Source organism: Gopherus flavomarginatus, chromosome 6 (genome assembly GCF_025201925.1).
Source record: "Gopherus flavomarginatus isolate rGopFla2 chromosome 6, rGopFla2.mat.asm, whole genome shotgun sequence".
Taxonomy (NCBI): Eukaryota; Metazoa; Chordata; order Testudines; family Testudinidae; genus Gopherus; species Gopherus flavomarginatus.
This window is the reverse complement of record NC_066622.1, coordinates 1,072,788-1,204,565: the sequence shown is the minus strand read 5'-3', so window position 1 is coordinate 1,204,565 and position 131,778 is coordinate 1,072,788. Positions and strand designations below refer to the sequence as shown.

General features: G+C 49.5%; 1 protein-coding gene across 2 annotated transcripts; it reads left to right on the top strand.

Moving 5' to 3' along the window:
- Window positions 1-68,120: 68,120 nt before the first annotated feature.
- On the top strand, window positions 68,121-114,942 carry IHO1 (interactor of HORMAD1 1). 2 transcript variants are annotated; one of them, XM_050957393.1, is made up of 7 exons: window positions 68,121-68,190; window positions 88,659-88,833; window positions 99,547-99,704; window positions 102,329-102,377; window positions 105,886-105,973; window positions 111,368-111,471; window positions 112,316-114,942. In XM_050957393.1, exons 1-7 carry the CDS (start codon window positions 68,135-68,137, stop codon window positions 113,639-113,641), a joined length of 1,956 nt encoding a protein of 651 aa, XP_050813350.1. In that variant the 5' UTR covers window positions 68,121-68,134; the 3' UTR covers window positions 113,642-114,942. The 2 variants fall into 2 exon arrangements, with proteins under 2 accessions (XP_050813350.1, XP_050813351.1); XM_050957394.1 differs by lacking the exons at window positions 105,886-105,973; window positions 111,368-111,471.
- Window positions 114,943-131,778: the final 16,836 nt, after the last annotated feature.

Genomic DNA, 131,778 nt, shown 5'->3' with positions numbered 1-131,778 from the left:
AGTTCAGAAACGACATCTGGCCTAAGCAGTACTAAGCACATCAGTGTCACTCAGCCCTTACGGGTGCTGTGAGTCTCAGCTGGCACGTTCCAGATGGTGAATTACAACAAACCCCAAATGCCACCTGTACCCGTACCTCAGTGAGTCACAACTGAGGATGCCAAATTCAGGATGAACTGCTGAGAAATAGGGCAGATACACCCCAAAAGTGGTGATCAGTCCCCCATAGGATATACCAAACCAGCCACAAATGTAAACGTCTATTTCACCACACTGGCGAACAAGAAGTTATAAAAGCAGTTTCCTCATGCATCCCAGTCCTTGTCTTACCACTGAAAACACTGGATTTAAAGGTGAGTGGTTCTTTACAACCAGTCTAATCAAGTAAAAGCTTCTCCTGATCCCAAAGGACCAGCCACCCACCCAAGTCAATATATAACTTAGATCTTACCCAAAAATCACACTGGTGCCAATCCTTTAGTATCTAAAATCTAAAGGTTTATTCATAAAAAGAAAGAAAGGGGAGAGTTAAAATTGGCTAAGGGAATCAATTACATACAGTGATGGCAAAGTTCTTGGTTTAGGTTTGTAGCAGTGATGGAATATACTGCTGGCTTAAGTCAAGTCTCTGGAACATCCCCAGCTGGGATGGGTCATTCAGTCCATTGTTCAGAGCTTCAGCTTGTAGCAAAGTCCCTCCAGAGGTAAAAAGCAGGATTGAAGACAAAGTGGAGGGGTTTCCAGGGTGTTTTATAGCTTTTGCCATGTGGAGGGCATCGCCTTGTTCTTAATATGGAAAATTACAGTAACAAGATGGTGTTTAGAGTCACAATCAGTCATTGCAGGAAACCGTTACCTAGATTCCAGACAGTATATTTACAGGACAGTCCCCTCAGTGCAGATGGGCATCTCCCATGGGCCATTGTCAGCCAAGTGTTTCTTGATGAGACACTTAATTTGAATAGTGCCTCCAAGCTGTGCTGGGTGCTACCTTGTGGGTGGTACCCTACGAGCAACCATTTGAAATCCAGCTATAGAGCCAATAATTATGACTTCACATACAAAAATGATACATGCACTGCAAAGCCTTCCCACCAGGACATCGGTCCCACCCCCGGAAAGGAGTGGCACCCCTAGCAGCCACTGGAGCTGAGGTACCCTGCCAGGCCAGCACCCTGCTCCTGGCCATGATGCCCAGCAAGCTGGTGGTCTGCACCACAGAGGTTTTCATACCAAGAGCTGCCCCAGCCCCAGAGGTGTTTGAATGGTGGGGCAGGATCTTTGTTCTTGAGGATAAACTGCACAGGCTAGCGGGCAGCCACCTGACTCCTGCGGGGCTGCTTATTCCTGGAAAGCTGCTGGTGATGGGTGGGACCCCCTGAGATGCCACTGAGTCTGCTTGTTCTGCCAGCATGGGCCCCCTTTAACCTGTCTTGCTGAGCCAGGCTCTGAAAACCTCCTCTAACACACACACAGGCAGGGCCGCCCCCAGCTGCAGATCCGCTCTGGGCAGACTCAACTTAAGGGACTTGCTCCAGCACTCGGCTGTCCCCCTCCCTTGGAGTGCAGAGCCAAAGATATACTATGAAATTTGCCCCCTCCCTCAGTGTGGGGAGAGGTGTGCACACTTCTTCCCTCCCCCACCCAGAAATGACAGAAACGGTTTAATAATAAACAAATGTAACTAACTATAAAAGGCAGATTTAAGTGGTTCAAGGGATAGGGCACAGCACAATGCAGATCACTAAGCAAATGAAACAAAACACACAGACTGAGCTTAACACACTAGATAGGTAAGATACAAATTCTCAGCCTGAGTGATAAACAGGCTGGCAGAGTGTGAAGGCACAGGTTGCCTTGGCTTTAGCCTGGGACCATCACTTCCCCCAGGTCAGTCTTGGTTCCTCGGGTGTCTTCAGGTGTGGTGTTGTAGGGAGAGTGAGGACCCCTCACGTTGTCATTTTCCCTCTTTATCTCCCCCCCCCCCACTTGCTGGAAAGCTCTTTTGCTGGGACCTGGGTCAGACAGTTCCCATTGTGTGGCGCTGTCTCTGAGAGGCTTCTATTGCGCACAGTTCCTGGGGTGAGCCTTATTCTTGTGCATTTCTTCAATGAACTTTGTTCGGCCTCCTTCAGCGTAGCCCATTTGAAATACAGAGACATGGTCAATAGTCCCAGTTTCTGATACAGCAATGCTACGTGCACACACATTGGATAAACACATTCTGTAAATCAGAACCTTTCCAAGGATAACTCACACAAGCCATCTTGCATGAAGTATATCTTAGTAATACCATATCGATAGCGTAACCATATTTCCATAAAGAACGGGGTGTAACGTGACAACATGTTTCTGCTTGCAGCTAATGTGAAACTGGTGTGGAAATCCCCAGGTGAGTGAGGGGAACCCCAGAGCCACTGATTTCAACAGCTTCACCTCACCACAGGGTGGTCCCCATGGGGCAGCTGCCCTCCCCTGCACGGCTGCATCTCCCTCTGCCGCAAGGCAATTTATCAAAGGGCTCCTTCCGGCAGACGTTTCTCTGGCTGACTTTCCCCCGCACAGTGAGGACACTGGCACCCTTCGTCCCAAGTCCCTTCCGTGCTCCCCCAGGCGCAGAGCCACAGGCTGCTCCCAAACTACTGTCCTGGCACTCGAGAGGGAAGAGATGAGCCTGGGGAGACCGAAGCACATCAGGCTCCGCTAGCCCCTGGCTAGCCTGAGCTGAGCCGTACCTGACGCTTTGAGCTGTCTCCAGGGCCTGCACTGAACCAGACGCACACGCACTGTACTGACCTGATCGGAGTTTGACAGATCTCCAGACAGGGCAGGCTCCAGGCACCAGCCGACCAAGCACGTGCTCAGGGTGGCACCTTGGAGCAGGGCGGCGCTCAGATGGGATTTTTTTTTGGTTTGTTGGGGCAGCTCTGGACGGGTTCTTTTTGTTTTGGCGGTGCGGCGCTCAGGGGGGCAGGGGCTTGGCGCAGCGTGGTGCTCGGAGGGGGGCGGGCGCGGCGCTGCACTCTGAGGGGGGGCGAGGTTTCAGGCAGTGTGGCACTCGCGGGGCAGGGTTTCGGGCAGTGCGGTGCTTGAGGGGCGGGGTTTTGGCGGCGTGCCACTAGTGGGGGGGTGTGGCGGGGCGCGCTCTTCTTTTTTGCTTGGAGCAGCTAACAAGTTAGAGCCGGTCCTGTCTCCAGACACAAAGGCGAGGGGCCCAGGAGAGACGACAGAACAGCACCTGGGGGTGTCAGCAGAGCAAATATGAGCTTGCTGGTGTTCCTGTGTGAGGCAGGACGTGCTGCCCCTTCCGACGGGCTGTTTGGCCAGTCTGCTGCACTCAGCAGCCCTCGGTCTGATGCAGGGTCCGTGGCCAGGGCTGCTCTGCGTCCTCTGAGACAGTCACGCCAGCCGGACGACGTAGCTACGCTCAACGTGGTGTCATTTGACTAGGCCAGTAGGGCTGATACCAGGACAGTTGCCTTAGTGTGGACGCAGCTATAGTGGTATAAATGTGCTTAGATGTTAGTTACTGGGCTAACTGCACCTCTGACCCTCCGGGTCATCTCATGTGCACCCAGCAGGTCTGCGGCCTCCAAGCGCCATCTCTTGGTTGCCCACCAGGCCCCAGGCTGCAGACCTGTGCACAGGCACCAACTTTTCAGTGTGCTGGGGGTGTTCGACCCCTGGCTCTGCCCCAGGCCCCATCCCTTTCCCCAAGGCCCTACCCCTGCTCCACCTCTTCCCACACACACTCTGCCCTTTCTCCTAAACCCCTGCCCCATCTGCCCCCTCCCCTGAGCGGCCCATACCCTTGCTTCTCCCCTGTGTCGCTAATAAATTATCCCTTCTTCTATTTCATTTTTTCCTACAAGAATACATGTTTAAGATTCAGTTCCTCCTCCGTGCTCTGCACGACGAACCTAATCTACATTGGTGGCTTCAAAGCCCAGCCAGCCTGTGACTGTCTCATTCCATGCACGGACACTCAGATCTCTGCCTTTTTGTCTTGGTGAGAACCAGGGGCCAGACAGCCGCTCTAGTTTGACTAGAGGCCAATCAGGGCCGTCCTTAGGATTTATGGTGCCCTAGGCGGGATTATTAAACTGGTGCCCCTGTGCCTGTCTTGCTTTTAGCAACACAAACGTAAGCTTACGCTACTGGAAAACTTGCCACATGCATGTTATTAAAACCAGTTTAACTTAATGAAGCACACTGTAATGCTGATGGACTAGCATTAAAAAGTAGCACAAGATAGAAAAAATTCTGATTTGACAGAATGATACAAATAATATAATTTTTTTAATTTGTCAACATTTTACTGGAAATTTCTGTGAAGAAGTATTGAAACACGGATTAGTTTTTAATTAAAAGCAATCTTTCTGGCTTTTTTGGCTGCAAAATCAGTCATAATGTCATCATATGACAAAGACAAAGTGATGTCTTGTTTGATTGCAAGAATAGCAAGACCAGTCAAGTGTTCCTGACTCCATGTAGAGCGAAGATAGTTTTTAATGAGCTTTAGTTTTGAGAAACTCCGTTCTCCTGATGCTACTGTTACAGGAATTGTCAGGAGAATATGACTGGCAATGTACACATTAGGATATATGTCAACAAGTTTGCTAGTATGAGTAAACTGTACAACGTCCATCGATTTTGCATGTGGCAACATTGATGACAGTGTATTCAATTCTTTGTACAGTTCAAGTCCATTTAAATCATAACAATCGCCGTGCTTCAGGAGGCTCTCTAGGTCAGGGGTCCCCAACACAGTGCCCGAGGGTGCCATGGCACCCACAGGGGCCTCTCAGTGCACCTGCATACTGGCTGGCGGACGAGCATCCTCCGAAATGCCTCCAAAATTCGGCGGCATTTCATCAGCAACGCCTCTGGATGACACCGCTTGCCGCCGATAAGCAGCGTCATCCAGAGGCATCGCCGTTGAAATGTCGCCGAATTTCGGTGGATGCTCGTCCATTGCCACGGTCCTTCATCTGGTAACAGCCAGAAGAAAAAGGTTGGGGACCACTGCTCTAGGTTCTTGCACTTTGTCATTAGTTGCTCTTGTTTTCCTATTTCGTTGAATGTAGTCCTGCTCAGCCCACCTACCAGCTGAGTGAATGGAACCCCAGGCCGACAGCGGGTTGAGTGGCTCAACCAGGGTATCAGCTGCCTGCCTGCTCAACCTGCTGCCAGCCTGGGGTTCCTTGGGAGTCCCGAGGCCAGTAGCGGGTGCTGAGGGGCTGGCGGCCGGGACCCTGGGTGGCAATGGGGCAGCAGCTGGAACCCCAGAGCAGCAGCGGGCTGAGCCACTCAGCCCACCACCACATGCCATCAAAAATCAGCTCGCGTGCCACTTTTGTCACATGTGCTGTAGGTTGCCAACCCCTGCTCTATACACTAGTAAGGAGATGAGCATATTACATCTGTTGGAGGGCTCTATTTAGCAGTAACAGGGCTCTAGGAAAGTCAGTCAACATTTTTTGTTTCTCTGATGAAAACTGGCCCACTCCCTTCCCCATACCAAACTTGTCACAAATAATTGTCAACAACTTAATTCAGGATTGTTAGCAAGCATTTTTGGCGAACAAATTTGTTAAATGACAATCTAAATGGCAACGCAGTACTGCTTCCATGCTTGGCTCACCCCCCAGCCTGCTGGTCCAACAGCTGCAGTAGAGGAGGAGATAGGTGGAAAACTGCAGGACCCCAAAATCCACCTCTTGGGGTGCAGAGTGGCAACAGCAGCAGCAAACCCTCAGGTACGATCACACGCCAATGGGCACCACCGCCAGCCCAACAGACCCTGGTGAAGTTAGCACAGCATCTGATCTCAGGGACGGGGCACCCATGGAGCCACAGCAGCTCATCCTGCCCTGTGCAGCTCCCCATGGAGGAGATGGATCACTGCCAGCCCAGGGGAGAGACGCACTCCCCAGCTAGGGTGACCAGATCCAGATGTCCTGATTTTATAGGGCCAGTCCCGATATTTGGGGCTTTGTCTTATATAGGTACCAATTACCCCCACCTAGGGTGACCAGACAGCAAGTGTGAAAAATTGGGACGGGGTGGGTGGGTGGGGGGAATAAGAGCCTATATAAGAAAAAGACCCAAAAATCAGGACTGTTCCTATAAAATCATGACATCTGGTCACCCTGCAGGTGAGTTCCTTCCCCTACCCCTTCCCAGAGACCCCAGCAGCCAATCCCCTCCCTCAGACTGTGCTGCATTCATCTCTCTCTAGTACCCAGCAGCCCTGCTCTTACATGCTCCACTACTTCCCGTCTGTCCGGGCTCCCAGCAGAGCTGTGCCCCCAGACCTAGTGGTGCCCTAGGCAGCTGCCTGTTCTGCCTATGGCTAAGGACGGCCCTGAAGCCAATCCAGGGCCCTCAGCTGAGCTGTACCTTCTCAAGCAATCAGGGGGAAGAACATCATACCCCAAAGACTAGGCATTCACCTCCACCGTGGGACTAGTCACTGCAAAGTCCTGCTTAGCCTGCATGCCACGTATCAGGTCAATACCCGCAAAAAATCTACAGTGCGCCAGACAAGAATGCAAGAGCACCTCAGTACCTGCTGTTACCCCAGTACCAGCCACCTCTTCGCCAAGGCCAGGGAGAGTGGAACTCCAGCCCAGCCATGGTCCCCAGTACCGGCCCCCCTCTTCCTCCAAGGAGCTGAAGCTTTGGCAGTTCAGTTGCTGTGCAGTATCTAAGCATTTAGACTGCATTTATACACAGGAATTATTAAAACATAAGTGATGCAAACCATGAATGTTAATGCTGGATGCTTCATTATGGGCATCCCAAATGCCACATATGGACAGGGGCAGCTAGAGACTCTATTCTAATCAGGGTGAAAGCTCAAACAGAGTCTATATCTGGAGTTACTCCCAGCAGGAAGGGTATAAAATACCACACCCAGTTCTCGTCTCTTCACTAGGTCCCCAAGCAGGTGTGTAAACAGGCTCAGACCCTCCCTTCTGATGGGCTCCACTGCCTTTCCCTTCCATCTCTACTTCCAATGGTCTCCTTAGGTTGTAAGTATGGCACAGTGCAGGAAACCACTGTACTGGACTTACTTTATCTAACCATTACAGATGTTGAGCCTTTCCTGTGAGTTCAGGTGTAGTTTGGCATTCAGCCAAATGTCTCTGTTTCACCAAATTCCACCTTCTCAGTTCACTGTCAGTAGCTGTCTTGGAAAAGAACCTGTTAGCTGTGACAAGTGCGTGTGGCACCCCAACACCTAGTCTGAGCAGTGTAACAATTGTTCCGGCCGTGCTGCTCCAATCCAAACAGGTGACAAGAGGAAGTGCCAGTTTATCATCCCTGTGCCAGAGACCGTCAGGGTGGTGATAACCCTGATAACTCTTCATCTTCTAGGAGAACAGCAGTGATGTAGCAGGCTTCCTAAGCAGACCAGCCATCACCACCAGTGAATGGTCTCTGAAGACCACTCCACTGTCACCCCAATATTCTACCAGAGGGAAATCCCTTTACAGCTTCGTTTTCCACCAGAAAGAGTACAGCATGTCCAGTCTTTTGCACTGAAGGCAGCGTGAGCTTGGGATCCTTGCAAGCAGCTTTTCCTTCATGGAGAATTCAAGGTCTCACCAATTCTCCGAATGCCCAGAGCGATATGGACAATCTGGCAGGACACAGACCAGCCATGCTGAGTGGGATAGCTCTGGGTTGGCTGAGACAATTCTAGTTAACAGATCGGCTCTGCCTGAGTGACTGCTCCCACCATATCCAGGCACGAGCGCACCGAACCACGCTCAGACACTGCTGCCAGACCTGACATGGCTGAGTCTGGCAGCCGGGAGACTGGCTGGCTGAGTGCTGCTGATAGACTCTTCACTCCAAGTACAAGAAACACAGCAAAGCGGAAAGCTCTCAATGAGGAAAACAGAGAAGAGAAAGTGGAAAAGACTTTTCATTTGGGCAGCCCTACCCAACTATGACACAGTGCAGACCTCTGTGCCTAAACTCCTTGACTGTATCCTGCATTGGAGAAACTCCCCTGCCATTCAGTGCCACTAAGGTCTGCCTGGCAGCCATCTGGGCGTGCCCTGCTACTGGCCAGTCATGGTCAGTTATCTCCCACTCCGCTGTATCCAGATTTTGAAGGGGTAATTTCTTACTTATCCACCAGTCAGAGAACCCCTCTGACCTGGGATCTTAATATTGTCTTTACAAGCCCCATGAAGCCCCTTTGAGCCTCTCTCTGTATGCTCTTTATAGCACCTTACTCGCAGGACCACCTTGTTGCTCACCATCACATCAGCCAGACGGGTCAGTGAATTTGCATCGCTCATGGCTGACCCTCCTTACTCAACATTCCAGAGAGAAAGGCGGTGGTGACACGTCATTTCCAGTTTTTTCCTTAAGTTGTCGGACCTCCTTTGAAATGAATCTGTTAATCTCCTGCTTTCTTTCCCAAGCCCCATTCCTCTCCAGGGACAAACTAACTTCGCACCTGGGATGTTTCACGAGCCTTGTTCTATTATCGGAAAAGGACAAAGCCCTTCACACAGACTCCTTGTCTTGTCACTGTCTCTGGTGCCTCTCAGGGGCAGGCCATCTCCCAGAGAATACCTCCGTGGATTACCCAGTGTGTTTCAATCTGCTATCACATGGCTGCTACCCTTCTCCCTCCAAACATCAGCGCACATTCCAGTGGAGCACAGGCTGTCTCCTCTGCCGTCTTCACTCTCTGAACCCAACAAGGCAGCTACGTGGAGTCAGCCCCATGCTGCTGTTAACCACTATGCCCTTGGCCTGGGGCAAGATGAGATGCCAGATTTGTTAGGTAGCGTCACAGTCAAGGTTCAGTCACCTCAGTGTCACCTTCCAGATGGGCCACTGCTCATCAGCCACTTAGGAAGAGATCCACATGGACGTGTACTTGAACTGAAAACAGTTACTGACCTTACTGCTTTGACATGTCATCCTCCCAGATCCCACAGCCCACCCACCAGCCCTGCCACTCTGAGTTAGTGATGGAAGGGGGCGGCTGGGCCTTGGGCCGGTTGAAGGGCACGTGGCGCTGTTTATGGACTACGTTGGAAACAAAAATAAAAAATGTTCCAACCATTAGAACTAAGGCTACGTTTATGTCACTGAATCCAGAGACCTCTTGACGTTTTCTGCTTCAGTCCCCGGGTCTGCAGGACTGGAGCTGGCAGCCAGCGGGGCCCTGGCAGGGTTCCAGCGACAGGCGACAGCCTCCTCAGGGTTTCCACAGACAGCCATGCAGGGAGGGGGCAAGGAGAGAACCCCACGGCTCCCAACCACAGCAGCAGCGAAAGTCACAGACAGGTCACGGCTTCCGTGAATTCGTGTTCATTGCCCGTGACCCCTCCATGACTTTTACTAAAAATAACCGACAGAATCTTATCCTTATACCCATGTGTTGTGTTCTGCACAATACGTGTGAGAACAAGGGTAAGCCTTGACAACGGATGGGAGCCCAAGGTGCAGCCATCCAGGCCATCAAGACGACTGGTCGTGCAAACAGTGTGAGGTGCACGTGCGGACAGTGTTTAAGGAGTTCTGTGTATAATGGAAACCGTTCTGAAGGTGTGTAAGGTAAGACAGGTCACCCAAAGGAGATAAACAGGTTCTGTTCAGGCAGGGGGTAAGAGATGCTGCTTATTGTGAATTGTGAGTCTCACCATGTAAGTCTGTTTGCATATGAAGCCACCAGCTAATCCAGATTGTGAAGGTGACAGGTGGTCACCAAATCTCCAGGAAGGGACACACAGCAGGAGGGTGTCTGGTCTATGACTGAGACCAAAGAGTGAGCCTGGTGCGTGAGGAGCATGCAAGGAGACACAGGGCATCCTTCACCTGGGGACAAGCTGCTGGCGAGCTTGCCTTATGAATGGAGGGTCCCAGCCTGCCTGGCTGATAAATGCTGGGAGACAGACTCCGGGTGAGCTATACTGCAGTAGCTAGGAAAGTCTCCTGTTAATTCAGTCTAGGCTCCAGAAATGTTTTATGATTTTATTTTATATGGAGCCAGGTGTTCCCAATAGTTTCACTTGCTACTTCTCTAATCTTAGTTCTTTGTTACATCCACCTAGCAGTGTTCATGGTGAACATATGTATAAGTGCTGGGAGTTAGAATAATAATAGTAAATGAGGATATGCTCATCTCCTAGAACTGGACGGGACCCTGAAAGGTCACTGAGTCCAGCCCCCTGCCTGCACTAGCAGGACCAAGGACTGGTTTTGGCCCAGATCCCTAGGTGGCCCCCTCAAGGACTGAGCTCACAACCCTGGGTTTAGCAGGCCAAGGCTCAAAGCACTGAGCAGTGAAGTGGAGGCCCTGGGCCAGGCTGGGGCACTGTTTCTTTGGGAGCAGCAGCTCGGGTGTTGGGTGAGTGTTTGGTGGGCCAGGGGCTGGCATGTGCCTAGCACTGACATGCAGAGGGCCAGCAAGGCCCTGAGTAGGCTAAGAAAGGGGCCTTGTGCTGCCTGCAGCTGGAGGGTTGGGCAGTGACCCCCAGCAGGCATAGACCAGGCTTCCTCATGCGAAGGACAGGTGGCAGTGAGGAGCCCCGCACCCCGGGGTACCTGGGAAGTGTTAACATTGTGTTTTATGTTTTTCTTTCACTTGTAACATTATGCTCCAAACCCTTGCACCTGCTTGTCTTTGACTCTCTAGCTCAAGCACTGTTCCATACCCGTCAGACATGTCTGAGTGCCTTGTGCTAAGGAGAGGGAGGCACTGAGGTGAACCCAACTCCCCTCTTTTCATGTGCTGTATATTTATACCTGCTCCTGTACTTTCCACTCCCTGCATCCGATGAAGTGGGCTCTAGCCCACGGAAGCTTATGCCCAAATACCTTTGTTAGTCTCTAAGGTGCCCCAAGGCCTCCCTGCTGTTTTTCCAGTGAGCTGGAAGGCCTGCTTCCATGGAGGCAGTGGATTGGTGCACATTGCGGGTGCCCAGAAAATAGGGGATTGGGCACTCAGGTGTGTAAATTGCTAGTCTGCAGGAGGAAAGGGTGGGGCGCCCGGAGCAGAGCTGTCAGCAGCTGATGGCTGGGGAGCATTTCCCTGGGGGCACAGGCAGGTCTCCCTCCCGCCATGAGCAGGTGGAAGTGCTTCACCTGGGCACCACACGAAACCAGTCACTCCATGATATACTTTGCATATAGCCCCGTTCTTTGGGGCACCTCCAAGCTGGTGCGTGGGCTGCGTGTGAGGGGGGTGCTGGCTGCAGCTGTTATGCTGTGAGGCTTGTGGGGGGGAGCTGGAGCTAGGTTCCCATTTTGGTTGTGCAGTGTTGGTTGTGCGCTGGAGGCATGTCTGTGGCGTGGGGGCATTGGGGGTTCTACCTCCCCTGTAGCTGGCTTGATGCCTGATCGTGCTACGTGGAGGCGGGTGACTAGGAGCCTGAGAATGGCAATGGGTGGCTATGCTGAGAAGCCTAGCGGGAGGGGAAGGGGCCTGCCAGGAGGGCTTGGTGTGCGGCTGTTCCCGATAATGTGTGAAACAAAGTCCAGCTGTTTCTTAGTCTGTAGGTGCTGTCTGTCCCCTGCAGAGCTGGCGAATGGGCAGAGAAAACCAGAGGAGAGAGATGACAGTAAGCAGCTGGTCCATCTCAGAGAGAAAGGCATAATAAGATCCAGTAGTTGGAAGCTGTAGCTACACAGATTCAGTCTAGAAATAAGGCCCAATTTAAGTGCAGGTAATTAAGCCTGGGAGCAGCTTTCCTCAGGAGGGGGTGGCTTCTCCATCCTGGGAGGTCGTTCCATGGAGACGCTGCTGTAGCTCAACCAGAAGTGAGGAGCTCAGACCAGCTGGTCACAGTGGTTCCTGTAGCCTCAGCATGGATGAAGAATTTGCAAAGTGCTTTCAGCCCCTCAGATGAAAAGGGTGAAGGGCTCTCACTGTTGTCTCATCACCTCTCGCCTGTCCTGTGTCAGCCCCAATGCTAATGACTGAAATCCCAGGGAAAGGTCCTTGCCTGACACAGCACCTGGTCAGGCTCCATTCCCTGGAGGACCCCCCAGGAGGTGGGGAACAGGCTCTTTGTGATACCCTGGGTAAGTCACTCCTGCAGCTGCATCTGAAGTTGCCATAGAAACCATCGGTGTGCTAGAATGAGGCATCAACAGGGAAGCTCCTAATTAGTAATCAAGCAATACTCCAGCAGCCCACAAAATGTCCTGGCAGCTTGCCAAGGCCAGAGGGTCACAGTAAGCCTCTGCTGCAGGAGACAGGCTCTACAGCAATGCTACTATTCTCAGAAAACAAACGCAGCTTCTGCTGGGGGCAGTAGGTTAGGGAGTCTGGAGATCCAGGGCTATTTTTGTTTCAGACCAAGTGGAATGAGTCTGGAGGTTTCAGTTTACTCTTAGAGGCTGTTTTTCCGAAGGTCTAAACCAATACGCAGCCTGGCACAATCCCCAGTCCTTGGTTCGTGTGGCTTGAGCGGCCACGGTGAGTTGGCAGAGAGGTGTGTGAGGGGCTGCAGGCCAGGAAGGAGGGCGCAGGAGGTGCAGTGGCAGAAGCTCTCCCACTTTCGACATGCGCTGTGCTAGGCCCAGCAACACTCTGAGTTCATCAGCTTCCTAAGTACGAATCCCTCCCTCCTCCTGCCGACGTGGTACCCCGTGGTCGGAAGTGTCTGTGTGACCAGTCCTACAGCACAGGGTGTACTAAGGCGATGCAACAAAACTAGTGGATATTGTAGCCCTGAGGATTAATCTGTTGGTATATATAAAATATCTTTTTGATAAATTTAAGTATGCTTACAGATTTATAGATTTGCAATAGCTGAAGTGCAAGATACCTACAGGTCAGACATCCTGTATGATGCTAAGGCAACCTTTGGGACCCTTACTCAGAAAAGTAATAAGAAGACAAAATACCTACGCAGATGTTTGGAGACCTTTAACTGAACCAATAACAGTAAAGAGTGGAAAAAGAGATTTTTGCCCACAAATCTAACAAGTACACCACAAATGCATACTTACCTGTCATTCATATGCACACACATGTTAGCCTATGAGGCAGGTGTATCCTAACATTTCTGTGGGGGAAAGATGAAATTTGGGCATAGGAGGAAGGATTTCCGAATAATCCTCTATAAAAGGTGAAAGAAATCACCATTAGATAGGCGATACATCCATCTATCTGTTCCTGTCTACTCTTCATCGCCTCCACCCCCATCTATGTATCGATGCTACCCATCTACGAAGGCTATTCACTATTAATAGCCCCTAGTATTATTTCTTTTCAAAACTGTAAGTAAAAAGGAATCTAATTTCCCTTCTGCTTCATTCTTACCCTCTAAAGCATCTAGTCTATGTAGGGTTAAAACCAAAACGCATACAATAGCTTCCTCTATCGGAGGTGTGAAAAACACCCAAAGGGCTACTGCACTACACAGAGTGAGCTGATAACGATGTATTATCATAAATCTCTCTCTTAAAGAGCTGTGATAGTTTGTAACTTTGTAATCTTGAACTGTTTTAACATTTGCTTATTGTTTCATTGATTTGAATGAAAACGTCTTTATGACTATATCTGTCTCAGTGTGAGCTCCTGTCATACCCCTGAAGTTCCTTTTATAAACTCTGTGAAGCCTGATTCAGGACGAACTTTATCTTCTGATCAAATGTGTTGGCGAGCCAAACCCATACTAATTAATATCCAATATTTTTATTAATATTACTAATTAATTAAAATTAATTAATCAAATAAAATTAAATTAAGTGGATAAATTACACCAACCCTACTAACCCACCCCAAATCAGGCTACAATTTTACAGTGGTGAGAGAGGCTGTCTGATTTTTTCTGAAACATCCAAAGTGCCAAGCCTTCATCTCTTTGGAAATTACAGCAAACTCACACTTGTACGACAACACTTTGTGCTGAACTTAGCTGGAGTATTTCCATCTCTAGGGGAACCAGACAGGTTATGAAATAATTAGCAGGCCAAGCAGTGAACTTCTCTTTCCATCCCTGCCCTGGCATAGTGAGCCACAGGGCCGCCCAGAGGATTCAGGGGGCCTGGGGTCTTTGGTGACGGGGGGCCCCAGCTTCGGTGGTAATTCAGTGGTGGCGGGTCCTTCCGCCCCAGGACCCGCCGCCAAAGTGCCCCGAAGTCCCGCGGTGGGCCCCCCCCCAACCAAATTACCGCCAAAGACCCGGCACTTTGGCAGCAGGTCCCATTTCGGCGGTAATTCGGCGGCGGGGGGGTTCTTCCGCCCCAGGGCAGAAGGACCCCCCACCGCCAAAGACCCAGAGCAGAAGAAGCTCCAGGTCCCAGGCCCCACAAGAGTTTTCCGGGGCCCCCGGAGCAAGTGAAGGACCCCACTCCAGGGGCCCTGAAAAATTCTCGTGGGGGCCCCTGCGGGGCCTGGGGGAAATTACCCCCCGCCTCTGGTCAGCCCTGGTGAACCAGGCCTCCCCACGCTGGCACACCCTCTGAAAATCTGTGCATATGGCAGGTTCCAGCCCCCAAAAGCCTTACATCCTTCCAGGAGTTTCAGGCATTTGGGAGCTGCAGTCGGATTGAAAGTCAATGGGCTTAAGCTCTTAAATCAGGAGTCACTGAAAATTTTGTCCCAGCTGATCAGCGTTCCCTGGTGTGCTATCACTCGGGAGAGAGGTGTGAAATCCAATGCTGGAGGCAATGCTGGTGAGAGGTTTCACATTAGCAGCCGTATTAGTCTGTATCCACAAAAAGAACAGGAGTCCTTGTGGCACCTTAGAGACTAACACATTTAGTTGAGCATAAGCTTTCGTGGGCTACAGCCCACTTCATCAGATGCATAGAAAGGAACACACAGTAAGAAACATATATACACACATACAGAGAACACGAAAAGGTGGAACTTGCCCAACCAGCTCTAAGAGGCTAATTAATTAAGATGAGCTATTCTCAGCAGGAGAAAAAAAACTTTTGTAGTGATCATCAAGATAACCCATTTCAGACTGTTGACAAGAGGGTGTGAGGACACTTAACGTGGGGAAATAGATTCGATTTATGTAATGACCCCACCACTCCCTGTCTCTAGTCAAGCCCAAGTTAATGGTATCTGGTTTGCAAATTAATTCTAGTTCAAGCAGTTTCTCGTTGGAGTCTGTTTTTGAAGCTTTTCTTTTGCAAAATTGCCACCTTTAAGTCTGTTACTGAGATGACAGCACTGGCTACCTCCCGGCAGTTTTCCCTGGTGTGCTGTCGGGCGTTCCAGAGAGAGGTGTGAAATCCGACGCTGGGGGCATAGCTGGTAAGACGACAGCCTTGGGTACCTCCTGGCAGCTTTCCCTGCTGGTACAGAGATGGGAGTATTACTGAGACCAAAGGGCCTTCCCTGGGGTGGGCACAAGTTCCTGAAATTCCCACGCCCTTGCGTGGTCACGAGGCACAGACTAGCTTCGCTTGGATGGTTTAATTCTGTTGTTCTTCTTCATTAGTTTACTGCTAACGATGCTCCTGGCTGTGGCATGCTGTAGCTGGCCCCTGCCCTGCCCTGAAGTGCCTATAGGCTCAAGGCCCAGAAAGGCAATGGAGCTCTTCCTTTGCCTTTGGGGGGCCCGTGTGTATGGACTCAGGCCTTGTACGAGTCAGGAGAGTTCAGGCTGGAACACCTCAGGGAGGGAAGGAAAGGAGAAAAGGAGCTTGGCGGACGTTGACGGGGAGGCGAGTGTTGCCAGGATAATTTTAGAGTGGGGGTGCTGAAGGCGGCAGATGGATTTGGGTTGTTGTTCCTGCTTCAAGCACCGCCTGCACCAGCACCTACGTGGGCGGCTGTTCCAGCGTACGGAGCGCTGTGAACAATTCCTGATGCGGTGCTTAGCGTGCAGTGAAAGAGGGGCCAGGGCTCAAGCAGTCTGTTTACATTTATGACAGACATGGTGAGCCCAAAGGTGCTGGGCTCTGAACTGCCTGGCCCGGGGGTGCCCAAGGCTCTGAAATGCCAAGCCCGGAGGCTGTGAACCACCAGGCCCGGAGGTGCCAGGGCTCAGCTCTGGCAAGCCCTGCTACAAATTAAGCACTCTCCTGATGTATGCAGGGGATGAAGAAGGCACCAAATTGCTGGGAAACCTGACCAAGTGGTACAGCGTTTATCCCTTTTGCAATTCTCAAGAGATGCTACTGTTGCCTAAAGGCATAGCCAATTGTTTGACAACATACAATTAGTTCTTAAAAATGTTCAAGAGAGCAAATAACTGAACTTAGCCAAAGACAAAACCATACAATACGAACAGGAGACCTACATATGCCTACTTCCAGGAGCAGTTCGTACCTCGCAGCATGTTCCCTGTGGAAGTGGGAAAAGGGATACATGGAATTTGGACGCAGACAGATGCAGACACTTACACATGTTTGCTTTGGAAATATGCATTTGAACTAGCTATATTTATAATAAAGTTTTACAGGTTACAAAACTCTCTCCATCACTAAAATCCAACCCACCACTTGGTAACAGAACCATCATTTGTTGTTTTGTTCTGTACTTTTCTTCTCTCTCTTTTGGATACTGTTCCCAGGATTGACGAGTCGTGGAAGTACTCCCTACTCATATGTGGACACCACATTCATGTGCTGGGCACTGAGAGTCTTCCTATTTTCTAGTGCCAAAGCTGACTTCAGGTTTGCAAAGGGTTGTGGGATACTGACATGGGCGAACAGAATTGTGGGGACAGCACAATACATTCAGTTACTATAATGTCCCAACACCCACATATAGATAGTATATTAATACCATGAATGTAATAGGCTTGTACTGTTTTAGCAAACTGCGTTGTCAGCAATATATACTTAATACACTTAAAACTATTACTCCTTAAACTAGAATAGGCATTAGTATAATGTGACCCACAATGTTATGACTGTGAGAAGTAAAACAGAAATTTGGAGTAGTGACATCACAAGTGAGGTCTCCATTAATACATTTCTTATAATTAATTATTTTATGTGATGGGGGTGTTCACCCCACACTGGCAAAGAAGGGGTTAAAAGCAGCCTAGGGAGGCTGTGAGGAGCAGCCAATCAGGGCCCATATAAAAAGAGCTGCGGGGCCAGAGCAAGGTCAGTTGCTGCTGGGAGTTGAAGGAGTGAGCACTGTGTCTCTAGCAGGGTGAGAGACCTGTGACACCTGGGATGAGCGACCGCTGACACGGACCAAGGAGTGAGAGGAGCTCCTGGCCAGCTGCTGGGGCCATGAGGAAGTGGCCAGGGAGACATAGCAGCTGTGAGAGGAATTTGAGATGCAGCAGGAGGATGCTAGCTACAGAGTCTCCGGGCTGGAACCTGGAGTAGTGGGCAGGCCTGGGTCCTTCCCACTTGCTACTGGGGAAGTGGCTGGACTGGGAGATACTTCCTCTGCCCCGGAAGGGGGAACATGGACAGTGACACAGCCAGAGGGCCGAGGCAGGGAGAGGATGCTGCAGTACTTGGACTGAGGCGGGTCTGCAGGTGGTGACAACGATGGCAAGGTACCACCAGGAGAGGGCACACCGGCTAGCCGAGCTAATCCCCTGAGATAACCGGCAGGGGGAGCCAGTCTTGTGAGTGAACCCTGGGACACGACAGGTCACCCAGACTAGTGGTTGTTGCCAGCTGGTAAACTTCATCGGGCAGGAGCAGCTAACTTTCCTGTCTCGTTATATTGGTCCAGGCCTCCATGGCCACAGATTGGAGTCTCGATGCCAAAACCATCACATTTACGTACATATTGGCAGCCCAAACAACAAGCCACATGTGGTGCTGAGTGATATGTTCCTTGTCGACGTTGTCTTCCAGGTAACCTGCTCAGTGGTTTGAGCATTGGCCTCCTAAACTCAGGGTTGTGAGTTCAATTCTTGAGGGGGCCATTTAGGGGATCTGGGGCAAAAATCTCCCCAGGGTGGGACTTAGTCCTGCTATGAAGGTAGGGGACTGGACTTAATGACCTTTCAAGGTCCCTTCCAGTTCTATAAGAGTTTTTTTTTGTTTTTTAATCTGGAGCCATACCTGTCAGCTGGTGCAGCATCAGGCTCCAGTGTGTGTAAAGAGACCATAAAGGGAATGTACATTGTGTGTGACACCAGGCAGGATTGTTCAGAACAATGTGCACCTCAGTTAGGGTTCAGGGCCACAGGCAGGACCGGCTTTAGGCCAATTCCACGAATTCCCCCGAATTGGGCCCCGCGCCTAAGAGGGCCCTGCACCCAGTGAGAATCCCTTCCCTGGCTAGAGGTGCCTTTTTGATTTTTTACTCACCTGGCGGCACTTCGGGTCTCCAGCGGCACTTCGGCGCCGAGTCCTTCGCTTGCTCTGGGTCTTCGGTGGTACTTCGGAGGCGGGTCCTTTAGTACTGCCAAAGACCTGGAGCGAGTGAAGGACCCACCGCCAAAGTCTCAGAGCATCGCCCGGTGAATACAAGCCCCACGTGTTTTTTTACAGGCGTTTGTTGTTGTTGTTTTGATTTGGTTTTTTTTTTTAGTCATCCCTGTCGGGGCCCTGTCAAAACTGTTCAGATTGGGCCCCACACTTCCTAAAGCCGGCCCTGGCCACAGGCCTCAAATGATAGATTGTGCTCTGTGGAATTTGTTGACATGAGTTAATGCAGTGCCTGCTTACAACCACCTTCGTTATACACTGTGGGCAATGCCATTTAGCCAACTGCTCATCATTAATCAGAGCAGGCAGATCCCTTTCTTTGCTATTCCATAATGAGCTCATTGTTGTAGTTAACATAACTCCCACAAGCAGTGCAAGTCATTTCTCTAACTGCACGATTTTCTTTGCTTTCTTATTATTTTCTGTGATTGATTCACTACGTTTTCCTTGTGTTTTAGTTAAACAGTGTAACGTTATGCATATCATACACTGTGCACCATTCTCCAGTAGCTAGGCCTTCGATGTCATGAATTATAGAGACGATTTCTACTGCCTGATGCTCAAAATAGTTAGTGTCATTTTAGATTTTCCATACTAGCTCTGTTGCAAATAGACATTCCCGAGCCAAATAATCCTGACATGTGACCACTATTCCAGCTCAATGTTGGAGTCTCCTAGTTCAAAAGATACCAGACAGTGGACAGTCTCTAGCCTAGCCACTGAGTCTCATGTACGTCCCTGAGACAATGTTGCTATATTAACAAAGACACACTACAATACCTTTGCTTTCACACAAAACAAATTTAGTGATATTCCAAAGAGATTTAAAACCACAGGTATATGGATAAACTCTCTTAGCTTAATAATAAACACTTTAAATAACAGTTAGACCTGTCCTGTGGCCAGTGGTCTTTATAATATCTGTATAGTCAACTGTAATATCTACTCAGTCGTCCATATACAGTAGATTGAAGTGTAGTTGACCAGTCTGTTTATAAAGGATTGTATCTTTTCTTTTTTCAACACCCAGGTGTTTCTTTACTGTGCACTGATATATTCTGGTGTCTCCATTCTGTGGGACGCACCCTTTCACAGCTGACATTGGTTAACATGATGAACTTCTCCATTTTTTTTGTTTCCAGTGACCTGAATTTATACACAGATGAGCTCAGTTTGTTCACAGTGTGATGGGGGACCAAGCTGTCTATGAGACAAGTTAGACTTCAATACAGGATTTGACAGAAGCACAACCTAGTCTTTTCCTCTTTCATTATTTTTCTTGTTCCTTTTTAAAATATGTTTTTTTGCTTTTTGTTTTGAATTTCTCAATTCTTTAGTACCAATATATCTGTTCAAGAGGCTTTTGCAGTTTTTGCATTAAGATGTTCATTTTTACTTCCTTAACATGTTCATTACTAGTTTTCCATAATAGCTCTTGTGGTGTTTGACTACAGGTGCTCACAATCTTCTGTGAGAAAAGGTATTGCTCCCCCCAAGCACTCTGTTTTAGCTGTAGCATCAGCAACAGCTAAATCAGCCCAAGTCTTTTAGAGTTTGTTTGTTAGAATCATAGAATCATAGACTATCAGGGTTGGAAGGGACCTCAGGAGGTATCTAGTCCAACCCCCTGCTCAAAGCAGGACCAACCCCAACTAAATCATCCCAGCCAGGGCTTTGTCAAGCCTGACCTTAAAAACCTCTAAGGAAGGAGATTCCACCACCTCCCTAGGTAACCCATTCCAGTGCTTCACCACCCTCCTAGTGAAAAAGTTTTTCCTAATATCCAACCTAAACCTCCCCCACTGCAACTTGAGACCATTACTCCTTGTTCTGGCATCAAGTACCACTGAGAACAGCCGAGCTCCATCCTCTTTGGAACCCCCTTTCAGGTAGTTGAAAGCAGCTATCAAATTCCCCCTCATTCTTCTCTTCTGCAGACTAAACAATCCCAGTTCCCTCAGCCTCTCCTCAGAAGTCATGTGCTCCAGCCCCCTAATCATTTTTGTTGCCCTCTGCTGGACTCTTTCCAATTTTTCCACATCCTTGTAGTGTGGGGCCCACAACTGGACACAATACTCCAGATGAGGCCTCACCAATGTCGAATCGATGGGAATGATCACATCCCTCGATCTGCTGGCAATGCCCCTACTTCTACAGCCCAAAATGCCATTAGCCTTCTTGGCAACAAGAGCACACTGTTGACTCATTCCACCTTCTCGTCCACTGTAACCCCTAGGTCCTTTTCTGCAGAACTGCTGCCTAGCCATTCAGTCCCTAGTCTGTAGCAGTGAATGGGATTCTTCGTCCTAAGTGCAGGACTCTGCACTTGCCCTTAGTTATAACACTTACACGTTAGAGTATTTTAAAGCACAAACCTTAACAACCAATACATTTGGTAACATAGCACAAAAAGCTAGTATAAAAGCTAAAGCAAAATGAAGTTTAAATGCAGGTTCATGTAAATACTTTGAGAGTAATAAACTTTGATGACATTTGCTTGTGCTGGTGAAATTTGCTTGGTTAGCTTCAGCATTCTGCAACAGAACCAGACTCTTGATTTGTTTCACATTTTGGCCACAACATACTTACAACTATATTTTTGTATTTAATAAAGGTATAAACAAGGTTTATACAAATCTAACAAGTTATGATTTTGTTAATTGCTTTTGCATTGATGTTCAGGTTTTTTCGTACAGTATTTTTATTTCCTTTGAACAAAACCTTTTCATTAATAATAAAACTTCTTTGTTTGCAACTGAATTATTATTGAGGCGGAAATGTCTGTACATATATTTATAACCAAAGTTTTTAGAGCTTTTCAAAAACAATGAAATTGGTATTATGATGCTTATGACCCAATATAATATTAAAATTGTGTGGGTACCACTAACGTTGTTAATATTTTTAATAATTATGAGTGCAAAATTGATTATTGCAACAAAAAAGTAAAATAAAAACAGTCCTGTGACACATGCAACACAGCACACAGGACTAGCTTACAATTACAGATGAGCGGTGCCAAAATTGTAGTTGCTAACGATGCAAGAGAAGACATGAAGAGCTTAAAGGCGTTCAGGCAGTGCAGTTTAGAAAACAAAAAAGCTAAACAAAATAAACATTTAATTAGGCAGGTTTTTTTAGCTTTATTTAAAATTTTAGCACAAATTAATAGGGATTTTTATCAAGTTATTTGCCCCCTTGATCGTCTTAATTAAATTAACACGAGGTCATGTCCATCACTTTATATGGCTAGGAACCCACGGTTCCTATTAGTTAGGGCTAGGAGCAGAAGCAGAGTTAGCATTTTTGTTGCTTGGCAACCATATCTTCAGGAAAGTCAGGCCTGTGCCTTGAGCTGCGGCATTGCTGAAGGGTTAAATGGTTAATCTTCCAGGTCTCATTCACAGTGAAGTCCTTACCCTAAACACTTGGCTGGGATCTTTTTTCCCCAGTTTCGGTCTCTTTCTGCGATGGGTTTTTCTGCAATAACCACAATACAGTATTGAGGGAGGGCAGAAGCAAGGAGGAAGCAGGGTAGGAGAGGGAGGCATGAGCCAAGGGAGATTAGTTGGCTCTCTGTGGTGCATTTCAAAGCAGAGGCAGCGGCAGTGTGTTCAGCAAAGGGAGCCAGAAAGGAAAGGAGCGGGCTGGAGAATGTTAGAGAACAAAGGTTTTATTCTTGGCTCTGGAAGGGGAGTGGGTTTCCGTGGGTTAGAACAGTGGGGGCTGGGCACCAGGACTTCTGGGTTTTATCTGGGTTCTGGGAGGAGAGTGAGCACTGCTGCCTGTCCCTGAAAAACCAGAACCTCTCCTGTTAGCTCCCCTCTCCTTCCTACATGCTGAGGGATCTGCCAAGGTCCCCTCTGGCTGCAGTTAACTGTTCGTGGGCCCCTCAATTTTCAGGGTGCCCCTGCCAGCCTAACCCCCTAGGACAGCCTGCTGCAAGTGACCCCCAAAGTCCAACCTCCATGAGGCTACTCTCCCCAATGAATCCAAATGAGCAAGTTATGACCCGTAGCCCAAAGCACTAGCTTTAGCATTTCACTTTACTGAGCAGGAACCCCAGGCGTTAGCTCGAGCAGCTGTGTAAGGCCTATAGGTTTTGGCCACAGAGCAATGGCCCCATGGTTACCTTGAGTTTTGGGGAACTGGGAATTGTGTGCTTAAGGGGGGAGTTGGTACACAATGATGCCAAGTAACCACACGAACATTGAACTGATACGAGCCTTGGATATTGTAGGACAGAAACGTTGGCAGATGGTTAACCACATGCATATGATAATAAGGTAAGATCATTAAAGTACTAACCTGCAGGATAAGGACACCCCAACAGTATTAGGGTGAGGAAGTTAGACATGATCAAGGGAGGCCTGGGCATTTGAATGAATATTCATGACAAGCACTAGGCCCTACGATAGGCCAGAACACCATGCAAAGGGAGGATCTGGACCATCAGATTTGTTTGGCATGCCAGGGACAGATGTCTCGATCCCCAAAGAAGGGTGTGGGTAGATGCCCAGCATGGTACGAGAGGGCACAGTAGCTTTGTCTGACTGCTGTAGCTCTGTGATTTGGAGCTGTTGTTAATCGTGCTAATGCAAATGGCTAAAGCTGTGATTTTCCCTCAGTGTGTCATCGTTGTGCGCACCGGGATTCCCAACCAGATACTGAACTCACTACCCTGGATTCTGCCGCATCTGATTCTGGGACTAGAGCCCTGCAATCCCCCAGCTCTTTGAATCTGAATTAACTAGAAATTATTAATAATCAATAACTACTGAATTGGGCAACAGACCTCTCGCCAAATCGGTTTGATTAATGCTTGGCTAATGCCCCTGACTTGCCAATTACTGACTAAAAGGTGCAGCCAGTTGTTTGACTAGACTCACGGTTCATTCTTAAAAATGTTCAAGAGACCAAATAACTGAGCTTAGCCAAATGTATTGACTAAAGAAAAAGCAGTAGCCTATGAAAGGAGCACACACACCATCTGAGAAGCAATACTTATCTCACAGCATGTTCACCTTACAAAGAAGGTCTGTTTTGGAAATATGCATTTAAACTAGCTATATTTATAGTGTGGTTTTACAAGTTACAAAACTCTATACATCGCCAAACCCAACCCAGTTTGTAATAGTTCCTTAGGTTGTTGTGTTCTGCACTTTCCTTCTCTCTTGCTTGGATACGGCATTCCCAGAGCTGCTGCGCTGTGGGGGGTACATCTACACAGCACCCGAGTTCCAGCCTGAGCCATGGCTACACAGCTATTTTTAGCACTGTAGGGCCAGCCCCACAAGCCTGAAACTGTCAACCTGGGTCCTGAGACTCTCAGCCATGGCTGCTGCTCACTGTGTAGCCGTACCCAATAGGACTTGGACACGACGTTCATGTAGCTTGACTGCTACAGGCTTCCTATTTTCTGCACCTTTTGTCTCCTCCAGGCCAGGCTACTGCTCTGTGTGTGGCTTCAGCTAGTGCTGAATATGACTGCTCCCTGCTTACTGAAGGAGGATAGTGTGAGAACACAACACCTTTCCTCTGTACATTTCCTTGGCATCTCCTCTGGTTTCTGTTGCAATTCAAAGCGTTTATTTTCATGTATACAAAGGAAAGCCCAGTATGGTTTGGGACCTGGCAATCTAGCACAGTGATTCTCTCCCTCTGCACCTTGAGATGTTTGAGACTAAGTGTGGAGTTTGAATTCTTCACTCTGGTCTGGAAGCTGAATGTTCTCAGCTGTGGAACTTGTACCCACCTGGATTCAACTTTGTTGACATTCAAGGAATAATACACAGTTGATAGTTTTAGTCAGGCATTTGCCCATCCTGGGCTAAAGCTATGGGGTGGTTGCCTAAAGCTAGATTCCTAAATTCATATTCAGATTACCTACAGGGTTTAGGAGCCTAATTTCCAGAGATGTTGAGCACTTGTGGCTCTTATAGAAACAAATTGCAATGGTGGTTATTCAACACTTCTGGAAATCAGGCCACTTAGGCGTCTACCTACACACCCAAGTGTTAAAAAGTTGGCAGTAGAGGTTTTCTCCATCTGGCAACTCAGGCTGGTTGAGATGAGGTAACTGCTGCTGCCCATTGTTGGAAAGATACCTGATTTTTTTTTTGAAGCGTACACAATGGGTCCACAGACATGGCAATAGACACAAAATAATGCATTAAATAATGAAAGGTCAGAGTGAGGCTCGAGACACGTTTGTGTGCTCAGGAGATTCAGCTGCAGTTCCTGGCTTTGCTGTGTGTCCTGTGTGACCCTGTGTAAACCACTTAATCTCTCTGGGTTCAGTTCTACACTTGTAAAATGAGCAGAATCCTCCTTTCTCCCACACGCTGTCTGTCTGGTGTAGGTGTGTTTTAAGCTCTTTGTCTCCTACTGTGTGTTTGTATAATACCTAGTCAGTAGAGCCCAGATCTTGGTTGAGGCTCCAGGTGGCACCATGACACAGAAATGACTTTATAGTCTAGAGAACAGGTGCCTGCCCAGGATGCAGTTTGTCAGGAGTGACACACATCTTCTGTAAAGAACCCCAATGGGTTTTCAGACAGGAGGCTGTCTCTATTGAGGGTAAGGATAATAAGTGTCAGATGGGACATGTCCATTAAGTGTTAGAAAGGACAGAATCTTAGTTACTTTTTAGCAACCTATGGAAAATAGGCAGAGTGCTGATTGAGTAAGATGTCTTTGTATGAGACAAGAGAATTCGCCTGCTTAGATCAAAGTCATTTCAAGTTGTCTCCTCAGCATTGCCACCGATCTAACTGTATAGATGGTTGGTGAAAGACTAAAAATACCAAGACCTGAAAGAAAAAAACCCAAAGAAAATAGCAGTCCTTGTTTTCTCAGTCTTCCTTCCCTGACCTCACATCTGGTGACTACCACACACAGGGACACACAAGTCTGAGCTGAGCTCACATCTAGGGCTGGAATGTTCTAGGACAGGGCTTCTCAAAGTCGGGCCGCCGCTTGTTCAGGGAAAGCCCCTGGCGGGCTGGGCCGGTGTGTTTACCTGCCACCTCTGGAGGTTTGGCCAGTCGCGGCTCCCACTGGTTGCAGATCCTTTTGTAGCTCTTCACAGTCTGCTTTGGACTTAACTATCTTGAGTAGTTTTGTGTCATCTACACACTTTGCCACCTCACTGTTTACCCCTTTTCCCAGATCGTTTATGAATATGTTGAGCAGTACTTGTCCCAGTGCAGATCCTTGGAGGACCCTGCTATTTACCTCTCCACTGTGAAAACTGACCATTTATTCCTATCCTTTGTTCCCTATCTTTTAACCAGCTACTGGTCCATGAGAGAACCCTCCCACTTATCCCATGCCCCAGTACTCTAGCAACCCACACTGAACCCTGCACCTGCAGGGTGCCTCAGATCCAGTCTCTAGTTTCAAGGCTATTTTGACTGATACAGAGCAGACTAAATATGGTGCATTTATGGGATACTTGGCATTTATATGGCCCTTTGCATGCTCAAAGTGCTTCTACAGATGTAAAGTAAACCGAATACGAGAGGATGCCTCATGCTTGAAATCCTTAGACACATACACTGTGTTCCCTACAGGGCTACCCAGAGGATTCAGGGGGCTGGGGCAGGGCCAGGTCTTTGGCTGCAATTCAGTGGTGGGTCCCTCTCAGAGGGAAGGACCCGTCGCCGAACAGCTGCCAAAGAATGAAGTGGTGGGTGGTAGAGCAGCCGAAGTGCCGCCAATTGCAGCTTTTCCGCCCCCGCCCCCCGCAGCACTTGTACTCACCAGGCGGCGCTCCGAGACTTTGGCAACACTTCAGCAGCGGGTCCTTCACTCGCTCCGAGTCTTCCGCTGCACTGAAGGACCCACCACTGAAGACCCAGAGCGAGTGAAGGGCCCACCACCGAAAACCCGGAGCAGCTCACGCGGCCCCTATGGGGGCCTGGGGCAAATTTCTCCCTTCCCCCCTCTCTCCCCCCAGGCGGCCCTGCAGAGATGCTATATTCCCTAGCCAAGACTGGTTGGGAAACTGCCCTCCCCCCAACTCTGTTCCTTAGAGATGGTGTATTCCCTGCTGGTGTATTCCCTGCAGATGCCACAGGGATTAGAGCTGTGAGAAACACACCTACAGCAATACATGTGTTTGGATTCACCATGGACAAACCGCTTCTGAAAACCCAGAACTTTTGAGCTCAGAACTTTTGGTAGGATGAGTAAGTCCCTCCCTTAAATAATACCAATCCTTATTGAGTTGGTTCGGCTTTCCAATCAAAGAGCATCGTACGCACTCTGCACCTAATTGTAAACCGGTACCTGCACCATAAAGCACAAAGGCGAGAGCTCTCGCCTTTGTGCTTTATGGTGCAGGTACCGGTTTACAATTAGGTGCAGAGTGCGTACGATGCTCTTTGATTGGAAAGCCGAACCAACTCAATAAGGATTGGTATTATTTAAGGGAGGGACTACTGGGCTCCAAAACTCCAGTCAAGATCACTAGAGCAGGGAGGGCCTAGCCCCAGGGAGAGCCTGACAGGTTGCCTTTCAATTCAATATATGCATTGCCTTTCAGCTGAGTTCAATGTCCTCCTGTTGTTGTATTATGATGAGAAAGCGTAAACAAGGGGGGTTATGAGTGTGAGAGAGAGAAGGCAGGATAAGAGCTTGGGGTTGGATCCATGACCATCTTGGCTAATAGCAGTTGATGGACTTGCCTCCATGAACTCCTCTAGTTAGTTTTTGAACCCAGAGTCTGGTGTTTTCCTGAAGCCTGAGGATGCACTTGAGACTGGGTTTTCAGAAGCGGTTTGTCCATGGTGAATCCAAACACATGTATTGCTGTAGGTGTGTTTCTCACAGCTCTAATCCCTGTGGCATCTGCAGAAAGAAGTTTCTCAAAACTTAAGTTAATAGAAATGTATTTGAGGTCCACCATGTCTCAGAACTTTTGGTAGGATGAGCTGCAGTATCCATAGCCAGTGACATTTGCAAGACGCTGGACGTCAAGGACATGATAGAATAAATCATCAATAGAGTTCCGTTACTCAGCATAATCAAGGTAAGAAAACACTGGGTCTCTTTCCTAGTCGTTATCCACCGACAAGAGTAAAACGTGACAGGCTATTTATTTAGCTTCGAAGGTATTTGCACCAATGAGTAATTGTGGATTTCTATAGGCATTATTTGCATACTCTGATTAAATTGGTAATGGAATATTATTAATGGCAGGGGGCCTCCAAATGTATTGCTATGGCACTACCATGACTGCTCACCTTGCTTAAGGGCCTGTGAGGTGGGGCCTTGCCAAGGGCTTTGTAGAAGGCCAAGTGCACCAGACCAGCTGGATCGCTCTTGGCCACACGCTTGTGACACCCTCAAAGAATTCTACAAATTATACTGTGTTAGTTCAGTGGGTCAATTTCCCAGTGCAGAAAAGCCCCAGTTCTGCAAGCAGAGACTACTTCTGAAGATGTGAAAATGCAAAAATATCAAATATCCCAGGAATGCCTCATCAAATTGTTAAGACAATATGTAAATTGCAGTATGGGTAAAGCCAACCTACTGCGCAAGAGGAAGCAAGAAGTGGTACTTTGCATGAGTCAGAGTTTGAGGTTCATATCTGATCATTTGCCAGAGAAGATTAGGAACACGCTGCCTTTACCAGTCATTTTGATAGGCAGAGGTAGAGTCGCGAGTGGAGTGCTGCTCGTAGCTGTTGCAAGCCATGTGTGTACGTACATGGCATTTGAAGACCCACCTGCAGAAAAACTAGATCAGTGCCTTCTGACCCAGCAACACTCCTCAGTGGAGCTGGGCCTGTGGAAGGGGGTTGAGTGGGAATTTGATCTTTCCTGAAAAGTTTGGATTTCTCATTCTCACCACTAAGGCCCCAAGATCAGAATGCTCCCAGGAGGGAGGAGACAGCCACCATGGACTCCCATGATGACGTCTTTGTGGACTATCTCAAGATGGACAGGGAGATATCTTTTTCTTACCTGGTGTTAAAATAATCACGGCCCAGAAGCTTGAATACCAGCACATTTTATACATTGAAAAGTGCACATGAATTTGTAATGGAATCAGATGCACTATGAGGAAATAAGTGGTTCTCAAACTGTGGGTCAGGACCCCAAAGTGGGTCACAACCCCCTTTGAATGGGGTCACCAGGGCTGGCTTAGACTTGCTGGGGCCTGAGGCTGAAGCCCAAGCCACACTGCCCAGAGCCGATGCCAAAGCCAGAGGGTTTCCGCCCTGGGCGGTGGGGCTCAGGTTGCAGGCCCCCAGCCTGGGGCTGATGCCCTTAACCTTCTGCTTTGGCCCCCCTGCCCGGAGCGGTGGGGCTCATGCTTTAGCCTCCCCACCCAGTGCAGTGGGGGTTGAGTGGGCTCAGACTTCAGTCCCCCCTCCTGGGGTTGTGAGACAAAGTGGGAACGTTCTTAATGTTTTCTCCAAATACTGTGTGGGTGCCTCAGTTTCCCCTATGCCTTTCTTAAGGATCTAGGTGGTGGGATCAGGATGTGTGATTGTGGCAGAGCCCTAGAGGGCCAGTGTGATGGTGTCTGCACAGAGAGTGGCCAACACCCTGTCTCCTGGCAGCTGGTGGCCTGGACCCCTCCCCTGCCGGGAGGTGTTGAGAACACAGATCAGGGGCCTCCTGGCCCAGGAAAGACAAAGGCTAGAGGACAGGCTGGAGAGAGTCTGTTTGGAGCTGGCTGGGGAAACGGAGGGAACCCCCTGCAGCTCGATGGACCTGACTGAGGAGTCCTGTTCTCTGTACCTACAAGCTCTGTTTTAGGCCGCGATCCTGCCATTTAATAAACCCGTGTTGCCGGCTGGCTGAGAGTCCCGTCTGCCTGCGGAGCTGGGGGGCAGGGCCCTCTGGCTGCCCCAGAACCCCACCCGGGCGACTCGCTGCAGGAAGTGCACGGTGGGGCAGGGGATGCTGGATGCTCTGAGGTCAGACCCAGGAAGGTGGAAGCTGTGGGAGCGTCTTGCCCTGGGGACCGTCTGCTCCGAGAAAGGAGGCTCCCCCAGAGTCCTGCCCGGCTTCGTAGGGAGCAGTTCCAGAGCATCGGCCAGTGACTCCATGACAGGTTGTGAAGTAATTTTTGTTGTCAGAAGGGGGTCACGGTGCAATGAAGTTTGAGAACCCCTGTGCTAGAGAACATATACTGTATAAAACATTCACTATATTCTGGCACTTTCTTCTAGGTTTTACTAAATGCCTGGCTTGCTGCAGCTGGCCTCACTCCCTTCCATTACAAGCACAGTGTGCTGCTACAGATACGAGTAGTGCTACAAGCCAGAGCTTGGAAACCTCATTAACCTCAGAGGAGCTGTGCTATGGATAAGAGGGAGACAGACCAGAGCTGAGTTAGCTGTCAAAACTATAATTAAGGAATGCCCATCTTATCGACATTTCTCTCTCCTGTATAAGCCCCAGGAAAAGATACAATCTCATTTATGGGAACTTAGAGATTCAGCCGACTTGCACAACCCAGCAGACAAACCAGAATTGCCGCAGCCACATCCAAGGTGGGAAGTGCTCTGCATTACTTAAAATAATAGACTGACTAGGCACAAAGTGAGCAAATCATTTCATAATAGTAATGGAAATGCCTTAAAGTGAAGCAGAGACCTGGGAGTGCTTCTGAAGAGCTCGCCAAGCTACCTTTGTAATATGACTCCTCGGCTGATGCTAAATAGTGTCTCATGCTCCCCTTGATGCATAGCGGGTCTCCCATGGATCCAATGGGAGCTATGTACAAAGATTAAAAGCAGAATAACGCTTTTATGTGCTAACTTCAAAGTTGCATTAGAAACATTTTTGTTCCATTCAGCATCACTCAGAAGAAAAATGATGCAGGACCTCTTTAGGAACACAGGTGTCTTTGTTTTCTTGGCCATTAACACTCAACTGAAAGTCCACATGCAACTTCATGTATCAGAGGGGTAGCCGTGTTAGTCTGGATCTGTAAAAGCAGCAAAGAGTCCTGTGGCACCTTATAGACTAACAGATGTTTTGGAGCATGAGCTTTCATGGGTGAATGCATCCAATGAAGTGAGTATTCACCCCCGAAAGCTCATGCCCCAAAACTTCTGTTAGTCTATAAGGTGCCACAGGATTCTTTGATGCAACTTCATGTGCAACTGCCTAAGACTTCAGAAGATCTAGCCTTTAATGTCACCATTAGGCTCAAGAGTTGGCACCCTATTGAAATGAATGGGGCCTATTTACATCAGTCTTAGTCCTGGTCTGCACTACATGATTAAGTCGATGTACGCTGCCTCATGTCGACCTAGCTGTGAAAGTGTCTTCACTTAAATTTGGTTCCCACCGATGTAAGTGCCTCTCTATGCTGATTTAGTAACATCCAGGGCTGGCTCCAGGCACCAGCTTATCAAGCAGGTGCTTGGGGCAGCAACTCCAGGGTGGGACAGCACTTTCAGGGATTCTGCAGCAATTTGGCAGAGGGTCCCTCACTCCCGCTCGAAGTAAAGGACCTCCTGCTGAATTGCCGCAGATTGCGATCGCGGCCTTTTTTTTTTTTTGGCTGCTTGGGGCGGCCAAACCCCTGGAGCCAGCCCTGGTAACACCACCTCTCCAAGCAGCGTAGAGTCACAGTCAATGTAATCAGGTCAACACAGTGTCAGTGTATAGACAGTGCATTGCTTACATTGACTGTTACTGGCTTTCCGGAGCTGTCCCACAATGCCCCCCACTGATAATACAATTGATACAAGTGCTCCTGGGGAGAACATGCCCCACTGACACAAGGAGCCAGGTGTTACAGACACAAGTGATAACTGCAGTGGCTATATGCCAACATAAGTCAGGCTGACATAATTCTGGAGTGTAGACACGGCCTTACAGTGTTTCAGGCTGTCTAGGACGATGTAACACTAGTTGCATTAAGTGTCATTGCAGTTTGTAAAGGTGCATGACCCACCGCTGCGGTGCCTCCTGCTGGTCGTCTCAGGGAATTAGCGTCTCCAGCCTCCAGAGCACTGTCTGCAGGCCTGGTGCCCCTTGCCTTAGGGATGCTGCCGCCTGGCAATACCCCCACAGTCTCAGGGTCTTCCCCCCCAGGGGAACCCCCAACCCTCTATCCCCACCGTGCCTCAGTCATGGGCTACTGCCAGTCACCATCTAGCCCCTGCTCACTGGGGCGGAGTGCAGTGTAAAAGCCACTCATCATAGGCAAGGGGGGTTTGGACCTGCTGCCTCTGCCTACCCCTGGGCTGCCCCTCTGCAACCCCAGTACCCAACTGGCCTTCCACTAGGCCTCAGCTTGGGGGGTTTCCAGGCTGGAGCTCCCTTGGCCTTCCCCCAGCCCTGCTCCACCCCAGGTACCATCTCTCAGCTCCCTGCAGACAGATCCCTCCCTCTCAAAGCAAGAGAGAGTCTCTACTCCTGGCTTCCCTGGCTTTTATAGGGCTAGCTGTGGCTGCCTTCCCCAATCAGCCCAGCCTATGCCCTGCCACAGCCCTCTCCCAAGGCTGGTTTAAGCCCTGCAGGGCAGGAGCGGGGTGACTACCCCGCTACACAGTCATAAAGGCTTTTGTTTAATGAAAGCTTAGGGTACGTCTACACTACAGGATTATTCCGATTTTACATAAACTGGTTTTGTAAAACAGATTGTATAAAGTCGAGTGCATGCGGCCACACAAAGCACAATAATTCGGTGGTGTGCGTCCATGTACCGAGGCTAGCGTCGATTTCTGGAGCGTTGCACTGTGGGTAGCTATCCTGTAGCTATCCCAGAGTTCCCGCAGTCGCCCCCGTCCATTGGAATTCTGGGTTGAGATCCCAGTGCATGATGGTGCAAAAACAGTGTCGCGGGTGATTCTGGGTAAATGTCGTCACTCATTCCTTCCTCCGTGAAAGCAACGGCAGACAATCATTTCCTGCCCTGTTTCCCTGGATTGCCCTGGCAGACACCATAGCATGGCAACCATGGAGCCCATTTTGCCTTTTTTCACTGTCACCGTATGTGTACTTGATGCTGCTGACAGAGGCGGTACTGCAGTGCTACACAGCAGCATTCATTTGCCTTTGCAAGGTAGCAGAGACAGTTACCAGTTGTTCTATACTGTCTGCTGTGCCATTGTCAATTGGCGATGAGATGATGGTTATCAGTTGTTCTGTACTGTCTGCTGCTGTCATGGGTGTTCTTGGCTGGCCTTTGCTGAGGTTGGCCGGGGGCGCAATGACAAAAAATGGGAATGACCCCCCGGGGTCATTTCCTCCTTTATGTTGTATCTAAAAATAGAGTCAGTCCTGCCTAGAATATGGGGCAAGTGTACTAGAGAACCAGTGTACCAGAAAGCACAGCCGCTCCGTGTCAGATCCCACAGAAATGATGAGCTGCATGCAATTCTAAGGGGTGTCCGTGCAACAACTCCACCTGTTGCTTCCCTCTTCCCCCCTGGGCTACCATTGCAGGGTCCCCGCATTTGTGTGATGAAGTAATAAAGAATCCAGGAATAAGCAACACTGACTTTTTAGTGAGATAAAACGAGGGGGAGGCAGCCCAGGCAGGACATTAAACGGTGGAGGGGAGAGGAGCGCAGCATCCCGCTGCTATGATAGTCCAGGCAGTACAGAATCTTTTCTTTACACAGGAAAGGGGGGGGGGGACTGATGGAGTTCAGCCTCCAGTTGCTATGATGAGGACGGTTACCAGCCGTTCTGTACCATCTGCAGGGAATAACCGGGAGTCATTCCTATTTTTACCCAGGTGCCCCTGGCCGACCTCACCTGAGGCCAGCCAGGAGCACTCACGGGCTGATGACGAGGATGGTTACCTGTCCTACTGCACTGTACCATCTGCCACTGGGGAAGGGAGAGGAGAGGATGCTGCTGTTTATTGCCCCAGCATCGTGTCTACCAGCAGCATGCAGTAGACATACGGTGACATTGAAAAAAGTCAACAAACTATTTTTTTCCCTTTTCTTTCACAGGGGGAAAGGGGGAGTAAATTGATAAGATATACCCTGAACCACCCTGGACAACCTGTTTGACCCTACAGGCATTGGGAGCTCAGCCAAGAATGCAAATGCTTTTCGGAGACTGCGGGGACTGTGGGATAGCTGGAGTCCTCAATCCCCCCTCCCTTCCTCCATGAGCATCCATTTGATTCTTTGGCTTTCCATTACGCTTGTCACGCAGCACTGTGCTGTGGACTCTGCATCATAGCCTGGAGATTTTTTTCAAATGCTTTGGCATTTCGTCATCTGTAACGGAGCTCTGATAGAACAGATTTGTCTCCCCATACAGAGATCAGATCCAGTATCTCCCGTACGATCCATGCTGGAGCTCTTTTTGGATTTGGGACTGCATCGCCACTCATGCTGATCAGAGCTCCACGCTGGGCAAACAGGAAATGAAATTCAAAAGTTTGCGGGGCTTTTCCTGTCTACCTGGCCAGTGCATCCGAGTTCAGATTGCTTTCCAGAGTGGTCACAGTGGTGCACTGTGGGATACCGCCTGGAGGCCAATACTGTCGATTTGTGGCCACACTAACCCTAATCCGATATGGTAATACCGATTTCAGCGCTACTCCTCTCGTTGGGGAGGAGTACACAAACCGGTTTAAAGAGCCCTTTATATCGATATAAAGGGCCTTGTGTGGATGGGTGCAGTGTTAAATCGGTTTAATGCTGCTAAAATCGGTATAAACACGTAGTGTAGACAAGACCTTAGATTCTGCAGACTCTGTCAAGGAAGCTGAATACTGTAAATGCATCTGGCAGCCTATTAGTGTGACACCACCGATCTAGATCCTGCTTTTCATTTTAGAGAAAGCTCATTCAGGTAAGAACAGGAAGGACAGTGCACAGTTTCTTTAATCTGTTGATGTGCTGATACCAGGCTTATTAGCATAATATCTTAGTGCTTACCGTGTGCCCCCAAAACTGACAAGCCAACAATTTTAGCACTAAATTCACTCTAAAAGAGTAAACCTCCCCCCCCCAAAAAAAATCTGACAATCAGAAAGGAAAAATATATCGGGAAACAATAATACTCCCTCCTTCCAATTTATGGTATGCTTTGTTCAAACAAAGCAAAGAAAAAAATTACAAGACTATACGAGAAAAAGCTTCCTTGTGAGAATATGGATTATTCAGCTCGTAGCTGTAATGGGAACCTGGGGCTCTCTCTAAACACACTTAGGAAGTTAAATACTGAGAATGGTGTTTACACTGCAAATCCTTCTTCCTTTTGCCCATTAAAATGTCCTACATGTGATGAACTCAGAAAGCCTCTGCACCCAGAGCTAAAGTAAATCCCAGCAAAGATCCAACATTGTGTCCCATTATCTATCCATTTAGTTACACAGAGAGAATGTTTACATTCATTGCCTGTCAGATCTCAAGCTAGGGATCTATCCCCCCTTGCTCCATGTGTGCCCCATTGCAGACCATGGGAGCGACATATGACAAAAGAAGGAAAATATGCTCCTAGAAGCCCTGAGTTAGGGGGGAAATGAAGCCTGCTTCAGGGGCAGCTTGCAAGTTGTGATGCTGTACAAGACATGGCTAGAGGTTTCTTTCTGACAGTGTGTGTGTGTGCTGGCTGGGAGGTATCCAACATGCAGGGTCCTGCAGAGTGAGAGAAATTCTGCTGTCTCTGACATAAGCCTCAGGTTGAGGAAAGAACAAATAGAACACACAATTCATCAGGAGGGATAGGGTGTTGATCTGCTTGTTGTCTAAATGCCAGTAAGTCTCTGTCCAGGACATGGAGGCCCCTCTGCCCCTGGGAGGAGGCATGTGGCCAGTGGCTCAGCTAGTCCCGGTTAAGTGCCTGGCATGTATTAATTTCCCTTTCAAGTGCCCACAGCTCATCTGCTGAAATTGCAGCCCTGAGATAGTGCAGAGGGTACGTGGGGGGGTCTCGGTGGCAGTCTCAGTGGTCTACAGGTGGGTTGGGGCAGTGGGAGAATACTGGGGTGGGGGTGTGGGGATACTGGGGTCTGGGAGGGTGAGGGTGCGGGGTGGGGGGATGAGTGAGGTGAGTGAGGGTGCTGGGCAGGGGGAATACTAGGGCCTGAGGAGGGTGAGTTGTGTGAAGGCTCAGCAGGGGAATACTGGGGTCTGGGGGGGTGAGTGGGGTGAGGGTGTGGGGTCAGCGGGGGAATACTGGGGTGGGGGTGCTGGGTGGGGGGATACTGGGGTCTGAGGGGTGAGTGGGGTGAAGGCGTGGGGTCAGCGGGGGAATACTGGGGTGGGGGTGCTGGGTGGGGGGATACTGGGGTCTGAGGGGTGAGTGGGGTGTGGGGTCAGCGGGGGAATACTGGGGTGGGGGTGCTGGGTGGGGGGATACTAGGGTCTGGGGGGTGAGTGGGGTGTGGGGTCAGCAGGGGATATTGGGGTCTGGGGGGGTGAGTGGGGTGAGGGTGTGGGGTCAGCAGGGGAATACTGGGGTGGGGGTGCTGGGTGGGGGGATACTGGAGTCTGGGGGGCTGAGTGGGGTGAGGGTGTGGGGTCAGCGGGGGAATACTGGGGTGGGGGTGCTGCGTGGGGGGATACTGGGGTCTGGGGGGGTGAGTAGGGTGAGGGTGTGGGGTCAGCGGGGGAATACTGGGGTGGGGGTGCTGGGTGGGGGGATACTGGGGTCTGAGGGGGTGAGTGGGGTGAGGGTGTGGGGTCATCAGGGGAATACTGGGGTGGGGGTGCTGGGTGGGGGGATACTGGAGTCTGGGGGGTGAGTGGGGTGAGGGTGTGGGGTCAGCGGGGGAATACTGGGGTGGGGGTGCTGGGTGGGGGGATACTGGAGTCTGGGGGGTGAGTGGGGTGAGGGTGTGGGGTCAGCGGGGGAATACTGGGGTCTGGGGGGGTGAGTGGGGTGAGGGTGTGGGGTCAGTGGGGGGATACTGGGGTCTGGGGGGTGAGTGGGGTGAGGGTGTGGGGTCAGCGGGGGAATACTGGGGTCTGGGGGGGTGAGTGGGGTGAGGGTGTGGGGTCAGTGGGGGGATACTGGGGTCTGGGGGGTGAGTGGGGTGAGGGTGTGGGGTCAGCGGGGGATACTGGGGTCTGGGGGGGTGAGTGGGGTGAGGGTGTGGGGTCAGCGGGGGATACTGGGGTCTGGGGGGGTGAGTGGGGTGAGGATGTGCGGTCAGCGGGGGGATACTGGGGTCTGGGGGGTGAGTGGGGTGAGGGTGTGGGGTCAGCGGGGGTATACTGGGGTCTGGGGGGGTGAGTGGGGTGAGGGTGTGGGGTCAGTGGGGGGATACTGGGGTCTGGGGGGTGAGTGGGGTGAGGGTGTGGGGTCAGCAGGGGATACTAGGGTCTGGGGGGGTGAGTGGGGTGAGGGTGTGGGGTCAGCGGGGGATACTGGGGTCTGGGGGGTGAGTGGGGTGAGGGTGTGGGGTCAGCGGGGGATACTGGGGTCTGGGGGGGGTGAGTGGGGTGAGGGTGTGGGGTCAGCGGGGGATACTGGGGTCTGGGGGGTGAGTGGGGTGAGGGTGTGGGGTCAGTGGGGGATACTGGGGTGGGGGAATACTGGGGTCTGGGGGGTGAGTGGGGTGAGGGTGTGGGGTCAGCGGGGGATACTGGGGTCTGGGGGGTGAGTGGGGTGAGGGTGTGGGGTCAGTGGGGGGATACTGGGGTCTGGGGGGGTGAGTGGGGTGAGGGTGTGGGGTCAGCGGGGGATACTGGGGTCTGGGGGGGTGAGTGGGGTGAGGATGTGGGGTCAGTGGGGGGATACTGGGGTCTGGGGGGTGAGTGGGGTGAGGGTGTGGGGTCAGCGGGGGAATACTGGGGTCTGGGGGGGTGAGTGGGGTGAGGGTGTGGGGTCAGTGGGGGGATACTGGGGTCTGGGGGGTGAGTGGGGTGAGGGTGTGGGGTCAGCGGGGGATACTGGGGTCTGGGGGGTGAGTGGGGTGAGGGTGTGGGGTCAGCGGGGGATACTGGGGTCTGGGGGGGGTGAGTGGGGTGAGGGTGTGGGGTCAGCGGGGGATACTGGGGTCTGGGGGGTGAGTGGGGTGAGGGTGTGGGGTCAGCGGGGGAATACTGGGGTCTGGGGGGGTGAGTGGGGTGAGGGTGTGGGGTCAGCGGGGGATACTGGGGTCTGGGGGGGTGAGTGGGGTGAGGGCGTGGGGTCAGCAGGGATACTGGGGTGGGGGTGCTGGGTGGGGGGATATTGGAGTCGGGGGGGTGAGTGGGGTGAGGGTGTGGGGTCAGTGGGGAATACTGGGGTGGGGGTGCTCGGATATGGAGTCTGGGGGGTGAGTGGGGTGAGGGTGTGGGGTCAGCGGGGGATACTGGGGTCTGGGGGGGTGAGTGGGGTGAGGGTGTGGGGTCAGCGGGGGATACTGGGGTGGGGGTGCTGGGTGGGGGGATATTGGAGTCGGGGGGGTGAGTGGGGTGAGGGTGTGGGGTCAGCGGGGGATACTGGGGTCTGGGGGGTGAGTGGGGTGAGGGTGTGGGGTCAGCGGAGGAATACTGGGGTCTCGGGGGGTGAGTGGGGTGAGGGTGTGGGGTCAGTGGGGGGATACTGCGGTCTGGGGGGTGAGTGGGGTGAGGGTGTGGGGTCAGCGGGGGATACTGGGGTGGGGGTGCTGGGTGGGGGGATATTGGAGTCGGGGGGGTGAGTGGGGTGAGGGTGTGGGGTCAGCGGGGGATACTGGGGTCTGGGGGGGGTGAGTGGGGTGAGGGTGTGGGGTCAGCGGGGGAATACTGGGGTCTGGGGGGGGTGAGTGGGGTGAGGGTGTGGGGTCAGCGGGGGAATACTGGGGTCTGGGGGGGTGAGTGGGGTGAGGGTGTGGGGTCAGTGGGGGGATACTGGGGTCTGGGGGGTGAGTGGGGTGAGGGTGTGGGGTCAGTGGGGGGATACTGGGGTCTGGGGGGGTGAGTGGGGTGAGGGTGTGGGGTCAGTGGGGGATACTGCGGTCTGGGGGGCTGAGTGGGGTGAGGGTGTGGGGTCAGCGGGGGATACTGGGGTGGGGGTGCTGGGTGGGGGGATATTGGAGTCGGGGGGGTGAGTGGGGTGAGGGTGTGGGGTCAGCGGGGATACTGGGGTCTGGGGGGGTGAGTGGGGTGAGGGTGTGGTGTCAGCGGGGGAATACTGGGGTCTGGGGGGGTGAGTGGGGTGAGGGTGTGGGGTCAGCGGGGGATACTGGGGTCTGGGGGGGTGAGTGGGGTGAGGGTGTGGGGTCAGCGGGGGATACTGGGGTGGGGGTGCTGGGTGGGGGGATATTGGAGTCGGGGGGGTGAGTGGGGTGAGGGTGTGGGGTCAGCGGGGGATACTGGGGTCTGGGGGGGGTGAGTGGGGTGAGGGTGTGGGGTCAGCGGGGGAATACTGGGGTCTGGGGGGGTGAGTGGGGTGAGGGTGTGGGGTCAGTGGGGGGATACTGGGGTCTGGGGGGTGAGTGGGGTGAGGGTGTGGGGTCAGTGGGGGGATACTGGGGTCTGAGGGGTGAGTGGGGTGTGGGGTCAGCGGGGGAATACTGGGGTGGGGGTGCTGGGTGGGGGGATACTAGGGTCTGGGGGGTGAGTGGGGTGTGGGGTCAGCAGGGGATATTGGGGTCTGGGGGGGTGAGTGGGGTGAGGGTGTGGGGTCAGCAGGGGAATACTGGGGTGGGGGTGCTGGGTGGGGGGATACTGGAGTCTGGGGGGTGAGTGGGGTGAGGGTGTGGGGTCAGCGGGGGAATACTGGGGTGGGGGTGCTGCGTGGGGGGATACTGGGGTCTGGGGGGTGAGTGGGGTGAGGGTGTGGGGTCAGCGGGGGAATACTGGGGTGGGGGTGCTGCGTGGGGGGATACTGGGGTCTGGGGGGGTGAGTGGGGTGAGGGTGTGGGGTCAGCGGGGGAATACTGGGGTGGGGGTGCTGGGTGGGGGGATACTGGGGTCTGAGGGGGTGAGTGGGGTGAGGGTGTGGGGTCATCAGGGGAATACTGGGGTGGGGGTGCTGGGTGGGGGGATACTGGAGTCTGGGGGCTGAGTGGGGTGAGGGTGTGGGGTCAGCGGGGGAATACTGGGGTCTGGGGGGGTGAGTGGGGTGAGGGTGTGGGGTCAGTGGGGGGATACTGGGGTCTGGGGGGTGAGTGAGGTGAGGGTGTAGGGTCAGCGGGGGAATACTGGGGTCTGGGGGGGTGAGTGGGGTGAGGGTGTGGGGTCAGTGGGGGGATACTGGGGTCTGGGGGGGTGAGTGGGGTGAGGGTGTGGGGTCAGTGGGGGGATACTGGGGTTCTGGGGGGTGAGTGGGGTGAGGGTGTGGGGTCAGCGGGGGATACTGGGGTCTGGGGGGGTGAGTGGGGTGAGGGTGTGGGGTCAGCGGGGGATACTGGGGTCTGGGGGGGTGAGTGGGGTGAGGATGTGCGGTCAGCGGGGGGATACTGGGGTCTGGGGGGTGAGTGGGGTGAGGGTGTGGGGTCAGCGGGGGTATACTGGGTCTGGGGGGGTGAGTGGGGTGAGGGTGTGGGGTCAGTGGGGGGATACTGGGGTCTGGGGGGTGAGTGGGGTGAGGGTGTGGGGTCAGCGGGGGATACTAGGGTCTGGGGGGGTGAGTGGGGTGAGGGTGTGGGGTCAGCGGGGGATACTGGGGTCTGGGGGGTGAGTGGGGTGAGGGTGTGGGGTCAGCGGGGGATACTGGGGTCTGGGGGGGGTGAGTGGGGTGAGGGTGTGGGGTCAGCGGGGGGATACTGGGGTCTGGGGGGTGAGTGGGGTGAGGGTGTGGGGTCAGTGGGGGATACTGGGGTGGGGGAATACTGGGGTCTGGGGGGTGAGTGGGGTGAGGGTGTGGGGTCAGCGGGGGATACTGGGGTCTGGGGGGTGAGTGGGGTGAGGGTGTGGGGTCAGTGGGGGGATACTGGGGTCTGGGGGGGTGAGTGGGGTGAGGGTGTGGGGTCAGCGGGGGATACTGGGGTCTGGGGGGGTGAGTGGGGTGAGGGTGTGGGGTCAGTGGGGGGATACTGGGGTCTGGGGGGTGAGTGGGGTGAGGGTGTGGGGTCAGCGGGGGAATACTGGGGTCTGGGGGGGTGAGTGGGGTGAGGGTGTGGGGTCAGTGGGGGGATACTGGGGTCTGGGGGGTGAGTGGGGTGAGGGTGTGGGGTCAGCGGGGGATACTGGGGTCTGGGGGGGGTGAGTGGGGTGAGGGTGTGGGGTCAGCGGGGGATACTGGGGTCTGGGGGGGGTGAGTGGGGTGAGGGTGTGGGGTCAGCGGGGGATACTGGGGTCTGGGGGGGTGAGTGGGGTGAGGGTGTGGGGTCAGCGGGGGAATACTGGGGTCGGGGGGGGTGAGTGGGGGTGAGGGTGGGTGGGGTCAGCGGGGGATACTGGGGTCTGGGGGGGTGAGTGGGGTGAGGGCGTGGGGTCAGCAGGGATACTGGGGTGGGGGTGCTGGTTGGGGGGGATATTGGAGTCGGGGGGGGTGAGTGGGGTGAGGGTGTGGGGTCAGTGGGGAATACTGGGGGTGGGGGTGCTCGGATATGGAGTCTGGGGGGTAGAGTGGGGTGAGGGTGTGGGGTCAGCGGGGGATACTGGGGTCTGGGGGGGTGAGTGGGGTGAGGGTGTGGGGTCAGCGGGGGATACTGGGGTGGGGGGTGCTGGGTGGGGGATATTGGAGTCGGGGGGGTGAGTGGGGTGAGGGTGTGGGGTCAGCGGGGGATACTGGGGTCTGGGGGGTGAGTGGGGTGAGGTGTGGGGGTCAGCGGAGGGAAATACTGGGGTCTCGGGGGGTGAGTGGGGTGAGGGTGTGGGGTCAGTGGGGGGATACTGGGGTCTGGGGGGGTGAGTGGGGTGAGGGTGTGGGGTCAGCGGGGGATACTGGAGTCTGGGGGGGGGTGAGTGGGGTGAGGGTGTGGGTCAGCGGGGGATACTGGGTGGGGGTGCTGGGTGGGGGGATATTGGAGTCGGGGGGGTGAGTGGGGTGAGGGTGTGGGGTCAGCGGGGGATACTGGGGTCTGGGGGGTGAGTGGGGTGAGGGTGTGGGGTCAGCGGGGGAATACTGGGAGTCCGGGGGGGGGTGAGTGGGGTGAGGGTGTGGGGTCAGCGGGGGAATACTGGGGTCGGGGGGGGTGAGTGGGGTGAGGGTGTGGGGTCAGTGGGGGGATACTGGGGTCTGGGGGGTGAGTGGGGTGAGGGTGTGGGGTCAGTGGGGGGATACTGGGGTCTGGGGGGGTGAGTGGGGTGAGGGTGTGGGGTCAGTGGGGGGATACTGCGGTCTGGGGGGCTGAGTGGGGTGAGGGTGTGGGGTCAGCGGGGGATACTGGGGTCTGGGGGGGTGAGTGGGGTGAGGGTGTGGGGTCAGCGGGGGATACTGGGGGGGGGGGTGCTGGGTGGGGGGATATTGGAGTCGGGGGGGTGAGTGGGGTGAGGGTGTGGGGTCAGCGGGGGATACTGGGGTCTGGGGGGGTGAGTGGGGTGAGGGTGTGGTGTCAGCGGGGGAATACTGGGGTCTGTGGGGGGTGAGTGGGGTGAGGGTGTGGGGTCAGCGGGGGGATACTGGGGTCTGGGGGGGTGAGTGGGGTGAGGGTGTGGGGTCAGCGGGGGATACTGGGGTGGGGGTGCTGGGTGGGGGGATATTGGAGTCGGGGGGGGTGAGTGGGGTGAGGGTGTGGGGTCAGCGGGGGATACTGGGGGTCTGGGGGGGGGTGAGTGGGGTGAGGGTGTGGGGTCAGCGGGGGAATACTGGGGTCTGGGGGGGTGAGTGGGGTGAGGGTGTGGGGTCAGTGGGGGGATACTGGGGTCTGGGGGGTGAGTGGGGTGAGGGTGTGGGGTCAGTGGGGGGATAACTGGGTCTGGGGGGTGAGGGTGTGGGGTCAGTGGGGGGATACTGCGGTCTGGGGGGCTGAGTGGGGTGAGGGTGTGGGGTCAGCGGGGGATACTGGGTTCTGGGGGGGTGAGTGGGGTGAGGGTGTGGGGTCAGTGGGGGGATACTGCGGTCTGGGGGGTGAGTGGGGTGAGGGTGTGGGGTCAGCGGGGGATACTGGGGTCTGGGGGGTGAGTGGGGTTGAGGGCTGGTGGGGTCAGCGGGGGAATACTGGGGTCGGGGGGGGGTGAGTGGGGTGAGGGTGTGGGGTCCAGCGGGGGATACTGGGGTCCTGGGGGGGTGAGTGGGTGAGGGTGAGTGGGGTCAGCCGGGGGATAACTGGGGGTGGGGGTGCTCGGGTGGGGGATACTGGGGTCTGGGGGGGGTGAGTGGGGTGAGGGTGTGGGGTCAGCTGGGGGGATACTGCGGTCTGGGGGGCTGAGTGGGTGAGGGGTGTGGGGTCAGCGGGGGGATACTGGGTTCTGGGGGGGGTGAGTGGGGTGAGGGGTGTGGGGTCAGTGGGGGGATACTGCGGTCTGGGGGGGTGAGTGGGGTGAGGGTGTGGGGTCAGCGGGGGATACTGGGGTCTGGGGGGTGAGTGGGGTGAGGGTGTGGGGTCAGCGGGGGAATACTGGGGTCTGGGGGGGGGTGAGTGGGGTGAGGGTGTGGGGTCAGCGGGGGATACTGGGGTCTGGGGGGGTGAGTGGGGGTGAGGGTGTGGGGTCAGCGGGGGATACTGGGGTGGGGGTGCTGGGTGGGGGGATACTGGGGTCTGGGGGGGTGAGTGGGGTGAGGGTGTGGGGTCAGCGGGGGAATACTGGGGTCTGGGGGGGTGAGTAGGGTGAGGGTGTGGGGTCAGTGGGGGGATACTGGGGTGAGTGGGGTGAGGGTGTGGGGTCAGTGGGGGGATACTGGGGTCTGGGGGGTGTGAGTGGGGTGAGGGTGTGGGGTCAGTGGGGGGATACTGCGGTCTGGGGGGCTGAGTGGGGTGAGGGTGTGGGGTCAGCGGGGGATACTGGGGTCTGGGGGGGTGAGTGGGGTGAGGGTGTGGGGTCAGTGGGGGGATACTGCGGTCTGGGGGGGTGAGTGGGGTGAGGGTGTGGGGTCAGCGGGGGATACTGGGGTCTGGGGGGTGAGTGGGGTGAGGGTGTGGGGTCAGCGGGGGATACTGGGGTCGTGGGGGGGGTGAGTGGGGTGAGGGTGTGGGGTCAGCGGGGGATACTGGGGTCTGGGGGGGTGAGTGGGGTGAGGGTGTGGGGTCAGCGGGGGATACTGGGGTGGGGGGTGCTGGGTGGGGGGATACTGGGGTCTGGGGGGTGAGTGGGGTGAGGGTGTGGGGTCAGCGGGGGGAATACTGGGGTCTGGGGGGGTGAGTGGGGTGAGGGTGTGGGGTCAGCGGGGGATCCTGGGGTGGGGGTGCTGGGTGGGGGGATACTGGGGTCTGGGGGGTGAGTGGGGTGAGGGTGTGGGGTCAGCGGGGGAATACTGGGGTCTGGGGGGGTGAGTGGGGTGAGGGTGTGGGGTCAGCGGGGGATACTGGGGTGGGGGTGCTGGGTGGGGGGATATTGGAGTCGGGGGGGTGAGTGGGGTGAGGGTGTGGGGTCAGCGGGGGAAAACTGGGGTCTGGGGGGGGTGAGTGGGGTGAGGGTGTGGGGTCAGTGGGGGGATACTGGGGTCTGGGGGGGTGAGTGGGGTGAGGGTGTGGGGGTCAGTGGGGGGATACTGGGGTCTGGGGGGTGAGTGGGGTGAGGGTGTGGGGTCAGCGGGGGATACTGGGGTCTGGGGGTGAGTGGGGTGAGGGTGTTGTGGGGTCAGTGGGGGGATATTGGAGTCTGGGGGGGTGAGTGGGGTGAGGGTGTGGGGTCAGCGGGGGATACTGGGGTCTGGGGGGGTGAGTGGGGTGAGGGTGTGGGGTCAGCGGGGGATACTGGGGTGGGGGTGCTGGGTGGGGGATACTGGGGTCTGGGGGGTGAGTGGGGTGAGGGTGTGGGGTCAGCGGGGGAATACTGGGGTCTGGGGGGGTGAGTGGGGTGAGGGTGTGGGGTCAGCGGGGGATACTGGGGTCTGGGGGGGGGGAGTGGGGTGAGGGTGTGGGGTCAGCGGGGGATACTGGGGTGGGGGTGCTGGGTGGGGGGATACTGGGGTCTGGGGGGTGAGTGGGGTGAGGGTGTGGGGTCAGCGGGGGAATACTGGGGTCTGGGGGGGGTGAGTGGGGTGAGGGTGTGGGGTCAGCGGGGGATACTGGGGTGGGGGTGCTGGGTGGGGGGATACTGGGGTCTGGGGGGTGAGTGGGGTGAGGGTGTGGGGTCAGTGGGGGGATATTGGAGTCGGGGGGGTGAGTGGGGTGAGGGTGTGGGGTCAGCGGGGGAATACTGGGGTCTGGGGGGGGTGAGTGGAGTGAGGGTGTGGGGTCAGTGGGGGGATACTGGGGTCTGGGGGGTGAGTGGGGTGAGGGTGTGGGGTCAGTGGGGGGATATTGGAGTCTGGGGGGGTGAGTGGGGTGAGGGTGTGGGGTCAGCGGGGGAATACTGGGGTCTGGGGGGGGTGAGTGGGGTGAGGGTGTGGGGTCAGCGGGGGATACTGGGGTGGGGGTGCTGGGTGGGGGGATACTGGGGTCTGGGGGGTGAGTGGGGTGAGGGTGTGGGGTCAGTGGGGGGATATTGGAGTCGGGGGGGTGAGTGGGGTGAGGGTGTGGGGTCAGCGGGGGATACTGGAGTCGGGGGGGTGAGTGGGGTGAGGGTGTGGGGTCAGCGGGGGAATACTGGGGTCTGGGGGGGTGAGTGGGGTGAGGGTGTGGGGTCAGTGGGGGGATACTGGGGTCTGGGGGGTGAGTGGGGTGAGGGTGTGGGGTCAGTGGGGGGATATTGGAGTCTGGGGGGGTGAGTGGGGTGAGGGTGTGGGGTCAGCGGGGGATACTGGGGTCTGGGGGGGTGAGTGGGGTGAGGGTGTGGGGTCAGTGGGGGATACTGGGGTCTGGGGGGGTGAGTGGGGTGTGGGGTCAGTGGGGGATACTGGGGTCTGGGGGGGTGAGTGGGGTGTGGGGTCAGCGGGGGTACTGGGGTCTGGGGGGGTGAGTGGGGTGTGGGGTCAGCGGGGGATACTGGGGTCTGGGGGGGTGAGTGGGGTGCGGGTGTGGGGTCAGTGGGGGATACTGGGGTGGGGGGGCTGAGGGTGCTGGGGTGAATGGGGGGTCGGTGCTGTACGTTGGGGTCTGGGGGGTGAGTGGGGTGAGGGTGTGGGGTCAGTGGGGGGATACTGGGGTCTGGGGGGTGAGTGGGGTGAGGGTGTGGGGTCAGCGGGGGATACTGGGGTCTGGGGGGTGAGTGGGGTGAGGGTGTGGGGTCAGTGGGGGGATATTGGAGTCTGGGGGGGTGAGTGGGGTGAGGGTGTGGGGTCAGCGGGGGAATACTGGGGTCTGGGGGGGGTGAGTGGGGTGAGGGTGTGGGGTCAGCGGGGGATACTGGGGTGGGGGTGCTGGGTGGGGGGATACTGGGGTCTGGGGGGTGAGTGGGGTGAGGGTGTGGGGTCAGTGGGGGATACTGGGGTGGGGGGGCTGAGGGTGCTGGGGTGAATGGGGGGTCGGTGCTGTACGTTGGGGTCTGGGGGGTGAGTGGGGTGAGGGTGTGGGGTCAGTGGGGGGATACTGGGGTGGGGGGGCTGGGTGGGGGGATACTGGGGTCTGGGGGGGTGAGTGGGGTGAGGGTGTGGGGTCAGCGGGGGATACTGGAGTCTCGGGGGGTGAGTGGGGTGTGGGGTCAGCGGGGGATACTGGGGTCTGGGGGCTGAGGGTGCTGGGGTGAATGGGGGGTCGGTGCGATACGTTGGGGTCTGGGGGGGTCAGTGGGGAAGGCGGCGCGGTCTCGCGCAGCGCTGGGCGGTCTCGGGGCGGGGGGGTCTCGCGCAGGGGTGAGCGCGCTGCTGGCGGCGGTTGGCGCCTCGCGCTGAGGGAGCCGCGCGCCGGCCGCTGCCGCCTGCGGGGCGGGGCGGGGCGGGAAGGAGGCGCCGCCCGCACCGACCGGGCTGCCGCTGCCCCGAGTCCCGGCCCCAGGGGAGGCCCCTGCCGGGGCGGGCGCTCGCTCAGCGGTGCCGGTCCCTGCGCTCGGCGCTGTCCCCGGGGCCGGCCGGGCCCGTCGCGGGGGTTTGGCCCCGAGGACCCAGCGCCCCGGCGCGGGCCAGGCAGCCCCGAGCTGGGATCCAGGTGCTGCGGGCGCGGGAGCCGCCTGACGGTGCTAGAGGCGGGCGGGCCCGGCTGGAGGTTTGTGTCCGGAAGTGCCGGGGTCGCGTTGTCACCCGTCGGCGGTGTCCTCAGCCCCGGGCAGGCCGGCTGCCTTCGGAGCGTTTCCAGGACCGGCGAGTGGGCAGTGAGTGGCCGTTCCACGCGGCGCGGCGCGGCGCGGGGCCGTTACCCGCGGGCAGGTAACTGCCAAGGGAGCTGGTACGTTCTCCTGCTGATGTGTAACGTGCCCCTTGGTCTCCGTCACTGTGCACAGCTGCGGCCGGTTCTCTGCTCCCGGGAGTGCCGGTCTGTGCTCAGCGGAGACACGAAAATGTGTGATGTGTGAGGCGCTTTCCATAGACAGGGGTTCAATGGATTCCTGCTATAAGTATGCTACAGTTCCTGCAGTTGGATATAACAGGGATGAATTTGGCACCATAAACTGTTCTAGGAGAAGTACACAATGTAGTGGCTTATATGCACTCACATTACTTGTGCTCACTCCGAAACCTATAGGTTTGAGCCTGTTCTGGGGTGAGGATTGATTTTTAATTTAAACCAGATGGATCCAAGTATTGCAGGGCTGGAGTAGATCCTGGTGAAGGGCTGGGGGGGCAGGGGGTATCCAACAGCAGGAAAGATTGTTGTGATATAAAGTGTGTGTGTCAGTAAGAGAAAATGTAGGGATTCAGCTGATCCTGAAATATACCTGCAGCACCAATATGGCCTATGTTATGCGGAAGTTCAAATCAGACTAGATTATCATAATGGTCATTTATTGCCTTAAAAATCTATGAATATGTTTCCAGAATGCAATATTGGCAACCCCAAGCATTCAAAAATCATGAGCCTTAATACTTTTTAAAAAAATCAGTCATGAAGATTTTACATAAAACATCTTGAACTCATTTCATTTGCCTTCTGTTCTTGAACCTTACATAGGGTGACCAGGTAGCAAGTGTGAAAAATCGGGATGGGGGTGGGGGGATAATAGGAGCCCATATTAAAAAAAGCCCCAAATATCGAGACTGTCCCTATAAAATTGGGACAGCTAGTCACTCTAATGCACCTAGGTCAAGTTTCAAGGTTTCCTTTGCAACCATGAAGGCTAGAAACTTGGGTTTTGTTTGTTTGTTTGTTTTTTTGTCTCATATATCTAAGTGTCTCCAGGAGTTGAGGCTTTAAGAAAAACACAAAATATTGTGACACTCACAATAAAATCATGAGATTTGACAACACTGAGAGGGCTATAAACAAGCAAATAAAGAGAGGCTTGGTATTGTGTTATATTTTAATAAACACTTGCTTTTTCTTGAACATGTGACACTTTCGATTTACGAACACATCTGTGCAGCCATTCTGTTCAAACAATCTAACTGAGGTAATCCAGCTATATGTACCTCTGTTTAACCGATGTGACTGTGCAGTCATTCATTGATGTGCATATATATACAATTCCAATAGACTCTCCAATGGTTCTAATTTCTTGATGAGTTTATGTCTGGAATCTTTCTTGTAGTGTCTCCGCCTTATTAGCTCATTCAGTTTATTCTAATAGGACTTCAAATTCAGTACTTTCATAATGCATATTGTGATGGGGTATGTATTCCACACAGACCATGAATAGTTGAATATAGACCTGAGGGGCCAGTTAGTATAATTATTATACAATGTGGCTGCACCTGGAGAGTGGGCCAGACTTAACTGGAGAAGGAGGTGGGTGGGTATTATAAGTAGAGGAAGTTCAGATGAAAGGGTGGGAGTTTGAGTGGGACTTGCTGAACTATAACCAGGGGGCTGGAAGATATAATGGAGAATACTAAAACCAGTCTAGAAAACGATAAAGGAGATAGTAAAGGATCACAGGTTAGGAAAAAGAAAAGTGTAGACATGCCAGAGCTAGAAGAAAAAACGGTAAGCAGAAAACAGGAATGAGAAAAGAGTAAAATCAAACTATTATAATAATTCAGTACTCATTACTCAAGGGTGTGAAGATAGGAAATATAAACCCTCTGAAAGCGGCAGAGTGGATTTTTAAAAGTGCTGGAAAGAGCTAGAATGAGCACTGGAGCATTGAAAGAGCTAGAATGCTGCAAGGAGAGCTGTTAATTGAATGTAAAAGAAAGGAACGAGTGGAGAAACAAAGACTAAAATGCCAGGAGAAGTGAAAGTAAGCTGTCATCTGTCTGATGGAGACAAAATAAATTGTATAAGGGGTGCCAATCAAAATGACTGAAGATGAAGTGAAGCAAAGCATAAGGGATAAGATACTATATGTTAACTACTAATTAGCAAGAATATGGGAAAGAAAGATAGCAACAGTTGTGCTAGTTGCATTTAAAAGAGAAACCCTTCCAGATAGGGTAACAATAGGATATTAGATTTTTTTTTTTTTTTTTACAAAACTGTATATCTCCACTCCCGGTGATGTGCTAGAGGTGCCACGTAGCAAATATATGTAAAGGGAAAATTAAGAAAATGTGCAAAGTGGGTTCAGGAGGGGAAGGAATACATCTGATCATATAGTAAGAGTAGAGACAGAAGCACAAAAAAGTATGAGAAATAAAGACTATCTGATAGTAGCTTTCCTAGCTATTGTAAAAGCTTAGATATGTTGTGGAGAGAGAGAGCTTATTGCATAAATTAGCAATAAGCATAAAAGGAAGAACATGTAGCTGGGTAAAGGATTTCTTAAGTAAAAGAACTATGCAGGTCAGAGTAAGGAAAGCCTACTTTAGCATATATACATTCACAAATGGCAGTCCACAGGGAATGTCATCAACTCTACCTTATTCAGCATAATGATAAACTATCTGTTGAAAAGGATGAGTGCAGGAATAGCCATTTCACTGTTTACAGATGGCTGCCCTGTGGGCTAAAAACAGAAACCAGAAAATAGCCGAGAAGTGAATTAACAAAGCATATAGGAAAAATGCAGAATGGGGAAATGTGATTCTTTCAATTTTCAATACTTAAGGAATGATATCCATTAAAGGAAAATATAAAAATGATTGTAAATGGTCTATGTGGACAGCAAATAGGTATAGTTAAAAGTTACAAATTCCTCACGTTTGATAGCAAGGTAACATGGAAGGATCACATTGCTTTCATCTTTACATTTATTATTATTGGATAAGAGTCCAACAATAGTGGGGGATTTCAGTTATCCCCATATTGACTGGGAACATTTCACTTCAGGACGAAATACAGAGATGAAATTTCTCGATACTTTAAATGACTGCTTCATGGAGCAGCTGGTACGGGAACCCACAAGGGGAGAGGCAACTCTAGATTTAATCCTGAGTGGAGCGCAGGAGCTGGTCCAAGAGGTAACTATAGCAGGACCGCTTGGAAACAGTGACCATAATACAATAGCATTCAACATCCCTGTGTGGGGAAGAACACCTCAACAGCCCAACGCTGTGGCATTTAATTTCAAAAGGGGGAACTATACAAAAATGAGGGGGTTAGTTAAACAAAAGTTAAAAGGTACAGTGACTAAAGTGAAATCCCTGCAAGCTGCATGGGCCCTTTTTAAAGACACCATAATAGAGACCCAACTTCAATGTATACCCCAAATTAAGAAACACAGTAAAAGAACTAAAAAAGAGCCACCGTGGCTTAACAACCATGTAAAAGAAGCAGAGAGAGAGAAAAAGACTTTCTTTAAAAAGTGGAAGTCAGATCCTAGTGAGGTAAATAGAAAGGAGCACAAACACTGCCAGCTTAAGTGCAAGAGTGTAATAAGAAAAGCCAAAGAGGAGTTTGAAGAACGACTAGCCAAAAACTCCAAAGGTAATAACAAAATGTTTTTTAAGTACATCAGAAGCAGGAAACCTGCTAAACAACCAGTGGGGCCCCTTGAAGATCAAAATACAAAAGGAGCGCTTAAAGACGATAAAATCATTGCGGAGAAACTAAATGGATTCTTTGCTTCAGTCTTCATGGCTGAGGATGTTAGGGAGATTCCCAAACCTGAACTGGCTTTTGTAGGTGACAAATCTGAGAAACTGTCACAGATTGAAGTGTCACTAGAGGAGGTTTTGGAATTAATTGATAAACTCAACATTAACAAGTCACCGGGACCAGATGGCATTCACCCAAGAGTTCTGAAAGTATTCAAATATGAAGTTGCGGAACTATTAACTAAGGTTTGTAACCTGTCCTTTAAATTGGCTTCAGTACCCAATGACTAGAAGTTAGCTAATGTAACGCCAATATTTAAAAAGGGCTCTAGAGGTGATCCCGGCAATTACAGACCGGTAAGTCTAACATCGGTACCGGGCAAATTAGTCGAAACAATAGTTAAGAATAAAATTGTCAGACACATAGAAAAACATAAACTGTTGAGCAATAGTCAACATGGTTTCTGTAAAGGGAAATCGTGTCTTACTAATCTATTAGAGTTCTTTGAAGGGGTCAACAAACGTGGACAAGGGGGATCCAGTGGACATAGTGTACTTAGATTTCCAGAAAGCCTTTGACAAGGTCCCTCACCAAAGGCTCTTATGTAAATTAAGCTGTCATGGGATAAAAGGGAAGGTCCTTTCATGGATTGAGAACTGGCTAAAAGACAGGGAACAAAGGGTAGGAATTAATGGTAAATTCTCAGAATGGAGAGGGGTAACTAGTGGTGTTCCCCAAGGGTCAGTCCTAGGACCAATCCTATTCAATTTATTCATAAATGATCTGGAGAAAGGGGTAAACAGTGAGGTGGAAAAGTTTGCAGATGACGAACTGGGAATGTTCTTAATGTTTTCTCTGAATACTGCGTTGGTGCCTCAGTGTCTCCTGTGCAGTTCTTAATATCTAGGTGGTGAAATAAGGGTGTGTGATTGCTGCAGAGCAAAGGGCCAGTGCACCTAAATGCCTGGCACTCTGTCTCCTAGCAACTGATGGCCTGGGCCCCTTCTCTGCAAAGGTGTCAACTGAAGGTGTTGGAGACAAAGAGATAGGTGACCTCCTGGCCCGGGAAAGGAACTGAGCAGAGGAGGAGGGGCTGGAGGGAGTTGTTAGTCTAGAGCTGGCTGGGGACGAGGAGTGAGGGAGATGTGGGGGTCTGGCTCACTGCCCCCCAGAATGGACCCAGCCGAGGGGTCCAGTTCGCTGTATCTACAAGCTCTGTTTTAGACCCTGTTCCTGTCATCGAATAAACCTCTGTTTTACTGGCTGGCTGAGAGTCACGTCTGACTGCAAAGTGGGGGTGCAGGACCCGGTGGCTTCCCCAGGACCCCGCTGGGCCGGGCTCACTGTGGGAAGCGCACGGAGGGGCAGAGGATGCTGAATGCTCCAAGGAGAGACCCAGGAGGTGAAGCCGTGTGAGCTTCTTGCCCTGAACAAGTCTGCTCCAAGGGAGAGGAGGCTCCCCAAAGTCCTGAGTGGCTTGGTGGGGAGCAGTTCCAGAGCATCGCCTGGTGACTCTGTGACATACTAAACTACTCAAGATAGTTAAGACCAAAGCAGATTGTGAAGAACTTCAAAAAGATCTCACAAAACTAAGTGATTGGGCAACAAAATGGCAAATGAAATTTAATGTGGATAAATGTGAAGTAATGCACATTGGAAAAAATAACCCCAACTATACATACAATATGATGGGGGCTAATTTAGCTACAAAGAATCAGGAAAAAGATCTTGGCGTCATCGTGGATAGTTCTCTGAAGATGTCCACACAGTGTGCAGAGGCGGTCAAAAAAGTAAACAAGATGTTAGGAATCGTTAAAAAGGGGATAGAGAATAAGACTGAGAATATATTATTGCCCTTGTATAAATCCATGGTACGCCCACATCTCGAATACTGTGTACAGATGTGGTCTCACCTCAAAAAAGATATTCTAGCACTAGAGAATGTTCAGAAAAGGGCAACTAAAATGATTAGGAGTTTGGAGAGGGTCCCATATGAGGAAAGATTAAAGAGGCTAGGCCTCTTCAGCTTGGAAAAGAGGAGACTAAGGGGGGATATGATAGAGGTATATAAAATCATGAGTGATGTTGAGAAAGTGGATAAGGAAAAGTTATTTACTTATTCCCATAATACAAGAACTAGGGGTCCCAAATGAAATTAATAGGTAGCAGATTTAAAACAAATAAAAGGAAGTTCTTCTTCACACAGCGCACAGTCAACTTGTGGAACTCCTTACTTTAGGAGGTTGTGAAGGCTGGGACTATAACAATGTTTAAAAGGGGATTGGATAAATTCATGGGGCTAAGTCCATAAATGGTTATTAGCCAGGAAGGGTAAAAAATGGTGTCCCTAGCCTCTGTTCATCAGAGGATGGAGATGGGTGGCAGGAGAGAGATCACTTGATCATTGCCTGTTAGCTTCACTCCCTCTGGGGCACCTGGCATTGGCCACTGTCTGTAGATAGATACTGGGCTAGATGGACCTTTGGTCTGACCCGGTACGGCCGTTCTTATGTTCTTATCTTCAGTATTTACAGTCTATTTAAAAATATTGCTGGAACCTCTTCTGGTGCAGATAAGAAAGCATTGGTAATAATTTATAGAGCATTAATAAGACCAATCTTCGACTATAGATGACAAGCATTTAGTTTAGCATAAAAAAACATGTCTAGTAGTAATGGGGGACTTTACCTAGACAGCGGTTGGGCAAAGCACAACATTTCCAGAAAGTCTTTGGGTTGTATTGAAGACAACTCTTTGGTCCAGAAAGTGAAGGACCTAACCAGGATGCAGCCATTTTTTACTTAATTCTGAGCAACAGGGAGGAATTGGTGACAAATCTCAAGGTGGAAGGCAATTTGGGTGAAAGTGATTATGGAGTTATAGATTTCACTATTCTAAGGAAAGAAAGGAGTGAGAGCAGAAGAATAAAGATAATAGACTTAAGATAAGGTCCAATGGGAAGAAAAACTTAAAAGAAAAAGTTCAGAAGAGCTGGCAGTTTCTCTAGGAGACAATATTAAAGACACAACTGCAAACTGTCCCAATGCAAAGGAAAGATTATTCTTCCTATAAGAGGCCAATATGGCTCCATCAGGAGATCTTTAATGAGCTAAAAATCAAAAAGGAGTCATAAAAAGTGGACATGTACAAATTACTGAGAGGAGTACAAAAGTATAGCATAAGCATGTAGGGGTAAACTCAGAAAGTCTAAAGCACAAAGTGAGTTACCCCTAACGAGACATAAAAGGTAATAAGAAGAGGTTCTTTATATACATTAGGAGCAAGAGAAAGGCACAAGAAAGTGTAGATCCTCTCTCTACCTAGCGGGGAAAGAGAGCTAGTAACTGATGACATCAAGAAAGCTGAAGTGTTTTAATGCCTTTGCTTCAGTTTTCACTAAAAATATTAATGGTGGAGAGATACTTAACACAATTAACAACAATGGGGAAGGACTGCAAGCCAAAATCGGGTAAGAATAGGTTAAAGAACATATAGATAAATTAGATATATTCAAGTTGGCAGGAGGATGAAATTCACTGTAGGGTATTTAAGGAACTATCTGAAGCAATCAGAACCATTCCAGAGGAGGGGTCATGACTAGGGGTATGATTTTGTCATGGAGGTCACGGAATCCATGACTTCCAGAGACCTCTGTGACTTGAGCCCCAGGCACCTGGGAGCTGTAGGGTCCCCCGCTATCTCTGGTGGCTGGGAACTGCAGGGGCCTGAGCTCCCCACTGCAGAGGGTGGCAGGGATGCCTGGTGCTCCAAGGCGGCAGGGAGACCCCGAGCTCCCGGCCACCATGGGCAGCGGGATTCCCAGGAACTCCCAGTCTCTGAGAGTGGCAGGAATGCTCCACCACTCCCAGCTGCTGCAAGTAGCGGGGCCCCTGGGAGGTCCCAGTCACTGCAGGCAGTGGGGGTGCCTCTCAGCTCCCAGCTACTATGGGTGGTGGGGAAGCTCTGCAGCTCCTGGCTGCCGCAGTTGGTGGGGGTGCCCCGGAGCACGGAGCCGCCGGTGATGGGGAGACCTTGCAGCTCCGAGCCAGGCCACCCTGCATGGTGCGGGGAGCTTGCAGCTCCCCATTTTGTCATGCATATTTTTAGTAAAAGTCGCAAATAGTTCACAGGCTTCCGTGAATTTTTCTTTATTGCCCATGACCTGTCCATGACTTTTACTAAAAATATGTGTGACAAAATCTTAGCCTTAGTCATGACCCAGAACATGGGAGAAGGGCAAACATAGCACCTATCTTTAAAAAGGGGAACGAAGTGGACCCAGGGAATTACAGACCAGTCAGCTGAACTTTGATACCTGGAAAGATACTGGAACAAATGATTAAATGATCAATTTGTAAGCAGCTAGAGGATAATAGGGTTAAAAGGAATAGCCAGCATGGATCTATCAAGGACAAATCATGCCAAACCAACCTAATTTCCTTCTCGGACAGGGTTACTGGTGTAGTGGATGGCAGGAAGCAATAAACATGATATATCTTGATTTTAGTGAGGTTTTTGACACAGTCTCCCATGACATTCTCATAAGCAAACTAGAGAAATGTGATCTAGATGAAATTACTATAGGGTTGGTGCACAACTGCTGGAAAAACTGTTCTCAAAGAGTCGTTTTCAAGGTTCACTATCAAGCTTGGAAGCTGTATCTAGTTGGATCCCAAAGGGGTCAGTCTTGGGTCCATTACTAGTCAGTATTTTCATTAATGACTTGGATAATGGAGTGGAGAGTGTGCTTATATTTGCAGATGACACCAAGATGGGAGAGGCTGCAAGCACTTTGGAGGACAGATTAGAATTCAAAAATGACCATGGCAAGTTAGAGATTTGGTCTGAATTCAACAAGATGAAATTCAATAAAGACAAGTGCAAAGTACTGCACTTAGGAAGGAATTTTGAAATGCTACAGAATGGCGATTAATTGGCTAGGTGGTAGTACTGCTGAAAAGGATCAGGGGGCTGTAGTGGATCACAAATGTGATATGTGTCAACAATGTGTTACAGTTGCAAAAAAAGGTTAATATGATGGGGCATATTAACCAGAGTGTCATATGTAAGACATGGAAAGTGATTGTCCCATTGTCCACTCTCCTTGGTACTGATGAGGCCTCACGTGGAGTTCTGTGCCCAACCATGGGTGCCACACTTTAGGAAAGATGTGGACAAACTGGAGAGAGTCCAGAAGAGAGAAACAAAAATGATCAAAGGTTTAGAAAACTTGACCTTTGAGGAAAGATTAAAAAACCTGGGCATGTTTAGTCTCAAGAGATGAGGACTGAGGGCAGACCTGACAACAGTCTTCAAATATATTAAGGCAGTGGTTCTCAACCAGGGGTACATGTATCCCTGCGGGTACGCTGAGGTCTTCCAGGGGGTACATCAACTCATCTAGATATTTGCTTAGTTTTTAAAACAGGCTACGTAAAAAGCACTAGTGAAATCAGGACAAACTAAAATTTCATACAATGGCTTGTTTATACTGCTCTATGTACTATACACTGAAATATAAGTACAGTATTTATATTCCAGTTGATTTATTTTATAATTATATAGTAAAAATGAGAAAGTTAGCAATTTTTCAGTAATAGTGTGCTGTCACATTTGTATTTTTATCTCTGATTTTGTAAGCAAGCAGTTTTTAAGTGAAGTGAAACTTGGGGTATGCAAGACAGATCAGATTCCTGAAACGGATACAGTAGTCTGGAAAGATTGAGAACCATTGTGTTAAGGGCTGTTATGAACAGGAATGTGGTCAATTGTTCTCAGTGTCCACTGAAGATAGGACAAGAAATTATGGGCTTAATCTGCAGCAAGGGAGATTTAGGTTGAGGAAAACATTCTAACTATAAGGATACTTAAGTACTGGAACAGGCTTCCATGGGAGGTTGTGGAATCCTCATCACTGGAGATTTTAAAGAACAGATTGGACAAGCACCTGCTAGGGATAGTCTAGATTTATTTTGTTATGCAACAGTGCAGGGGATTGGACTAGATGACTTCTTGAGGTCTCTTCCAGCCCTATGTTTCTATGATTCTATGAAAGACCTACAGAAATTAGCATATAAAACCATGGTAAAATGCATTATAGGAGGAAAATCACCCCCCAGATATAAATGTGGAACCACATAATGCAATTAAAAGGAGAGCTAAATGTATTAAATATAGAAAATTGATATATGTCTGGAAAATGGAGCAAACATTGCCCAATATTTACAGACTGGTCTAAAGATGAGAACTTGGAGAGTGGGGGACAGCATTCTGTGTCCCATCATTTGGAACAAAGAGATCCGTTAGAGGATCAAATTTTGTAGTTGTTATGACAGTTGAACTAGCGGAGATAATGTTGACGTTATATTGAATACAGGATGTGCTACCTACCTCCGTTGTCATCTTAGATTCACTAACAGGACTACTTGCAATCAAAAATGAGAATACAGATAGTAGAAATGATATAATTAATGAAATATTGTTACTAAAAATAGAATTGGCACAGATGGAAGCCTAGGTCTCAGCGCATATCAGGATAGCAGGAAATGAGATGGCAGACACAGTAGCAAGAAATGCTGTGAAAAAAAATGATATTTTTTGACATTTTGACAAATGAGCCTTCTAAGTACATAGGAGTTGGAAAATCTAATTAAAAATGAACTGAGAGCTGAGAGGTAGGAAGCATGTACAAAAGAAACCTGGGGGAAGAGATTTCATAAAGTAGGCCTTGAAATTGAAAATGCTCACTTCTTGCAAAAACGCGATGGAAAGAGTGAGGCAATTCCACTCGGAATACTTACTGGCTACTGTGTTGTACACAATAACTTGGCTTTAATAATCACAGAGATGGGCTGTGTGAGACATGCAAGGTCAAAGAAGCAGTTGGTCACCTTCTCTGGGAATGTAAAGAGTATAACATTGATGGGGGAATTTGTTTGACAATCTCAGGCACCTAAAAGTGACAATGTTTACACTATAAAATATCTAGAAAGAGCATCACAAAAATGACCATTAAGAAAGCAATGTTAATTAAAAAATATTGGGCAAAGAGAGATACTGTAACTATATATATATATCATGAAATCCAGCAGCTGGTGATTGTAGACTTGGAATGTGAGTTTGCTATGCCATAAAATACAAGAAGAAGAAGAAGAAAGTTGGCAAAGGGGGGTTGCGGAGAAATTCTATAGTTATTCTCTGGGAAGGGAGAGTAGGGAGACCAGGAATGTCAAGGAACAGAATCAGAGAAGAGAAGGAGGGAAGTGCCTTCTCTCTGGGAAGCAGCTGGAAAAGGCTGAGAGGGGAAAAAGACCAGATAGTCTTCTCCAGGGACAAGCTGGAAGCCTGATTGAGATGGGGGACCTTGATGAGCTGTAGCCTGCTGGAAACCCTGAGTAAGGGGAGAATTGAGCCCGGCCCTGGGATTGAGGGATTGATTGAAGCAGGGAGCCACAACAGGGGCACATCTGTGCTGAGGTGGTGGCTTACTGAGCCCAGCTGGCCTTTAGGTTTGATTTGTGTATCTATATATTTTTGTTGGACTTTGATAAGACTCTGTGTCCCTGGAAGTGGCTGGTCACATAAAGTAGTCTGGCTGGAGGGCCACAACATTCTTATGGCTGAAGCAGACCAAAAGAAGGTGGGGGAAACTGAGGGTAAAGTGTCTGCAGTGCCACAGTCAGGAGGACCAGGGGTGTTGTAGCCACTTTGCCACAATATTCTTACAAGATTTTAGAATGGTTCTTTGTACATTTTCTAATTAAGGTATTGTGCTTTCTAGAGACACTGTTAGGCAATATTCTCCTCTTTCCAGTTGGAAGCAGGGTAAAGGAGAGATGTAGAGAACTCCAGTTTGAGTGATTCTGCTTTAACTGACCTAGCAAATTAATCATGTATTCTCCAGGATGTTGGCAGGCACTCTTGCAACATTGTAATGGGTCATGCTCCAGTAAAGAGATGCAAATAATTCTGTACTCAATACTACTCTTAGTGCAATTTTTTTTCAACTAATATAGTAAATACATGAATGCTTCAGGAGAAGTGATAAGCTTTTTCGGTCCATGTAATCTAAAGGCACAAAGCCAATTTTAAATTGTGCAGCTGAAAACCTAGTTTTATTATTCCCATAAATTCCATGAGAAGGTCAATGTCTTGAGTAAAGCTGAGCAAATAATTTGTTGCAGTAATTTATTCAATGAATCTATCCTTTGTTCTATTTGTGAATTGTATGCAACCAGCTCCTCAAATGTATTCATTATTCAAAATTATTCTCTGAATATTCTGTGAATAATTTATGATCCATAGACTGTAAGCAGTTTTTTCCCCAGATACTCTATATGTGAGGTGTTGATTAGTTTTGATTGGACACAGAATCAGGTGTCCATTAGAGAGCTGACTGAAATTTTTCTTTCAAAACATTTTTCAGTGAAAATTTTAGTGAGAAAAATTGTGGGTTTTTTTTATTTGGTTTTGTCAAATAAGCAATAAACTTGGGTTGCTCAAAAACAAAGCAATTTGGGGCTTGGGGATTTCAATTAAAATTTAACAGTACAGAAGAAAACAAAATATTTTGCTTTTGTGAAACTTTCATGGCTGGGGGAGGGAGGGGGGGAGTCATTTCCCAATCAGTGCTAGTTTAAAACTCGTGACTTTTTTTAAAACTAAAAACATTCTGCAAATGTTCTCTTAATAAATTCATAGATTTTCATGGACAGAAAAGACCAGTATGATCATATAGTCTGATCTCCTATATGAACTTGCCAAAGGATTTCATTCAGCAATTCTTAATATTTTCAAAAACTGTGAATTGTTAGAACCTATTAGCGAGCATTCCAGTCTGTGACTCATTCACTAGACCAGGGATAGGCAACCTATGGCACAGGTGCTGAAGGCGGCACACAAGCTGATTTTCAGTGGCACTCACACTGCCTGGGTCCTGGCCACTGGTCCGGGGGGCTCTGCATTTTATTTAATTTTAAATAAGGCCTCTTAAACATTTTTAAAACATTAAACTATTGTTGTATGTAAAGTAACTAGTTATATATTATAGACTTATAGAAAGAGACCTTCTAAAAATGTTAAAATGTATGACTGGCACGCAAAACCTTAAATTAGAGTGAATAAATGAAGACTCGGCACACCACTTCTGAAAGGTTGCCAACCCCTGCACTTGAATGTTCACAAAAAGCGAATAAAGGGGAGATTACACAGCTGACACACACTCAGTTCTTTGTTTGAGCAAATAGTTGGATATATTTATATTTTAAAATATTTAGCTAGCTTTAATCATGATCATTTGTGCAATTCAAACACACCTACCAAGTTAACTATATTAACTCATTCATATACTGGGCTTCGCAAATACAGATGATGTTAATGGCATAGTCTTTATACATAAAATAGTTCTCAGAAACCTGTGTCTTAATCCAGCCTGAAGGTACCTCCGTATTACAAAATCAGCTGTCACGGAACCTAGCTCTCTGATAGCCTGCATATAAGTTAAAAGTCCGCAAATTACCTTTTTTGTTGCTGTCTCTTTAAAATGATATAGAGACACAAATAAACAAAAAAAAATGCCATGCAGAAACATTTAAAGATCTCTGCTGCCTGATGTAAATACAATACATAAAGTGGGGTTCTTCTTCGAGTGATTGCTCATATCCATTCCAGTTAGGTGTGCGCGCCGTGCGTGCACGTTCGTTGGAAAACTTTTTACCCTAGCAACTCCAGTGGGCTGGCAGGTCGCCCCCTAGAGTGGCGCCGCCATGGAACTCGATATATACCCCTGCCGGCCCACCCACTCCTCAGTTCCTTCTTACCGCCGTGTCGGTCGTTGGAACTGTGGAGCGCGGCATAGCTGTCCTCCACGTCCCTAGCTCTCCTTCGTTTCACTGTCCTCATAGGTAGTTAGTTGTAAATAGTTGTAAAAGTGTAGTTAGTTATTGTTGATTCTAATATAGTTGTATAGTCTTATTAGCGGGTTTGGGCTGTAGCCCTTCCCGGCACCCGGCACTGGGCCCATGTCTGGTTCGCCGGGGTTCAAGCAATGCTCGGCCTGTAAAAAGCCGATGCCGACCAGCGATCCCCACGACGCCTGCCTAAAGTGCCTGGGGGAATCGCACATTTCGGACAAGTGCCAAATTTGCAGGGCTTTTTAGCCTAGGACAAAAAAGGAGAGGGACCAGAGGTTAAGGACTCTCCTAATGGAAGCGGCACTTAATCCTCTGACCTCAACACAGAGCGCCGCCTGTGCGCCGGCACTGGACCGCACCGGCACCGGAAAGACACCCCGGCACCGACCTTCCCCGGCACCGGGACCCGAGACAAGACCCTCGAAGCCTGCGACTCCATCCGTGCAGGCTCGAGCGGAGCGCCCGGCGCCTACCTCGGCCGCGGCACCACCAGCAGGGATTCCGTCGACTCCGGGCCCTGGAGGTCCGTTGAGTCCTGTCCCTCCTAGCTCCCCTGTAAGATCTGGGGTTGAGCTATTGGTCCCTTTGACGCCAGAGACTTTCGCTTCGGCACGGGACCTAATTGCTCTTACGGAGCCTATCCAGCCTCAATCCCTGGTACCCCGGGTGCGGGTTGTATCCAGAGGCAAGCCGGCGACGATGCGAGCTCCGTCTCCGGACTCACCCAGCTGGCACCGATCGCCTTTGAGGTCCCGACACCATGGATGTTCTCGCTCCAGGCGCCGCTCGCAGTCCCGGCACCGCTCCCCTCGGCGGTACCGGTCGCACTTGTGGCGCCGGTCATCCTCCAGACAGTCCCGCTACTCTCGGCACCGGTCTGGATCAAGTCGCCGCTACCGGCACTGAGACTCTAGGAGCCGTTCCCGTCGGCGATCAGCACCCCGGTCGACCTCCCGGCACTGCGTCGGAGGCAGGTCCCGGTCCCGGTCGACCTCCCGGCACTGCGTCGGAGGCAGGTCCCGGTCCCGGTCGACCTCCCGGCACCGCGTTGGAGGCAGGTCCCGGTCCCGGTCCTGGCACCGGTATGATTCCCAGTACCGGTCCCCGTCACTGAGAAGATCCTCGGCGTCGAGACCGAGGAAGCCCTACCAGCCACGTTCGGCCCCTCCATGGCCTTCCAGGCAGCCGTCTGTCTCGTCGCAGACAGGCAGTATGTACGCGTTAGACGCAGGCAGACACGCGGCCCTCTTTCAGGACCCTCCTCTGCAGGATCAGGGACCGCAGCAGTGGGGTTTCTGGACACCCTGGGCATACCATCAAGCCCAGGGCCCTCAACAAATTCCACCTCAGCCTGTGACGTCTGAGCGCAGGGTGCCAGAGGCTTCGCTATCTCGCCCTCCCCCCTGTCTGGCGGGGGAAGACCGGTCCAACCAGCAGGACCCTGAGCTCCCTCTGGAGTCAGAGGCGCTGGTTCAGACGGAGCCTCCCGTGGACACTCTCCTACCGGGGGTCTCATCATCGTCCTCCCCCAATGAGGCAGTGGCGGGCACATCATCGTCCAGCCCTCCCCCACTCGACCTCAGGGCGCACCAGGACCTCCTCAGGCGTGTAGCGCAGAACTTAAACTTGCAGGCTGAGGTGGTCTCCGAAATTGAAGATCCCGGGGTGAGCATTCTCTCAGCAGATGCTCCCACCAGAGTCACCCTTCCTTTTATCAGGACTATCCAGGCCAATGCGAATACCATCTGGCAGTCACCGGCCTCCATCCCTCCTGCTGCACGCGGGGTGGAGCGCAAATACATGGCACTCTCCAGAAGTTATGAGTACCTCTATGTGCACCCAACACCGTGCTCCCTCATCGTGCAGTCGGTAAACGAGAGGGAGCGTCACGGGCAACAGGCCCCAGCACCCAAGTCCAAGGAGGCGAGGCGTATGGACCTGCTAGGCCGGACGGTCTATTCAGCGGGCGCCCTCCAACTGAGGGTCTCCAACCAGCAGGCCCTCCTTAGCCGCTACGTCTATAACTCCTGGGTGGCAGCGGATAAGTTTAAGGAGTTGTTGCCTCAGGATGCGCGTCAAGAATTCGCGGCAATTCTTGATGAAGGCAAGAACGTCGCAAGAACTTCATTGCAGGCATCCTTGGACGCAGCAGACTCGGCCGCTAGAACTCTGGCTTCAGGGGTTACAATGCGCTGCATCTCCTGGCTTCAGGTTTCTGGCCTTCCGCCGGAGCTCCAATACACCATCCAGGACCTCCCGTTCGAAGGTCAGGGCCTGTTTTCGGAGAAGACGGACCCCAGGCTGAAAAGCCTAAAGGACAATCCTGTCATCATGCGCTCCCTAGGGATGCACACGCCCGGGACACAGCGCAGATCCTTCCAGCCGCAACAGCAACAACAGCGCCGACCGTATCCCCAATACCGCCAGCGGCAGGACTTCAATAGGCGCCGTGGCAGGAATGGCAGGCGCAGACAGTCGGGCAACCAGGGGGGGCAGAACCAGGGCTCCTCCAAAGCCCCACCTGGCCCCAAACCTTCGTTTTGAAGGTGTGCCCAAAGACGCTGTACCAGTTTCCCCCACGGATCCTTCCCCCCCGTTTTCCAACCGCCTTTTGTTCTTCCTCCCGGCGTGGACCCAAATAACTTCTGACCGTTGGGTCTTGCGCACTGTGCAAACGGGATACCGTCTGCAGTTTATCTCTCGCCCTCCCTCCCACCCCCCACCCTCATCCCTCTTCAGGGACCCCTCTCACGAGCAATTCCTCCTTCAGGAGGTGCGGTCGCTCCTCAGCAAAGGAGCCATAGAGGCGGTTCCGGAGAACGAGAAGGGCAAGGGGTTTTATTCCCGATACTTTCTGATCCCCAAGGCCAAGGGAGGCCTCAGACCTATCCTCGACCTGCGAGAACTCAACAAGCATATGGTGAAGTTGAAATTCCTCATGGTATCCCTGGGGACCATTATCCCATCTCTGGATCCTGGAGACTGGTACGCCGCCCTCGACATGCAGGACGCTTATTTTCACATAGCCATTTTTCCGCGACACAGACACTTCCTTCGGTTTGTGGTTGACCGCCATGATTATCAATTTGCGGTCCTCCCGTCTGACCTCTCCACGGCCCCGAGGGTATTCACAAAGTGCATGGCAGTCGTTGTCGCACATCTCCGGCGCAGTCGCATTCACGTATTCCCCTACCTCGACGACTGGCTGATTCGAGGCGCATCAGAGTTGCAGGTCCGCAACCACGTCCACAGGATCAGCGGGCTCTTCCGAACCTTGGGCCTCATTATCAACGCAGACAAGTCCACTCTGCTCCCCACGCAGAGGATAGAGTTCATCGGGGCCATTCTGGACTCCACCTTGGCCAGGGCCCTTCTGCCGCTGCCCAGGTTCCAGTCACTGTCGGCCATCATTCGGCGCCTACAGGCGGCCCCCTTGACCTGTATAAGGACATGCCTAACTCTCTTAGGCCACATGGCGGCCTGCATATTTGTGACGGGTTATGCACGGCTTCGCATGAGGCCTCTCCAGTCTTGGCTCATTACACAGTACCGTCCAGCCAGACATCTGCTGGACGCGGTTATCACCGTCCCCCAGGAGGTGTTGGATTCCCTCCGGTGGTGGCTAGACCAGTCCGTAGTGTGCGGGGCTCCCGTTTCATCCGCCCCAACCCTCGGTATCCCTAACAACGGATGCCTCGGACCTGGGCTGGGGGGCCCACCTTGGAACCCTGAGGACGCAGGGCCAATGGTCCCCTCAGGAAGTGCCCTCCATATCAACATACGGGAGTTGAGAGCGGTCCGTCTTGCTTGTCAAGCATTCTCCCATCAGCTTCAAGGTAGCTGTGTCTCGGTATTCACCGACAACACGACGTCCATGTACTATATCAACAAACAGGGTGGCACGAGATCCTCTCCCCTATGTCAGGAGGCTATGCGGCTCTGGGACTTTTGTATAGCCCGCTCCATTCACCTCATGGCTTCCTTTCTCCCCGGAGTACGGAACACGCTGGCAGACCGTCTGAGCAGATCCTTCCTTTCACACGAATGGTCCCTTCGCCCGGACATCGCCTCTTTCTCACTCTTCCAGAGGTGGGGTTGTCCTCGGATGGACCTCTTCGCGTCCAGAGGGAACAGGAAATGCCAGACGTTCTGCTCCTTTCAAGGCCGGGAGCCAGGGTCGGTAGCGGATGCCTTCCTTATCCCGTGGACGACTCACCTGCTCTATGCGTTCCCTCCGTTCCCGCTGGTCCACAAGGTCCTTCTGAAGGTGCGCAGGGACAGGGCATGCTTCATTATGATAGCTCCAGCGTGGCCCAGGCAACATTGGTATCCGATGTTGCTGGATCTGTCTCTAGTCGACCCAGTCCCCCTGCCCCTTCACCTGGACCTGATCACCCAGGACCACGGCAGGCTCTGTCACCCGGACCTCCAGTCTCTGCACCTCACGGCGTGGCTCCTGCGTGGCTGACCAGGTCGGAACTACGATGCTCTACCCCGGTACATCAAGTACTCCTGGGCAGCAGGAAACCCTCCACTAGAACGACGTACTCGGCCAAGTGGAAGCGTTTCTCCTGTTGGTGCACGGAGAGGAGTTTCCTCCCTATGGAGGTTTCTATCGCCAATATTCTGGATTACATCTGGTCCCTAAAGCAGCAGGGCCTGGCGATATCATCCCTTCGGGTTCACCTGGCGGCTATCTCCACCTTTCATCTGGGAGGAGATGGCCGTTCGGTTTTCTCTCACCCTATGGTGACTAGATTCCTGAAGGGACTGGAACGCCTCTACCCCCAGGTTCGACCCCCTGCCCCTACCTGGGATCTTAACCTGGTTCTGACTCTGCTCATAGGCCCTCCATTTGAGCCGTTAGCGACTTGCTCCCTGCTCTGTCTCTCCTGGAAGACTGCTTTCCTGGTGGCCATCACCTCAGCCAGACGGGTGTCAGAGCTCCGGGCCCTCACGGTAGATCCCCCGTATACGGTCTTCCATAAAGACAAAGTGCAGCTGAGACCGCACCCTGCCTTTCTCCCCAAGGTGGTCTCAGCCTTTCACGTCAACCAGGAGATCTTCCTCCCCATCTTTTTCCCAAAGCCCCATTCGTCCCGCAGGGAGCAACAGCTCCACTCGCTTGATGTCTGTCGGGCACTCGCGTTTTATGTGGAAAGGACCAAACCGTTCCTCAAATCCCCCCAGCTCTTCGTGGCAATAGCGGACCGAGTCAAGGGGCTTCCCATTTCCTCACAGAGGATATCCTCATGGGTAACATCCTGTATCAGGACCTGTTATGACTTGGCTCACACCCCTACGGGCCATGTGACTGCGCACTCCACCAGGGCACAAGCATCATCGATGGCTTTCCTCGCCCGTGTGCCCATCCAGGAGATCTGTAGGGCGGCGACCTGGTCCTCTGTCCACACCTTCGCTTCCCATTACGCCCTGGTCCAGCAGTCCAGAGAGGACGCGGCCTTCGGCTCTGCAGTGCTCCATGCCACGACCTCTCACTCCGACCCCACCGCCTAGGTAGGGCTTGGGATTCACCTAACTGGAATGGATATGAGCAATCACTCGAAGAAGAAAAGATGGTTACTCACCTTTGTAACTGTTGTTCTTCGAGATGTGTTGCTCATATCCATTCCACACCCACCCTCCTTCCCCACTGTCGGAGTAGCCGGCAAGAAGGAACTGAGGAGCGGGTGGGCCGGCAGGGGTATATATTGAGCACCATGGCGGCTCCACTCTAGGGGGCGACCTGCCGGCCCACTGGAGTTGCTAGGGTAAAAAGTTTTCCGACGAACGTGCACACGCGGCGCGCACACCTAACTGGAATGGATATGAGCAACACATCTCGAAGAACAACAGTTACAAAGGTGAGTAACCATCTTTTCTTATGCCAGATTCTGATCTCACTGACACGTGTACTTCCATTTACATTAACAGAGTTAATCCAGGTTCACACAGAAGTGAAATCAGAATCATTTACTCCTCATCTGAGGACTGATCTCCTAGCTCCTTAAGTAGAGAAAGTCAAAAGAGAAAAATAATGCCTGTGCTGCAGCTTGCACTGGTTCTCTACCCGGTGCTAGATCTGCTTCATGGTTCTGGTATTAATTTACAAAGCTCTCAATAGAATAGGGCCACACTAGCTTAAGTACTGCCTTGCTGACAGTAACCAACCCAAACATCGTCCTCAAGCACACTACATTTAGCAGAGTCAGATACAGATTCAAGGGAGCAGCAGCAGGCAGAGCCCTCTGATAAGACCCCTTTGCCCCAGTGTTTCCCAAGTGAGCAGAAGATCCAAAATAACAGCCCATAACTAAACCAAGGGCAAGATGAAGAACTAGTTTTGGGCTCAGAATTACTGGTTTCTGATAACACTGAGTAGTATGGAGAACTGGGTGGCCAGTTCTTTGGACCTCCTTGATTCACAGTGCGTTCATATTGCAGGGATAGAAATGGTGATATATTCTGTGGCTTTAGAAGTGTTTGTGGATATTTGAAGAAAAGAGTGATATGGTCTAAATGGCAGGAGAGGAAGATTATTTTCTCTGTGGTGTTCTGAATACAGTGGAGGGGACAGAGGGAACAGGCAGACAGGCAAAAGGAGGAGATTGCATTAATCAAGGCAGGAGATGAGCAAAGCATTGACCAGCATTTTAGCCATGGGGATTGAAAGAAATGTATATTTTTAAAGATGTTGCAGAGAAAGAATTGACAGGATTTGGTGACTTCATAGAAGTGAGATAAGAGAGCAGGTAGTTGACTGACACTTAGGTTGCAAGCCTGGGTAACAGTGAGGATAGTGGTATAACACACAGTGATGAAGATTTTGAGAAGGGAAATTAAAAATAAATTAATATAAGATAAATATCAATAAAATGATGGTTCATATTGAGTTTGGGATGGATTGGAAAATAGGGTTGCTTCATCTTCATTTATAGAGGTGACAAACTTGAATGCTTAGCACGATATGCTTGTTATCTGGACAGAGCTCGGTACTGTATGGGAATAGTGTGGTGCCATACATGATTCATCTGCAAAGAATTGGTTTGAAATACTCCCAAGGCTTGTTAACTTCCAAGAAAGCCTGAGGGCTCCTTAGCCTACAGACTTCATCTACACAGTGCTCCATGTTTGGCAAAACACAAATAAGCAGAGGCTTCCAAAACCCCAGCTGAAGCTGCAGCTCTAAAATCAGAATTCTGCTTTGAACACTTGTTTAACATATCCAACAAGTTGGTTGAGTTTGAAAGTTTTACAGCAGGCAAATATAAACTTTAATTCAGGGAATGCTTATGTTTGCCCCAGCAGTTAGCCCCAGCACCTATGAATGAAGCACTGCTCGATACATTTATTGTATGCAAACAGAGTAAAGCCTAAACAAATATATACTTGGTGCTCTTGTAGAGCCAGTTTTTACAAAGCTGAAAGCAATTATGAGCCAGATCAGCTGGCAGAGAGAACTTGAACAGAAAAATGTGAATGATATCAGTGCCGTAACAAGGACGAGGTGAGTGAGGAACTTGCCTCGGGCGTGCAAAGTGGAGGGGCGCAGGTCTACCGCGATTGGCAGCGCTTCGGCAGTGGGTCCCTGAGTCCCTCTCCGAGAGAAGGACCTGCCACTGAATTGCCGCCACCACTTCATTCATTCTTCAGCAATTCGGCGGCAGGTCCTTCCCTCCGACAGGGACTCAGGGACCCACCACCGAAGATCCTGGAGCCGGCCCTTGCCTCGGGCACAAAAATTCCTTGTTATGGCTCTGATGATAATTGAGACTCCTTTAAGAATATTTTACTAGATGCTAAAAAATCCACAGTCAAGAAAGGCTGTGCTGGTTTAAAAAAACAAACCAACCTGAATTAGAGGGAATGGCTTATTGTAATGTGTCATTGTCAGTTTGACAGAGATATAGCTGTTAACATTTGTGTCCTCTGGATGCAGCAAATACTTTCATGTTAAGCTAATTGATGACAATCCTAATGTATTTTCCTTCATTTTTAACAGATAAGAATAAAAAATGAATTTTAATGTCTGGAATATCAAAGAGATGTTCAGTACTCCCACAGCCTCAAAGTAAGTGGTTTTGGGTTTTGTTATTATATTTATAATATTCAAACAATCATGATAGCCTACTGACTGTATTTAGCTAAAAGATTGAGTAGCTGCTCCCATTAATTTGCAGTAAAAGTTACTTAAATTGCCCTTTGCAGAACTAAGTCAAATAAACTGGAAACATTGTCTGCTGACATCCTAATTTTCCTGACGTGTTTATTCCTGATGTCATTAGCAGGTCTCCAGTTAAGGAGCTGATATGACTGTTATTTGGTGTGATGCATCAGTACAACTTAGACTTCAGCTACTGAATTTGAGGATCTCCATGAAAAAGTCTAAAATAGCTGTGCTTACCGTAGCACTGATCTGATACTGTGTTCTAATTTTACTTGAGAAAACATTAAAACACATAAGAAAATGTTTTACTGCCAGATAAAATGATTGGAGGCTTTGTGTGTCTTATCTGTGATTTCCTCTGTCCTATTTACATCTTGAAGCATATTAAGTACAACCTTAGACCTTAGTCCATCCTGTGCTTTGCTGCTCATTGGGCTACCCACATTAGCCATCCTTGCCTGTCATCTGTCCTTCTCTCCAAATCTTCCCATTTCATGTTGAGATGCTTGATGTCGTTCAGAACTGTTCATTTCCATGTTATTCGCAGTCTTCCTCTCTTTCTTCATGTGTTTTCTTGCTTCCATTCCAGGGCAGAATTTGGTAAGCATTCTTTTTCTCAGCACGTGCCCCAGCCACTGATGTCTTCTTTTATAGATTATTTGTGAGTGGGTGCCTTGTCCAGTCATTTTTCTGACTTCTTCATTCATCTTCCTATCTCTATATGTTATTCCCAATATTCTCAGACATTTGTGATGAAATACATTCTCTTACGTGTCTCTTTCTTGGTAAGTTGCCAGGTGTCACTGCTATATGTTGTGATAGCGATAACAGCTGCTTTGTTTACATTCAGTTTTGTCTTCAGGGAGATGGTTTTGAGTCTTCCAAATACAGTATTTGCATATTGAGTTGGCGTAGAATGCCTTCATAATGTTCATTAATTTTGTTGGAATTAAGTACAAAGGCCTCTGTAATTAATGAAGACTAAGAAAAAGTCTATGTATAAAGGACTTTAATCTGAGTGATGTGCTGAAGGTTTCATGTCGCCAGTACTAAAATATCCTTGGAATTTCTAAAATTAATACATGACAATTTCTTATAGCAAAAGGTATTGCATCCAACACAGGGGAACTTTCCATTATACCTTATCTTGACAGATAAAGAGGAATTGATTGCAGAACTAAAAATTAGTGGTTGCTTTGATGCAAATGATCATGACTTGATACCAATGATTAATTTTTGCCAGGGCTCAGCCTCAGCACCTCTGGGCTCGGCAGTTCATTGCCCTAGCATCTCTGGGCTTAGGGTGACAAGACAGCAAATGTGAAAAATCGGGACGGGAGTGGGGGCGTAACAGGAGCCTATATAAGAAAGACCCCAAAATTGGGACTGTCTCTATAAAATTGGGACATCTGGTCACCCTATCTGGGCTTGCCACATGAGTTATGAAAATAAATTGCTTGAGCCCTGGCATCTAGTTGCTTGAGTCCTGGAACCTCCTTCATTACAGATTAAGCACTGTTCATCATATTTATTGTATGCAAGCAGAGTAAAGCCTAAACAAATAAAATATATACTGGGTGCTCGTGAAGAGCCAGTTTTTACAAAACTGAAAGCAGTTATGAGCCTGATCAGCTGGCAGACAGAAGTTGAACAGAAAAATGTGAATGATTGAGACTCATTTAAGAATATTTTACTAGATGCCCAAAAATCCACAGTCAAGAAAGGCTGTGCTGGTTTAAAAACCCAACCAACCTATCTTAGAGGAAAAGGGAAAACATCTTATACACGCACACAGAAGGAAGAAAAGGGAAGTTGGTAGAAATTGGAAGCTCTGAATTGTATCCTTTTGCTTTCCTTCTCAATTTCTTAGAAGTTAAAAATCAGTGGTCAGCAAAGTTAAGAACCATAAGAGTTTAAATATATTAGGAACAAAATGAATACTAATAATAGTATTAATCCATTACTAGATGGAATTGGTAGAATTGTCAATGAGGCAGAAGTGTTCAATAAATACTTCGGCTCTGTATTTGAGAAAAAGCCAGATGATATAATCATATCATATGATAATGATGAACTTTCCATTCCACTATAAGAAGGGGTAGCCATGTTGGTCTGTATCCACAAAAACAACGAGTAGTCCAGTGGCACCTTAAAGACTAACAGATTTATTTGGGCGTAAGCTTTTGTGCATAAAAAAACCCACTTCTTCAGATGCATGGAGTGAAAATTACAGATACAGGCATAAATATACTAGCACATGAAGAGATGGGAGTTACCTTACAAGTGGAGAACCAGTGTTGGACAAGGCCAATTCAGTCAGGGTGGGTGTGGTCCACTCCCAATAATTGATGAGGAGGTGGCAATACTAAGAGAGGAGAAATTGCTTTTGTAGTGAGCCAGCCACACTCAGTCCCTATTCAAGCTCAAATTAATGGTGTTAAGTTTGCAAATGAATTGTAGCTCTGCAGTTTCTCTTTGAAGTTTTTTTGTTGCAGGGTGGGTACTTTTAAATCTGTTATTGAATGTCCAGGGAGATTGAAGTGTTCTCCTACTGGCTTGTGTGTTACCATTCCTGATGTCTGATTTGTGTCCATTTATACTTTTTCATAGAATATCAGGGTTGGAAGGGACAGGGGCGGTTCCAGGCATCAGCACGCTGAGTGCATGCTTGGGGCAGCAAGCCGCGGGGGGCACTCTGCCGGTCCTGCGGCTTTGGTGGACCTCCCGCAGGCTGCCACCGAATCTGTGGGACCGGGGACCTCCCGCAGGCAAGCCGCCCGCCTGCTGTGCTTGAGGTGGCAAAATACCTAAAGCTGCCCCTGGGAAGGGACCTCAGGAGGTCATCTAGTCCAACCCCTTGCTCAAAGCAGGACCAATCCCCAGACAGATTTTTGCCCCAGATCCCTAATTGGCCCCATCAAGGATTGAACTCACAACCCTGGGTTTAGTAGGCCAATGCTCAAACCAATGAGCTATCCCTCCCCCAGTAGAGACTGCCTGGTTTGGCCAATGTACATGGCAGAGAGGCATTGCTGGCACATGATGGCATATATTACATTAGTAGATGTGCAGGTGAATGAGCCCCTGATGGTGTGACTGATGTGGTTGGGTCACTAGAGTAGATATGGGGACAGAGTAGGCAATGAGGTTTGTTACAGAGATTGGTTCCTGGGTTAGTGTTTCTGTGGTGTGTAGTTGCAGGAGAGTATTTACTTCAGGTTAAGGGGCTGTCTGAAAGTGAGGACTGGTCTGCCTCCCAAAGTCTTGTAGATTGTTAATGATATGCTGGAGAGGTTTTAGCTGGGGGCTCTCCATGATGGCTAGTGGTGTTCTGTTATTTTCCTTGTTGGACCTGTCCTGTAGTAGGTGACTTCTGGGTACCTATCTCACTCTATCAGTCTGTTTCCTCACTTCCCCACTTGTAGTTTTAAGAATGCTTGATAAAGATCTTGTAGGTGTTTGTCTCTGTCTGAGGGATTGGAGCAAATGTGGTTGTATTTTAAGGCTTGGCTGTAGACAATGGATCATGTGATGTGGTCCAGATGAAAGCTGGAGGCATGTAGGTAACTATAGCAGTCAGTTGGTTTCCAGTATAGGGTGGTGTTTATGTGACCATCACTTATTTGCACAGTAGTGTCCAGGAAGTGGATCTCTTGTGTGGACTGGTCCAGGCTGAGGTTGATGGTGAGGTGGACATCGTTGAAATCCAGGTGGAATTCTTCAACGGCCTCCTTCTTGTGGGTCCAGATGATGAAGATGTCATCAGTGTAGCACAAGTAAAGGAGGGGCGCTAGGGGACAAGAGCTGAGGAAGCGTTGTTCTAAGTCAGCAATAAAAATGTTGGCATACTGTGGGGCCATGCGGGGACCCATAGCAGTGCTGCTGCTCTGAAGGTATAAGTTGTCCCCAAATCTGAAATGGTTGTGGGTGAGAACAAAGTCACAAAGCTCAGCCACCAGGTGTGCCATGGCCTCATCAGGGATACTGTTCCCGACAGCTTGTAGTCCATCCTCATGTGGAATATTGGTGTAAAGAGCTTCTACATCCATGGCCAGGATGGTGTTTTCAGGAAAATCCCCAATGGATTGTAGTTTCCTCAGGAAGTCGGTAGTGTCTTGAAGATAGCGTAGGATCTGAGGAGAAAGTCCAATAGCCAGATAATCCTGCTGTAAGCGTGCCAATGCCTGAGATGATGTGATTTCCAGGATTTCCAGGTTTATGGAGCTTGGATAGCAGATAGAATACCCCTGGTTGGGGCTCTAGGGGTGTGTCTGTGTAGATGTGTTCCCGTGATATAGCAGGGAGTTTCTTGAGCAGATAGTGTCCATTCCACTAGTATTTCAGGAGGATGTTAAACAGCAGCTACTAAAAGTTAGACTTCTTTAAATCAGCAGATCCAGATAACTTGCATTTGAGAATTTTCAAAGAGCTGGCTGAGGATCTCTTGGGGCTGTTAATGTTGTTTTTCAGTAAGTCTGGGAACACTGGGGAAGTTCCAGATGACTGAAAGAAAGCTAACGCTGTGCTAATATTTATAAAGGGTAAATGGGAAGACCTGGGCAATTACAGGCCTGTCATTTTGCACAGGAACAATGTCAAGCTGAAGAAATTACTACGCTTCTTCTAGCCTTAGTCACTTAGTCCTTCTCCATTCCAGTCTGTCCTGAAGCAAGTAATCCTCAGAAACTCCTCAACTAATCAAATCCTTTTGTGTAACATCCATCCATCTAGTTTTGGATTTTCCAAAGCTTCTCTTGCCCTCCATTTTTAATTGTGACACCCAGTTTCCTATATATTTTTCCAATCTCCTTCTCACATGTCCAAGCCATCAGATTCCATCAGCTTTTCTATAATTGGTGCCACCTTAACACTTCCCCTAATTCATTTGTTCCCAACATCATCCATCCTTATAGCTCCAAGCATCAGTCTTAACATTTCCATTTCCATTGTGTTCAAAATCTGTTCCTGTCTCTTCCTCGGTGCCCAGCATTCGGAGCCATCCAAAAGGACGTGCCTAATTCTCTTGTAGATCTCACTTCTCAAGTTGATAGGAGAATACCTGTTGCAGATCACATCACTCACTTCTCTGCATTTAGGCCATGTCTTTCCTGTTCTGCTTATATTTTAGTCTTCGAGTTCACCACTATTCTGCCTATCAAACCTCAGTACCTGAACTTCTCTACCTTTGGTAGTGCATGGCCCCCCAGACTTAGTCTCTTTGTCTTCTTCTTCGAGTGATTGCTCATATCCATTCCAGTTAGGTGCGCGCGCGCCGCGTGCACATTCGTCAGAAGATTTTTACCCTAGCTACACTCGGTGGGTCGGCTGGGCGCCCCCTGGAGTGGTGCCACCATGGCGCCGGATATATACCCCTGCTGACCCAACCGCCCCTCAGTTCCTTCTTACCGCCTGTGTCAGTCGTTGGAACAGTGGAGCGTGGCTTAGCTGATCTCCACCTCCCTAGCTTCTCGTAGTTCTTTCATTGTTATTGTGTATATAGTTCAGTTTTCTATATTTCTAGTTTGTTTTATTAGTTTCTTTAACGTAGTTATTGTATATAGTTAAGAGGGGTTGGGGATTAGCCCTTTCCCCTCACCCAGTGCCAGGGTCCATGCCCGTGCTCTGAGGCTACAGTCTTGCTGTGCTATTTCCATCTATGTGCAGAGGATTATCATTGGTGGTGGAGATCGTTCTTAACGAGCAGCTTTACAGCCGTTTATCTTTTTATCTATGCGGTTCATTACTTTTTCTCTAAACTCCAAATAACGGGAACTGCTAGTACCATTTTATACTTCGGGTATACTATGATCATGGTTTTGATATTTTTCCTTTTTACAGGGACGATTGGATTTCAAACCGTGCTCGGCTTGTCACAAGCCGATGCCAACAGGAGATCCTCACGACTCCTGTCTTAAGTGCCTGGGGGAATCCCACCTTGCAGACAAGTGCCACATCTGCAAGGCCTTCAAGCCGCGGACGAAAAAGGAGCGGGACTTTCGTCTCAAACAGCTCCTGATGGAGGCAGCTCTTACTCCTCTGCCCTCGGCACCGAGCGCCGGACAGTCCGCACCAGGGAGAAGTGCATCTTCAGCACCGGAGTGCACCAGCACCGCGAAGGCCCCTCGGCACCAACCGTCGCCGGCCCAGAAGCCTGCCCGGCACCGCTCTCTCTCCCCACGGGTCAAGAAGCACAAGACTCCTGCATCTCCCGTGCCTACGTCGCAGTCAGAGCACCCGCCTAAGTCGGACCGCCCGGCACCGACAACTGCCACGGCACCGACAACTTCAGCGCCATTGATTGCGGCCTCGCAAGAGCCGTCGAGTCCGGTGCCTGACAGCTCCCCGGCACACACCGTGGTTGAGCTTATTGTTCCCTCCACGCCGGAGACATTCTCTACGGCAAGGGAGCTGATTGCCCTGACAGAGCCTGCACAGCCTCAACCCCCGGCACTGCCGGTGCGGGTTATCCAATCAACAGGCAAGCCTGCCCTGCTGAGACCATCCTCGCTCGGCACCGCCAAAAGGCACCCATCACAATCGAGGTCCTGCCAGCATTCTCGGTCCCGTCACCAATCCCGATCCCGACGCTGCTCGCAGTCCCGGTACTGCTCTCCATCTCGGTACCGGTCGTACTTACGGCACCGTTCGAGTTCCCGCTCGCCGACCGGATACTCTCAACACCGATCCATCTCCCGGCACCGTTCACGGCACCGCACCTCTCGCAGCCGCTCTCGACGTCGACCTTCGAGATCCCAGTCGACCTCCCAGCGACCTCCCCGCTCTGGTCGCAGGTCCCGGTCTCATTCCCTGTACCTGTACGGCGCCCGGTACTGTTCTCTGGTGCTGCGTGGAGACGGATCAACCGGACACAGACACCCTTCCAAAGTGGTTTCTGCTCCTCCGTGGCCGTCTCGCCATACATCTGTATCATCGCACGCGGACAGTGCTTCCTACGCACAGGACCGTGATTCAGATACACACAGCCGAGTCTTCCAAGAGACCCACGGCCCAGACCAGGGACCTCATCAGTGGTCCTTCTGGACACCTTGGGCATATCACCAAGCCCAAGGTGGACCTGCAGTGACATCACGCTCCGTTCCATCAGAACACCGGGTGCCAGAGGCCATTGTCAGCCGCCCCCGTCCTGCAGGTACGGAGGAAGCTTCCATCCACGCACAGGACCCTCAGGTCCCACCGGTCCCTGACGTCCCCCATGATCAGGAGACCATACAGGACCCACTCGTCCCGGGCCTTTCGTCTTCCTCTTCCCCGGATGAAGCGGTAGTGGGGACATCCTCATCGGGCCCGCCTCCAATTGACCTCAGGGCACACCAGGACCTCCTGAGGCACATCACCCTGAATATAAACCTGCAGGTGGAGGAGGTTCCAGAGGTTGAGGACTTGGTGGTAGATATATTGTCGGCGGATGCACCAACTCGAGTGGCCTTACCGTTCATTCAATCGATTCAAGCTAAGGCAGATACCATCTGGCAATCCCCGGCATCTATTCCGCCCACGGCCAGAGGAGTTGAACAGAAGTACATGGTGCCCTCTAAGGGGTACAAGTACTTATACGTGCACCCTCCTCCCTGCTCACTGGTCGTACAGTCCGTAAATGAACAGGAGCGCCATGGCCAGCAAGCCCCTGCCCCAAAATCTAAGGAGGCTAGGCGCATGGATTTGTTGGGCCGTAAAATCTACTCCGCAGGGGGCCTCCAACTCAGGGTGGCAAACCAGCAAGCCCTACTTAGCAGGTATAATTACAACACCTGGGAGGCGGTAGGGAAATTCACAGAGCTGGTCCCGCAAGACTCCCGCCAAGAATTTAAGGCACTGTTGGAGGAGGGAAAGAAGGTGACGAGAACTTCTCTCCAGGCCTTGCTGGACGCTGCCGATTCGACAGCCAGAACTGTGGCCTCTTGCCAGAACTGTGGCCTCTGGAATCGCCATGAGGCGTATATCATGGCTTCAGGTGTCAGGCCTGCCACCTGAACTTCCAAGACTATCCACACTATCCAAGACTTGCCATTCGATGGCCAGGGTCTGTTATTATGATTATGCGTTCACTCGGGATGCATACACCACAGACTCAACGAAGATCCTTCCACACCCAACCTCAACGCCGTTACCCCCCGCCTAGACCAAGACAGGACTTTGGCAGGAGGCGAGGTCGAGGCAACCGCAGACGACAGTCTGGACCTCAAAAGGGTCAGAATAACGGTCCCTCCAAGCCAACGATGGGACCCAAACCGAACTTTTGAAGGTGCGCCCAAGAGCGGTGTACCAGTTGTCTCCCAGGATCCTTTTCAGTTTTACAACCGCCTTTCCCCTTTCCTCCCTGTGTGGACCCAATTAACCTCGGATCGTTGGGTCCTACGCACGGTAGAATTCAGATACCTCCTCCAGTTTATTTCACTCCCTCCCTCCCAACCCCCTTCCTCGTCCCTCTTCAGGGACCCCTCTCACGAGCAATTCCTCTTGCAAGAGGTACGGACGCTCCTTGCCACGGGAGCTATAGAGGAGGTACCGAAGGACTTAAGGGGCAAGGGGTTCTATTCCAGATATTTCCTAATCCCCAAGGTGAAAGGAGGCCTCAGGCCTATCCTAGACCTGCGAGGACTGAACAAGTTCATGAAAAAGTTGAAGTTCCGCATGGTATCCCTGGGGACCATCATCCCATCCTTGGATCCGGAGACTGGTATGCCGCCCTCGACATGAAGGACTCATATTTCCACATTGCCATTTACCCGCCGCACAGACGGTACCTCCGGTTTGTGGTCAGCCATCAGCATTTTCAGTTTACGGTCCTTCCGTTTGGCCTCTCTACAGCCCCTCGGATATTCACGAAGTGCATGGCTGTAGTCACTGCCTCCCTCCGTCTTCGTCAAATACACATCTTCCCGTACCTCGACGATTGGCTCATTCGGGGGACCTCCGAGGCCCAAGTCACCAGTCATGTGGGCATCGTCAAGGACCTCTTCATTCAACTAGGCCTGATGATCAACCTAGAGAAATCTACTCTAGTGCCTACACAAAGAATAGAGATCACTGGGGCCATCCTGGACTCCAATCTCGCAAGGGCCAGTTTACCATGACCCCGATTTCAGGCAATAGTATCAATTATACAAAGCCTTCAAAACTTACCGATAACTTCGGCTCGCATTTGTCTCGGCCTCCTCGGTCACATGGCTGCCTGCACGTTTGTGACCAAGCACGCCAGACTACATCTCCGTCCCCTTCAAACTTGGCTCGCCTCGGTTTACCGCCCAGGCAGGAACGCCATAGACATGGTAGTCACCATTCCCCTGAGCATCCTAGGCTCCCTCGACTGGTGGCTGACGCCCTCCCTGGTGTGTGCAGGACTGCCGTTCCATCCGCCACAGCCCTCCATGTCCCTGACAACGGACGCGTCATCTCTCGGCTAGGGTGCTCACCTCGGACATCTTCGCACTCAAGGCCTTTGGTCGTCTCAGGAGCTGGCGTTACACATAAATGTCCGAGAACTAAGAGCAGTCCGCCTGGCGTGCCAGGCATTCCAGCAACATCTACAGGGCCGTTGTGTCTCAGTGTTTACAGACAACACAACGGCCACGTACCACATAAACAAGCAGGGAGGGACACGATCCTCCCCCCTTTGTCGGGAGGCAATCCAACTATGGGACTTTTGCATAGCCCACTCGATAGACCTGGTAGCGTCCTTTCTCCCACGAGTTTGGAACACTCTGGCAGATCAACTCAGCAGATCCTTCCTGTGGTCGATTCGTCCGGACATTATACATTCTGTTTTCCAGAAGTGGGGATTTCCCCACATAGTCCTCTTCGCTTCCCACAAGAACAGGAAATGCCAGAGGTACTGCTCCTTCCAAGATCTCTCCCCGGGTTCGATCTCGGACGCCTTCCTGATTCCGTGGAAGAGCCAACTACTTTATGCCTTTCCACCATTCCCGTTGGTTCACAAGGTCCTACTAAAGCTCCGCAGGGACAGAGCTTGCCTGATCATGATTGCCCCTGCGTGGCCCAGGCAACACTGGTACACCATGTTGCTCGACCTGTCGATAGCCAACCCAATCACCCTGCCTCTTCGTCCAGACCTCATAACTCAGGACCATGGCAGACTTCACCATCCAGACCTGCAGTCCCTTCACCTCACGGCATGGCTGCTGCATGGTTAACCCAGTCAGAGTTACGTTGCTCTGCCCTAGTGCAACAAGTACTCCTGGCTAGCAGAAAACCTTCCACTCGGTCTACGTATCTGGCCAAGTGGAAGCGTTTCTCCTGCTGGTGCGAAACGCAAAATGTTACTCCCACCAAGGTCTCGATCCTCACCATCCTGGACTACCTCTGGTCTCTCAAACAGCAGGGCCTAGCAGTATCATCACTGAGGGTGCACTTGGCGGCCATTTCTACCTTCCACCCAGGAGACAGTGGCCGCTCCGTGTTTTCACACCCTATAGTTTCCAGGTTCCTCAAGGGCCTGGAGCGCCTATACCCCCAAGTACGCTGCCCTGCCCCTACCTGGGACCTCAACCTAGTCTTAACCAGACTTATGTCTCCACCATTCGAGCCGTTGGCTACTTGCTCGCTGCTATACCTGTCATGGAAGACAGTTTTCCTCGTAGCCATTACATCGGCCAGACGAGTCTCCGAGCTTCGGGCGCTCACGGTGGACCCACCGTATACTGTGTTTCACAAGGACAAGGTGCAGTTGCAACCGCACCCAGCGTTCCTCCCTAAAGTGGTATTGGCCTTCCATATCAATCAGGACATCTTCCTTCTGGTCTTCTTCCCGAAGCCACACTCATCTCGACGGGAACAACAATTGCACTCCCTAGATGTCCGTAGGGCGCTCGCATTTTATATCGAACAGACGAAGCCCTTTCCTAAATCGCCCCAACTCTTCGTTGCAGTGGCGGACCAAATGAAGGGCCTACCTGTCTCCTCCCAGAGGATCTCCTCTTGGGGGTGGCATGCATCTGCACTTGCTATGACTTGGCTCATGTTCCCTCGAGCCATCTCACTGCACATTCTACCAGGGCTCAGGCTTCATCGGCTGCCTTCCTGGCCCATGTTCCAATCCAGGAAATATGTCGCGCAGCTACCTAGTCCTCGGTCCACACCTTTGCTTCGCATTATGCTCTGGTTCAACAGTCTAGAGATGATGCAGCCTTTGGCTCAGCAGTCTTGCATTCTGCCACATCTCACTCCGACCCCACCGCCTAGGTAAGGCTTGGGAATCACCTAACTGGAATGGATATGAGCAATCACTCGAAGAAGAAAAGACAGTTACTCACCTTTGTAACTGTTGTTCTTCGAGATGTGTTGCTCATATCCATTCCAAACCCGCCCTCCTTCCCCACTGTCGGAGTAGCCGGCAAGAAGGAACTGAGGGGCGGTTGGGTTGGCAGGGGTATATATCCAGCACCATGGCGGTGCCACTCCAGGGGGCGCCCAGCCGATTCACCGAGTGTTGCTAGGGTAAAATCTTCCGACAAATGTGCACACGGCGCGCGCGCACCTAACTGGAATGGATATGAGCAACACATCTCGAAGAACAACAATTACAAAGGTGAGTAACCATCTTTTCCTGCAAGGTATCATTGGAATCTACAGTTTTATTTCTGATGATTTTCTTGCCATTTCATTCAAGTACACACCTTCATCTCTTTAAATCTTCTTTCACTTCCTCTTTGCTATCCCCCATGAGCACTACATCATCTGCAAAAAGCATGCACCAGGGTGCCACTCTCTGGATGTTTTCTGTAAGTGTATTGAACATGTGAACAAAAAGGAGCTTAGTGCTGACCCTTGCTGTGTTCCGACTCTTACTAGAAACTGTTCAGTTTCTCTGCATGGGCTTCTAACAGTGGTAACAACACCCTCAAATATGTCCTGGACAAGTCTGACATAGTCTTCAGCGATCACTTTCCTTCCCATATAAAACCAGATGACTGCTCTCAGAACGTGGTCATAAGCCTTCTCAACTTTGATGAATACTATGTGCAGGATTTTCTTCTTTTATTTATGTTTGTGTACAAGCTATTGCATCCATTATGGATTGCATCCTTTATTGACTTGTCTGTCACAAATACAAACTGATTGTCACTGACCTTTACTTCTCTTCTTAGTCTCTTACTCTTATCAATAACTTTTTCTCATATCTTCATCACGTGGCTCATGAGTTTAATGCCACGGGAGTTACTACAGTCTTTTTCTATGCCTCCTTTTCTCTTAAAGATTGGTACTAATGTATTCTTTTTCCAGGTATCAGGCATCTTCTCAGTCCTCATGATGATATTAAACAGTTGTGTCAATATAGTCATACCTACATGCCCCAGGCACTTTCATATTTCTACTGGTGTGCCATCAAGGCCAAGAGGTTTTTTATTTTTCACATTGCCCAATGCTTCTGCAACTTCTAGAACAGATGCCACCAGACTCTGGTTTGGTTTTATCCTACAGCATGGTTCTCTTGGATTCTCTTCATTCATAAATCTTTCAAAATAATTTCTCCATCTTTCCTTAATCTGGATCTCATTGATTAATGTATTTCCACTTTAATCTTTAGTGACTTTGGTGAGATCAATGTCATTAGTTCTCTTATCATGGGTCTTTGCCAGTCTGTCTATTTCTTTATTGTTCTTCATTTTAAGAGAGGCATAAAGCCTTCCATAGCTTTAGCCTTAGTGGCTTCCACCTCTAGCTTTTTGGCTCTTTTTTACAGTCTTGAAAATACTGCTGTTGGAGTGTTGAGTGCCGAAGTTTAAAACACCTTGTCTTTTCCTTCACAGCCTCTCGTACTTTCTCATTCCACCACCAGATCTCACTGGGGGAAAAGGCTCTGGTTTTTTTTGTTTTTATTTTTTACTAAGCAAGTTTGTTGCACATTCTTGAATGTTTCTTTCAGTATGATTCTGTCATTGATTTGTAACATTTCTTAATCCTTCTAAAGAGTTTTTCTGCAACAATTCTGTTGTAATCTCCTTGCTAACTTCATTGCGCTTTTACCACTAGGTTTTCTCTACTGCTTTGGACGGTTTTCTTCCTATGTAGAATATGTATCCACAGTCAAGAACCAGCATTCTATGTTGAGTTGCATAACTTTCCACTGGTATGACCCTTCAGTTTCTGATGTTCTTCAGCTCAGCTTGGTTTATCTGGAATTATTTGTCATCTTTCCCCATGTGACCATTAAGGTTGGCTCCAATTCTCTCTTGGTAGTCCATCAATCCGATGATGACAAATCTGTGCAGATCATCTATTGTTGGTCTCATGGTGTGCCCTCTGATGACTGTACAAGCCAATTCTAGAGGTGCACATTTTGCTGCAGATGGTGCATGGGAAGTTCGCGGTCAGTGGATTGTGCGCTGCTGATGCTCTGTGACGTTGTTCGCTTGCCTCTTGTAGACGCTGGCAGCAGTCTTCCTCAAAGGCAATGCAAGTATTTCTAACTGTTGCACGCCACCGTGTTCTGTCGCTGGCAGTGTCCTCAAGGTCCCTAGGTTTGATACTGCTGTACTGCAGATTGGCTTTGATGGTGTCCTTGTAACGTTTTCGTGGACAACCTATATGCCAGATGCCCTGGGAGAGCTCACCATACAGAAGCTGGCGGGGGATTCTGTTGGCATCCATGTGGCTGACATGACCAGTCCAACGTAGCTGTGACTTCATGATCATCATTTCGATGCTTGTCATGTGGGCTGTCTTGAGGACCTCGAGTTTGGGCACTTTGTCTTGCCAGCGGATCTTCATGGTGTTGTGGAGGCAGCGCACGTGGAATGCTTCAAGCTGCTTGATGTGACACCTATATAGTGTCCATGTTTCGCACCCGTACAAAAGAGATGAGAGAACAACAATTCTGTACACAAGCAGTTTTGTTGACATCCGGATGTAGTGGTGTGTAGTGAGGCAGCCTGGCTCCCAGCCGCCCTGGAGGACGAAGAGCCCAGCTGGAGGCCGGACTGGGCGGAGCTACAGAGCTCTGAGCCCGCCCCGCAAAGGGTCAAGCACCAACCCGGAAGTATAAAGGGAGTCAAGCGCCAACCTGGAAATATAAGGGCGGGCCCTCCAAGCTCAGTGAGGACCCAGCGTCTGGAGTGAGCGGACGGCCCTCCGGGAGCTCGGGACTGGGAGACTCCTGCAACCCAGGGTAGCCTCCCAGAGTGACCCGAACTTCCCCGTGCTCGCTACCCAGAGGAGCTGCCGGAGCTCCCCCGTGCTCGTTATCCAGAGGAGCTGCCGGAGCTTCCCCGTGCTCGCTACCCCAAGGAGCTGCCGGACCTACCCTCCAGCCCCGACTGGGACGAACCCATGCACCTGGACCCTGCGGAGGACCACCCCAGGATCCAGGTAAGCCCCGAGGGGGAGTCTGGAAGTAGCCCGGGGGCAGCCGACCCTAGTCTGGCTGTAGCAGAACCAGAGCCAATGTCAGTGTGTTGCGGCCAGGATCCCCACTAACACAGCAGCAGGTTGCCTGCCACTGTTAGGGCCCCAGGGTGGGACGCAGAGGAGTGGGCGGGCCTGCTTCCCCCCTGCCACCCCACTCACGGGTGGCAGTCTCCCCCTTGCCCCAACGCTCAGGCCCAGAAGCCTGGGCCTCTTACCTTCTGTAAACTGAACTGCTTGCTCAGCCCCTGCCTGAGGGTCTGAGCCCGGCACCCGTTTGTTGCCCCACCCTGATCCAGGGCCTGGGCTCTATAGACTAAACTGCTTGCTCAGCCCCTGCCTGAGGGTCTGAGCCTGGCACCCGTTTGTTGCCCCACCCTGATCCAGGGTCTGGGCTCTATAAACGGAACTGCTTGCTCAGCCCCTGCCTGAGGGTCTGGGCCCGGAACTGTTGTTGTCACCCCAGGTAATGAGGCGGCCTGGCTCCCAGCCGCCCCAGAGAGGGGTGAACCCCCTCTCCCAACAGCGGACTTCTACATGGTGGTTTAAAAACTTTGACACGCAGACAGCCAAGTGCCTCATTTGCTTTGGATATTCGTGTGTTGATCTCATTATCCAGTGATCCATCACTGGATATGACACTACCCAGGTATTTAAAGTTCTCCACTACTTTAAGATGAGTGCCATCAATGGAGATACTCGAGACAGAAGCATTTGATCCAGGTGCAGGTTGATGAAGAACTTCTGTCTTTCCGAGGCTGATAGTTAGTCCAAAGAGTTGTGAGGCCTCAGCAAACTTGTTGACAATGTGCTGAAGATCATTTTCAGTGTGAGCCATGAGAGCACAGTCGTCGGCAAAGAGTGCCTCAAGAAGGAGTTTCTGCACTGTCTTAGTCTTTGCATTCAGGCGACGGAGGTCAAAAAGTGAACTATCGTGCTGGTATTTCAAGTATATACCTTGGTCCAGATGTTTCATTGCATGGTTAAGGACGCATGGAAAGAACAGGTTAAATAGGACAGGAGCGAGAACACATCCTTGTTTCACGACATTGGTGATGTTGAAGGGGGCTGATGTGGCTCCATCAGACAACACTTCACCTGTCATGCTGTCATGAAAAAGGCTTATAATCTGGACAAATTTTCTTGGGCAGCCAAGTCGTGTTAGAATGGTCCAAAGGGCTTCCCTGTTGATGGTATCAAACGCCTTTGTCAGATCTATGAAGACAGCATACAGGTGCATATTCTGTTCAATGCACTTCTCTTGTATTTGTCTGACAGCAAACACCATGTCGACTGTGCTCCGGCCAGGTTGGAAACCACATTGACTTTCAGGTAGATTTGCCTCGGAAATACTGACTATTAGGCGGTTCAAGATGATGTGGGTGATGATCTTCCCACCAACGGAGAGGAGGGATATGCCTCTATAGTTTCCACATTCTGCTTTGCTGCCTTTGTTCTTGAAAAGAGAGACAACAGTAGCGTCATGGAGGTCCTGTGGTATGTTTTCATCCTCCCAGATGCTGATGATCACGCTGTGGAACGCTGCTAATGCTGCTGGACCTACTGCTTTGTATATCTCTGCTGGTATCCCGTCTTTTCCAGGAGCTTTTCCTGAACTCGTCTGGCTAACAGCTTTCTTAATCTCATCTATAGTGGGCGGAAAGTCAAGATCTGTCAGAGCAGGTTGTTGTGGAATTTCATTGAGGATGTTATTATTCATGGTTGGTCTATTGAGAAGGTTGCTAAAGTGTTCTCGCCATCTTTCGTTGATGCCTTCTTTATCTTTAATCAGCGTTGTGTTGTCTGATGAGAGCAGTGGGGTGGTCCTTGGTTTAGAAGGTCCATAGACAGTCTGAATAGCACTGAAGAACAGCTTTGAGCTGTGGGTCTCAGCTTAGTGCTCGATTTCTTTGGCTTTGCTCTCCACCAGTTGTCTTGTATCGGACGGAGGTCTTGCTGTGTTTTGCTCTGAAGGTACTTGAAATGGTCCCATTTAGAGACTGAGGAGGGATCATTCTGCCATTCGATAAAGGCTTTTCTCTTTACTTCCAGTGCTGAGCGTATTTCTTCTTGGTTCTCATCAAAACCAATCCTGATGTGTTCTTTTCTTTGGTCCAAGAGATGTTATTGCTGTGTCAGTCACCATCTGCTTGAACTGGTCCCACTTTTCGGTTACAGTACCGATCAGTTGTCCGCGGGATGTCAGTTTGTCATCAAGACTCCTCTGGAAATTGTTGAAACATTGAGCATCCTTCAGTTTGGCTATGTTGAAAGCAGGTTGCACATGCTTAGGGCATTTGTGCTGAGAGGGAGCGATGTGAAGTTGAAGTGACATCCTGACTAATCTGGGATCTGTCCAGCACGCTGTGCCTCGCATTACTCTGGTGATCATTACGTCTCGGATGTCTCGCCTTCTGACAATGGCATAATCTATCAGATGCCACTGTTTGGACCTAGGGTGCATCCATGTCGTTTTGTATTTGTCTGCTTGTCAGAACAGAGTGTTGGTAATGGTCAGGTCATTTTCAGAACAAAGGCTCAAAAGGAGTAGTCCATTGCTGTTCATTTTACCTACACCATGTGGCCCGGTTACTCCTTTCCGGTTCTTGCTGTCAGCCCCGACTCGGGCATTGAAATCTCCAAGTAGGAGTAGTTTGTCTGTTGTGTGGCCTTGATCAGTCTGTTGAGATCTTCATAGTATTGTTCCTTTGAGTTGTCAGAGCATGTTAGAGAGGGTGCATATGCATTGATGATGGTGGCGTGACATTTGGCATTTAGTGGGAAACGTAGTTTCAGCAATCTTTCACTGATACCCACTGGAAGGTCTGGGAGTTGATGCATCAATGAGGTTTTTATTGCCAGACCAACTCCATGTATTCTGTCCTCTGTCTCAGTCTTACCCTTCCAGAAGAAGGTGTAACCACTTCCTGGTTCGCTCAAGGAACCTTCCCCAGGCATTCTTGTTTCACTTAATGCCGCTATATCGATGTTGTAGCAGGCTAGTTCTCGAGCAATGAGAGCTGTCCTTCTCTCAGGTCTTGCAACAGCTTCTCGATCCATGAGGGTACGAACATTCCAGACACCAGTGGTAAGTTTCCACAAATTTTTCTTTTGGTTTTGGCCACAGGTTCGGTTAAACTGCCAGCCACAGCTTGCTGGCCAGGTGTTGTAGGGCAGGCAATTTTTAGGCCACCTTTTCTAGGCCCCTCCCTTACTAGGGTGAGCAGTGCTATCCTGAAGAGGGCTGCTCAGACACCTGGGATGTTGCCGGGCAACTCTGCTGTCCCAGGTACAGAGCTGGACGACCACGTATCCACAGGCCGCCTGCGTGCAGGATTGGGAATACGACTCCCAGTGGTAACCTCCACCTGTCACTTTGCCCCTCCCACATCACCGCAGGACTTGGGTGGTATGATGATGATGTTTGATGATTTGCACAGGACCTGTGCGTGAAAGCTTTTTAAGTGATAGAGCCGTTGCACGGGAGCAATCCCACTCTCTCGACCTTAGAAGCCAGACACCAATGGTACGAAAAATCGTCACAACTGATAACTTCTTTGGTTACAGTGGATGGCCTTGACGTCTTTCATGCCTTGTCAAGCCCTTCACTGTCCACAAAGCGTTGCAGAACCACCTTCTTGGCCATTGGATCTTAGTGATCTCTTTCACCCAGTCCGCCGGAGCTGACATTGCATGCAGGGTAGGCATATCCCTAATTCACTGAGGTTTTGAGTCCCATCAGTTACACTCACCTGGTTTAGCTGGCCTGTTAGCCGTTGCCCGGGGTGTGGCCACTGCACGTGCTGCAGCTCCTTGGAGCCACAAGTGAGAGCTGAGTGACAGGTGGGGACCAAAGTGGACGGACCACCCCCGAAGAGGTACGACAAGTCCTCCCATCAGAGGTACTACCCCTCCCTGGGCACCCCATACACCCAATTATGGCTCCAATTATGATTCTTTCTTTCTCACATTCTGTACAATGGTGTCCATTTCTCCCCAGAAATCCTCTTTTTCTTGTTCATTACATCCCACTTGGGATTCTTATGCACATATAATATTTAGGGGGCCATTTTCACCAAAATTATCCTGTCACTTGTCTTATCCACAACCACTACACATTCCCACATCACTTTGTGTAAAACTAGACCAACTCAATTTCTCTTATTTAGAGTACCATAGTACAGTAGCTTATAGCCTGCTCTTTATCTCTTGCCTTTGCTACCTTCCATTTGGATTCTTGAATGCAGGCAATCTTCATTTTCCTTTTCATCAACATCTAAGCCAGTTCTGCACTTTCTCCAGTTCATGTCCCTATATTCCTACTTTCTGAACTTTTTTCTTTGACCGCATCTGTCCAGAAAGATGCAGTCACACTCAGATGAGGATGCTATACTTTGTTTCTGAAGAATGCCCTAGTTTTCATAGAGGGTGCATCAAGAACTCATTTTACGGGTTTCTTTGGCAAAGTTTTATGGCTGGCTTCCAACACTCCTCCTCTTTCAACCAGGCTCAGGACTAGCTGTAGTGGAGTTTCGGCCTTGATTGCATCTGATCTAACTATGTAATATTTAATGCTGTCTGAAATAGCCCACTTGTCCCCCACCTATCTAGCCTTGCCTGCAGGAAAATCTACAGGAATGAGAAAAGGAGAACGAAATTTCAAGATTCTCCTTGTGGAGATTTTTCTTAAATTTTTCCATCAGAAATGTAGAACAGGGTCTGTCATTCCCCATGGAAACAGCTTGCAGGAACCACCTTCAAACCCTGTAATTCCCATAGGAGAACAACAAGAGGCCAGTTCCATCTGTGTGGAGGCCCTGTCCCTTCATGCCAGCCTTGTGTTCTTAGCAGCTCCTTCCCACTCCCTGGCAAGGTGCTTCCCTTGAAACCTCACTGACAGTGTTTCCCTAACCAGTGGTTGCCTCGGGGATTCCCATGAAAAGGGTGTCCCCATTGCAAGACCAAGGAAAGGGAGGTGTGGAAAAGTCTATTTGTCCAGGTACTTATCTGGCACCTTTATAGCATCAGTGTCCACAACTTGAGGCTGAATGAGGTTTTCTGGAGAATGTGTGGGACTATGGAATTATGCTTTTGTTATGCTGGGTGTTGGGTAAAGTGTCTGTGAAGCTGGTGGACATAAGAGCCATCCTTCATTCAGGGTAAATGTAAACAATTAATGTGTGTCAGCTTTTAGCCGGAAACAAGAGAGTGACTCTCAAACTGGTTTGTAGGTCCCGGACTGACGGTAGTCCATTAGGATGTGTTTAATAACCAACTATACAGGATTGGGTGGTTGGTAGAACAGGTGTTACCCTGAGTGGCTATTTTCTGAAGTGGACTGCAGAATGAAAATGTTGGAGAGCCATACAGTACGATGTTGTTCTTATGCATGCTAATCTCGATTTTTGTATGATATCATTACCATAGACTCTGCCTCCTGTTTTTTTATGTATTTATTCTTGCAACACTCCTTATGAGATAGAGAATTACTGTTATTTCCATGTATCAGGGGGGTAGCCATGTTAGTCTGGATCTGTAAAAGCAGCAAAGATCCTGTGGCACCTTATAAACTAACAGACATATTGGAGCATGGGCTTTTGTGGGTGAATACCCACTTCGTCGCATGCATCCGACGAAGTGGGTATTCACCCACGAAAGCTCATGCTCCAATACGTCTGTTAGTCTATAAGGTGCCACAGGACTCTTTGCTGTTATTTCCATTTTACAGATGAAACACAGTCAAGGCACAGAGAGGCTAAATGACTTGCCCAGGATCACAAAGGAAATCTGTGGCAGAGCAGGAAATTGTACTTGGGTCTCTCAAGTCCCATGCAAGTGCCCTAACCACAAAACCATCCTTCCTTCCTTTCTGTAACACAAAGTCTGAAGGTTAACTGGCTTACAGTATTATCTAAAATAATTTGCTATTTCATTACTTAGTCATGATTTTTGCTTGAGGTTCATTCCCTTTCTGCTCTACATTATTTCAGGACTAATAAATCATCCAGTCGGAGCAGTGCTCCTAGTGATTATTCCAGCCTCAGTGACTCTCAGTTCCTCTTTGGTTCCCAGTTCTGTCCAGAGAACTCACAGTCAGCACCAGTGCCCCTGGAATGCAGTGCACAGTCAAGACAACAAAAAAGCTCCCAGCAGAACTCTCAAGATGTGAGTCTGACTCTTGGAATTTCTCAGCTAGCATTGTACTACCTTTGGGGAAGTATTAACAATTCAAAATTAATTCAAAAGACTGTAAGCTCTTTGGGGTAGGGCTCATATCATCCTAAATGTTTGTACAGTTTCTTGTTCAAGTGATTGCACATGTGCATTCCACTCTTGGTGTCAACATACACAGTCGCTGGAAATTTTCCTCTCAGTGGTACCTGTCAGGGCAGCTTGAAAACCCTTTGCTGCCATGCACCAGTGGCACCAGTATAAAGGGCTCAGCTGGCCCCGAGCCCCCTCAGTTCCTCCTTACCACCCATGACAGTCCCTGGGTGGTAAGGAGGAACTGAGAGGGAACTGCAACTGTTCATCTTCTTTTCAAGTGCTCTCAATAGACAGGGTACTCATGTGTTGTATTGTAAATAGTTTAGTAAGAATATAAGAATGGCCATACGGGTCAGACAGTATCCTGTCTTCCAACAGTGGCCCATCCCAGATGCTTCAAAGAGAATGAGCAGAACAGGGCAATTATCAATTGATCCATCTCCTGTTGTCCAGTCCAAGCATCTGGCAACTAGCAGATGCTGGAAGTGTGTTATTACAGGTATCAGTGTTTCTGTATAGTTAGTTAGGTGTTACCCCACCTGAGGGTTTCTGTCGATTCCTAGTGCTGAGGGATGTCTTGGTCACAGGGCTTCAAGCCCTGAATTTCCTGCAATAAGCCTGTGCCCGCGGGCGACCCCCACTCAAGTTGCTTAAAGTGCCTTGGGGAAGCTCATATAGGGAAGCATTGCCAAACTTGCAGGGACTTTAAGTCTCACACAAAGAGAGATCATGAAGCCAAGCTAAAGTTTCTACTCATGGAGCTGGCCTTGTGACCTCCATCTGAGCCAGGTTGGTGTGACTCAGCACCAAGTGCTGCAGGATCAGTAAGGAGTGCACCTCCTCGTGTGCCTGAATCTCAACACCGCTCACCATCCAGAGTGCCTGAGAAGAGGCCTAAGAAACCAACTGCCAAGAGGGTAAGATCCCCAGTATCTAAGTCTGCTAGGCATGGGGTTAAGGGCAGAGTGCAGTCTTAGTCAAAGCACTCCTTTGCTTTGGTACCACAGAAGCTGGCACCGTTGACAGCGGAACCTAGGCAGGTACATAAGAATATAAGAATGGCCAGACTGGGTCTGACCAAAGATCCATCTAGCCCAGTATCCTGTCTGCCAACAGTGGCCCATGCCAGGTGCCCCGGGGAAATGAACAGGTAATCATCAAGTGATCTATTCCCTGTCGCTCATTCCCAGCTTCTGGCAAACAGAGTTTAGGGCAGAGGTGGACAAACTGCGGCCCAGGGGCCACATCCAGCCCTCCAGATATTTTAATCCAGCCCTCAAGCTCCCACCAGGAAGCGGGGTCTGGGGCTTGCACCGCTCCGGCACTCTAGCCGGAGAGTGGAGTCAGGGTCTTGTCTCATTCCGCACGGCTCCTGGAAGCAGCAGCACTTCCCCACTCCGGCTCCTATGCACAGGGGCAGCCAGGGGGCTCCACATGCTGCCTTCACCCCAAGTGCCACCCCTGCAGCTCCCATTGGGTGGGAACTGCAGCCAATGGGAGGTGCAGGGGTGACGGCTGTGCACAGGGCAATGCACGGAGTCACCTGGCTGTGCCTCCGCATAGGAGCCATAGGGTGGTCATGCTGCCATTTCTTGGAGCTGCTTGAGGTAAGCACTGCCCGGAGCCTGCCCCCGACTCCCTCCTGTGCCCCAACTCCCTGCTCCAGCCCTGATCCCCCTCCTGCCCTCCAAACCCCTTGGTCCCAGCTCGGAGCATCCTTCTGCACCCCAACTCCTCATCCCCAGCCCCACTCCAGCGCCTGCACTCCCAGCCGAAGCCCTCATGCCCTCCTGCACCCCTACCCCCAATTTTGTGAGCATTCATGGCCTGCCATACAATTTCCATACCCAGATGTGGTCCTCCGGCCAAAAAGTTTGCCCACTCCTGGGCTAGGGGCACCATCCCTGCCCATCCTGACTAATAGCCATTGATGGACCAATCCTCCGTGAATGTATCCAGTTCTTTTTTTAACCCTGTTATAGTCTTGACATTCACAACATTTTCTGGCAAAGAGTTCCACAGGTTGACTGTGTGTTGTATGAAGAAATACTTCCTTTTGTTTGTTTTAAACCTGCTGCCTATTAATTTCATTGAGTGACCCCTACTTCTTGTGTTATGAAAAGGAGTAAATAATACTCCCTTATTTACTTTCTCCACACCAGTCATGATTTTATAATCTTCTTTTGTATCCCCCCTCAGTCATCTCTTTTCAAAGATGAAAAGTCCCAGTCTTATTAATCACTCCTCATACGGAAGCAGTTCCATACCCCTAATCTTTTTTGTTGCCCTTTTCTGAACTTTTTCCAATTCCAGTATATCTTTTTTGAGATGGGGCAACCACATCTGCACACAGTATTCAAGATATGAGCGTACCATGGATTTATATAGAGGCAATATGATATTTTCTGTCTTATTATCTATCCCTTTCTTAATGAGTCCCAACATTCTGTTCGCTTTTTTGATTGCTGCTGCACATTGAGTGGATGTTTTCAGAGAACTATCCACAATGACTCCAAGATCTCTCTCTTGAGTGGAACAACTAATTTAGACCCCATCATTTTATATGTATAGTTGGGATTATGTTTTCCAATGTGCATTACTTTGCATTTATCAACATTGTGATAGTGTTGTGATAGGATCAGTCTTGATGTCTGTCACGAGAGATTGAATAGATTGGAATCTTGACTCTGAAAGGAACACAGCCCCTATAAACTCATATGCCATTTTGTTGCCCAGTCACCCAGTTTTGAGAGATCTTTTTGTAGCTCTTCGCAATCTACTTTGGACCTAACTATCTTGAGAAGTTTTGTATCATCCTATAAACTCTATCTTCTGTACGGAGATACTGTGTTATCTGCAAATTTTGCCACCTCACTGTTTACCCATTTTTCCAGATCATTATTGACCAGGCTGGAGGCATTTGCAGCGCCTGAGATCTTCTAGTCCTGTGGGTGCCGGTATCACTGGCAGTTCAAGATTCGGCACTATAAGTGCTGCCAGATTTGGGGGAACTAGCTGTACCAGCCCATGTACCTCTGACAGCTTGCCCTTCAGTACCGTTAAAGGGGAAACCTGCCAAGCTCACCACTCTGCATGCTTCTCCACCTTGGCACTAGTCACTGGCACCATTTGGAAGAGCACCTTTGTGGTCAGCAGAAGGAGAGTAGTCTTCCTCCAAGTCAAAGATTGGGTCCTGTGTCTCCCATCATCAGAGCCACTCTCACTATCCCTCCTCAAGGCACTACTACCCTATCACAGACCCCTCCCCAGGAGTACCATCGAGTACTTGGCCAGGAGGTCACTAGGGGCCTATGCCTGTCCAATAGCCTTTTTGGAATCTGTGCGGCTTTCCCTCAGTTTCCATATCATATTCCAGGCATTCCTACTTGGTGGCCTCAGAGAGAAATATTGCACCTACCCACCAGGCAGCACCCATTCCCGACTCCAGTACCAGACATTAAAAGCTAAATCAGCAAGATCCTGCAGGTCAAGAAATGGAGGAAGAGCAACCCCAGCCAGTGCTGGCCTCCTCTTCCTCGTCCCCTGGTGAGGCAGTCTCAGCAGAGGGCATTTTGTCTCCCTCGGATAACTATAAGGCACACTAAGAATTGTTAAAGAGGGTTGCCTTAAGCCTGGACATACAGGTAGAGGAAGTAAAACAATCCTCACGCTGCCTGATTGACATTTTGGCCACAGCAGGTCCTTCTAGATTGACTACACCTGTCAATGAGGCCATTATGGACCCCATTAAGGCACTGTGGCAGACCCCTGCATCACTTGCTTCCACTTCTAAAAGGCTGAGTGCAAATTTTGTGTGCCCTCCCAGAGTTATGAATTCCTTTCTCCCATCCTCACCATCCCCCAGTGTCTGGTAGTATCTGCCGCCAATTAGAGCGAGATAGTCAGAGTGCAACCACAAAATCAAAATACACAACAACAACAAAAAACTCCGAACCTCTTTGGTAGAAAAGTTTATTCCACTGGGGGCGAGGGTGTGGTTTGCAACTCCAGATTGCCAACCAGCATGAACTTTTGGGCAGGTGTGACTTTAAGGTATGGAATTCCATGCTAAAATTTAAAGACCTGCTGCCAGAAGATGCTAGACAGGAGTTCTCCTCAGTTGTGGATGAGGGGAAATCAGTGGCGAGGGCATTGCTGCAAACTGCTCTAGATGCAGCTGACTCACCTGCCAGGTCCATGGTTTCGGCAGTGGCCATGTGTAGGAGCTCCTCGTTGCAGTCCTCTGGGCCCCCACAGGAGGTCCAACAAACTGTGCAGGACCTGCTGTATGAGGGATCCACGCTCTTTTTGGAGCAGACGGATGCTAAACTCCACGGGTTATAGGACTCAAGGGCAACCCTAAGGTTCCTTGGGTTGTACACCCCAGCCCCTTCCAGGAAGCAACCCTTCTAGTATTCCTGCCCAGCTATCTTACAGGACCTGCAGAGAAAGCAGAGTACGGGTTAAAAGCATAGAGCACTTCCTCCTTCTGCCCCTACATCAAAGCCTGCCCCGCCCCTGACATCCAGGGGGTGCTAAGCAGGCATCCTGATGGGATGACCAAGGATCCTGTACTAGTTTCCAGGATGCCAGACCCCATTTGTCCTCTGTTTGCAAACTACTGTACCCATTTCCTCAGTGCTTGGTCCCTACCGCCAGGGACCGTTGAGTGGAAGTAGGATACATGCTCCAGTTTATTTCTGCCCCTCCTTCACATCATCTCTCCCTGTCCCTCTTCATGAGGAGCTTCTGGTTCAGGATGTCCAATCTCTTCTTCTCATGGGAGCCCTAGAGGAGGTTCTACAGTGTTTAAGAGGGAAGGGCTTCTCCTGTTATTTCCTAATCCCCAAAACAAAGGGCAGTCTCAGACTTGTTTTTGACTTGTGTTAGCTCAACAATTATCTCAAAAAGATAGTTTTGCATGGTCATCCTGGCGTCCATCAATCCCTCACTGGATTCTGGAGACTGGTACACTGCCCTTGATTTAAGAGATGCCTATTTACATGTGTCAATATACTACGGGCACAGAAAGTTTCTAAGGTTCATATGAAGCACTCACATTACCAGTTCGGCCAGTCTGCAGTTCCCCAGGGGTTCACAAAATGTGTGGCTATGGTAGCAGCGTTCCTGATAAGGTCAACCCTTACCTGCACAACTGGCTAGTCAAGGGCTAGTCCAAAGCTCAGGTTATATCCAGCATTCGACTCATCCAGTCAACCTTCAAAGACCTAGGCTTGCTGATCAGCACAGATAAGTCTACATTTTACCCTGTACAGAGGATAGAGTTTATAGGGACTGTGTTCCTTCCAGAGTCAAGATTCCAATCTATTCAATCTCTCGTGATAGGATGAATCTTGATGTCTATCACAACAGCTCAAAGCTGTCTGAAGCTCCTGGGGCACATGGCCTTGTTTATGTTTATGTAGTGCAAAACACAAGGCTGCACCTCAGGCCCCTCCAGACATGGCTGGCCTCAGTTTACTTGCCACATCATCATCATCTTGACACTGGTCATGGTAGCTTTTTGCAGGTTCTAATTTCATTGAGTTGGTGATTGATCCCTCACTGTTCTGTGCGGGCATTTCCTTCCTTCACCCTCAGCCTTCAATGACACTGGTCTCAGATACATCATTTCTAGGGTTGGGAGCTCACTGGGGGCCCATCCGAACTCAGGGCCTGTGGTCCTTGAGGGATCTCACTCTTCATTTCAACATCTGAGAGCTCAGAGCGATTCATCTGGCCTATCAGGCTTTCCTACCTTATATCAGAGGGAGAAACCTGCTTGTTCTTACAGACAACTCTGCAGCAATATTTTACTTCAGCAGGCAGGAAGGAGCTCATTCATCCCGCTATTGTCAGGAAACAATTCACCTGTGGGAATTTTGCATAGCCCATTTGATCAACCTTGAGGCCTCTTACCTTCCAAGGGTACAGAACAAGTTAGCAGCTCATTTTCAAGTCACCACGAGTGGTCTCTCTGCCCAGATGTAGCCAGATGTATTTTCCAGCAGCGGGGGACTCCCCAAATAGACCTATTTCCAAACAAGTCCAACAGAAAATGCCATCAGCCATGCAAGGCCACAGTCCAGGCTCTATCACAGACACCTTCCTGCTACCCTACCCCAATCCCACTCCTAACAGAGTGCTACAAAAGATCAAGTGGGATAATGCTCATGTTATATTATTAGCATAAATGTGGCCCTGCAAGCCCTGGTTCTCCGCTTTTCTGGATCTCTCAGTGGCAAGTCCAGTTTCACTCCTTTTGCACCTAGATTTGATTTCCAAAAAACATGGTCTGCTTTTCCACCTGAACCTGCAATTCCTTCATTTAATAGCCTGCAAACTCCATGGCTAAATCCCAGGGAGAAGGCTTGCTGAGCAAGTTTGCCAGGTCTTACTAAGTAGCAGAAAGCCCTCCACCAGGGCTGCCTACCTGTCAAAATGGAGGTGGTTCTCTATCTGGCTGTTGAACTGGAGTCTCGCTGACGCAGTTGTCCCTCCAATGAATATTACATTATCTGTTGCACCTGAAACAACAAGGGTTAGCAGTTTCCTCCAGCAAGGTTCACCTGGCAGCAATATCAGCTTTCCACCCTTGTGTGGATAACTGTTTTGTTTTTTTCTAATGAGATGTGTGACACTCTGTACTTCAAAGTAGTAACCTGGAGCCCTCATGTTCACCACTATCAAAAGATTATATGTTTTGTACAACATATACCTTGTGAGGTATCATTTTAAAAGTCTTGATCTGCTTCATATTAATATCCTGTTGGATTGCATGAACTACCATTGTTTGTGAAGTTATGAAGTATTGCTATACATGTTACTGAAATGTGTTGTGAGGTTGGGAACGCCCACAGCCAGTTTTCAGTTGCAACAAGGAGTAGCCATCACCAGCTATATGTAGATTGATGGCCCATCAAAAAAAAATCCACTATCCCCAAGGCTTCTTAGAAAAGGCGTGTACACCATGGAAGTGGACTAACCCATGTCACAGCAAGGATCTTTCTAGCAGCCAGAAGAAAGTATAAAAGAGGGGTAGTGATATCATCACGTCCTCTTCCCTCCCCCCCCCCCGCCATCTCAACACCTGGAAGAATGTCTGGAAGAAAGACTTTGAACTGGGGAAGACTGGTCCCAGAATGGAAGGTGGTACAATCTGTGTATAGAGCAGGGGTCGGCAACCTTTCAGAAGTGGTGTGCCGAGTCTTCATTTATTCACTCTAATTTAAGGTTTCGCGTGCCAGTAATACATTTTAATGTTTTTTAGAAGGTCTCTCTCTACAAGTCTGTATATTATATAACTAAAACTATTGTTGTATTGTAAAATAAACAAGGTTTTCAAAATGTTTAAGAAGCTTCATTTAAAATTAAATTAAAATGTTGATCTTACGCCGCCGGCCCACTCAGCCTGCTGCTGGTCTGGGGTTCTGTTCACCTAGGCCGACAGTGGGCTGAGTGGGGCCTGCGGCCGGGACCCCAGCTGGGAAGGGTCTGGCAGCGGGGCCAGCAGCCGGGACCCCAGACCAGCAGTGGGCTGAGCTGCTCAGCCCACTGCCGTTCAGGCGTTCAATCCGCTGGTTCCTGCCAGGCGGGATCCCGGCGGCCGGACCCGCTCAGTACGCTGCCAGTCTGGGGTCCCGGCCCTGCCCACATACAGTGGGTACTTACCTTTTTCCTGGTTCTGGCCCATTCTCTTCCTCTCTCTGCACTGAGCTGAGGGTACGAGTGGACCGAGCACAGGGCTGGGGGTGAAGGGTCTGGCCAGGAGCTAAAATGAGGGAGGTGGCTCAGGGTTGGGGCAGGAGGTTTGGGTGTGGGGGCACTTACCTGGGCAGCTCCCATTTGGTGTGAGGGGTGCAGGTGGGAATGTGAGTAAGGGTGCAGGAGCTCCCGTTTGGTGCTCAGGGTGGGGGTGGGGATGTGTGGGGTGCATGGGATGTGGGGGGGCTGGGGATATGGGGGTGCAGGAGTCAGGGTAGGGGGGCTGGGTATGTGTGGGGGTGCCAGAGTCAGGGCTGGGGTCATGGATGGGGGGTGAAGGAGTCAATAGAGGGCTGGTTGGTACAGGGCTCAGGGCAGAGGATTGAGTGTGTGTGGGGTGGGTGGTCAGGGCTCAGGGCAGAAGGCTGAGTGACTGCCCCCCCAGAACCCCCAACCCCCCCCACTCCTTGTCCCGACTACACCCTCCTGGGACCCCACCCCCTATCTAAGCCTCCCTGCCCCTTGTCCCCTGATTAATCCCCTAGGACCCTACTCCCTACCTGTCCCCTGATTAATCCCCTAGGACCCTACTCCCTACCTGTCCCCTGACTGCCCCAACCCTTACCCACACCCAGACAGAACCCCCTGGACTCTCATGTCCCATCCAACCACTCCCCGTCCCCTGACAGGACCCCACCCAGAACTCTGGACCCATACAACCCCACCCCGCTCCCTGCTTGCCCAGCCCCTCTCCACACCCCTGCCTCCTGACAGCCTCCCCAGAACTCCAGACTCACCCAGCCTCCCCAGCTCCTTGTGTCCTGACCACACCCTCCAGAGACCTCCCCCCACCCTAACTGCCCCCCCGACCCTCCTTGCTCCCTGTCCCCTGACTGCGCTGACCCCTATCCACCCCCTAACAGACCCCGGGACTCCCATGCCCCATCCAACCCCCCTGCTCCCTGACTGCCCCCTCCAGAGACTCCCGCCCCTAACCACCCCCTCGGGACCCCACCCACCCACCCATCCAACCCACCTTGCTGCCTGTCCCTTGACTGCCCCCACCCCTTACCCAACCCCCGGCCCCAGACCCCTTACCATGAGAGTCCCCGCTCATCCGGAGCCCTGCCTCCAAGTGCGCACAGCCTTTTAAGTCTGCTTCCAACCTGAGCATGCTCAGCACAGGCGGTGGGGCGAGGCCTCCTGAGGCCAGAGTTGATCCTTAACCCCCTCTTGTCCAGTTAGGGGCAGCTCCAGGCACTAGCGCAGCAAGCGCGTGCCTGGGGCGGCAAGCCGCGGTGGGCAGCCTGGCGCTCACTGTGAGGGCAGCAGTTAGGCAGCCTTCAGCGGCACACCTGTGGAAGGTCCGCCGGTCCTGTGGCTTCGGCAGCAGATACGCAGAAGGCATGGGACCGGCAGATCACTCTCAGAAATGCCGCCGAATCTACGTGACTGCTGTGCTTGGGGTGGCAAAAACCATAGAGCCGCTCTTGTGTCCAGTGCGGGGTTTATACACACTGTCACAAAAGCATATGACTGATCAGCTAAGAACATGTAATTTATGTTAGATTCTCTGTTAATGGGGTAGGTATTTTATTTGATCTTTTCGTTTCAATTACTAAAATAATGTAAAATTATTCCAAGCATGAATGCATTTAGACCAGACATTTAAGCTAAAATATCAGTTATTCCTTCTGTGGACAATGATGTGTTTCTGTTCATTAGGCTTCATGGAAGAGAGATGGATTCATGACAAATTAAATGTCCAGTGTTGTTCTGATTTACTTCCACAGACTGAACATTTATTTACTCCATTGCTGTTCATTATATTATAGCAGACATGTCATTGATTTTCAGAGAGAGCGACCCTGTATGTTCTAGGTATTTCTCACATGCTTTTATAACAGAGTATCATGTGCAATCATATTATTCATACTCAAATACACTTATACTGTTCGTACATACTTGAGGATCAAAATAAAGACACTTGTCATTAGAGATAAGTGAAGAGTCATTGTGCCAGTTTATGGTCTAAGGCAATAATTCAGTTCTAGCTTCTTTCTGGCCCCTCTGCAGTTTGCTAAAGTCTCCCTCCATTGACTGCAGCAGCTTTTCATCCAACATGGAAAAGGAAATTCTCTCTTCAAGATGAAAGAGGGCAAGTTGGTGTGAATTGCATTCAGATTAAATTAAAATTTAAGAGAAAGCTGATTCCATTTTGCTCAGCATAGTGTTTGGAAAGTTTGTAGGATGAGAAGGAGGTTTTTGCTGCTTAAATATTAAACATTAAAAATCTTGCCCTCAAACCCATATTGAAGCATATTAAAAACTGGCTTCCGGTGTATAATGCTAGAATATTGTGGTGATGTTTACATGCCAGCAAAATGTTGTCATTTAGTAGGAAGATCAGCATCAGCTATTTAAGTTAAATAATTTACAGCATATCTCACTGTGGGAACTTGAATTCTTTCACTGCTTTTCCTCCCCTGAACTTGCTGTGCTTTCATCATTTCAAGCCTGTACTGTCCAGCAGTGCAGCATATGTTCTTTCCTTGGACATATCTGGTGTGTTTGGCAACAGCAATCAGTACAGCGCACTGCACAGAGCAAAATAAGGGAAGCTTTCTTTTTATAAAGTACAATCTAAGTAAAGTTTCACCTGCTTTCGTCTGATGGGAATACAGCTAGCCTTCATTCCCTTCTGCAGGAAGTTGATGTAGCTACTGCATGTGAACCAAGAATCTCATTAGATTCTTAAATCTGTCTGTCCAATCCAGCTTGCCACACCCAGTCACTGTGGTGCCCCATGGTCTGCAGAGAACTTGGTGCATGTATGTTTTTTCTAATGAATGTTATGAATATTTTTGTTCCTTAAATATAGTCATTTTTTCCTTTTTCACACAACAGAGTGAGCCCAGTATTTTTACGAAGTACCAGACAAAACCTCAGTTGTTTGGTGGCGATGAAAAGGAAAAGAATTCATTTAATTTTGGTGTTGGAAAGCTCAAGAATGTCTTGGAGCAGTTTGACGTGAATAAGAAAAAAGTAAAGGACAAACATGACAGGTATGCAAGAATCCATTACAAACTGTGATTATGAAGGCAGCTGGCATTCTCATAGCAAAAACAACCAGTAATATGACCAAGCTGTACATTCCTGCAGGAAAGGTGTCATTTATGTTTGTAGATGTTCTCTGATTGGAAGATGTCACAGGCTGGAGAGTGTTATACTTACAATGTAGATTTATATAACGCTTCTGTCAATAAACCAAAAGGAAGTGTAAAGATTTTACCTGAATTTACCTTCATCTTTCAGCAGATTTTGTTCCATGCAGATTCCCCATGAAAACCCATATTTCTCTACATTCAAAGGGTTTGTTCTGAGTGATCAAATGGCTCAGTGCATCAGCATTTACATATAGAATAAAGAAGGCGATTGCTAGGGACATTTGTGTGGAACTGAATAGCATTATAATTACATATATAAAAATTTACACCTATACCATTTTTATTTTGTATGCAAGATGATTAGCGCTTTATTTTCTGCTGAGACCACCTTCATTTCCTAATAAGCTCTTTGTCATTTACTAAAGATGCTCAGATACATGCTAATCCCATCAGGTTTTGTTGAGCAAAGTAAGGGCTTCAGTCTCCAGTACAAAGAATGACAAGTTCTCCAAAGGCTGAGAAATAATTCCTAGGTCTGTGTATTTCATTAAAAAAAGATGAGAAAATACGAAAAATGAGTCCTAGGTGAACTACGTTTTGTGGAAAGCCTTTAATCAAACCAGATTTGTATGTCACTGACTTTCTCCTGAGATATTTTTAAAGGTCTCTGATAATACAAAATTTGAAATTCTAGTTCCTATTAAGTGAAAGTAAGGATTGTATATGTGTGAATAAAGGGATGTGCAAATATTGAATTTTAAATGTTTACGCAAAGTTCTAAATTCTGTTTTGTTCATTCTGTGAATCAGTTTTGGTTTTCCATAAGTTCCAAAGAAAATATTTTTTAAAAGATGCCATCTGCACAGCGTTATTACTCTTGCGTCACAGCGCCCAGCGCAAGCCACCCCTGGCTCAAAGTTTTTTGATCCTCTGAGACAGTGGATAATGCATGAGCCTTCCCTTTATTGCCCAGTTGCACAGTACTTGCTGCCACTACCTCAGCCGGCAGAACCTTCTCGTCAGTTCCTTCTCGGCTATAGTCAGCCAGTGAGTTGAATTACAGGTAAGTATAATTGTCCCTCTCAGAGGACAGAATATGTTCTGGTAAGTACAGTATCTGTCCAAGTGTTTTTAAAGAAGTGTTGTAATTTTTAAAGTGATGTGATTCCACAATGGACTTGCAGCCTTATTTAAACTCAGGAACTTGGCAAAATCAAGGGCACAGTAACATTGTCAATTCATGGTTTTCAAGTCATTCTAGAATGCCCATGGTACTAAAATGTGTCCTGAAGTCCAGCCTTCCTTCAATCAGTGTAACTATCCTCCTGGAGTGTATTGTATGCGATCAGATCTTCTGCCTCTCACCGGAGTAGGAAGAGTTTGCTATCAAAAGGAACCAATTTTGGAACAATGTTTTCATCACATTTCTAGATCACTTTTATTAGAAAGAGACATAACTAGGCAAACAAAAGGAAGTCCTGTAAAGATTCTACCTAATCTATTTTAGGTTTTAACACAGCACCCACCTATCAACCTAGTACCTGAGTGAGCTCCTTGCTGAACCTCTAAGTGCAGGGAGAGGGAGAGGGAGGGGGAGGGGTAATATCCCCAGTGGAACTTCAGCAAGTGATGTAGAGTTGTGTATATATTGCAAAGGGAAAGCTCACTCCAAGAATTAGACAATTTTTATAGTAATAATCATCACCATTGTAAAGGTAAATATGATAATGTATCAAGTAGTATCCCCACCAGTTTGACTATTGCAAGGACCCTCCTCTTTTCCCTAACAATAGAACTATTTCAGTGCACCTACCTACCCATAGGTTATTAGACTCGGCCTCCCCTGCCGTTGTGGATGCTGCAGTTTGAGTCCATAGATGATCAATCCAAAGTGATCTGAATTCTCAGAAAGGGAGACAAGGTAGCTCTTTGCTTAGCAACAGTCTTTGCATTTTGCCCTTGATAGATTAATCATGAAAAGCATATGAATTCTGATTGGCTAGCACACATCAAAGAGGTAGATTAATTTACAGAAAACACATTCAGTCGTTCAAATGAAAGGCCTTTGTTACCCTCTGTTACAGTTCTTCCTGACACTGGCCTTGTCTACACTGAAGATTTTCTGAAATTTTCCTACAATTGCTTCAGCACTGTTGCTGCTCTAGTGTAGACCATCTGCAGGCATTTCACCATCATCTTGTGTAGTCCTATTCTGAGCTGACAGCATGTTAGTAAAAATGCTAATAGCCAGTCTACAGTTCCCACCATTGCTTGCATCTCTGGAGTTGTACCAGTGCTAAAGCAAGAGTGGGAGGATTTTTAAAAAATCTTTGTCAGAGGTAAGGCCACTGAGGTTTTTCTAATGAAAGTAAGGTGATTTTAAGGGGTGAAGGACAAAGTCTCTTATTCTGCATTATGTCTTGCAATGTTTCATGCCTCATGATCCCCCTAAGATTTCTCATTTCTAATTGTTTCAGTATTGTTTACATACCTATTTTGTGGTCTCTGCGTTTCCATTTTAGTGAAGTTTTAAGCACCTTTATTTCCAGTGTCAAAGAAAGCATTCAGGGGGTAAGTAAATCCAAATGCCAAGTTGTAGCCTTTATCTAAAATTGAATTGTGGTTCTGCATTAAACTGTGTCCATAGGGCGTGAGCTCAGCTCCTGTGACACTACAGTTTTCAGATCAATAAGGTGAGTTACCCTTTACAATTCTCTTAGATTGGGAGACTCTTAAGAGCACACAAAGAATGAATACAGTGACCACAAACACAATTACAAGTAAAGAATCTTGTTTGTATAATAAGTTACATGCACATACCCATCTACGCAATCTGAGAGAGCCCAGCAATAGCTAATGCCATATTCATACTCACATCCCCAGAGCTATTACAGAGTCTGGTGGATCTCTCAACGGGTGGTCATGATAGAAGGGTAGTTCCTGCTGAGGTCTTCTCTTGGAGTCTTCCCACCCTCTCCCTACCAGGAAACTGCTTGTTGTTCTGACTATGCCTAACACCTTGTGCATATGCATGGGTGTTCCAACCTCTTTTTATCTATCTGTACTTCCACATCCCATACATTTTGCGGTGCCCCACTTTCCAGAGGTTGTTCTCTTAGTTCCCCTTTTTCCTATTTACATGTAACCCTTCTGCCCATTTGAGTTGGCAGCAACAAGGGCTGGGTTCAGTATTTAGGGGTTCTGTTTTAATAATGCAATGCAAAACCGGCTCGAGCCCCCACCCAGTGACCTGGGACAATTACATACCACCCCGGGGCACATTTAAGAGGCAATACTTTTTCTCTTGCAAGCACTGTTTTAATGTAGCAAAATCATTTTAATAAAAGAGGGAAACAATGCAGCATTATGTTGGGGAAACACCACAAACAGGATTTATAACACAAACCATGAGCAAAAGACCCACCTCCAAGTAAGTCTGGCAGTATCCTTTTCCCGTCAGAGTCTTAAGTCCAACAACCCAAAAGATCATCCCAAAGGTCCAATACCCCAAAAGTCTCTGTCCCTGGTCAGTGCAGCCCCAGAGTTCAAAAGTTTATTTGCAGAGTTTCACACGCCCCAAACCTGGGTGGAAATGGGGGCAGGGAGAAGGAGCACACAGGGTTTTAAGGGGCACTTTATGTGGTCCAAGACCAACTGCCCCACCTCTCCATGGGGTTCTGCTGCAGCCTTCACCACGAGCCGCTCCGCTTTGCCAGCTGCTTAGCAATATATCTTCAGGCTCCCCAACTAGTTAACACAGCACTCAATGATTTCAGCGCTTAGTAATGTTAGCTTTTTAGTGATGTCTGCTTGTAGTAGGAGAGCCCCAGTGCTGGTGCACCATTAGCCCAAACTGAATTCAGCACAGCAGCCTGTAACTAGACTCTTAATGAAATTAAAATTAGCTCTAGTATTCAACAGTGGAGAGAGGAGGAGGTGCAACTGGTGTTTTAGGCCCTCAAAAGGGGCCCACACCATCAGGTACAAATGCCTGTACCCAGCCTCTCTCTATTCACAGGGTTTTGGAACCCATGTCCCTTGTCTAGCGAGTGTATGTAGTTGATGGTGAGTCCTTTGTCATAAAACAGTTCCACTGGCCTTGATTTACATAATCAGGGTAACAACACTTTATTCTTCCTGCCCCAATAACAGAGAAACTGGGGATCCCACAGCAGCCAAAGTGACCATTTGGGCAGCTGTGGGCTCATACTAGCTGGGGTGGGTGTGCCTATGCAAACAAGACCAGCCCCTGAAGTTCTTTTCCACAACTCACCACAATTCACCACCAGATGTCAGCTCATCCTGACTCTGCTTACATACATATTATTGATATTTACATAAACAGGTGCCAGCTCATGCCAAAGCACCAGGCCACTTCACTTGTATATCAGTATAGATTAAAATGATTGTTAATTGTATAAGAATGTATTTGGTGTTTAAACTTCATAAAAACTATTGGATATTACATGCATTGTTTTTAATGTATATGTATCCTGTTATAATGTTTATATTGTATATACCCTGGTCATGAAATAACCCATCAAATGAGAAAGAAGCTGTGTGTAATGCAAAGGAAGAACTTTAGCACTAATTTGTGCACATTTGAAGGCTAGTGGTCATTGTATATGAGTATCAGAGATCAAAGACTCTAAATGCACTCCTGTCTCTCCACCAACCAAAGAAAGAGGCCACATGGGTGGTGACCTTGTCAGCTTGTTTTCTGTGAGAAGAAGCTATAAGTTATGGATTCAGGGAAAGATCCTGCATCTCTAGACTGTTTAGGCTCTTACAGGGAAGGGTACCAGAAACAAAGCAGAGATCCTAAGAGATAATCTGGGTATTCTGAAAAGACTTTTGGGAAATTGTAAGTTTTATATCACTGCCACCATTTGGAATTGTACACTGTGACTCACCTGTACATATATTTTACCTGCTTTAACCTCTCAATAGCTCTCCTTTCCTTTTCTTAGCTAATAAACCTATAGTTCGCTTACTATACAATTGGCTGGCAGTGTTGTCTGTGGTGTGAGATCTAGAATGCAACTTGGCCTGAGTGAGTGACTGGTCTCTTGGGACTGGGAATAACCTGGAATATTTATGATTTTTGGTATAAGAGACTATCACTAAGTCCAATTTGGGTGGCAAGATAGACTGGAGAGTCTAAGGGGACTGTCTGTGGCTCCAAGGTAAGACTGGTACAGTGATCCAGGAGTTCACATTTTGTATTGGCTTGGTGAAATCTAATTATAGAACACATCATCCATTTGGGATGTCTGTCCTGTTTTTCACAGCTTTCCCTGCGGTGGGCACTCATGTTCGTGAGCCACTTCACTCTTTTTCCATATCTGCACTTCCACATCCCATGAATTTTGGGATACCCCGCTTTTCAGAGGTTGTTTATTAATTCCCCTTTTTCATATTAACATTTACATAAACATGTTCCCATGGTAACCTGCAGTCAGAACAAAATTTTCTGTGATGTTACAATCAGGTGTCTTGCGGGATGAACGGATACATTGTGGCTTATTTTCCTGTAATATTACCTATTGGCACACCTTTTACAGTAATCTTACGGTTTTATTGGCATAGGGTCAGTCTTACGTCATCCAGTCACGTCAAGTCTCCTTAAGCTTGAGGCCTAGTTTGGCTAAACTGAAATCTTACAGAACTTAACCTATAGGCCTTGCATTACAGCAGTACTTTACTTATATACCTAATACACACTTGTCACTCCTAAATACTTGTCAGTCTTATACTCCTATAATCCTACCATTTAAATCTAATAATCACACATTGATTACATACGAAATGACGTTGGAGTGAACCATAACAATAGATCATACAATTAAATGAATTAATTAGCTACAAAGCTCAAAATAAAGAGGTTAGAAATATTGCAGTGCATTAATTTTATTTTTAGTTTAATGCAATGATTACCTTTTTGAATGACATTTTAAACTATAAATAAATACTCCTTTTTGATGCATTCCATTCAGTTTTCACAATTTATTGCAAATACTGTAAGGCAAGTGAATAGATGACAAACCATGAATTTTCTTAATTGTCTTGATTTTTGCAGTTGCAAACATGCTTGGACAAGTTTGAAGGAAGTTTGGATTCAAGAAATAAATCCATTTTGGATGGCTTGGAAGCCATTTCTAAGACCTGTAAGCACTTGCTATATTTCTGTTAATAGCAGAGGACATTGTCAAACTGCCGAAGTTAGTGTGTTTTCTCCAAGCTGGGAGATAAGACTAGTGGTGCACTCTCACACCATACAAGATCATGGGTTTGTCTACACCAGTGTTTCTCAAACTGGGGTCGCCGCTTGTGTAGGGAAAGCCCCTGGCAGGCCGGGCTGGTTTGTTTACCTGCCCCGTCCACAGGTCCGGCTGATCGCAGCCCCCACTGGCCGCAGTTCGCCACTGCAGGCCAATGGGAGCTGCTGGAAGTGGCAGCCAGTAAGTCAGTGATGAGCTGCCAAAATCGTAACAACCAATTCCCTCCTCACCCCACGAGGGGGTCATGGCCCACCCCCCCAGGACTCCTGCCCCATCCACCCCCCTTCCCTGTACCCTGACTGCCCCCTGCTGCCCCATCCAATCCCTCCTCTCATTCCTGATGTCCCCCTGGGACCCCTGCCCCATCCAACCACCCCTTCTCTCTGTCCCGACTGCCCCTGGAACCCTTGCCCCTGACTGCCTCCCACCGCCCCATCCAACCCCTGATCTTTCTGACTGCCCCACCAGGACCCTTGCCCCTATTCAATCCCCCTGTTCCCTGCCTTCTGACTGCCCCAACCCCTATCCACCCGCCTCCAACCCCCGAACTCCCCTGCCCTCTCTCCAACACCCCCTCCCTGCCCCCGTACCGCGCTGCCTGGACGTGGCTGGCGGCGGTACAGTCCGGCTGTGGCCGGAGCTGGGAGCCCAAGGACGTGGGGTCAGGACAGGAGTTGCACGGCTGGAGCCCAGGGACGGGGGAAATGGAGTCAGAGGGCCACGGCCGGAGCCCGGGGACGCGGGGCTGGGGCAGGAGTCGCGTGGCCGGAGCCGGGCAGCCAGGGATGCAGGGACACGGCTGGAGCCGGGCAGCCGGGGCCGGGCAGGGCCACGGTCAGAGACCAGCCGGGGCACACGGCCCTCCTTGTTCTCTCTACCCCTACCTCAGCTCCGTCTTCCTGGGCCTGAGCGGGAAGCCTGCTTGCTTCTCAGCCCTCCCAGGCTTCCCATGCGAACAGCTGATTCGCAGGAAGCAGTGGGGGAGGAGAAGCTGGGTGGAGCATTCATGGGAGGAGGTGGAGGCAGAGTTGAGGTGAGCTGGGGCCGCAGCAGAGAGCGCTTGTTAAATTTAAATGCCCTTTTAGAACCGGTTGTCCCATGTGGGACAACCGGTTCTAAAAGGGCTTCTAAATTTAACAACCGGTTCCAGCACACGATTGCAGTAAGTCCCTCGGCCCACGCCGCTTCCAGCAGCCTCCATTGGCCTGGAGCAGCAAACCGCAGCCATCCATGCACATTGTTTATTGCTGTGTCAAGCAGAGTTCTGAAATGTTGTTTTTTTCAAGAAACAACCACTATGCACATCTTTGGCTCTGTGTAGATGATGATCGTTATTAGAATACTTGGAGCATTAATGACCCTTATAATTAAGGTTACCTGAACATTACATTCTGAGCACCCATTTTCAGGTTTTCACAACTTTCTCAAACTTTTCATCTACCAGAATTAAAATTTCCAGGCCTAGTCTCTGCTTGAAGTTTTTGGGTTTTTTTAAGTTTGAGGGGGAAATCGTAGTCATTTCTGAGTATGAGACAAATGGAAATATACTTTCCCCATCATAAGAAAAATGTTTACAGTCCTGTTTGAGTACACCTGGCCCTGAGGTGGTTGGAAGTAGAAGGTCGTTATAAGGAAGAGTGCTTTGGAATGTTCCAGAGAAAATTCAGTCCAGTGTGGCTGAGCTCTGTGTCTGTGAAAAGTCCCACTTGGTGATCGTGCAGTAGTTTTTAATGCTAGCAGTGTTTGTAACAAACAACCTGACAGTGTTCCAAAGAGGCCTGTGTTCCACTGGGTGTGCCTGGGAGGGCAGCTTTGCTACATACTAGAAAGTTAAAGTGGAGTAAAGATTTTGCACTGGGTGTAGCATAGCTTTGTAGGAGCCCAGCTTCATTTACTGTGGAGCAAAGAGTGGATTAAGGAAGACAGGGTTCTGAAAGACACTCTCTTCTTCATTATGACCCTCTAAAGGTGAACGAGAGAGAGTCTAATTCTTTCTTTACACAGTGAAGTGCCCATTGGCTTGCACAGCTGGAAAACTGCGGGTTTGATTCTTGTTTACATGAAAATCCTTTTACATTGCTTCGGTAATATCAAGGGGCCCTGAAGGGGCCCTAGTATAAATGAGAATCAGCCCATTGTATCAGCCCAGAAAGCTTGCACTACACTGAAAATTTAATGTTTTCAGTGGCTCCAGCTGCCCATGACATAGGAATGCTCTGTAGGAGCCTTTGCCTCACTCACTGTACCTCTTGTATAGAAATTATTTCCATGCTCTCTGTTTTTCTGGTAGTCCCAGAGTAAAGCCAAGCAGCAGAATATGCTACTCCTAAGGTTTTAGAAAGATTTAAATGATTCATTTACATTATGAAAGTGTACGTCACATGGTGTGCACATTCCATACACAAAGGAAAAACGCAGTCCCAATCCCAAAAGCAAAAGAAAGAGCAAGGGAAAGGGACATGTCATACAAACAAGCAGGGTGAAGACTGGCACAGTCCTCTTAGCTCCTTGTAGTTTAACATAGGAACTAGTTGCCCCATTCTGGTTGATAGTTAATTCTTGACCTAACCCTCTACAGATCCATAATTTCTTTAATATATTGTCATGAACTGGATGAAGCCTTGTTATGGGTTGAGTTAAAACATTGTTCAAACTGATGTGTGTACGAGCTCGTCAGTTAAGTTAGCTGTAAGAGACAGTTAAGGGACCACACTTTAAACAAATACCTACTAGAGTCTGCCCAGAAACTAGCCCTGGGTGGGCCGAGGGTTCCACTAGGTGTTGTGACAGGACGGGTGTGTGAGACACTCAGAGACTGAGATCAGACAAGAACAATGGGAGAAGCAGAGGCAAAAAGAGAGAGAGCCCATCAGTAGCCTATGAATACAGTGTGACCCTGGGAAAAGCGAGAGAGAAAACCTTTGGATCTATGGGCTAAAGACATTAGGGGCTACAAGCTAATCATAGAATCTCAGGGTTGAAAGAGACCTCAGGAGGTATCTAGTCCAACCCCCTGCTCAGAGCAGGACCAACCCCAACTAAATCATCCCAGCCAGGGCTTTGTCAGCCTGACCTTAAAATCCTCTAAGGAAGGAGATACCACCTCCTCCCTAGGGAACCCATTCCAGTGCTTCACCACCCTCCTAGTGAAAAAGTTTTTCCTAATATCCAACCTAAACCTCCCCCACTGCAACTTGAGACCATTGTTTCTTGTTCTATCATCTGCTACCACTGATAATAGCCTAGCTCCATCCTCTTTGGAACCCCCTTTCAGGTAGTTGAAGGCTGCTATCAAAGCCCCCCTCACCCTTCTCTTCTGCAGACTAAATCACACACACACACACACACACACACACACACACACACACACACACACACTCATCTCTCTCTAGTTTGTCCACATCCTTTCTGTAGTGAGGGACCCAAAACTGGACACATTACTCCAGCTGTGGCCTCACCAGTGCCAAGTAGAGGGGAATAATCACTTCCCTTGATCTGCTGGCAATAGCCCTACTAATACAGCCCAATATGTCATTAGAGTTCTTGGCAGCAAGGGCACACTGCTGACTCATCCAGCTTCTCATCCACTGTAATTCCCAGATGATGTTGAACAAAACTGGCCCCAGGACCGACCCCTGGGGCACTCCGCTTGATACCGGCTGCCAACTAGACATTGAGCCGTTGATCACTACCCGTTGAGCCAACAATCTAACCAGCTTTCTATCCACCTTATAGTCCATTCATCCAATCCATACTTCTTTAACTTGCTGGCAAGAATACTGTGGGAGACCGTATCAAAAGCTTTGCTAAAGTCAAGGTATATCACGTCCACCACTTTCCCCATATCCACAGAGCCAATTATTACATCATAGAAGGCAATCAAGTTGGTCAGGTATGACTTGCTGTCATAAACAGATAGCTAAGGGTTAATGTTCTTTTACCTGTAAAGAGTTAACAAAGGGAACCAAACACCTGACCAGAGGACCAATCAGGAAACAAGACTTTTTCAAATCTGGATGGAGGGAAGTATTGAGTGTGAGTTCTTTGTTCTTTGTCTTGGTTCGGTGACCCTCTCGGCTCTGAGAGTGATTTTTCTATCTCCAGGCTTTCTAATCTTCTGTTTCCAAGTTGTAAGTACAAGGATAGTAAGACAATAGGTTTATATTGTTTTTTTTTGTATTTACATGTGTGTAGTTGCTGGAATGTTTTAAATTGTATTCTTTTTGGATAAGGCTGTTTATTCATTTTTTCTTTTAAGCAATTGACCCTGTACATTGTCACCTTGATATAGAGACCATTTTATGTCTTTTCCTTTCTCTTTATATAAAGCTTTCTTTTTAAGACCTTTTGGATTTTTTTTTAGTGGGGGCTCAAGAGGATTGTGTCTGCAGCTCACCAGGGAATTGGTGGGAGGAAGAAGACGGGGGGAAGAGAGAATCTCTTTGTGTTAGATTTACTAAGCCTGACTTTGCATACCCTCTGGGTGAGGGGAGAGAGAGATTTGATCTCTCGGTACTTGTGCTTCAAGGACTTGAAGCAGGGAGTATCCTAGGGTCCCCAGGGCAGGGAAATCTGGGAGGAGGTAAAGAGGGGGAAGGGAAGTGGGTTATTTCCCTTTGTGCTGAGACTAAGGGCATCTGAGTCTTGGGGTTCCCCAGGGAAGGTTTTGGGGAGACCAGAGTGAGCCAGACACTGGAATTTTTCTGGCTGGTGGCAGCGATATGAGATCCAAGCTGGTAATTAAGTTTGGAGGTTTCATGCTAGCTTCTCATGTTCTGAACTCTAAGGTTCAGATCTGAGTAGGAGAGTTATGACACTTGCCCCTAGTGAATCCATGTTGACTGCTCCTGATCACCTTCCTCTCCTCCAAGTGCTTCAGAATGGATTCCTTGAGGACCTGCTTCCTGATTTTTCTGGGGAGTGAGGTGAGGCTGACCGGTCTGTAGTTCCCTGTGGAGTGTGTTTAGATTAGAAACATTTAGTTCTATATAGAAGAATGGAGTTTTGGTATAAGATTGTATAGGATTTTTCATCTGCACACTTACTTTGCTTTGGCACGTATTAGGCATTAGTAATAGTGTTAAGACTAATTATTGTGGTGTGGGGGAAACTACTTTATGTCCTATATTGGTGACCCAGAAGATTTCAGCTGGCCAGTCACTATGATTGTGTAGCACAGCAAAGCATTTCATTCAACCCCCCGAGGAAGAATCAAGCAGTATTTTATTCATATTTACAAATTAAAGAGTAAATGCAGTTTTTATTAATTTCCTTGTTTAGTGCAAGAGACTGCTCAGTCCCATTATGAATCAGTGCTGAATGCTCTAACAGACAAAAGCCAAACTGAGCAGATATTACTGGAGATGGAGAGGAGACTTGCAGCTGTAAGTTCAGAAATTCATCTGTTGTGCTGAATCTATGTCCTGAATTTCTCCCATTTCTTAAAAAATACTAATGAAATATTAGATTATGCCTTCCTATGATAGGTTATGAAGATGAAAGTTACCACTCTAATGGAGGAAAATAGGTATATTAAAATGCTAATTCTAGGCTAACTCTGCCATCTAGTAATTGCGCATTACGCTGCCCTGCAGGGATCCAAACCGAGGTGTTGATCATGATCTTTTGTTCGCCAGGATAGCAGGTTCCAGTCCCAGTGCTGTCAGTGTGGTGGTGGCCCCATTTCCCAATGCTATGGGAGCTGTGCTCTGGATGGGCCTGGCTTCTGGCAGCTTGGAGAATGCTGGTGCAGTATGTCTCCGATAAAGAGGGATGGGCATGCTTCTCGTGGAAAGTCAGGTCAAACAGGGCCTCAGGGAGAGAACAAGGGACTTAGAGGGAGCAAAATATGACTTGTCATACAGGTGCAAGATTGAAATTTCAGACTTCAAGCTGCCTAGATGGAGCTGGATTCCCAGAAGGGCCCCACAGTGTATGTTTGTGGCAAACAATAAGCCACAGGAGGAAGTGGTAGGTTGTCTTCATGAAGATAGGGAGACACCACCATGAATTAGAAATTCACACCACCCAAAGAAATGTTATCACCATATTGCTTTTTGAAAACATGGCTCTGCACAGAAACATCCCAACTGCTGATACTTGGGTTGATATGAAAGCTAAGTGGACCATCTAAGATTTAATACTAAAGGGGTTTTGGTTTGAATGTTACTGTTGGAGTTTTTAGTGTTTGTTGCCTAATAGTTCTACTCTGCTGACTACTTTCCCCAGAAAGATATGGAGATTTTAGATGTGAAATCCAACTTGCAGTTACTGAAGGAGAGTCTGGAACTACTAACATCTCAGCAGAATAAGCAACATCAGAAGCTATGTGAACAGTTAAATCACCTACCGTTTCCCAACATCTTAGCTGAACTGCAGACATTCATTTCCACTTCCAGATTTCCCAGCTGCATAAAGGATAACGCATCCCAGACCTCTCCAGATATATTACAGGACCTCTATCTCACCAGTCAGGAAAAAACATGCTGTCAGTGCTATCAGACCATGAGGGTTTGCAGAACGAGTTCCTTTCAGACTCAGCTGCACACCATGACAATGGCAAATAGACATGGAAATTCCCATATGAGGAATCACATAGCTAAAGATGATGCAAACAGGACTGATTTAAACACAGTTGCTGGAAGGGAGGTCAATCTCACTACTACAGCTTTACAAGGCAAAGAAAACATGAATATACAAGAGATGAAGTCTGGTTTAGAAAAGCAACCCTCTGCTAACAATCCACCTTGTGCCTGCTGCTCCAACACTGACGTTTTTGGGGATAGTCATGAGAAACATCAGCTGCTTACTCAAGAAATACCTCAAGCCACACCATTGAGGATGGTAATCAGGCAAGACTCTAAGGGAATCAAAACTATGACTCCTTCACAACAAAATCAGAGCCAACTTTGCCAACCTCCTGCACAAAACAATATGGCTGGAAGAGACAAAGACTTTGCCACAGACAACATGATGCATATCACAGTTGTAGGAAACAGACTAAAAAAAGAAAAGTCCAAAAAACTCCGCCGGAGTAAATTAACAGTGAGGAAAAGAATGTACGTTGCTAAGAAAAAAGGAGACCTTTCCAAGTGTCCTGACAGTGGTCTGAATCAAAAAATGACCAGCAGGTGGATGGAGTTGGAGGATTCCAGAAAAAATTACTCTCCCACAGATACAGTTACACTTCATTCAGAGAACTCTGGCCCAGGGTCTTCAGCTCCCAGTCACCAAAAGCTAAGCAGGGCCCAACACAGGAAGAAAGAAAACTCCTTGCCAGTGCTCCACTCCCATGAAAACCTGGAACGGCTTGCAGCCAAGAGAAAGGGAATACTGGAAAGTAAGAGGAGAGTGGATATTTGCAATACCAAAGGGACTCTCTGTTTCTGGGATTGCTCTCCCAGGGAGAGTGACATAAAGGGTGAAAAACAGATGAGCTGGTTCACTCTCCCAAACACCATGGCTTCTAATAAGTCGTGTCTTTCTTTCGCCCCTGCCCAGCATAAGAATCCAACATTTTGCTCCTTAGTTTTTGATAGTGATTATTCTGATTGACATTTTCAGTTTGATTTTCCTGATGTATAACAGAAGTGTGGCTGGTTCAATCCGTTTTTTTCCTTTAGTCTGTTGGGTTTTTAATTTCTCAGGTTCTGTCACTCTTTAGACATGGCACATAACTGAGCATGTGGCACCTTGGAGCCCTGTATGGAGGGATAAGGCTTTTTCATACACAAGGCATCCCTCTCTGGAAAGATACAAGATGTACTCAGATCTAAACTACATTGACGTGTCATTGGCAAGCTTTGGGTATTGTAAATGAGAATATATTGCTGTATTCTGTCCAGGGGCAAGGATTCCCATTCACCTGGGAAAGCTGTCATGCTCATTATTATTTTTATATTTTGGTGTCTCCCTGCTCCCTTAGCGGAAATGTCATTGTTCTCTAATTGTTGTCATCTTTGCTTAGCAGAAGAGGCTCTGTGATGCTTGCCTAAATTTCTACTAGCTCGAACCCTGCTAGCAGGCTATGGGGCACAGAAACACAGCTGAGTCTGTTGTTACTATATCTGGAAGTGGAATCTATTTAAAACTTTTTAAGACATGTCTGTGGCCTAGGACTTTCATTCCAGTTTTTCGTTCTTTCTCTTTAGAGTGGTTCAGATGGCTAAGGACTGAATCCTGGTCCCACTGAAATGAATGGGAATTCTTATGATTGACTTCACACAATTAAGATTAGCCCCAGGTCTTTTGCCCTATTCTGGGTAAATGTACCTTTTGTGTGAAAAAAAAACCCTAATATCTTGTTGCATTCACCAAATACAGCATTTCTTCTCCTTCCGGGCTTATTTCTCTGGTCACTTTCTTCAATTTCAGTCTCTTTTTTTCTCATCTGCATCTCTTAGCTAATCAGGAACTTGGTCTTGTGTGTTTCTAGTGTATTAGGGCCTCAAAGAAAAGCCTAGAAAGGTGGCACTCATAAAACAAGATGCCCAGAAAGACCCTTGGTTCTGTCTGTTTTTGTTTAAAAGACTGAAGTATTTCTGGTTAACAGTGGTTTCAAATTCATAGGTTTTAAGGTCAGAAGGGACCATTAGAATCACCAGTTCTGAGCTCCAGCATGACACAGGCCATAGAACTCCACCCGGGGAATCCTGCCTCCAGCTCCTAGTGTGATGGGACTCCTCCAGCAGCTCCTTTAGAAAGGCATCCAGCCTCAAGTTTAAGTTTTGATCACTTCAAATAATTTTATTCTATCTGATTTCAGAATCAGGTCTGCTCTGACAAATGAAACACTTCAATATGTAAGGAAGAGATCTGCTGTCATGAATATAAATGGCCTCATTTTGTCATTCCAAAATAAAAAGACCTTGTTTATCTATTACTTGATTATCAAGTCCATTTCTTCATGAATGTCAAATTTCTATGTAATGATTTCAGGGGATAGGCTCTTATGCTTGTATTGCTGTGGGTTAACAGGCAGATGCTGTTTAGCTAGTTTGTCTCCTACAGATGATATAATTGGGATAATTAGTTTTATTCAGCTTGTCTGATATTTAACGAAGAGGGATAACATCATTTTTTTAACTCTGTAATGTCAGATTCTGTGTTAATGCTCTTTGGTGAACATGACAGGTGACATTTTCAATCAGTGTGGCAGCATCGTCTGAGGAACTAACATGTCTCAGACAGTGACAGCAACACAAAAGATTAAGTGAGTCTCCAAGATGTGAGTGCTGTAGTGGGGCGGGAATGCACACCTTGTGGTCATATGCACCGTACATGCGAGGTCACACCGCATGGAGGGCACCATTTTATACAGAAATGAAATGGCAACCTCCACACAACGTGACTTAGCACACACCATATGTGTGAGGGTACCCCTCCAGGGACGGAGTACACATATCCACAGACACCTTTACTACCAAACAGACAGTCGTACTACCATAGGATTCAGTTTACTCTGAGTGAGGCTGACGTGATGGTGGTCAATCTTCACTGCATGGTGCCACTGTGGACACCAAGTGTTAGCATACCAGCTGCACTAAATCAGTTGTCCTTCCCAGTGTAATCCCACAATGCTTCTGCACTCTTCAGGGATGGCTTTGACTCTTAGAGCATTAATTCTATCATCTGTCAAGCTGCAGTCATCTCTGTCCCAACACATTCCTCCTCCAGGTGTGGCAGCATCAGAGGTAGCACTCGGGTCCTCTCAGCTCCATAAGGTACCCCTAACACTCAGATTAAATGGGCCCAAAAAGGACAATAAAATATAACTGCAATAACATGTAGATTAAGACACTTCCTTTCTGCCTCAGGGATTCTCCTGAGAAACACATAGGGATTGCCAGGGCTGTCCACCTGCTGCTGCAGCATCTCCACACACCCAAGGTCTGAAAAACAGAAAATAGAAGAGAGTCATTAGCTAACAGACACACTGCAAAGCTCTCCCTCATTCAGTGAGCACGGTCCATCCTGGGCACTGAATGAGGCAGGGGTCCGGTGGGATAAATAGGATGTGATCGTGTTATTCAAAACGGTCTCATATGCACAGGCACAAAGCAGCTGGATTAAGGTGGCACAGGCAAACTTAAAACTGGCATTTCCTAACTTTTGGATGATTAAAGGAACATTAAGGTTGCAGAGTCAATGTGATTTTTCTGGTGCGTGGTGTGGCATTATAATGCAACAAATACCCTGGCCAATACTCAAATGGTATATGCCCTCAGGTGACACCACTGACCTCCCCATGGTGCTCCCCCCCATTTAACATCCCCCTGGAGAAGTGATGCCGTGCTTGGAAGGCCACTGCAGTAGCTGGAGGAAGAAATGAGATTGGAGAAGTTGCTGAGCCATTTTATAAACCCTGTGAGTATCATCAAGGGTGTTTGCTGCATTCCTCAGTGTACTTAGCACTTGCTATGTTCAAATCACAGCTCGACCTTGGCTGCAGCTGGGAGTGCTCAGCACTTCTGCAGATCAGACAGTATGTATGTACGTGGCTCCGCGCGCACCACCGGGCAATGCACTAGTTCAGTCAGAGCTAGCACCAGGGTGTCTCCTGGAGTGGAATTTACACCTCCAATTCAGCAGTGTGATCACTGGATCAGCAGTTACACTTCCCTGTGCCTACCTGATAGATTGGGGACGGCTTGAGAGAGCTACAAGGCCAATTAGCCCATTAGCCCAGAAAGTAGAGCAGGCCCAGGAAGGGACTGTGGGGGGAAGGGGAGGAGAGAGATTGGCAGCTTTCCGAGAGTCAGAGCCAAGAGACCGCTTCTGCCCCGTCTCTTCTCTAGCCACAAAGCACTCAGAGAGCTTGGCAAACACCTTGTGCAACTGATTTACAGCATTTTCCCCATCACCCTTACAGACAGGTGCAGCTCTGTAATGACACATGCGCACAGGCACCGACTCCCTGGAGCACCCACGGGGAAAAAAATAGTGCTCAGCATCCACCGGTGACCCCACAGATCAGCTCCTCCCCCTCCCTCCCAGCGCCTCCTTCCCGCTGCAATCAGCTGTTCAGCGCTGTACAGGAGGCGTCGCTGGCAAGAGGGCGGAGCGATAGCGGGATGTGCTCAGGGGAGGGGGCGTAGCAGGGGGCAGGAAGAGATGGGGTGGGGGTGAGGCCTTGGGGGAAAGGGTGCAGTGGGGGCCAGGCCTGGGGTGGAGCAGGAGTCAAGCACCCCCAAGGAAATTACAAAGTCGGCGCCTGTGCACATATGCCCCTTAGCTCACTCTGCCACGGCCGGGGGGAGGCAGAAGGGATCTTCCCCCTGAGAGAGCTCTCCTGGCTCTGACTCTCAAAAGCCTGCCAGTCTCTCTCCTCCTGCCAGCAGTGGGGGAGGGGGCGGGGGCGGCAACACCCCCTGCCTTGAAGTGGTTTCCATCCAACTAGGGTTTGCAGTTTGATTCAGTGGCTCTCTGCATCCCCATTGTAAAAACTTCCCATGTCACCACCTCCCACTGAGGGCTTCCTTCCTGGGCCTTCTCTGCTTTCTGGGCTAATAGGTTCATTAGCCTTGTATCTGTCCCTAGCTGATCCCAATCTGTCACCTGGGTGCAGCTTTGCATCTTAGGGTTTCTCCGAGTGATTAGCTCATGTTCAGCTGGTTATCTACCATGATCCCTAGGTTGTTTTCAGTGTCACTACTTTCCAGGCTACTGTCCCCCGTTTTGTAAGTGTGACCTGCATTCTTTGTTGTTTGATGTATGACCTTGCATTTCGTTATGTTACAATGAGCCCACATTACCAAGCGAACCAGGTTGGTCTGTGTAACTGGCCTGTCCCCAACAATATTTACCACTCCACCAATGTTAGTGTCATCTGCAAACTTTACCAGCAGTGAATTTTATATTTTCTTCTAGATTATTGATAAAGATTTTGAATAGCACATCGCTGAGAACAGATCCCTCTCGGACCCCACCAGAAATACTCCATTAGATGATGATTCTCCATTTACAATTACTTTTTTGAGCTCTATCAGTTAACCAGTTTTTAACCCATCTTAAATATGCTATACTGATTTTCTGTAGCGCTAATTTCTTAATCAGAATCTCATATGTGACTAAATCCAGTGCCTTGTAGAAGTCTATTATGTCAACACAGTTACCTGTATCAACCAAACTAGTAATCTTGTTTTAAAAAGACTCAGGTTTGTTTAACAAGACCTATTTTCCATAAACAACTGTGTTTATTTGCATTAATTATGCTGCCAAACTTTATTTCTTTACTGAGTGCATCGCATATCAGCCTTTCCATGATTTTGCCCAGGCCCGAGGTTGAGTTAACTGGCCTATAACCTTAATTCTCTGGTCTGGTTGTTCAGTTTCTCTCTTTTTCATCTTGTGCATCTCTTGGCTAGTCAAAAGGGAGATACTTTCACCCCCATTTCCCTTTTCCTCACTTCCCACAGCTCTGTAGCCTTATCCTAACTGCAAACAAAGAAAGGATTGCTGTGGCTAGGAATAAAGTATATAAAACCGTTAAGTTCCAAGTTTGGGGTCCCAATTTCCATGTATTCTCTAAAAGGATTAAAAATTGTTTCACTCTTGTGTTGAGAAGCTGTAAGTGATCTTGACCTGTGGGATGGAACAGCCTCTGAAATCTCTGTAGTAGGAAAGGCCGGGGCTAGCGAAAGATTTGGATTAAAGGAAAGCGTGAGCCGTAACTGGACCAGTCTATAGAGTTCATTCATTTCTCATCGATAACAACAGCAATGCCCTGGTCTTAGCCATTGGTCAATGCGCAGGGATTAAGGGTATGGCTACACCACAAATGAAGGTGTAACTGTAGTGCAGGGAGGCGCAGACTCAATGAACCATAGCGTCAGAAGGGGTCACCATCATCTAGTCCAGAGGTGGGCAAACTCTTTGCCCTGAGGGCCACATCGGGTTTTGGAAATTGTATAGAGGGCTGGTTAGGGGAGGCTGTGCCCTATCCGTCTCCCAGCTTCTTGCCCCCTGACGGCTCCCCCTGGACTCCTGCCCCATCCAACCCCCCTGGGACCTCTGCCCCATCCACACATACCCCGCTATCTGTCCTCTGACAGCCCTCAGAACCCCTGCCCCTGACTGCCCCCCACCGCCCCATCCAACCCACCTTTCCTTCCTGACTGCCCCCTGAAACCCCTACCCCCATTCAACCCCTGTTCCCCCCGACCGCCCCACTCCCTGACCTCCTCTCCCCCATCCACACCCCCTCCTCCTCACCACTACCCCAACTCCTCTGCCCTCTATCCACACACACACACACACATACACACACACACGCTCCCTACCCCCTTACTGCACTGCCTGGAGCACTGGTGGCTGGAGCCAGGTCACGCCACCGCCATCATGCAGCACAGAGACTGGGTCAGGCTGGGCTCTGCAGCTGCGCTGCCCCAGAAGCTCACAGCCCTGTTACCCAGAGCATTGCACTGGCAACCTGGTGAGCTGAGGCTCTCGAGGAGGGGGAACCACAGCGAAGGGGCCAGGAGCTCGCTTCCCGGGCCAGGAGCTCAGGGGCCGGGTAGGGGAGTCCTGTGGGCCGTAGTTTGCCCACCTCTGCTCTAGTCTAACGCCCAATGCTAGCTAGATACCCATTTCACTAGTACAGGTAACAAGTCACATAGCCACTGTGGTGTGGGTTAGTTGCCTGAGTACATGCCCATACCCTGGGTCCCTGCCAGGCTGGTATTGGGGCACATAAGGGTCAGTGGCCAGCTAGTGTTCCCACCCAGCTACGGGGAGCCCAGCAGCAGCACAGCCGGGGAGCACTGTGGCGAGTAGGCACCACAGGACGTGCCCCCACAAGCCCTAGAGTGACGGTGTCCTACAGCCCTCTGGCCAAGTGCCCTGTGTAACCCTAGGGATGATCCCGGGAAGCTGTTTGGGTAACCACATAGACTGTTCTGCCGTGATGTCAGACCTCACCTTGTCTCCTGATCTCAGCCTGATTCTGCCCCTGACTCCAGCCTGGTACTATCACCTCAGTCCCTGGAAAAATCATGGAGTAGGTCCCCAAGGAATCAATTCTGAAGCACTTAGAGGAGAGGAAAGTGATCAGGAACAGTCAGCATGGATTCACCAAGGGCAAGTCATGCCTGACTAATCTGATTGCCTTCTATGAGGAGATAACTGGGTCTGTGGATGAGGGGAAAGCAGTGGACGTGTTATTCCTTGATTTTAGCAAAACTTCTGACACGGTCTTCCACAGTATTCTTGCCAACAAGTTAAAGAAGTATGGGCTGGATGAACAGACTATAAGGTGGAGAGATCATTGGGCTCAACAGGTAGTGACCAACGGCTCCATGTCTAGTTGGCAGCTGGTTTCAAGCCGAGTGCCCCAAGGGTTGGTCCTGGGGCCGGTTTGGTTCAATATCTTCATTAATGATCTGGAGGATGGCGTGGACTGCACCCTCAACAAGTTTGCAGATGACACTAAACTGGGAGGAGTGGTAGATAAACTGGAGGGAGGGATAGGATACAGAACGACCTAGACAAATTAGAGGATTGGGCCAAAAGAAATCTGATGAGGTTCGACAAGGACAAGTGCAGAGTCCTGCACTTAGGACGGAAGAATCCCATGCACTGCTACAGACTGGGGACCGAGTGGCTAGGAAGCAGTTCTGCAGAAAAGGACCTAAGGGTTACAGCCGGGAAGGCTAATGGGATTTTGGGCTGTATAAGTAGGAGCATTGCCAGCAGATTGAGGGATGTGATCATTCCCCTCTATTCGGCATTGGTGAGGCCTCATCTGGAGTATTGTGTCCCGTTTTGGGCCCCACACTACAAGGAGGATGTGGAAAAATTGGAAAGAGTCCAGCAGAGGGCAACAAAAATGATTAGGGGGCTGGAGCACATGACTTCTGAGGAGAGGCTGAGGGAACTGGGATTGTTTAGTCTGCAGAAGAGAAGAATGAGGGGGGATTTGATAGCTGCTTTCAACTACCTGAAAGGGGGTTCCAAAGAGGATGGAGCTTGGCTGTTCTCAGCGGTACCAGATGCCAGAACAAGGAGTAATGGTCTCAAGCTGCAGTGGGGGAGGTTCAGGTTGGATATTAGGAAACACTTTTTCACTAGGAGGGTGGTGAAGCCCTGGAATGGGTTACCTAGGGAGGTGGTGGAATCTCCTTCCTTAGAGGTTTTTAAGGTCAGGCTGACAAAGCCCTGGCTGGGATGATTTAGTTGGGTATTGGCCCTGCTCTGAGCAGGGGGTTGGACTAGACACCTCCTGAGGTCCCTTCCACCCCTGATAGTCTATGATTCTATGATTCTGTCTCTGAGCCCACCCTCACTCTTGCTTACCAAACCTTGTTCTTGCAATTCCTCCAACTCCTGCTGAGCGAGTACCATCCCTGATGTGCCGACCCAGCCAGCTGTGACTTCAAAGCCAGACCACCTACGCCCCCCTCCGTTACAGGGTGGCTAGACTCCAGTGAAATCCATTCCACCATGACCTCATTGTTATCCCTGCTAGCTAGAGGAGAGCTAGCCCAGGTATGTCTGCCTGCACTACTATTCTAACTTCACTTGCGGTGTAGCCCTGCCCTAAGCTGCCTTATTCTGATAACTCAGCTAAATACAAGGTGTTTGCTGCATGTGAGGAGGAGGCTTGTTGGCTTCAGAGTCAATGAAAGGGCGATAGCAAGCCACGGCAAATGATGACCACGAGAAGCTCTCACGGTGGGGACGAGAACTCTCAAACATTCCTTTCAAGCTGATGCTAAATGTTGATGGGTGGAGATGTGCTGGGTACATGCAGCAAATACCCTGGCTGTGAAGCCAGCTCTTTCGTTACTTGGGATGACATGAATAGTAGAAGAGGGGCAAAGGATTAAGAGAGAACTCGTGCCTGGAAGGTGCTATAGCAATATAGTCTGGATCTCCTGGCTCCCCAGGGACTCTACTCTGCCGGTCTGTCTTGCCAGGCTGCACATGTTTAATGGGAAGGCCAGTGTTCCAACACGTGTGATGGTGCAAGTGACTGCTCTAGGGCGGGCTCAGCATGCTTTCGGAACAGGTGCCTCTTCGCCCCCAGTCCTCTGAGTGCTCTGAGGTCAGGGTGGGTTAGCAGGTGGAATCAGGATAATCAGTGGGCCATGGTAATACCAAGCTATAGTATATACAGGAACGACAGAGTCGGTTGTGCTGGTGGGGCAGTGGCATTATGGTAAAGAAAGCAGAGAGGCAAATAAGGCAAACAACATATATCAGACAAACTGTACCATAGAATGTCTGGGTATAAATTGTGTGTGCCAATAAAGAGCACAGCAGCAGGAATACGCCACTGACCCCCTGACCAGGATGGGGCACAGCACCCATCGCAGTGCCATGTAACTAGACAAGAATGAGGATCCTTGTTAGACAGAGATTACAAGGAGCTGACACAAGGGCTACGTGCCTGCAAGCAGCATGGGGACTAGTTACAGATGCCATAATATAACTCAGAGTAAACGTATACCCCAAACCAGGAAAGACAAGAAGAGGACCAAAGAGTGCCACTGTGGCTAAACAGCAGAGTAATAGAGGCCATTGGGGCCAACAGCATCTGTTAAAGTGTGAAAGTCCGATCCTAGTGAGGTAGTAAGAAGGAGCACAAACTCTGGCAGGTTGATGGTGGTAGGATAATACAGCAGGCCAAGAAAGAACTTGAGAAGCAACTTGCTAAAGATGCAACAAGAAATGGTAGGAATGTTTTTAAGCACACCAGAAACAGGAAGCCTTCCAAACAGGCAGTGGGGCCATTAGACAACGCGGGTGCTACAGGAGCACTCAAGGAAGACAAGGCCATTGCAGAGAAGCCAAATGAATTTATTGCATTGGTCTGCACTGCAGAGGAAGTGGGGGAGAGCCTACATCAGAGCTATCCTTTGGGGGAGACAAATCTGAAGTACAGACACACCCTGATGGGTCAATAGAAGAGATGTTAGAACAAACTGATAAATTAAACAGTAGTGAGTCACCGGCCCAGATGGGATTCACCCAAGAGTTCTGAAGGAACCCAGCTATGAAGTTGCAGAACTACTAACTATGGTATCAAGTATCAGAGGGGTAGTCGTGTTAGTCTGGATCTGTAAAAAGCGACAGAGAGTCTTGTGGCACCTTATAGACTAACAGAGGTATTGGAGCATGAGCTTTCGTGGATCTGATGAAGTGGATATTCACCCACGAAGGCACATGCTCCAATACATCTGTTAGTCTATAAGGTGCCACAGAACTCTTTGTAGCTAACTATGGTATGTAACCTATCACTGAAACAAGCCTCTGTACCAGATGACCGGATAGCTAATGTAACACACATTTTTAAGAAGGGCTCCAGAGGCGATCCTGGGCATTACAGGCCAGTGAGTCTAACTTCAGTAGTGGGCAAATTGATAGAAACTATAGTAAAGAACAGAGTTGTCGGACACGTAGATGAACACAATTTGTTGGGGAAGAGTCAACATGGCTTTTGTAAAGGGAAATCATGCCTCACCAATCTACTAGAATTCTTTGAGGGTGTGAATAAGTATGTGGACAAGGGGGATCCGATCAATATTGTGTACTTGGATTTTCAGAAACACTCTGACAAGGTCCTTCACTGAAGGATCTTAAGGAAACTATGTAGTCATGGGACAGGAGGGAAGGTCCTCTCATGGATCAGTAACTGGTTAAAAGATACGAAACAAAGGTTAGGAATAAATATTTGTTTTCACAATAGAGAGAGCTAAACAGTGGGGTCCCCCAAGGATCTGCATTGCGACTTGTGCTGTTCAGCATCGTCATTAATAATCTGGAAAAGGGAGAGAATAGTGAAGTGACAAAATCTGCAGATGATACAAAATTATTTAAAATAGTTTAAATCCAAAGCAGACTGCAAAGAGCTACAAAGGGATCTCACAAAACTGGGTGACTCAGCAACAAAATGGCATATGAAATTCAGTGTTGATAAATGCAAAGTAATGCACATTGGAAAAGTAAATTAGCTGTTACCACTCCAGAAACAGCTCTTGGAGTCTCGCTGGATAGTTCTGCAAAACCTTCAGCTCAGTGCATAGCAGCAGGTAAAAAGGCAAACGGAATGTTAGGAATTATTAGGACAGGGAATATCCTAATGCTACTAGATACATCCCTGGTGTACCCAGACCTTAAATACTGTGTCCAGTTCTGGTCACTCCATCTCTAAAAGGATATAGTGGAACTGGAAATGGTTCAGAGAATGGCAACAGAGATGATCAACAGCTGCCATATGAGGAGAGATTAATAAGATTGGGACTGTTCATTTTAGAAAAGAGACAACTAAGGGGGGATATGATAGGGGTCTGTTAATTGAAGAGAGAAATGTTATTACCCTTTCCCACAATACAACAACCAAGGATCACCTGATGAAATTAATAGGCAGCAGGTTGAATACAAACAAGAGGAAGTACTTTTTCTCACAACGTACAATTAACCTGTGGAACTCACTGCCAGGGGATGTTGTGAAGGCCAAAAGTATAACTGGGTTCAAAAAAGAACTATAGAAGTTCATGGAAGACCAGTCCCTCAATGGCTATTAGCAACCCCATGCTTGAGGCCATGCTAATCCTCTGACTGCCAGAAGCCAGGAGGGGAAGTCTGGGGGATCATTCCAGCTGCCTTATTCTGTACACCCTCTGAAGCTCTGGCACTGGCCACTGTCAGAGACAGGATACTGGCCTAGATGGACCATTGGTTTGACCCAGTCTGGCTGTTCTTGGTTCTTATGCTTAGAGCGCATATATAGCTGTAAGACTTCTACTAGTGTGAAGCCCCTCGAATAAATGTAATTGGTGGAATTATTTTGTATTGCAAAACGTTCTATTTCGAAGTGATTTTGGACACTGTATTAGTATTTGTTGTATTGCTGTGTGTTACATTTTGGTTATAGGAGGTGCCCTCTCTAAGAACAGGTGAGGCCTGGGATTGCAGGGGGAGTCTGACGAGGTGGAGCAGCATGTGGAACATTCTGGAAAGTGCAACATTAGCTCTAGCTGTTCTTGGGGAAGGGGCTACGTGAAGTGTTTGCTAATGCACTAGAGGTCACCGTTCACGTGGAGTCACCAGTCAGAATCCTGCCCAGCCCACTAGCCTCCCAAGCTATCCCGTCTAATGGAGATTTGGTGCCCCTGTATGAGATGAGTTTCGTGGGGCTCAGCTCCAGGTTTACTTGCCTGGCTTCGCCACCAGGCTTTGTACTAATCAGGATGGTGCATATTTGTCAGCCTGGTGGGATAATGCGCCCTCAGGCAGATGCTGGGCAGATAGGCCTTTTTAAGGTCCACATCCTCCTGCTTTTTGGCTCCATTTGCTGCAGCGACTTTTTCCGAGGCTGCATGTGTGGGGCGCTGCAGCTAACCCAGTGGGGCTGGCAGTCGTTCCCCTGCTGCCAAGGGGCGGCCCTGGGATCTCCGTGCATGAGGCGAGTCAGGGGGCAAGTGGAACCCACACACCTTCTGGGTGTGGGGCTCTGACCCCTCTAGTGGCACCTAGACCCTCAGGCCATGTCTACATCTAAAACTTTGCAGCGCTGGTTGTTATAGCTGTATTAGGACAGCTGTATAGGGCCAGCGCTGCAGAGTGTCCACACTTACTGCTAGCAGCGCTGCAAGTGCTGTTAGATGTGGCCACACTGCAGCGCTGTTGGGAGTGATGCATTGTGGGCGGCTATCCCACAGGGCACCTCTCCCACAGCGGCGCTGGGGCTTGTGGGAAGGGGAAGGAAGTGTGATTTTCCTTCTGCTTCCTGTTCCTGTTCCAACAGCCAGCGTTGCTTTGGTACACATGCGGAGCACTGTGGCAGCATTGTGACTCTAAAGCGGTTTTTTCTGCATTATCTTTCAAGAATGGATCCTCAGGTACTGAATACCTTACTAATGACTATTGCCAGCACATCTCGCCTTACTGTGGATCTAATCCTTAGGCTGCTAAATGTGCGTGTGACTGACATTGAGGAGTCGGACGATGGTACTGAATCGCATCAATATGCAGACAGTACAATGCTAGTGGCAATAACAGACGTGCTCTGCTCCGTGGACCGGCGCGTTTGGGCTCGGGAAACCAGCACTAAGTGGTGGGATCACATCGTCCTGCAATCATGGGATGACGAGCAGTGGCTGCAGAACTTTCGTATGAGGAAAGCCACTTTCATGGGACTTTGTGATGATCTCGCCCCCAACCTGCGGCGCATGAACACGAGATTTAGAGATGCCCTTTCTGTGGAGAAGCGGGTGGCTATTGCAATCTGGAAGCTGGCAACTCCAGACTGTTTCCGATCTGTGGCGAACCAGTTCGGAGTGGGAAAGTCCACCGTTGGAATGGTGCTGATGCAAGTTTGCAGGGCCATTAATCGAACACTGACAAGAAGAACCGTGACTCTTGGTAACGTGCAGGACATTTTAGATGGCTTTGCAGAAATGGGCTTCCCTAACTGTGGAGGGGCAGTAGATGGGACGCATATTCCTATTATCTCTCCACCCCACCTGGCATCGGAGTATATTAATCGCAAGGGGTACTTCTCTGTGGTTCTGCAAGCGCTTGTGGATCACCGTGGGCATTTCACTGACATTTACTCTGGATGGCCTGGAAAGGTGCACGATGCACGCATATTTAGGAACAGTGCCCTGTTCAGGAGGCTTAGGGCCGGGACCTTTTTCCCAGATCACAATATAACAGTAGGGGACGTGGAAATGCCCATCGTGATTCTGGGAGACCCCGCTTACCCATTAATGCCATGGCTCATGAAACCATATACTGGGAAGCTTGACAGGAGCAAGGAACGTTTCAACTACAGGTTGAGCCGCTGTAGAATGACTGTGGAGCGTGCTTTTGGCCGTTTGAAAGCTCGCTGGCGCAGTCTGTTCGGGAAGCTAGATTTGATGGAAAGCAGCATTACCGCAGTTATATCCGCGTGCTGCACCCTCCATAATATTTGTGAAGGGAAGGGTGAACGGTTCAGTGAGGAATGGACCTCCGAGGTTATACGTTTGGAGAATGAGTTTGCTCAGCCAGAGAGCAGGGCTAATAGGGAGGCCCAGGAAAGGGCTTCAAGGATTAGGGATGCTATAAGGGAGCAATTTGATGCTGAGAGCCAGCAGTAATGTTTGGTGCATGTGTTGTGCTTTGCTTTACCTTGCTGTGTGTAATTAACCATTTCTATCACCAATAAAACATATGGAAAGAAATACAAACCAAAACCTTTTATTTGTCATACAGTAAAAAACAGGTAAGGGGGTATGGGTGGTTCACAGTACATTCAGAGGTTTTACTATTTCCTATTTTACTCAATTGTAACCGTCTGATGCAACTCACCATTACTTTGCTGCAGAATGATGGGGGTGGAGTGCACTGGGTAAGAATTAAACATATCTTGGTTACTAGGTGATGTTATAGGTGTTGGGGGCAGCTGATGATAATAAGGAACTGGGTGCTGCATAAAGCTATTTTGAGGATACACAGGGGGACAAGGAACATTGCTTTTGGAAGCCTGTGGGTTATCACGGTATATATTTGCCTGCATGGCTACAAGAGACTCAAAAGACTTGGTTTGGCGAGACAGGAGTCTCATCATCTGCCTGGCTATTCTTTTGGCAGACAATTCCTGTCTCCTGCTTTCAGTCAGCCTCCATTCCTGTACACTTTTTCTCCACTCCTCAGTCTTCCTACTTTCCCTGTTGTAGTGGTTCAGAACGGTCTTGATCAGCTCCTCTTTTGATTTCCTAGGATTGCGCCTCAAATTCTGCAATCTACGTGAGGCCGGTGACACAGCCGCATTACTCGAGTTGTCTAGAAAAAATAGAGATAGAGACATGTAATACACAGGGGCATCATTGTTTATTATCAACTTTTGAAGGACATTGGAAACTGTAGGTAGCATCCCTCTCACATACCTCACATAACACTGTAGAGTTCAAGAAAGCTAAGACATGTCTAGCAATGGGGTGAGTACTTTTGCTTAAAATTCTCCTATGTTAGTGGGATGCCTTGGTTCCTGCTTGGAAGGGGGGATCGGTGAGGAAGAAGCACCCCGCAGGACACGGTTCCCGCTTGGAAGGGGGGGTGGGGGACGGACAGAGCACACCGCAGGGCAGGTTTCCCGCTTGGAAGGGGGCGTGGGGGACGGACAGAGCACACCGCAGGGCAGGTTTCACGCTTGGAAGGGGGGGTGGGGGACGGACAGAGCACACCGCAGGGCAGGTTTCACGCTTGGAAGGGGGGATCGGTGAGGAAGAAGCACACCGCAGGGCAGGTTTCCCGCTTGGAAGGGGGGGTGGGGGACGGACAGAGCACACCGCAGGGCAGGTTTCACGCTTGGAAGGGGGGATCGGTGAGGAAGAAGCACCCCGCAGGACACGGTTCCCGCTTGGAAGGGGGGGTGGGGGACGGCCAGAGCACACCGCAGGGCAGGTTTCACGCTTGGAAGGGGGGATCGGTGAGGAAGAAGCACCCCGCAGGACACGGTTTCCCGCTTGGAAGGGGGGGTGGGGGACGGACAGAGCACACCGCAGGACACGGTTCCCGCTTGGAAGGGGGGGTGGGGGACGGACAGAGCACACCGCAGGACACGGTTCCCGCTTGGAAGGGGGGGTGGGGGACGGACAGAGCACACCGCAGGGCAGGTTTCCCGCTTGGAAGGGGGGGTGGGGGACGGACAGAGCACACCGCAGGGCAGGTTTCACGCTTGGAAGGGGGGGTGGGGGACGGACAGAGCATTGCAATCTACTTACCACGAGCACGATCCTCAGCTTCCTCATCAACGTCCGCTTCCAGCTGCTGTGACTGGCAAACAGGAAGGTGATTTTTTAAATTTCCCGGGGGATTTAAAGGAGGGGTCAGGTGAGCACAGGGCAGAGGAGTTTTCTTGATTACCAGAGAGGTATCCTCAGGTATGCTGGGATACCTGCTTATTCCACGGAGGTCAAGAAAAGCGCTGGTAAGTGTCTACATTGCATTACCAGCGCTGGATCACCAGCGCTGGATCCTCTACACCCGAGACAAAACGGGAGTACGGCCAGTGCTGCAAACAGGGAGTTGCAGCGCTGGTGATGCCCTGCAGATGTGTACACCTTCAAAGTTGCAGCGCTGTAACTCCCTCACCAGCGCTGCAACTTTCTGATGTAGACAAGCCCTTAGAGATGAATGAGTCTGCTACAGCCTGAGTCATGTGGCTTTTCGCTCCTGCGGTAGCAGCTCCTGCATTTAGCTCCAGAGGTCCCAGGTTCAATCCCACCACTGACAACTGGGGGCTGAATCTTGGGGATCAGAGGGGAGGCTCAGGGCTAGTAACTAGCGGCAGCAATGCTGAAGAGGTGGGGTCCTGTTGGGAACCTCGTTGTGAGGTCAGGGTATCAGGAAGAGATCACTCTGAGGTTTGGCCTTCCCTCTTTTCTAGCTACATACGCAGCTGATAACTTCACCGGTGCCCTGCATCTGCAGGGCTCTCACTTGCGTATTGTTTGATTGCCAGCTGAAATGACACTGGTATTATGTTTCCATGGTAATATGTATGTCAGTGCTGTTATTTTTGGGGCTAATAATCTCTGTACAAAGGATAACAAAATAAGAAACCTTGTCAGGTTTAGAAAGTTTTCTTCTACCTAAAGTAAAGAAACTGTTACTAAACATTTCCCACTCTTATCCCCTGCCCTTAAACACTGGGGTGAAACACCTGGGTCATGGGTTCTCATGGCCTCCGCCCCGGAAAGCCCAGCAACTGACTCCAAACCCTGCCTTGAAATCCAGAGTACAAGCCGAGCCTTTCAGTACACCTTCTGTAGCGCCCTTCGTCTGTAACAAACCGGGTCCCCGGATCCCAGTGACAGGTACAGCACAGTCCCACCCCCTCTGCCTGGCCCTGATGTTTTGATTGGCCTTTCGCTATAACGAGCCCCTGGGTATAATGAACAAAAGGCTTGGACCCAACAGGTTCTTTAGAGGGAGGGTGTTCTGTGCTTGGTATGAGGCCATCCAGTCCCAGTCCCGAGGACTACACCAACCAGTCCCTGCAAAACCCAGGGGGCTGCACCTGGAAAAACGACGAGTTGCTGCAGTGAGGACATAAGAGCTGAGCACCTGTCATTCCCACTGACCTGTGTGGGAGCTGGGACTGCTCAACCCCTATGAAAAGCAGGCCAGGGACAACTCAGAGCTGTGCTGTTAGCTGGGATCAGGCCCTCACTGGAGCTGACCCACATGTTTGTCGATTGGTTACTGAGCATGCAGGCAGCTGTCTGCAAAGGGTGGGAGTGTGGGAGCTTCAGTTCTCACTGCAGAGGGCTCAATTAAACTTGTTCCATGGTTACAAACTGCCTGGCACCCAGCTGCAGATGACTGATGTGTGTCTATGCCTTGTTCTGCACGTCCCCCAGCAAAGTAGCCTGGGTGTGGGGCTCTCTTCAGTGGCTGGGTCTAGCCATGGCCTCCCAGAGCAGACTGCCATGCTGCCGGTTGACTTGCCTGGCCCCTGGCTAGGCCCTGCGCAATGGAGAGCACTCCCGCCTTTCTGATGCCAGGGAGAACATACTGGCCTGGCTACAGAAATGAGAGATGCAAAGGGCTTTGCTCAGCTCCGCTCCTCTCTCCTCTGACGCTGCCCACACAGGATCAGTCCCTGCAGTAAACGCTCTGGGCAGTTTCAGGGGTGCATTAATCAGTGTTGCCAGCTCTCAGAAGCCTTGTGACTTTGCCCTGATTTGTGGACTGTCTCCCAGGGATGTGAAAAGCTGCAGCCTTCACCGGAGCTGAGAGACAGAGACTGGCCAGCAGCCTTGTGGAAGGTGCACCACTAACAGCAAGCCCCATGTTGGTTTCAGTTTTCACCGAGAAGGTTGGTGGCGATTGGACAACTAACATAGTGAGTGCCAGTGAGAAGGAGGTAGGAGCAGAGTCTAAAATAGGGAAAGAACAAGTCAAAAAATTCTTAGACAAGTTAGATGTTTTCAGGTCACCAGAGCTTGATGAAATACATCCCAGAATAGTCAAGGAGCTGACTGAGGAGATATCTGAGCCATTAGCGATTATCTCTGAAAAGTTGTGGGAGACAGGAGAGATTCCAGCAGACTGGAAAAGGGCAAATCTAGTGCCCAGTTATAAACAGGGGAATAAGGACAACCCGGGGAATTACAGACCAGTCAACAATCAATTTGTAAACACCTAGAAGATAATGAGGTGATAAGTAACAGTCAGCGTGGATCTGTCAAGAACAACTCGTGTCAAACCAACTCAATAGCTTTCTTTGACAGGGTAACAAGCTTTGTGGATGGGGGGAAGCGGTAGATGTGGTATATCTTGACTTCAGTAAGGCTTTCGATATTGTCTCACATGATCTTCTCATAAACAAACTTGGAAATACAACCTACATGGAGCTACTATCAGGTGGATGCAGAACTGGTTGGAAAATCATTCCGAGAGAGTAGTTATCTGTGGTTCACAGTTATGCTGGAAGGGGATAATGAATGGGGTCCCACAGGGATCCGTTCTGGGTCTGGTTCTGATCAATATCTTCATGGGGGACTTCAACTATCCAGATATATGTTGGGAAAATAACACCGCGGGGCACAGACGATCCAGTAAGTTCCTGGACTGCATTGCAGACAACTTTTTATTTTTATTGCAGAAAGTTGAAAAGGCTACTAGGGGGGAAGCTGTTCTAGACTTGATTTTAACAAATAGGGAGGAACTTGTTGAGAATTTGAAAGTAGAAGGAAGCT

What these genes read in the sequence shown, in the direction of transcription:
- IHO1 (XM_050957393.1), top strand. Translation starts at nt 68,135, where the DNA reads ATGAATTTTAATGTCTGGAATATCAAAGAGATGTTCAGTACTCCCACA. An exon ending in AGTACTCCCACAGCCTCAAA is followed by an intron (nt 68,191 to 88,658) that starts GTAAGTGGTTTT and finishes ACATTATTTCAG; the next exon opens with GACTAATAAATCATCCAGTC. An exon ending in GTAAAGGACAAACATGACAG is followed by an intron (nt 99,705 to 102,328) that starts GTATGCAAGAAT and finishes TTTCCATTTTAG; the next exon opens with TGAAGTTTTAAGCACCTTTA.